The sequence below is a fragment of the Xenopus laevis genome, chromosome 9_10S (genome assembly GCF_017654675.1).
Source record: "Xenopus laevis strain J_2021 chromosome 9_10S, Xenopus_laevis_v10.1, whole genome shotgun sequence".
Taxonomy (NCBI): Eukaryota; Metazoa; Chordata; class Amphibia; order Anura; family Pipidae; genus Xenopus; species Xenopus laevis.
Genome location: NC_054388.1, coordinates 67,655,884 through 67,800,062, shown reverse-complemented (window position 1 = coordinate 67,800,062; position 144,179 = coordinate 67,655,884). Strand labels below are relative to the sequence as shown.

Sequence of the window (144,179 nt, the reverse complement as noted above, 5' to 3'; positions counted from 1 at the left end):
ACGCTCAAACATGGCCTTCACAGAAACTTGGCTGGTGGCAGATGACTGGGAATGGGAACAGGTGGTCAAGGTGGAAGGCGGAGTGGAGGGTGGTTCAGACGGGTCAAGGAGAGCAGAGGTAGAGCAGTAAGATGCTGGACCAGAAGGAGTGTGGCTTTTAGTTTGCCTGTTGCCTTTGAGGTGTTGCTCCCAAAGTGCTTTGTGCTTGCCGCTCATGTGCCTTCGCATAGAAGTTGTACCTATGTGGCTGTTGGGCTTACCAAGGCTCAGTTTCTGACTGCACTCATTGCAAATTACAATGCTTTTGTCAGAGGCACACACATTAAAAAAATCCCACACTGCTGACTTTTTGGAAGTGTGCGATCTGGCGGTAACAGTAGAAGTTGGCGGAGTTGGCGGTATTGGCGGCAATGGCGGGTGCGTTGGCCGGCTGAACACAGGTGCCGATACATGTTGTTGCCCTGCTGATCCCTGCGGGCTGTCCTCCCTGCTTCTTCTAAGTCTTATTCTCCTACTGCCTCTCTGACTCTCCCGTCTCTCCATCTGAACTACCCTCCTCTTGCTCTCTTCTACTAGGCACCCACAAAACATCAATCTCCTCATCATCATTCTCCTCAGATGCATCAATTTCTTCTGACACATCACAGAAGGAAGCAGCAGCGGGGACCTCCTCCTCATCACTCATTATGTCCATCTCTATCGTGTTCTCTGCCAGAATTAAATCTGGTGTAAGGTCCTCATCTCCTTCATCTTCTTCTGGCAATAATGGTTGCGCATTACTCAGTTCAAGAAACTCATTGGAAAATAACTCCTCTGACCCCAGTGAAGAAGGGGCACCGGTGGTGGAGGAAGTGTTACGTGGGGTGGCCATAGCAGTGGAGGATGAGGAGGATGTTGTGGTAAAGTTAGAAACGGTAGAGGATGGGGTGTGCTGTGTAAGCCAGTCAACTACCTCTTCAGCATTTTGGGAGTTCAGGGTCATTGGCTTTTTAAAACTGGGAAATTTGCTAGGGCCACAGGATTGCATAGCAGCACGGCCCCTAGCACGGCCTCTGCGTGGCGGCCTGCCTTTGCCTGGCATTATTTTTAAAAAAACAACAACAACAACAACAAAACTCAGTTGGTTTTTCTGGAAACGATAATACACACAGCTAGATGGCGGGTTGAAGAAAACACTGTGCAAATAATGCCTACAAAGTCAACGTATACACTACTACAGCGGTGGATACGGATTACGTAAAATATATGAATGCTGCTTGAAAAAAAGTAACTCAAGTGGTTTTTCTAGAGACGATAATATTATCAATATTTAGACAAAATGTGAACAAGGTCACACAGCTCGATGGCGGGTTGAAGAAAACAGTGTGCAAATAATGCCTACAAGGTCAACGTATACACTACTACAGCGGTGGATACGGATTACGTAAAATATATGAATGCTGCTTGAAAAAAAGTAACTCAAGTGGTTTTTCTAGAGACGATAATATTATCAATATTTAGACAAAATGTGAACAAGCTCACACAGCTCGATGGCGGGTTGAAGAAAACACTGTGCAAATAATGCCTACAAGGTCAACGTATACACTACTACAGCGGTGGATACGGATTACGTAAAATATATGAATGCTGCTTGAAAAAAAGTAACTCAAGTGGTTTTTCTAGAGACGATAATATTATCAATATTTAGACAAAATGTGAACAAGCTCACACAGCTCGATGGCGGGTTGAAGAAAACAGTGTGCAAATAATGCCTACAAGGTCAACGTATACACTACTACAGCGGTGGATACGGATTACGTAAAATATATGAATGCTGCTTGAAAAAAAGTAACTCAAGTGGTTTTTCTAGAGACGATAATATTATCAATATTTAGACAAAATGTGAACAAGCTCACACAGCTCGATGGCGGGTTGAAGAAAACAGTGTGCAAATAATGCCTACAAGGTCAACGTATACACTACTACAGCGGTGGATACGGATTACGTAAAATATATGAATGCTGCTTGAAAAAAAGTAACTCAAGTGGTTTTTCTAGAGACGATAAATATTATCAATATTTAGACAAAATGTGAACAAGCTCACACAGCTCGATGGCGGGTTGAAGAAAACACTGTGCAAATAATGCCTACAAGGCCAACGTATACACTACTACAGCGGTGGATACGGATTACGTAAAATATATGAATGCTGCTTGAAAAAAGTGACTCCGGTGTTTTTTCTGGAGACGGTAATATTATGGATATTTAGACAGAATGGGAACAAGGTCACACAGCTCGATGGCGGGTTGAAGAAAACAGTGTGCAAATAATGCCTACAAGGCCAACGTATACACTACTACAGCGGTGGATACGGATTACGTAAAATATATGAATGCTGCTTGAAAAAAGTGACTCCGGTGTTTTTTCTGGAGACGGTAATATTATGGATATTTAGACAGAATGGGAACAAGGTCACACAGCTCGATGGCGGGTTGAAGAAAACAGTGTGCAAATAATGCCTACAAGGCCAACGTATACACTACTACAGCGGTGGATACGGATTACGTAAAATATATGAATGCTGCTTGAAAAAAGTGACTCCGGTGTTTTTTCTGGAGACGGTAATATTATGGATATTTAGACAGAATGGGAACAAGGTCACACAGCTCGATGGCGGGTTGAAGAAAACAGTGTGCAAATAATGCCTACAAGGCCAACGTATACACTACTACAGCGGTGGATACGGATTACGTAAAATATATTATGGCTGCTTGAAAAAAGTGACTCCGGTGTTTTTTCTGGAGACGGTAATATTATGGATATTTAGACAGAATGTGAACAAGGTCACACAGCTCGATGGCGGGTTGAAGAAAACAGTGTGCAAATAATGCCTACAGGGCAAATAATGCCTAAAAGGTCAACTTATACACTACTACAGCGGTAGTAAAATAAAAAAAAGTAAAATAAAAAAAAAATGAATATTAAAAAAAAAAAATTAAAGTTGGTGCTGCTGAACTACTAGGAGCAGCAGATTAGCACACCAGTCCCACTCCCCAACACTGCTAGACTAATAGCACTGGGCTCTTATAGTAGTAGTAGTAGTAGTAGTAGTAAAACAACAAAAAAATAAATAAAAGCAGTCCTTACAAGGACTACTGTTATTGCAGCAGTCAGCAGATGAGATCAGAAGCAGGACAGCTGCCCACTGCAGCTACATACAGAGCACTGCAGTAGAAGGTAGATTACTAGCCAGCAAAGCTACCTAAGCTTAAATGTCCCTCAAACCCCTGCAGACTTCTGTCCCTCCAATAACAGAGCAGTATCAAAACGATTACTAGCCAGCAAACTTTCAACTGTCCCTGAAATCACTAACAGGCAGCAGCTCTCTCCCTACACTATCTCTTCAGCACACACAGGCAGAGTGAAAAAACGCTGCAGGGCTTCGGTTTTTAGGGAAGGGGAGTGGTCCAGGGGAGAGCTTCCTGATTGGCTGCCATGTACCTGCTGGTCTGGGGTGAGAGGGCAAAAAAAAGCGCCAACAATGGCGAACCCAAAATGGCGAACGTCGCGCGACGTTCGCGAACTTCCGGCGAGCGCGAACACCCGATGTTCGCGCGAACAAGTTCGCCGGCGAACAGTTCGCGACATCTCTAGTGCCCAGAACCAAGGAAATGTATAACATATACCTTTGTATTTGGATATTAAAGCAAGCTCCAGAACTGTTGAAATGTTTCCACATATACATACAGTTTAGTGGTAGTATTGAACAATATGCGGGACCACAGAAATATATAACCTGTGCATTCATATCTGGTTATTACAGCCAGCCCCAGAACCACTGAATTGTCTCTCCCTAAATTCAGTTTGGTTGTAATATTAAGCAATGCCCAAACCAAAAAATGTCTAACATGTAAATTTACATTTGGTTATTAAAGCAGCTCCAGACCACTGAAGTGTTTCTAGATATATTCATATTGGTTGTAATATTAAGCAGTGCCCAAGCCATGAAATGGACAACATGTACATTTATATTTGGTTATTAAGCAGCTCCAGAACCACTGAAATGTTTCCACATATATATTCAGTTTGGTTGTAATAATAAGCAGTGCCCAGACCAAAAAATGTATAACCTGTACATTTATATTTGGTTATTAAGTCAGCTCCAGAACCATGAAATGTTTCCCCATATACATACAGTTTGGTTGTAATATTAAACAGTAGCAGGACCAAAAAATGTGTAACATGTGCATTTATATTTGGTTATTAAGCCAGCTCTGGAAACACTGAAATGTTCTCACATATACATTCAGTTTGGTTGTAATCTTAAACAGCAGCAGGACCAAAGAAATGAATAACCTGTGCCTTCATATATGGTTATTACATTATGCAGACTGAGAGCACTCTGCCAAAGCCAAGAGTCATGAGGCCAGTCTCTGTCAATTCCCCACTAGCCCGTGTCCACACGCACATACACTGACTGGACAGTGTTCTACTCCCCTACAGCATTGCCTTAGCTTCTAAGCTAGCTAGACTCAGAAAGAAGAATAAAAGAAGTACATGTTAATATAACTAACAAAACTTTATAACAATAGAACAGAGTTCTAACAAAGAATCTTACCTGATGCTGAGAATCAATCTGAGCTGTTAAGGGAGGGAGTGGGAGGGGAATCTTCCTGTTCATTAACTGCACCTGAACACTGACCTCCAGAGTAATTACCTAATTACCTAATTACCTACAGCTGCTGCTCACAGAACCTGCAGATCCACATTACCATACGGATCAGTATAGAACATGCAAATTAGCATTGCATTAAAATTGCTCATAGAACTTACAGATCAGCCACCATTTTCACAATGGCCAGTCTTGTCCATCCATTCTTTAGGGTTAAGAGTAGTGATGGACGAATTAGCGCCGTTTCGCTTCACCGAAAAATTTGCAAAATGGCGAAAAATTCTCGAATTTTTTTCCGCGAATTTGTTCGCTGGCGGCGAATCACGCAAATTCGCCGCGAATTCGCGCCTGGCGAATAAATTCGCCCATCACTAGTTCACGAAACGGCACCAGCGTCTCGTTTTTGACGCCGGCGCCCGTTTTTTCCGAAAAAATGGACCCCGGCGTCAAAAACGTGCGCCGTTTTTTACGCGGGCGTCCGTTTTTTCGGAAATTTTTTTTTGACGCCGGCGGATTTTTCCCCGCGAAAATTTTCGCGGGCGTTTCGCGAATTTATTCGCCGCGAATTCACGCATGGCGAATAAATTCGCCCATCACTACCCATCACTAGTTCACTAGAGACTCCAGCATCAGGATGGCATTACAAGCTAAGCCTAAATGTTTAACTGCTAGTAGATCAAAGGCCCCTTTTTTTTTTTTTTTTTTTTTTTGATTTATGTGAACTACCTCAAACTTGGGAAAGACTTGTGAGGGAGGCAGCTGGCTCTGAAACCTAAATTCCTCCATAAAAAAAGAAAATAATACCCCAGTATGGGGAAAAAAATAAGAAGCAGGACATAAGGTTTAGGCCGCTAACTAAACATTCTGTTAACCCCGCTCTCCAACACAAACCTGGGATTCCAACAGATTAACCTTAACTAACTGCCACCTCCCTCTCCCATCCGTAAAGATCATAAGGGGTGTAGGGACCATATACCCCAATGCTGCTGGACGCTATTTAGACATGCCCAGGTAGGTGCACGGATGGGGGGACATAGCACATGGATCAAGGACAAACCAGTGATATAAGCCACAGTAATACTGTGCCTACCTGATCCAGATGATGAAACATTGAAGACTTCATACCTGAGGTAGTGCTTAGGGGGAAAAAGATCACAAGGACCAAAACACCAGTCCCTAGGACGCTTACCAACAAGTCCTAATGCTTCCCCAAGGTTATAAAGAAAACTGCTTCTAACTGAAGCAGAAGAAAAAAAAGACACCGGATTTGGTGGTGGGGTTGGGCTTTTAAAGCTTTGGGGAGGGTCCTTCTGATGGGAGCACTGGGGCGCGGCTATCCCCCATTACGTATGACATGGAGTTGTCCAGTGAAAAAGCATATTTGCATATTTGCATAATGTTTTGCTATTGTAACACACTTGTAGAAAATGGTTTCCCAAATCCTTCCTCCTTTGTGAACAGGGCAATTTGTTCAAATGACCTCTGTATAACCAAACTGCATTGCCTCTACCTTTGATAGGCTTTTATATAAAGAACAGATCATTAAACGGTACAGGGTGCTTATCTGGGGAACGATCATTTTCTCATACTTAGTGACTCAGAACCAGGAAGTGGCAAGAAGTTCTAATTTAGTGCAATAAAATATTTAATAAAATAGAGATTTATTAATTAAAGCAACAGGCAAAAAGTTAATTACAAGCCCTACTTTAATATGGTTTTGTGTGCCTACCACCGTGGATTCTGCACATGGTAGCTTTGCATGTTATTACAGCTTTTTCAGATGAGCATAAGTCCATTGTGTTAATACCATCTCCAATTGTTGATACTCCCCAACATGTCATAGTCACTGAACAAAAGTAGGACAACACAACACAGCTGCAAATAAATCCACATATTTAAAGAATTCTGGGACAATCAAAAAGATTCATTTATGAAAAAAGTGCATAGTGCAATTTTTGAATGGAAATTAACATGTTTTTTTATCGACAATGCAAGTTAAGAGGCACAGCAAGCATCACTATACCCATACATAACAATCCTGAATTCCTTGCAGTTCCTTTAGTAACTTTAGGATATAAATGCTGGGAAACCAAAGGTATTTGGCCTGTGCATCAATGTATTTATTTAGGAACATAGCTTGCTGGGATTTACTGAAAGAGAAATTTGATGTCTGAACAAGATAAATTTCAATATTGGCAAATAACCACTACTTATACGTCTGTATTCCTTTCTTTGGTAGTAGCAAAGTAAACAAGATTTGAGATGATTTATGGAAACATGTCATTTCGGAAAGCATTGGTCTCTGAAATGTTTTGCCTATTGTGGCACTACCAAAGCCACAACACTATATCAACAGGAATGGGAAGCACACAGAGGGGAAAAGTTCATGGACAAACAATGGACTGAGCTATTTGGGGACATGGTACAAACTTCACTCAATGTGAAAAAGAAACCCTATACATACCTCCCAACATTTTGGAAATAAAAAAAGAGGGACAAAAAAGTTGGCAAGCGTAGCCATGTTCATTTTACCATGTTCATTTTACAAAATCTGGCAGGTTATGAAAGTTTTATTACAGTTTTGCCTTTTAAGCTGAGTCTAACCTTTCCCAAGGGACCGTTATCTTATATTGTTACAATTACTTATTTGCTTATCTCGAAATTGATAAAAAAGTATCTGTGGCTGTTCTGGGCTCTCTGCCAAAAGCAAATTAAGTTAGAAACTTTGTTTCTTTTTCTGGCTGTTCAGTGCAGCGAAAAAGGGGACTTTCCAGTACAAATGAGGGACTGCAGGTTGAGCTGTCAAAAGAGGGACTGCCCCTCTAAAAACGGGACATTTGGGAGGTATGCCCTATAAAATACTCTATACACTCTGTACACTCATGGTTGGACTACTCCGGCAGGACACCAGAACTGCTCCCCGTTCAGCTGGCTCAATAAAAAAAAATGTGGGCAGGTGCGGCGGTGTCAGCACATGTGTGCATACGTTCTGATGTCTGCATGTGCACATATACGTGTTGGCGTCTGCGCATGAGCGCCGCCTGCCACATTCGCACATATGCACCGCCCAATGCGTATACTCGTGCCTCAGGTGCCCCCAGAGGTTTGAAACATGGTGGGCCCCCAATTGTCCAGTCTGACCCTGGGAACACTAGTACTGTCTTTATGCCCACACCGTCCTGTCCTGCTTTGCCTAGTCCTGTCTCTACCCCCACTCCATCCTGACTCTTCACCCTTGTCACCCTGTTCGTGTCTGCACAGTATCAGCCCCTGCCTTAAAGACTCACCTTTCCTACCTCTGCCTCTTCAGCACCTCCTACCTATCCCTGACAGTAAGAGAAACAACAGCCTACCAGAAACCAGTTCCATAGTGCAACACTGGCTCTTTCTGAAAGCACATGACCAGGCAAAATGACTGAGATGGCTGCCTACACACCAATATTACAACTAAAAAAATACACTTGTTGGGTTAGGAATTAAATTTTACATGGTAAAATTGCATTGTAACTTAGAAATAAAAACTACACCATGCAAATCATGATAGAAATCCTTTAAATTTGAAATGCCCAGAGCAAGTAATATGCTTTAAGATGTCATAGATGGTCACTGTTTATTGGGCCCATGAGGGACTGTTTCAGCCTCTATGTACTTGAAGTGCCAAGGCCTATTTAAAATCTCAGTCCAGACCTGCAACAGACCCTGCAAGAGGAAGTGCACAACAAACCAAGAAACAGACAAAATAGAAATGAAGAACCATTTATAGCAAGATGATACTTTGCCAGTTGGCGCATTTTCCTTACTTCAAAAGCCAACAGGATAAGCCATTTGGCTCCAGCTACCACCCCAAACAAACAAAGAGGTATTTGTTAGTTATCTGGGCTCTTCACGTTTCACTTCAGATGTAATTGTTGGGCTATGCTCTGAATATAATGCCGAGTTGCATGTATTACTGGAGAAAAGAAGGGAAGTAGAAAGCGAAACTCTGTGATGAAGCTGCAGATGTAGAATGAAAGAAGCATAATAAAACATCTGCTGTCCTTGCCAACAAGTGGAGCTGAGTAAATTGGAGGAATTATGGAACCAATTAAGGAGTTTTTAATTAACCTGTCAAAAACCAGATAAATTAGCAGGTGTTTTTTTTCTTTGACGTCACTGGCAGAGAGTATGTGTGTAATTTGCAGGCTAGTCCCTAATCTTGTAGCACAAGTCTATACTAATCATAAATTCCTGCCATGAATCCTTATATTTCTGTGTCAACAAAGAACAGGCAAATTACATTGTTGTGTAATTCAGTGGGATTGTGATTGGTTGCTCTGCATGCCACAGTGATAAGTAATTGGTTCCTAAGCATTACAAAAGTGATATATAATCAGCTGCCATGCCAATTCTACTTATCAGGCTTTTACTATAGGATGAACAGCACCTTAATGTTTAAAAAGCCTTTATTGGTAAAAGGGTTATGACCCCAAACAGTTGCTGTTTTTAGCAATAAGTGTTGATGCTATTAATCCAATAAAGCAGCAGTCCCCAACCTTTTTTGCCCCAGGAATCGATTTCAAGTAAGAACATTTTTTCAAGGACTGGGGTTGGGGGTTTGTCATATCATAAAACACAAACTAGTCACAGTGCATATATAATTTAATTATTACACATAATGCAACTGTAATGATTACATTTTATATTATGCACTTAATTTCTGTTATTATTATTAGATTGAAATATAGAAAATATAATACAAGTCACCATAATACAGAATCAGTGGGAGACCTGAGATTGTTTCCCTGCAACTAGACGGTCCCATCTAGAGATGATGGGTGACAGTGACACTTGGAGTGTATTTCTTATATTCATTTTGCTCCTAAATCTCGTTTTGGTTGCTGTCACTGCAGAAATGCCTGCTTCACAAAGATAGGATGTTGGAAATAGAGGCAAAATTTTCAGTGCTTTGACTCTATTCCGGAAAGTGTGGAGATTCTGAGTTGTCTTGAAAATACTTTTAAGGTCACCGTCATTTGTAATGTCAAGCATTTGATCCTCTTCTAACATAGACAAAAGTTGATTCACCTGGCTTGTTCACAAATGGGTTACGGATCCATTCCTTCCCAGTTCGGGGGTCTTTTGCATTGGGAAGTAATGTTCAAACTGTCTTGAAAGCTGAGATATGTGATCCTGCATCAACTGGGAGAATGAAGGACCAGGCTCAGTGTCTTCCAAAATTCCTACTAATGTCTGAAAACTCCCGATGCTGCACGCTAAGGAGCTTTGAAGAGCAGAGATTTGTTAAGTGTATTCCCATCATCTTCAATGCAGAGTTCAAGCTTTTCAGTAACCACCTTAGTTCACTACCAGTCATTGGAGTTGTTGGGTTATGATATTTTACCTGCTGAATTTAGATGCTCATATACCCAATGCTGAACAGGGTGCAAAGTGCACAAAATGGGCACAAAGCACCAGTTTTCTTGCACCCCTGTGCCTACCATACATGACTAGCCACATGTCTTTGCACTCCAAAATGGAATGCAGACACCTGCTTCTGCCCCAGCAGTGCTGTATTCATAAGGGGTATGTAAAGGATGGCACACCAAAACCTAATGTGTGGGTTATTTAGTAGTGATGGGCGAATTTATTCACCAGGCACAAATTCGCTGCAAATTTCTGCATTTTGCTGCTGGCGAATAAATTCACGAAATCACCGCAAAAATTCGCCTGCATCAAAATATTTTCGAGGTCTGCGACAATTCTGATGCCAGCGACAATTCCAACGCCGGCGACAATTAATAGACACCCATTGACTTTAATGTGTGTCTGAATTGTAACTGGCGTCAGAATTGTCGCCTGCATCAGAATTGTCGCCAGCGTCAAATTCGAGTTTCGCTAATTCTTCGTCGTTTTGTGAAACTGGAGAAATTCGCCCATCACTATTATTTAGACTCAAACGTAATGGGAGAATGGTGGATGCAGGATGCAATGGAGCCCTGTATGGTCAGGACAGGGCTGCCCTGCAACCACCAGTGCTCTTCTGTATATCTAGCCAGGACCACCATCAGAAATCACAGGGCCCCATATGACAAAATTTCATGGGCCCCCCTGGGCTACGCCCACTGCAAGCCCCACCTACAGGTCCGCCCTTCCCACCACACAGTAAAAAAAACAAAAAAAATATTGGTGGCTAGGGTTCCCACATGTTAATAAAAAATAAAAAGATATTGGTGGTCAGGGCCCCCCATAAAAAAACATTTGTGGCCAGGGCCTCCCCATTAAAAAATATTGGTGGCTAGGACCCCACATGAGAAAAAAATTGGTGGCCAGGCCCCCCCCCCACATTATAAGAAAATTGGTGGCCAGGGCCCCTTAAATGTCCATGCCTTCCCAAAGTCAGCAGATCTCAGAAAGATGGGGGGCCCGGCTAATCAAGTATGTGTGGCGTGGCCCCCTTACCCTCGGGGCCCCCTACAACTCTGCCCCCTGTCCCCCCCTGATGGCTGCCCTGTATCTAGCACTGGATTTCAGAGGAATTCCAGACCCCAGTACTTTTTGAATGAGAACTAAAAAGAGCATTTACATGCCCCATAATTTGCTCTTACACTTCCGGGGTCATGGTAAGTGACCCTTAGCGTATTTAAAGAGGCCGTGAACCCAATTCAAACGTTTTAAACAATGACAGCAGTTTTCCAATATAAATTGATTTTAGAGTTATTTATAAATGTAATTGCTATTGAATGCAATAGCTGCCTTTTTGCTCATCGCTGCAATGCTGGCTCTGACTAAATGTACCATTGATACAAGGTTGCAGTAATCAGCTGTTCTACAGCCAAGACTCCAGATCCAAAAATGCCTTGCAAGTTTTGAGAATAACATACCTGTAGGAGAATCAGAAATGTGCAAAGCATTGCGGGAAGTGGCATCTTTGCTGGTCTGACATCATCATTTTATAATCCACCCCATGAACATGTGATATGTCAAATCATCATCCCAATCCATATAAAATGTTGCACGGCTTGATATAGTCTCCAAAGACAATAAAAAGCATCATTGTGGCCCCCTATCATGTTAATCAGTATGGTAGCTTCTTCTATAGGTACATATATAAAAGTATCAGTTTGCACTGTTATTTATATCTTCATAATTGACTGCCTAGTAAAGACAGAAGCTAATGTCAATTTATAAATATCTTACCTTTAGTCCTACAGCATCGCCTAACTTTACCTAACTTTGCTCTGTTGATGGAACCCTCACATACCACATGCACTTATCCTATCACCGAGATCATTTCACGTGCATTACACTTTAATTTCTGCTATATGCTATCAAGACTGAATAAAAAGCCCCTGTGGATGCTCATGTGCACAAATGCATAGAAGTATATGCTGATTAACTGTTTCATGAAATTCTAGTTATATGCACAAAGGAAGCACTAAATATTGCATTCTCGCTCTAGTCTGATGATGTTTAAGGGTTTGGTCTTTTTAATATTAGCAGCCTTCTAATTATAATTTCTAGGAAATATGAATAATTTTGTAGAAATTCCCTGTTTTTTTATGGCATATACAGTATTTTGCTGGATTTCGTCAGTCTTGGTTGACTTTCCCTTTTTTTCTTTTGATTTTGTAGGATGTTTGTGTTAAATGTGGCCAGAAAAGGCTATTGTACCTATTAGGTGCAAATTAGGGGCCCAGTGGTTGGGTATTGTAAAAGTTGATCATACAGGGAGATGGATAAATAGCTAGGGAGCAAGACAAGCTCTATTCTATCTGGCTAGTCCAAATCCTTAAACTCCTTCCTTGCAATTTTATCTTGCGAAAAAAAATATATCTTTAGGACTTACAGGAGGTGCTCCATGTAGGCCATGACGCATCAATGAAGCCTTCTTACATACAAATTCAAAGGAACATAGTCACACTACACTCAATGCTTTTGCAAAAAATAGAAAATGCTTCTTTATTTTAGTGAGCATTTTCTATTTTTTGCAAAAGCATTGAGTGGAGTGTGACTATGTTCCTTTGAATTTCTATCTGGCTAGTCACCTAGTGAGGTGGCAGGAAGGCCTTGCAAAAGGGCACACGTTTTTTCTCAAATGTTTCACTATTAAAAAGCTTCTTTAACATTCACAGCCAAAAGCCGCATTGCTATTCAATAATGAAGGCCATTTCTGCAGCGTTGTCTAGTTTATTGAGTAACACACACATACACACTTGAGCGGTTATAAAAACCTTTACAAGTGCTTTTTGCACAGACTAGCACTTTACTGTTGCCTTCACCTGTGCATCTGCTGACACAGCACCTGCACTTTCTCAATGAATCCAATGCTGCCTCATTCTGCTGCATTCAAGAGCAACAAACCCCAGAGAAAGAAGAAGTGAGTTCTTGGAGACAGCTTTGCTCTGTATCCAAAATGAATTGCTCTGTGTATCATTTACCTTCTAGGTTTTTAACTATTACTACAAAGAAATGCCCGGCAGCTGTTCATTAGAACACTGTTTTATCTTCCCTGCTTTGCTAGGTCTGGCCTGAAATCCAATAAAATTGTGTGTAAACCAGTGCCCTCTAGTGGAAATGAAGGTTCTTACACCAGAAAAATTACAGAATAAATTAAAAAAGGATGAAAAAGTCAAAAGCTGCTTAGAATATGCATTTATCTTTTTAGCACCTAGTTTAGAGAGCTAAGGGGTAAAGTGAAAGGTATAAATACAATTTTAATTTTAGCCAAACCTTCTGAGAGTGGTACAGTTGTGTTCAGAATAATAGCAGTCTGACATCACTAACCCGATAAATCACTATTTTTGGTAGAAATTATATTTCTACATGGTAAATAATTTACTAGTAGGTGTAATAGAGCAATAGAAAACCAACGGACCCAACAGTCATGACATTCATGCTGCTAATTTTGTGAAATTAAATCATTAATTGAGGCTTGCTTTTACAAATAATAGCTTGTTCCAAATAATAGCAATGTGGAGTTTAATTAGTGAGGTCATTCATTCTGTGAAAAGCTTTATTCACTTTTTTAAACACTGATATTATTCTGAACACAACTACAATACATACAATACTTATTCTAGATATTACATACATGATGCTTTTTGGAATTAAGCTGCTCCCAAGTATGCCGTTCTTTGTTGATCCGTTTATATTGACAAATTACACTGCTTATGGGCATGCCGATGTATACAAGAAAGAGTGGCAAGCAGCAGTGTCAGCAGATAACCACAGATTTCCAGGGCAACACAAGGTATACAACACACTAAACAATAGTTTAATGTATTGTTGCCCTTAAGCTTTTCATAGACATGCAGACCCTTGTATTGGACGAACGACCGGACGTCCCAATCTTCCACTCTGCCGCTAACCGATCAGATTAAATAAATTCGTAAAAGAACAAATCAGGCAATGTTCTGGCCGTGACAGCAATCATATGAAAGTTATGCCTGACAAATAGTGACAGTTACTCATTAATATCGTCAGATAAATTATCATTGGCCGACAGAAATCTTCTAACCCATCCATTGACTAAACCACAGATGGTCATGATATCAAAATATGTCTGGACGTATAAAACATTGATTCGTACAACTATATCCTTGCGTCTATGGCCAGTTTAACAATATTTTTATTGGTTTCTATTTGCAAAAGGTTAATATACAGCAGATAAAAACAAGGAAGCATTTATCTTTCTATACTTTAAATGAAAGCTCCGTTTTGTACGGCTCTCTACTTTTTCTATGAGTGGATAATTAAGCAATAATCCTAATAGTTCATTTTCTGCAGTACTTAATGTCTTTTCCAGAGAGCACAGTACTGATGGATAAGCACAGGCCGGAGCTGCACAGATGTTTCTTTGAAAAGGCAGAATTCACTCACTGCAACGTCAGACGTTCATATTTTGCTCTGAAATAACACCACTACCACTGAAAAAAAGACATTCTTTAATGTTCATGCGCTAACTAATTAGTGCTGCAAAAAAGCTGCAACAGCAATCAAACAGGATAGAACAAATTAATGGCTCTAAAAAGGCTGACCAAGTGATCCAGGCATGGGGAGATGGGTGATTAATGTTAACATTGGAATGACTATCCTCCTTTGTGCGTGGCCACCTTTAAATGCCTGATTTAAACTGTTGTTTGAATCTGAATATACAAAGTGCTGTAGTAGGTTAAGAGGAAATGGGTTTTCAAAACATGAAATTGAAATATATATGTATAACCATATTTCAATATCACTTGAAGTTGGAGGCCTCCATCTCTGACCACTTGCCTTCCTCTAGCAGGCTCTATAGTGATGAACACTTGTGAAGACTATGCACATACCTAGAGACAAGGAAACAAGTGATCAGAAATGGCAGGCACTGCCCTACTGTGCTACATTTTATCATGAGGTATGAGAGAACAGGACCCTGTTATTGTAGCTGGTTGGTTCAATTCAGGAGGGTGGTTTGGTGTTCTCTGCAGTAGACCAAAGTGATATAATAGGGTTCTGTTCTCCTTGAACACCTTGGAATGGCCAACCTCCTTTGTGTGTGGCTACCTTTAAATGCCTGAAAGAATATACAAAGTGCTGTAGTGGGTGAAGAGGAAATGGGTTTTGAAAACATGAAATTCAAATATATATTTATAACCATATTTCAATATCACTTGAATGTTGATATGCAATAAGCATTACATAAAATGATCCTTAAAAATGACCACAGCCTTTACTTGTGCTACATTTTATGCTTTTCACCAATAAGTGTTGGGATGTACATTGTTACAACAGAAACTGGCATGTTGGTAGTTAAAAGAGGTTTAACAATCTACAACCTGAAAATTAAATCATTCTTGGCAACAAGCCTTATTATGTATAAGAGGTGTTTTTTGTGCTGCAGATGTACAGAGAGCAATAATACTATATGGCTCTCGTTTATGACACCTGTTACAGCTAGGCCAAGTGAATTGAGTAGCCCTACAGAATCTTACTGGCTACCTCCATTGCTACAAATGTGTTTAATGACATCCTTTAGACACCTCCCCTTAGCTCAAATGTTAGAGACATATGATTGCACAGTAATATCAGTATTTCAGCTATAGGTTCAATAATATCAAGTATATCAAATCAGTATTCACCCCAAATTTTAGGGCGTCCAGGCATATATAGACTATTCTCTGCAAATTCTAACTGGCCTTTTAGGCTGGGTCTTTCCAGCCAACCACTCAATTAGAATTAAGATATTAGAACTGCCAAAGAACTAGGGATGCACCGAATACAGGATTCGGTTCGGGATTCGGCCTTTTTCAGCAGGATTCAGATTTGGCCGAATCCTTCTGCCCGGCTGAACCGAATCTTGATTTGCATATGCAAATTTGGGGCAGGGAGGGAAATTGTGTAACTTTTTGTCACAAAACAAGGAAGTAAATAATGTTTTCCCCTTGCCACCCCTAATTTGCATATGTAAATTGGGATTCGGATTGGTATTCGGCCGGGCAAAAGGATTCGGCCGAATCCTGGATTCGGTGCATCGTTAGTTCTTTAGCATTGGGGTTTCAGCCAAATCCAAAATAGTGGATTCAGTGCAACCCTATAAAGAACAGATAAAAATGCTTAAGAACAGCAAGGTTTGTTATATTGAAGTATATATAAAGACTGTTTCATTTTAGTACTACTGTTCCTTTTAAAAACACATAACTGGAATAAAGTATAGATGCATAAGTTCAGTAGTATGACTTCTAATAGTATTAATCTACCATTAACAATAAAACCTCTCAAAGTAATACAAATGTAGCACAAGTTATTGCACACACAGGAGTTCTGAAACTTTAACAGAACACTGATATTACTCATTCCATAACAGAATGTAATATAAAATTAAGTAAACCCTCAGCAGTGAGGCCAGCATCCACCACCAGAGAAGTGAAGTTTGACAATACACAATGCTACATCCATAGAGTTTACATATATTTCCTTGTAATTATGAATAAATAAATGGCTATAGATATCATCCCACAATCCTGCCAACATTCACTTTTATTGGAGTCTCTGTTTAATAAGATGCACACTCAACATAAGCCCGTGTGGAATTCAACTGAAGATCCATTCCTTAAAACACAGTCCTGTGCTGCAATGTTATTCACTCTGATGTGGACTTCTTTAAGTAGGCAATCAAATCTAAGCGCTCGTTCTTCTTTTTTATGCCAGCAAAAATCATTTTGGTTCCTGGAATATATTTCTTTGGGTTTTCCAAATATTCAAACAGCGTATCCTCTCCCCAGACAATGCCTAGAAGAAATCAAGAATACATTAGAATAGTTATTTATATACTTTCCTTTTCTTCAGGGGGATATGGAGAGCCAAAGCACCTACTGCAAACATTTTGTTTCCACTCCCAAAGCCTGAAACTCACACTTTTCCAAGAATAGCCCCTCATTGAGTGATGTGCAAAATATGTTTAATAAATCTATTATCTGATAACAAATCTATTTTATCTGTAATCTATTATTTATTCTCATAGATTTTTGAAATAGTAAAGTGTTTCAACATTTTTATCCTGCTGCTAGTAACTCAAGGCACAATTTCAGGCAGCTGGGAATTCCATACTGCTAACCTGAGCTAAAATGAGTCTGTTGCACCAAAGATATAAATTCAATATGCTTAATCCAAAATCATCAATTTGTTTCTGCTATTTGTAAATCAATTGAAGCAGGAAAATAAGTGAAGATGTTGAAACTCATTAATAAAATCAGAAGTGAAGGGTCACTGTAGTTAGGCCTCCACACATAGGCAAGCGCCAAAACACATCTGAATATACAAATGGCTGTTGTGGGTCAAGAGTAAAAGGGGTTTTTGGAGCTCAAAACCTTATGTATGACTGTATTACAATATATCTTGAAATTCATCTCTTTCCCAATAAACCTACTTATATTGTAGTGGAGTTCAAAGCCATCTCTAGCCACCTGACTTCAAGATATAGGCTTAATAGTCCCGGTAGAGTTGCGTTTAGTGTAGGATTTACATTACCTTTGCTTTTGTTTGCATCAGTGTAAGAAAATCCCGGGGCTTGTCCAGTTTTCCGGCCGAAGAGACCCCATAAGTTAGGCCCAGTCTTGTGTTTCCCAGTCTTTTCAACTGTGTGGCACTGAGCACACTTCTGGATAAAGATCTTCTTTCCCTTTTCAGCATCCCCCATTTTGTATCCTAATACATATATGTGGAAAATAAAACAAATCCTGTTATAGCCATCATACAGAATATATAGAATCGCAATACAAGTATCAGTCATTTCCCATAGTACTGGACCAGTCAGCAGTGGGTCACAAGCAGAATATACTTTGTCATGTTGGGAACTCTTATGGCATAGGGTTTTTTTTGGTAGATCTCTCTGACCTACAGTGATACTATTAAAGCAGACCTGTCACTCAGACATAAGAAGCTGTATAATAAAAGTCCTTTGCAAATTAAACATGAAACCCCAATTATGTTTTATTAAAACATCCATACCTGTTATGAACTCGTTTAAAAGTCTAAGTGGTCAATCATTTAATACTAGCCCCTCCTCTATGCCTTCAGCAGGCAATTACTTTCACTTTCTATTCGGTACTTCCTAGTTTAGGGTGGCCACCTGTCCGGTTTTGACCTGGTCAGCCCAGTTTTTTGAAGGGCTGCCCAGGTCAAAACTGCCTCCCCGTTTTTCCCTATGATTGACACGGCGATCGGCCTATCGCAAAGTTATAGCCCTCCCCTTCGCATCACGGCCATGCCCCCTTCGCATCACAGTCCCGCCCCCTGCCTGGTCTCCACCGGGCAAAAAGGTGGCAACCCTATCTTAGATGTTATTGCACTCCCCAAATTCCTCCTTCCTCCTCGACATCTAATTGTGTAGCCAGTGCTTGGGCATCAGGTGCCCCATTCTGGTGCATAAACAAGATTTTGCCATGATGCAAAGTTTGCCTTAATAACAATGTCCACAAAATGGCGCCTGTTTTACTAATTACAGTTAGTGTAAAGTAATAACTGCTTTTCGCTATACCCAAAAAATGTACACTGCTTTACATTTAATTTCAGGCCCTTGTATCTGTCACAATTAATATGAGCTCCTGCCAACCCAGACTGTACTTTTCCAAAATATCAGTATTTGAAAACCCAACTGCAATAACCCTTAGAAGCTAGGGGCATAAGGCACTATATACTGGTATATATCCTGAACACCAGGATATCATAAATTAAAGGCAACATGACACAACATTCGCAGCAGTGGCTGGTAGGTAGAGAGAGGAATCTTCATCAGTTTTCCAGCCAATGCCACTAAAAGGGTATAACTATACATGCTTTGTATTCAGCTCACATTTCATGTCTGTGCAACACCATAAATAATTCACAGTGGCACTAGTTTACAAATGTTAAGAGCAGGTGAGTACATATTGATATACGCAGCACATATCATCTTATTTCTCTATCTATGCTATGACAAAAACAGGCTAAAAATAATTTATAATGGTGGTATTCTGCACATTACTGCCCTCATGCAAACTCACTTGTTCTCTGGGATATCTTGAGCATTGCAGGTCTGGCATTTGCACTCACACTATGCTATATTTACACTTCTAATCTAGATTGAGTTACTTTCTCCGCTCAGTTCTACAATGTGCTTGGTATGTATGTATGTATGTGACCTGTTATCCACAATGCTCGGAACCTGATGCTTTCAGGGTAACGGATCTTTCCGTAATTTGAACAAATGACTGGAATATGAATAGTAAAGGAGAGGAATAGAAAGGGGAGTAATAAAAAGTAAAAATAAAATTGTAGCTTTACAGAGCATTTGTTTATAGATGGGGTCAGTTATCCCTATTTGAAAGCTGGAAAGAATCAGAAGAGAAAGGAAAATAATGTAAAAATAAAAATAAAAATAACGAAGACCAATTGCAAAGTTGTTTAGAACTGGCCATTCTATAAAATACTAAAAGTTGACAAAGGTAAAACACCCTTTTACTAAAACATAAACATGTCACTAGACCAGTGATCCATCCAACCAGTAGCTCGCGAGCAACATGTTGCTCTCTAACCCCTTGGATGTTGCTCCCAGTGGCCTCAAAGCAGGTGCTTATTTTTGAATTCCAGGCTTGGAGGCAAGTTCGGTTGGATAAAAACCAGGTGTACTGCCAAATCAAGCCTCAATGTAGTCTGACAATCCACATAGGGGCTACCAAATGGCCAATCACAGCACTTATTTGGCACCCCTGGAACAGTTTTCATGCTAGTGTTGCTCCCCAACTCCTTTTACTTCTGAATGTTGCTCACGGGTTGTAAAGGTTGGGGATCCCTGCACTAGACTATAAATGAAGTTGGTTAGTCTCAAAGATAACTAAAGGGGTGGTTCACCTTTAAGGTAACTTTTAGTATGTTATACATATATCCCTGGTTTTTAGGGGAAGGCATTGAGGGGGCAAGCTCTTGTTATTCAAACATAGCCAAAAGTACCAACAAATATTCAAAAACTGTCAAGCAACTATTTGTTTCTCCCCAAGTTTAAAAGGTACATGGGTTCATTAAAAAATTAATATAATTTAACATTACAGAGATAATAATGAAGATTAGAACACATTCCATTTGATTTCATTTGGGGGAAAGATTATAGTTATTTTACACAGAGGCGTAACTGACAGCAGTGAAACTAGTTGGAAGATGACTGACAGTCTATTAGAGCTCACCCTTCAAATACTGAGGACAGTTTAAGAAAAATGAGCTGAACAACACCCACTTCTCACATGGATACAACACCCAATGGTAATGATAGGTCGCACACATCAATCATTGTTAGGGAAGCATAGGCAGATGGAAGTGCAAAGAGAACATAGCAGGGCTACTAATGTGGGTAAATAAAATATACAAATAAATTCAGCAGCCCTATAACTGTAATGACCCAGGCCTTTAAACACTGTCCTCAGGAGATCCCCATATGGGATCTTGTAAGGTCATCTTCTGAGTTGTAGTGCTCAGTGTGCTCTGAACTTATGTTGAGAAGCTAAAAATATAAGATACTATATACAGGTATGGGATCGGATATCCAGAAACCCGCTATCCAGAAAGCTTCAAATTACGGAAAGGCTGTCTCCCATAGATTCCATTATAATCAAGATTTTTTAAAATGCATTTTCCTTTTCTCTCTAATAATAAAGCAGTACCTTGTATTTGATTGAAACAACGACATAATTATTCCCCATTGGAAGCAAAACCAGCCTATTGGGTTTATATCATGTTTGCATGATTTTCAAGTAGACAAGGTAGGAAGATCCAAATTATGTATGACTGTATTACAATATATCTTGTAATACAAATCCATTATCCGGAAAACCCCCAGGTCCTGAGCATTCTGGATAACAGGTCCCATAACTGTACATATATTTGGTGAGCCTTAGGTAGAATTAGAAGAGCACCATTTTTTGTTGTACAAGTTGCTACAAGATTTTGGACTAAAAAAAAATTATTCACAAGCTTTGTGATCATTGGAATTCATCAAAACATTAGTAGAAAGTGAAAAAACAATTGTCATTAAAGCTGATACAATAGGGCTTATTGTCATTCTAATGCAGTAGGCACTGGTGCCTATGCTGCTGTGTAACATCACTTTAAATAGTTTAGCAATCAGCCTTGTATCATAACTTTTATAATATATACATAAATACACAAGCTCAGGTAATGGAAAGCAGCCTAGGATATGTGATGTGAAGCACCACAGAACAATACTGGGACCTACCTACTGGTGGCATCTTCAGAGGCACAGATCTTCACTACTGGTGGTGGCCTTGGGCTAACTAATGTTTATAATTTGGTAACCGTTACTAGGATGAAACTATTGTTAAAGAGACAAAGACATACATGGGAAAACGTATGGCTATTCCATATTTGCAGGCACCTATGTGGGAAAATTAATATTAATTCACATTGACAGCATTCTAGCCTACTGAAAGATATCTGTATCTACTGCTACTAGGAATTTGTGTTATCTACAAGCTAATAACATGCCACAGATTAGTAGTGATAAAACCAAGACTGCTTTTTTTCACATAAATAAAAAAAAAGAGCAGTAAAGGTAAAAATTTGGATTATTTGGACAGAATGCAGTCTATGGGAGACAGTCTTTCCATAATTGGAGCTTTCCATAGCTGAAGTTGTTTCATGTGATAACACTTACATTGCAAGTTTGATGGGGTATGGAAAAGGACATGTGCAGTATAACTAATATTAGAAAAACACTTTTCTATTTGAAACTCTGCCTACCAAATGGTGTCTGCACAGTGCCCAAAAGGCAGCTGGCATGTAGGGTATCAATATCCCTGCAAAAGGAGAGTTGTGGCAGTCTATAGGGAATAGCGGAGTCACAAGCATATGAAGTAACACAACACAAGTCGAGCAGTGAGCAGATAAAGGTAATATCATCGTCATATCAGAGTTCTACGTTTTGATACGTAGAATATGTGTTCAGTATAGACATTTAAAAGAGTAAACGCCCTTATTAAAATAATCGACAAGCAGCCAGCAGTTGGACCCACACTGAAATAAATGAATTTTGATTTTAAATAGGTGAAGATGAGGATAGATCATTTAGCAACATCATGATCATGGGATTGAGCAAAACCTTTTCTTTGTATGATTAATGAAAATGCAATTCTATGCAACTTACAAATATATAGTGAATAAAGTACCCCCTCTTGTAAAATATAAGGATATTATAAGTTACTGAGGAGTTTCATGACCATATAAAAACACGAGGCCGAAGGTCGAGTGTTTTTATACAGGTCATGGAACTCCAGAGATGATTTCTAATATTCTCATATTTTGCAACTGGGGTACTTTATTTATTATAATACACAAGTTTCAGGGAGTCGTGACAGAAATGACATCAGAACTCACCGTTTATAACTGATGACATCAGAACTCACCGTTTATTAGGATATAATTTACAAGAGATTCACGTCTTTTGTGTATTATGTATCAACATTTTCGGTGGTTTTCTAGTTATCTATGGACATTGCGATTGAAAGCAGTACATTATTTGTATAGCCCTTTAAATAAAAAATTAATTCAAAGCCACTTACAATCTAAATAAATGGATGTTGCTGACCCGGACACCCCAAAACTGGTTTCTGGGCCTTACCCCCTCCTATAGTACTTGATTAGCCCCAAACTCAATGCATTTGTTAATAACCCTCTTCCCCAGGGGAACTATAACTTCGCAAGCTGCAGACTGTAGGACGCCTGGGAGTTGTAGTTCACCACACTGTTGCTCTTCACTCCCTCGGTGAAGCAGAGCTTCCGTATCTATGGCAATCAGGTGGTCATGGCATTCCCAATACTGATTCGCAAGATGTTGTGCAGCAGCTGAAGCAATAAAACATGAAACAACAACCCAATTGCCCGAAGCATTTGCCCAGCTCCAAGTGATGACATAACGGCAGTTGCAGGATTCTATTAACGTTAGCAGGTAATCCCTGAACCTCCCCCTTTTGTCTCCAATTTTAATATCTCACCGTTAATTACTCTCACGGGTCACGGGGAAGCAATCACCCAGCGCCGCCTCTGCGCCAAACTCTCACGAGAGTGTCACCCTCTGGCCAACCAATGATGGCTGACGTCACCCGTACAGGAACTACTTCAAGTACCGCCCCGTGCGCCCGCAGTTATCCAATCATATTTCTAGCTTCGCTTAACTTTCAAGACGGATTGGTTTGACCCAGTATAGGGGGCGGTACTTCGCGAAACGTTCCCTTAAATAGACAATGCTTAGACTCCGATTATCATCTTGGTTTTCTTCCTATTTGTTTTAGTGTGTGCTGCAGCTGCCATACTGTTGGACACACTTAAAGGAAAACTTTACCCCCAAAATTAATATTTAAGCAACAGATAGTTTATATCATATTAAGTGGCATATTAAAGAATTTTATCAAACTGGTCTATATATTTAATTTAATATTGCATACCTCCCAACATTTTGGTAAAAAGAGGGGCAAAAATTTTTTTCGCATGTAGAACAGCGAAATGTTTGACCTCGCCCCTTTCTGTGGCCACACCCCCTAATTACAATTTTCATTTTTCCAAATTTGGCAGGTTATGAAAGTTTAAGAATATTTCTCCTTATCTAAACTTTTTTTTGTGTCTCAAAATTGTTACAAAGTATCTTATTTGCACCTGTTGCCTGTACTGTGGTCTCTGCTAAAAGCCAATTAAGTGAGAAACTGTGTTTCTTTTTCTGGCTGTTCCGTGCAGAGAAAATAGGGACTTTCCAGTACAAATGAGGGACTGCAGGTTGAGCTGTCAAAAGAGGGACTGTCCCTCCGAAAAAGGGACAGTTGGGAGGTATGAATATTGCCCTTTTACATCTCTTGCCTTGAAAATTGCAGTTCTCCTAAGATACCTGCTTAAATAGTTACAGATTGTATCTAAGTGCAGAAAGCATCTTATTTAATTACATTTCTGAAACTTTGTATCTTTTTATGGTATCAGTGCAGGTGGAACGCAACATGTGGTCCATTCGGTGTTTACATGGGCCAGTGTCTGTACAGGCCCCTTCAGAAGAGTTACTTGCATTTCTTCCTGCACTCCCCTAAGGCTGAATGCTTTAAAGCTGACAGCAACTTTAGGCGACTTTGGAAAATGAAGCAATCCGAGTGCCATCCCCCCAGCCATTTAGATTCTAGCCAGCGGGAAGGCAGTTCAGAGAGAATAGTCGCCCAGTGACAAATCGCCTTTTCTTCAAGCAACTAATCTCCCCGAACTGCCTTCCCGCTGGCTAGAATTGCTTCGTTTTCCAAAATCGCCTGAAGTTGCCTCCCTGAATCTTCATGTGTGTCTCTGCCCTTAGTTGTATAGAAAGTATTGTGTATGCATAGTATAATTCTTGCACACAGACACAGTTATGACACTTACAGGTCATTTGTCTAAGCACCACAGGGTGCAAGTTGTAGCTAATGTTTGCAGAATGGACACAATGGGGTGTCAATGACATGGCTTAATGGTATGAATTGCACAATTTGCTTGCTGCAAGTCAGTAGCGACTAGTTACAAAACCCATTTATAGAACCCTGTACCACCACGTCCAGGCTGGCAGAAATTATATGGTTCCCTAGCATTTTCATATGAGAAAGCTCAGCTTGCACAGTGGTGTTCTCCGTATGTGCAAGGAGCATGAAAGTAACTTTTACGAATGGTGTTTATACCAAGGCAATCTAGCTGCCGTTTATGCCTGCCACAGTTGCATCTGTAGTCCTTTTTGAGCTCCTATGAGTGTGTGTGTGATTTATAAATGTACTGATGTGTAGAAGTGTGTGGGGGGTGGTTTAACTGTTATACATGTAACGCTAATTTGGCTAAGCAAGACCAAAAAGGGGTCAAAGTCCAGCTAGTGAAAGAATCATAGGTTACATGTGACTCAACACTTCAGACTAGGGCCTTCGCTAAATTGAAGATTTTAGTATGGGTGTAGTAGGACTACAACTATCAGGCTACTGTGCAGTAAAATAGAAAATGATGGATGCCAGGAGGTACTTATGGTGAAACAAAAGAATGATAGTTTATTTGTGCAAGACCAATATCCCCAGGTTTACTTACAGTCATAAGAGGTATAGGCAGATGTAAAATCATAGGCTAGAACAGGTGGATGACACAGCTGAGGAATGTGACTCACATAAGGCATTGTAGTCAAGCAGTAATAGGAATCCCCGGCAGATATACCTTGAAGTGGTCTGGATCCCACCCAGCGGAGTGGTCGGGGAGAAGGAGTCTAAGCCTGACACCCTATCCACTGTGGTCCCTTCACTAAAGGCAATCTAGGAGCCTTGGAAGCTTCTCCTTGCTATAGATCCTTGATGGAGCAGAAAGCTGCTCTTACTATCTGTCCTCTCTATCTTACTCTCTTAGAGTGTCTATAACAGATATAACTTGTCTCTGGCTAACTTCATTCACTGGGTTCCCTGGTCCTTGACTCAGACACTAAAGGTGCTGGTCCCTTAGGGCAATGGCTTTACTGGGTCTTGGTGTACCCAGGCTCAATGGGCACATCCAGATGGTTAGGACACCAGCAGCCAAAGAGGTAGATCCACTATAGTGCACTATAGTTAAAGAGATACTGACACCTGAAATTAAACTTTTTTTTACATCTATTATAATATTGGCTTTGCAAGCTACTTCTAACTTTGCCATAAAGTATTTGCATGATGCTTTTACATTACCTGTCTGATCCCCCATGTTCCTGTATGAGGGGGCTGCCATATTTGAGCAGCAGGAGTCCGTTAGCATTAACTAACAGGCTGAGATGGGACAGTCAGGTTGGCAAAGTCAGAGTGTCAGAGTGTCAGAGAGTCAGGCTTAGGAACTTCAACTAACACTTATATACAAAAACAAACCTCTCAGCAAAAAATGATCAACATGACCTATAGGTAACATTTAATGTACATTCATATGCTAAAATTCATTTTTTAGTGTCAGTATCACTTTAAGTGTGGTATGAAGTGGTCATTACACCTTGTGGCCAATAACACTGGATATGTAAATACTTAAACTAGATACATGGGCTTTTGCCCAGCAACTATTGAAAAGGAGGAAGCGTAGGGATTTAAAGGCATAGGGGCAATATTAACCCTATGGGTCCCTACATACACCCAGGGAAAAAACCCATTTTGTCCCGATAATGGTGCAAATAGAAATACACAAACATCAAAATAACATTTGAAAATGAGTGCAGTAATGGACAGTACCAAGACATCCTCTTCGGGTATCCTCTCCTGAGGCAGTGGCGGAACTACCGATGGAGCAGGGGGTGCGAGCGGGCAGTTCGCGCGCCACTTATTCCCGGCCAGTTCCGGGTGTACAGAGGGGGGCGTGGGGGGCCCGGCTGCGTTTCCTGTGCCAGGGCCCGCCCCGGACTGGCTGGTTACGCAGGGATTTAGGGCACATATGAGAACTGGGGTTCCGCTGAGGAAGGGGGTGTCTATTTTTCCCCTTAGCTGACCCGCGTATAAGCCGAGGTAGAGTTTTTCAGCACATTTTGGGTGCTGAAAAACTCGGCTTATACGCGAGTATATACGGTACGTTTCTGTTCTGAGGAAAACCTGGGTGACAATGGTTATGGATAAGTTTCAGTGCAATAACTGTTTCAGTTACTTAAAACTTTAATACAATTCATGAGTGTCTATAAAAGATCACTCAGGCACCTTAATTATAGAATACTTGGGAATCATCCTGCCCTGCATCAGGAATTATCCCAGGCACATACTTGTGGAACTTGGAAACTTCCAGCCTCACATCAGGAGTTCCAGGCAAATGTCTTAGAGAATGGAACATCCTGCCTCTGCTCAGGACAACCCAGTCATACTCTTAGCTGTAAAGAAAAATATTCTTTGCATAGAAAGTCATTTACCATAGTAGTGCATTTCAAACAATAGTTGGGTTAGAAAGGCCCCACCATAACCAAACTTTATTCCAGCATCACATCCCCCCCATCCAAGTGTCCAAAACCTGCCAGTCACTTTAAGGTAGAATGCTTTAGGATAAAGGTGCTACTCAGCGAGTACTTAGAGGTAGAAGGTTTGTGGTGGGGGCTCAGCAGTCTTGTGAACCAAACTATTTACAAGGTGTGTAAAGTTTTAAAATTAGAAACAACAGGGAAATGAGAGAAAACTGTTGAAGCTAAACTCCAGTTGTCTCAACTGTTATGGAGTCCATGGAATAGCTGAATAAATCTCAGGAGTGCAATCCCATAATCAAGATCCTGGGAGAAAAAAAAACAAAGTCTTACAATCCTTTAAGGAAATTATAGTGAAGCACAGGGTCCCTCTGGAACCACTGTGGATAGTCACGGCTTCACCCTATATTTTTCCAGGGTGTCCTCGTATGAGAGGTAGTAAGAGGGGTGTGGTTTGTCCACCCTTCCCCCATTATGCAACTTAGAACTCAGGCTGAAAATCGGTCTTCTTAAATTTTTCACTACTTTTTATGTGGTGTTTCAAGATGGTACACCAAAACCACCACTCACTTACGGTGTCACACAGGAAGGCCATGTCCTTCTGGCGCTTATGAGGGTTACTATGGAACAGTCCTCTGGGTCCCACATCAGTTTTCCTCAGCAGATCACCATACAGCCATTCCTCCAGACTCTTCTCAACCTCGTCGTAGACGCACTTGGGGGCATAGGACATGCAGTAACCCCACCGATCATGGACTTGGGAATTGATGATGAGTTGCACCCGAGAGACCGTGTGCAGCTTCTTGGGGTCGGCCATCCCTGAGGCTACCCAGAAATCATGTTCCTCTGGAGACATCAGGGGTCTGGAAGGGGAAATAGATGGCAGTTGTTGCCCCTCAGCCTGATCTAGATCAGGGGCTAGAACATGAATATATCCGGGCTCCACCCATACCATGGAGGGATCCACTGCGGATAAGTCATCGTCCTTCAGTGCCGTGGTAGGCAAAGTAGTAGTGGTAGCCCCTTTCTTTATGGCAGCATATCCCTCCCTCTAGCTGAAACACGCAGTTCAGGGCTCTGTGCAAACTCATCCCCGCTGGAACATACTCCGCGTAGGGGCTCTTTTGAAATAGCGCTTGCACACAGGGCAGCGGGTAAGCTGTTGAGGGTATATTCCCGCTCTGAAAAGGAAGAAGAGGGGGTGCCTTTAGGAGGTGCGGGCCCCGAAGACTCCGACACGGAAGACAGTCCATCAATATCCATGGCGATGGATTTGGTCTTTACTGATTTCTTCAATCTGTCTGTATAAAGTAGGGTCCCAACCAGCAGTCATGGTGTCAGTATGGGCAAGTAGAATTTGGACAGTTCATGGGTACAGTGCCCTCAGAAAGCTACTACCACCCTTGCGTTCTTTATGTTCAATCTCTCCCCATAGATGCCAGCCCATATGTATCTGAGGGCAAAGTCTATTAACGTGGTGTCCTGCACTGAAAAGGTAGTGGTCCCAGCCAGGACTTCTTCATCCTCCCAACCGTCCCAACCAAAATCAGCCATAGTAAAGAAATTGGGTTTACCAGGAAATGGAAAATGAGAAGGCTAAACCTGCACCTGCAGCCACAGGGTGAATTGGCAGTCAAGTCGGAAAGTGTGGACTGTTTCTGGGAAATGCGGCACTGGGGGACCAGGAGCTTGGTGGATGGCACTCTCGGTTCCATATTGATGAGCGGCATGATAGCTTGTACCACTAAGGGTCAGGCCCGGATTTGCGGCAAGGCCACAAAGGCCCGGGCCTAGGGCGGCACGCCACCCAGCCGCTCTTAGGGGGGCAGTGAGGACGCGCTGCTCCCCAGTGCTCCGGTGCTTGCATGCTACCGCTCTTGTGCCTGCATGAGGTAGTAGGGTGCCATGACCGCGCGCCCTAGGGATGCCCACCCTAGGGATGCCCACCCAGTAAATCTGATCGCTGCTAAGGGTGAAGAGTAGAAAGTTCTGGTGAGCCTTCGTAGCAGCTTCATAGCAGCCTGTCCTAGCATTGCAGTGAGGACTGCCTACTGCCACATGAGGGAGCCAGAGGATGCAATGTAGATCATTCCACTGGGCTACTAGACCTGTATTTCATCTATGTTAAAGCGGTTGCTCACCTTCCAAACACTTTTGTCAGTTTTAGGAATGTTCACCAGAACATATGGGGGAATGTAATAAAAGTCGCAAAGAGCAAAACAATTATGCATTGCAAATTTTAATTGTACATCGCCCACTTTTAAGAAGTGCTTGAAGGTGTCTTAATCTTTTTACTTTTTCAGTAAGAAGTTTTATTACATTCACTGCGCACTGGTGCAAACTATTAAAATCCCAAACCTTCTTCAACTGTCGGAAGTGATCGTTAAACAGTTATATTAAATTCTCATAAAGGAAGATTTGTTTGCAAAAAGGCATAACTTTTCACGTTGCAAATTTGCTACATTAGTTGATACATTTCTCTAATGTGTCAATTCTAACAGCTGCTTTTAATGAAACTTATGGATTCTATAAGCAGGTTTAATAAATGTATCAAATAATGTATCACTTTACAACAAAGTCGGTGACCACCCCCCTCAGAGCCGGCGTCCTGTTGCAGCGTGTAGTCCTTAGGCACAGCTGAAACCATAGAATTTAAAATATGTAGCAGGGAATATACGTTTTTAATGCTAAAGAACAAAAAAAGTTTGCCCTTTGGAAATGGAAAGGAAATGGCAAACATGTCCAGATTCATGTTAAGCATAATTGCAAACTAAGATTGTGCATTCCCTTCAAAAGCATATAAAGGTTTCTGAGATGGAATGCCTGAGAGCCCTTTTCCTAGGTACCTGCCAACTAACAAGTTACTGATGGTGCTGACAGACCATGTTCTCTTTTTTATGTACATTATAATTCTCACACTCTCTGCAAAACCATTTCCTTTTCTCCACCTTGGTTTCCTGTTATCTTTAGCGCTGTTTGGTCAGAGCAGCCGCCGTCAGGCTTGTGAAACCCAATATGTGCACTCAGACATAGGAATCAGCGATAATAAGATAAAATGCTCTGATAGTAAGAAATAAATTGAGGGTTATCTTACCAGAGCTGCAATCTGATTTTAATGGGGTTGTGATGTTTATAAAAAGTCCATTATCATTCAAAGCTTAAAGAAACCACAATATGTAACCTGAACCAATAAATATATATATAGAGAGAGAGAGAGAGAGAGAGAGAGAGAGAGAGAGAGAGAGAGAGAGAGAGAGAGAGATATTAATGAATGCTGGTCTTACACTTACATTTATACTGTCATGCAGGGGGGGGGACAATTATAATAGAAGGCAGATGAGTATTGGCTGAGGGCCATCAGATTTTGGGCCAAACATAGGTACAGTAAATACAGTAGTATCACTGGCTCAATAAAAACATTTCATTGGCTCTATCATACAAAAGACTTAATTTAAAGGTAAACTACTACTTTCACATCTCCTGCATTTAAGTACACCCAGCTGCCTGATTAATTGGCATGCATTAAAGAAACAGTTCAGTGTAAAAATAAAAACTGGGTAAACAGAATAGGTGTTGCAAAATAAAAAATGTTTCTAATATAGTTAGTTAGCCAGAAATGTAATTTATAAAGGCTGGAGTGAACAGATGTCTGGCGTAATTGCCAGAACCCAACTTCCTGCTTTTCAGCTCTCTAAGGACAGGGCCACATGAAGATAGTGGGAGAGATTAGTCGCCCAGCGACAAATCGCTTCTTCTTCGGGCGACTAATCTCCCCGAACTGCCTTCCCAACTGCTAGAATCGAAATCGCTGGTGGGATGGCCCCCAGAGTGCTTTGTTTTCGCCAAAGCTGCCTCACGAGGAAGGCAGTTAAGGGAGATTAGTCGCCTGAAGAAGAGGCGATTTGTTGCTGGGCGACTAAATCACCCCGAATCTCGCGCGTGTCTCTGCCCTAAATCTTTGTTATCCAGCAACTTGAAGGTGCCACATGGGACATAAGTGTTCAGTTAGTTTGTGAACATGCAGGTGAGGATCAAAAGCAAAGAAAAAAAATAACTGTCCATGTGTCCCTTCAGGTCACTGACTGTCTGACAGGTTAGATAACTTCAAAGCAGGGAAGTTTTGGGTATTAAGTTAGACATATGTTGACTCCAGCCTTTATACATTGGCTAACTAATTACACTGAAAACAGTATACTCTTGAAACAGTAAAGACATCAGTTCTACCCAGATCTATTAGTTGGCTTTTGCTACCTTGTTTGTGAACCCACGTTCCCATTCTAATCCAATAAGGTGGAGTTATCACCGCTGTACCAGTTACCCAGTCACCACAGACATCCAAACTAGACCCTAAATCCAAGGGATATACATGGCTCCCATTAGTGATATTACTCCATTGACTAGTAACAGCAAATCATAGCAGCAGAAATTTGAGTTGCTTGTGCAGTACTGGATAGTGTTGAACAGCTCTCTCTGTCAGTAATGTAACTAATGTCCTGCAAGCTCCAGTGCAAACTTTACAATGCCCCCCCATCTTCCTCGCTGTGGCGTGCAACTCACCTATCATAGGCATATTTTCATATTATAGGTGACCAGTTCATCACTGAAGGAACAATACTCTGCTGATCTAGTGACACTAAAAATCTGTGTACAGATTCTGTGTTTGATTTATCATCAGCACAAGAAGGAATTCCCTAGACATGGCTGTACAACTGAAGGCCTGCAGTTTGAATGTAGCCCTCTAAGAGGTTATTATGTCCCCCTATTTCCCCAAAATGTCCACAGATATATCATATGACTGCTTTGTTATATAATTATTTGCACCTCACCTCCCAATACACAAATTAGCTGTTTAGGCTGAATTTCTGGGTCAGACCCAGGACCACTAGCTGCCTGGCATCTGCATCCCCTACCGGTTGTTTTGGAGCAGTTGCAACTTGCAAGATGACCAGAGGGAGGAAGCAAAGAGACACAGTGGATGTGATAGGGGTATGTGGTAGGATAAAGAAGTGTAAAGCTGAGATTCAATGTTGATAAATGTAAAGTCATGCACCTGGGATGTAAAAATATACAAACCACTTATACCCTTAATGGAACTGCACTAGGCAAATCCATTATGGAAAAGGACCTTGGAGTCCTTGTAGATGATAAACTTGGCTGTAGCAAGCAATGCCAGTCAGCAGCATCAAGGGCAAATAAGGTCTTGAGCTGTATTAAAAGGGGCATAGAGTCAAGGGAGGAGGGGGTCATTCTTCCACTGTATAGAGCACTTGTAAGGCCCCATCTAGAATATGCCGTACAGTTTTGGTCTCCATCTCTCAAACGGGACATTATTGTATAAGAGAGGGTACAGAGATGGGCAACTAAGCTGGTAAAAGGTATTGAAAATCTTAGCTATGAGGAAAGACTGGCAAAATTGGGGATGTTCACGCTGGAGAAGAGGCGCTTAAGGGGTGATATGATGACTATGTATAAATATATACGGGGATCATATAATAATCTCTCTAATGCTTTATTTACCAGTAGGTCTTTCCAGCTGACACGAGGTCACCCATTCCGATTAGAAGAAAAGAGGTTCCGCCTAAATATTCGGAGGGGGTTTTTTACCGTGAGAGCTGTGAAGATGTGGAATTCTCTCCCTGAATCAGTTGTACAGGCTGATACATTAGATAGCTTTAAGAAGGGGTTGGATGGCTTTTTAGCAAGTAAGGGAATACAGGGTTATGGGAAATAGCTCATAGTCCAAGTTGATCCAGGGACTAGTCCGATTGCCATTTTGGAGTCAGGAAGGAATTTTTCCCCCTCTAAGGCAAATTGGAGAGGCTTCAGATGGTTTTTTTTGCCTTCCTCTGGATCAACTGGCAGATAGGTAGTTAATAAAACTACAGTTATATTGTTACCGGTACAGTTATGGGACGTGTTATCCAGAATGCTCAGGATCTTGGGTTTTCCAGATAATGGCTCTTTCTGTAATTTGGATCTTCATAACTTAAGTCTGCTAGAAAATCATGTAAACATTAAATAAACCCAATAACTTGATTTTGCTTCCAATAAGGATTAATTAAAATCTAGTTTGGATCAAGTACAAGGTACTGTTTTATTATTACACAGAAAAAGGAAAATGTGAATTATTTGAATGTAATGGAGTCTACGGGAGACGACCTTTCTGTAATTCAGAGCTTTCTGGATAATGGGTTTCCAGATAACGGATCACATACCTGTACGTTCCTTTCTGTTCTCCAGTTCATTTTCAGTCTCTCATTCACAGCACTTTCTGGTTGCTAGGGTTAACTGGGCCCTAGCAATCATATAGCTGCTGAAATTCCATGATATAAATAATGCATTAAAACACTTGCTAATAAAATACATTTAATAATACCATATTTGCAAATTAGCTGTATAGTTGTTTTTTTTTTTTTTTTTGCAAAGTGCATAATCAGTTGTTATGTTTGTTTGTATGTAGGCATGTGGCTAATGTAACCATTCAGACAGAAACAGAATGAAATGTATTTCTGATGATAGAAATTGCTTTTGCCCTCTGATATAATGCAGTGGGTCTAGTTACTGCTTATAAATATCATATGGAATGAGTATAAATAAAGGCAGCTATGATTCTGCTCAAGAGTGTAGCAGTAGTAGCAGCAGCTACAATAATCGCAGAGTAGCTGAAGGAGCTAGCCCAGGGCACAAGTGGGAACTGTTGCATCACATCAATGTTTCCGGACAGAGGGGAAGTCTGGATTTTTTTTCTTAGCACAACTCGGGGAGAGTCTGGAGAAGAAGGCAGAGCGGACAGTGTCCGGGATAATCGCAGCGCAACATCTGGGGGAGAAGAGAAGCGCAGCGGCCGGACGCTTTGGGAGGCGCCTCTCTGTACAGCAGCAGCAGTGAGTAAGTGACACCGAGGCACTGAAAAACTTCTGGGTGTGGCTTGGGATGGGAACAGCTGGACAGATCTTTGCTATTATTATCCTGCTGCTGCTGCTGCTGTTTTATACATCTGCCATGCTACTCCATCCCAACTGCCATGTCATCTAGTGCTGCGCTGCCAGCCTGGGAGATCCTTACTGTGCCGCTGCTGCAGGTATTTGCTACTTTACTCCCTTGTAGACTGCCAGTTTTGCTTCTGCTTGGGCTCATGTCTAACTACTCCCACTGCTGCCTGTGTCTGGTCACTTACTAATCCTCTTATGCCCACGCTTCTTTATCACTCTGTGGCTAATCCATTTACTGAGTTGAAACTTCACTCAGCATCTTTGTTTGGGGAATGTTGGGAATGTGTAGATTGGAAAGAATTAGGTCAGGACCCTGATGATTTTGCTTGCTGGAAATCTAAGGAGGGGAGGAGGTATTTTGTCTAGGGTAGAGGAGCTGCAGCAGCTGACGGAAACCGCCGACCCTGTTGGCACTGTTAAGGCACACTAACAATGTTCTAAAATCTATTACACCACCACCACCACCAAGCTGAAGCAGCTGCAGTGGGCCCCAGGCAGGCCCGGACTGGCAATCTGTGGGTTCTAGCAAATGCCAGAGGGGCTGCTATAAGGTGCCATAGAAAATCAGTATTTAGTGGGCTGGTGGGGACTGTTTGGGCCTCTGTGTTGGCTGATTGGGCCTCTGTGTACCTGAAATGCCAGGGCCTGTTTTAATTCTCAGTCCGGACCTGGCCCCAGGAGGTATAGGGGGGCCAGGAGGTATAGGGGGTCCTTTGAGGCCCTAATTCATGAGCCATTTCAACCAGAAAAACCTCTTGTATGTTGGGGAGCCCTAAACATAATTTGCTGTGGGTCTCAGTAAAATCTAATTATGCCACTTAGCAAGCTCCAGTTTTTGTACTTATAGCTGGATTTCCTCTATGGTCTATCAATGTGTAATATAGTGCAGCTTTCCCTTTATTCTGAGTCATTTTCTGTAACATGTTACATTTACAATTCTTATTGAATTGCTCCTTTCCATTTTGCAATTTCTCTTCTTCTGAACTGACCTACTTGCGTCACAATTAATACAGTGTAATATCAGTCTTCCCTAGAAACTTCCACTGCCTGGTCCTATCAGAGCCTCTGTATGTTATAGCTTTCTTGCTGATATTTGCATATAGATACAAGTCACGTTATGGTAAGCAATCAAGTCACATGATTGTAAGCAATCAAGCTTTTTCCAGAAAATGACCGTGCGTGGAAGTTGTAACAGTAAACAGAGAAACTTTTGGAAATATGCCCTTAAAACAATATGATGGAGCATTTGATTTGGATTGGGTTATGGAATGTTAAAGAATGAGCAGGCACTTGGTAAAAGGGCACTATCATTATGTATTTATTCCTAAAAACAGCCGTTTTGAAAACACAGATTTACTAATAACTCACCACATATAGAATGAGGCCCAGGTGCACTAAGCCCAGACTCTCAGCAAGGGGAGCAGAAAACTAATATACACCATTATTATTATTATTCAAAATTGGGAGTTAGGTTCAAAAACCACAAAGGAACTCAAATTTAGAATTTATTTATGATCAAAACTGTCAAATTCGATTGGGAAATGATTCAAACTCGGTTCAAGTTTTTACAAAAATTCTAATTCGATTTTAAAGATTTATCATACTCTGGCCCTTTAAAAATTCAAATTCCACTATTCGCCACCTAAAACCTGCCGAATTACTGTTTAAGTCAATGGGAGAGGTCCAGGGATCAATTTGGAGATGTTTGCAGCTCTCCTGACATTTGAGATTTTTTCTGAGAAAAAACTCATATCAAGTTCAAATTGAATTTGATTCAAGTTTTCAGTTTGTTTAAATTCGTCCGGATTTTAATAATTAGATTTAAGTAATACATTTCGGCAGGTCGAATTTTGAATTCATTTAAATTTAAAGGAATTAAAAAATGGGCGTTGCTTTGGGAAGTCTCTCTTTTAAAAGCCTCATACACAGGTGGCGGGGGAGGATCTAGTCCACAGATTGAAACCAAACTTCAGGAGATTTTTACTCCAAGTAATGCTGTTAAGCAGAGAGGTATATGACATTTTATATTTTGATCATAGGTAAACGAGTTAGGGACCACCATATGGGGTTAACCTTGACGTGGTATGGTATGGTGGCTTATCAACTTTATGATCATAACTTTGTAACAAAAAACCCTGTTTTTCCTTTTTAAATACATGCACTTGCATATTCATTGAATTATTTAGACAGGGGATTATTGTACTTAAATATGTTTTTATATGGCCTTAGGCGTGCACCCACAACCCTCCTTTTTTGTAATTCAAAATCCGACCCTATATAATTGTGCCTGTATGTGTGATGTAGAGACTGATATGCTGAGGCACTTTCCAATTGATTTTAATTTTTTTTTATTTAGCTTTTTATTCTCCAGTTTTTTATGCAAGAATGTGCTTTTGCATTACCTTTTTATACTCCCAATTATCATTATCAATCCAATTGTGCTATGAAAACCTATAAAAATGTTATCTGACTGCTGAGCTGTATAGAACACAAACAGTACTTGCAATTAGATTAACAACTTCCCCTTTATAGAGGAATGTTGACCTTGGCAGAGAGTGGAAATGCATATGGAGCAGGAATAACATCTGTGCCATAAACCATCCCCGCACACAGGTCCCATGAACTGCATGTGGAACGGTGCTGCTGCATTCTGAGTTTTATTTTACCCAGGATACAGCTTTCCCCCCCCCCAAATTCCAACATCATTGTGGCTGCAAGCAGGGGTTGCAGTGGTGTTTAAAATTGTTTCTGGATGGTGACATTTCCAGCACTTAGTATCAGAATGACTGCACGTGATTCTTTAGAACATGATTCTTTAGGTGGAATCGTGGAACTTTAAGGAAGTGCAAGTAGTGTGTTTGGAAATAAGTACCTTTCATGACTGTCACAAAAGGAAAATTGTGAACATTATGGTATGGCACACACAGGCAGAAAATGGTACACACACAGGCAGCGTATGGCACACACGGACAGAGTATGGCACACACAGGCAGAGTATGGCACACACAGGCAGAGTATGGCACACACAGGCAGAGTATGGCACACACAGGCAGAGCATGGCACACACAGGCAGAGCACGGCACACACAGGCAGAGCACGGCACACACAGGCAGAGCACGGCACACACAGGCAGAGCACGGCACACACAGGCAGAGCACGGCACACACAGGCAGAGCACGGCACACACAGGCAGAGCACGGCACACACAGGCAGAGCACGGCACACACAGGCAGAGCACGGCACACACAGGCAGAGCACGGCACACACAGACAGAGCACGGCACACACAGACAGAGCACGGCACACACAGACAGAGCACGGCACACACAGACAGAGCACGGCACACACAGACAGAGCACGGCACACACAGACAGAGCACGGCACAAACAGACAGAGCACGGCACAAACAGACAGAGCACGGCACACACAGACAGAGCACGGCACACACAGGCAGAGAACGGCACACAGCGTGTGCCCTGCACAGGCAGCGTATGGCACACACGGACAGAGTATGGCACACACAGGCAGAGTATGGCACACACAGGCAGAGTATGGCACACACAGGCAGAGCATGGCACACACAGGCAGAGCACGGCACACACAGACAGAGCACGGCACACACAGACAGAGAACGGCACACACAGGCAGAGTACGGCACACACAGGCAGAGTATGGTACACACACAGGTAGCATAAAGCATACAGAGTAGAGAGTATGTCTAAGGTGTATACAATGCAATCTGTTTACAGGTTTGAAGAACACAGGGCTTACAGGTGTAAATATTGCAGGGTATTACAGTCTGGGCTGTGAATAATGCAGGGGCAATCTAATCTCAGTACTGATACCTAAAGCTTACAGGTAAGCAGTCACAGCAGGCTGACATTCATGTGGGGGGCACATATGGGGGAGGGAGACTAGCCAACAGTTGGACTGGACTGCTCTACACAACTGATTTTTACAACTGAAACAGTGTAACAGAGGAACTGGACCACAACTGACTGCTACATTGTTTCAAGGGTCAGAACTAAGTGAGTGAGTGCAGAGAACTGACACATCGCATGACAGGGAACCACATTAACAGCCAGGACCTCTTATACGATGACACAACTAGAAGTTGTGGAATTTATTGAAATAATGTTTTGAAATGTTGTACTATGTTAGGCATTGAAAAAATGCAGAAAATGTAAAACCTTACCCTATTCTGTTTTGGTCTAATTCAAGCTATGTGACCTGACTGAATCCAGACCCCTGGGCTATTTACAATCCACCCTAATTACTTTTATTATCTCTACAAGTTATCTCTGTCTATCTGTAACTTTCTAACTTATTGCCCATAAACCCTTTTTCAATGATCTAACAGTATATATGATGTATTTTGCCTGAAGAAGGGGCTTGTGTGCTCTGAAAGCTTGCAATTGTTACTTATTCAGTTAGCCAATAAAAGGTATCACCAAACTTTACATTTTTTTGAAATAATGTGTCAGCCTGAGTTTGAGGATTGGTCACGGACAAGTATAAACCTATACAGACATGGGACCTGTTATCCAGAATGTTTAGGACCTGGGTTCTTCTGGATAAGGGGTCTTTTTTGGATCGCCATACCTTATATCTACTAAAATTAATTTAAACATAAAATAATGTTAAACAATAGGTTTGGATAAGAATGAATTACATCTTAGTATGAATCAAGTAGAAGGCACTGTTTTATTATTACAGAGAAAAATATCAGTATTTGCTTATAATTGACTCTATGGGAGATTTTAATCCCATAATTCAGAGCTTTCTGGATAAGGGGTTTCCAGATAACTGTTCCTTTACCTGTATATAGAAGGACTTCCATGATATTTCCCATGACCGACTGGCTTTTTTTATACATTTATATTTTCAAACTTGTGACAAAGTAAACAAAAATGTGCTGACCAAATGTTGGACAAAAAGTAAAGCTGGTGGTACCCTAGATGATCCAGCTATCTGTGTATCTGTCACTCTGTCTGTATCTATGTAACTGGCAAGTGTAAAAATCTTGAATGCTTTTAAAAAATTTTTTATTTGTCAATCACTAATACAATGGATAAGTCTAATGTAAAACTACACCATCTAAAAGCTGCCAAGGTTATGTAGAAGTCAATGGGAGCTGTCCTTAGCATATTGTCAAATATATTGCTACTTCAGAGTTTTAGTATTTTTTGTTTCACTTGTAAGCCCACAAAAACTTCAGAGTAAACAAGGATTTTTTATATACTGATTCAGATTTGTTGACCATTTTTAATGTATATTTAGACATTCATGCTTTTTTAAAATGTGACTTTCGTCGTGGTTGAAAAAAAAATTTGATAAGTAGGCCTCTAAGTCATTAGCAAAAAATGAGCACGCATTTTTAATCTTTCTTCTCTATAAATCATTACCTGGTATAATCAAATCTGCTTCCACTTGTCTCTTTATCTAATCTGTGCTCATCTGTTCATATCTCCATCTTTCTATCCACTGTGAGAGCCTTGTGATGTCCAAGGTGGTGTACTGAGTTATAGGAATAACACAACAGATATTACATTTACAATCATTGTTTTGAAAGAGAGGTCTTGGGACTTTTTGGGTTCATGTGCTCCATTGTGGTAAAAAAAACATATAGATTTTATGCGTCACCCAACTTTAGCATTAATGCATTTTCAAGGCAGTAAACCCCATAGTTTGGGAACCACTGAAATATAATCTACTTTTATTTGTTCCATGTAGGATCGTTTATAGGGTATACAATTCCATGTGTATTACTGATAGTTGAATATCTAAGGCATATAATTGTCTTAATCAGAGATGATTTTTTCTTTTTGCAAGATAGGAGACCTAATTGAATCAATAAAGCCTGATAAATAATTTTTAAGCCTATTTCAGTTAAAAAAGTCTTTCTCTTAGAACTTCCAAAGATAAAAGTTATCGTTGCCCACAAATCATGCCACTAATCACTGCCTATTATTGCTGATATCTGAACATGGCCTGAGAGTCCATGAGACATGATCACTCAGCCTCAGACCACTCACTCCTATGCTCAGAAATGTCGATTAATGATTAAAGCTTAAAGGGATACTGCCATGGAAAAACATGTTTTTTTTTAAAACGCATCAGTTAATAGGGCTACTCCAGCAGAATTCTGCACTGAAATCCATTTCTCAAAAGAGCAAACAGATTTTTTTATATTCAATTTTGAAATCTGACATGGGGCTAGACATTTTGTCAATTTCCCAGCTGCCCCTGGTCATGTGACTTGTGCCTGCACTTTAGGAGAGAAATGCTTTCTGGCAGGCTGCTGTTTTTCCTTCTCAATGTAACTGAATGTGTCTCAGTGAGACATGGGTTTTTACTATTGAGTGTTGTTCTAAGATCTACCAGGCAGCTGTTATCTTGTGTTAGGGAGCTGTTATCTGGTTACCTGGGATTTTCCAGATAACAGATATTCCCATAATTTGTATCTTTATACCTTAAGTCTACTAGAAAATCATATAAACATTAAATAAACCCAATAGGCTGGTTTTGCTTCCAATAAGGATTAATTATATCTTTATTTGGACCACGTACAAGGTACTGTTTTATTATTCCAGAGAAAAAGGAAATAATTTTGAAAAATTTGAATATTTGTATAAAAGGGAGTCTATGGGAGACAGCCTTTCTGTAATTCTGAGCTTTCTGGATAAGGGGTTTCCGGATAACGGACAACATATCATATATGCCACAGTACAAGATGCTAGTCTTAGTTCTCCCAAGAGATTTATTAAATAGTTACAAATGTATCTAAGTGCAGTTGCTAAGTGTTCTGGGCTGTCAAAAAACCTCTTATTTTAATTAAGCTTCAGAGGCTTTGTATCATTTTCTGGCATTAGTGCAGGAGCTGTCAAAATCAGGAAATGGAATAGTTGGAAGGTATGTGTTGCACCCATGATTTTGTAGCAAGCTGGTTGTACTTCAACTTCCACTCCTACTTGCCGCACAGGAAAGGGATTATTCTTCCTCAACATCACTCATTTTACAACTGCATGCAAAAACATGGGGGCTTTCTGTGTATAGCAATGGATGGCTGAAATAACAGACTTTATTAGCAAAGTATAGTATTTCCATCTTATATTTATAAAATATCAATGAGAGGTACTGTTAATAGAGCTCTAATTACTTATTCACTATTACCAGAAACATTCCCTGGTGGTGTTCCAGGGAATAAAAGCCCATGAATTTTAATATTTTAGATATGAGTTCTTGGAGCTTGCACTCAGTCTCCTGTACTTCACACCTACTGCATGGTTTGTTATGTATAGGGTTTCACAAATTGTAGGCAATTGATGGGTAGGAAATTATCCCCCCCCCCCCCGCATAACCTTTATGTTGCAGTTTACTGTGTTTATTTTAGTGATTAGTGCAAAATCTTTTATCAGCTTTTGGTGGGCTTTATGACAACGGCCATATTCACATTTGACTTCCTACTCCTACCAAAAAGCATTGCTTTGACCCAAAAATTGCTGATAGGAGAGACTATTAACTTGTGGTGTATTTTGGGAACCTTTATCCATAGAAAGATAGAAATGGTTTTTCATATTCACATTAGGGGTGCTGGTTGTACGTTGCAACATATATGCTTTATATTACTTTTGTGGACACAAACTTTATTTCATTCTCACAAAAATTAAAAGATTCTGTGAACACAAAATATTTTGTAGTAATGTATGTTTAATACTATAGTTTATTTAAATCAAATTGTATAGTAACAGTAAGTATTATATCTGCATAAAATGAATTATCTTAAGATACATTTTTAGTAAAAACTGAATTTTGTAGTCACAAAATGCATGTGCAGTCAAAATAAATACTGCCTGCACAAAAAGATATACAGTACTTGCAAGCACGTGTGAACTGGTTTTATTCTGGGCATCCTGTGTTGCAATCATAGATGTATAACATACATTTTTTTTTAATATTATATCACAAAAAGTATTTTTGCAAAACATGTATCTGGTAACTTGTAACTACAAAATAATATTTATGTTTGCACTGTAGATTATTTTTGTGATTGTAAAATGGTGCTTTGTATTACAGGATTGACTTTGTGTTCACAGATTTCAAAATTCTTTCTATTGTTGTGACAAAATTAATGATGGAATGGTCAAAAATGGATGGATTAACAGAAGAATATTCAATACATTTACAGTATTTGGTTTGTGTTATACAAAGTAAAGGCAACCCCATAGGGTATCCCCTAGCCTAGGTGATGTCAGTCTTTAACTGTGTTGTTTCTACATCAGTGATATTTAGTGATACTAAAAGATAAAGATATACACTTGTTATTGTGAAACCTTCAAACCACTTTCCTACACATTTCCATTTATGATAAATAAGGTATCTTCTGGGACTCAATATGTACAGTATTTTGGTAAACGGATGACATTTATCAGGAAAATACATTTGCAAAAAATACCATTGCAGGTTTAATTGTTGCTTGTTTTTCTCTCAAATCAGACGGAAACATTTGAAACTTCGTCTGCAATATTGTAAAATAAGGATCAACTACATAATCTCTGTAAATTCTAGTTAAACCTTTCCCCCATCCTTTCTGCCTCGATTAGTTTCTGAGGTACCTTTACCTTTAAATACTTACTGTATAATTAACTAAGTATGTACCAAATCCAGGATTCGGTACACCTTGCACATAGATTAGCACCTTTGTTTAATGAACTACTTAGTACAGGTATGGGACCTGTTATCCAGAATGCTCCGGCCCTGGTGGTTTCCAAATAATGGATCTTTTCGTAATTTGGATCTTCATATCTTAAGTCTACTAGAAAATCATGTAAACGTTAATTAAACCCTAGAGGCTTATTTTGCCTCCAATAAGGATTAATTATATCACACTTTGGATCAAGGTACAGTACTGTTTTATTATTACAAAGGAAAAGGAAATGATTTTTAAACATTTAGATTACTTGATTATATTGGAATCTATGGAAGATGGCCCAATAACCCAATAACAGGTTTGCAAATAACGCATAACATACCTTCCATCTAATGTCCTAAATCAATGCATAACATATTAATGGCATTCCACCATCTTAGGAAAGGGGGTTTAGCTGTAATGATGTGGCTTTATCAATGGATACACACAGGAACAGGGTTTGAAGACCTGCAATTATGCAAGTAGCATTGGTTGACAAAGTTGACAGCATCAGTTTGCAATTGAATGTGTAACATACTTTTAAATGTGGCCCTAAATAGCAAATTATTTTTAATTACCCTTTAAGGGGAAGGCTAAACATTACTAATAATTACTGATAATTAGCTATCTATATTTACACGTAAAAGTGTGAAGTGAAAGTGTTAAACTGTGTCCCAGTACAGCACATTATCATGAAAAAAAGAAGAATAAGGTGAAGAGAGGAGGAAGTTTGCTGTCATTTGCAACTTTTACAGGAAATGAACTCCTCGCATGATTTTAGAGGAACTTGTATCGTGTTAAGAGGCTTACTGAATCAACTCAGGTTAGTGCTTTCTCTTACTGGCTTTCCTTTAAAGAAAATCCTTATTCATTAAAAATATTACAGTACAGAATGACAGTTAGAAGGTTTATGAAGGGAAAATGTGGTTTCGGCACCGAGACCTAATAGAGATGAAAGATTTTTAGAAGAGGAAAAAAAGTAACTTACAGGAAATTAAAGCCACACCAGTATGGTCAGACTTTCTTTAATGCAGAACCAATAAAAATGTCAGTGTGCTGGGCTGAACTGGGCTGGTTGCCATGAGGTCCTGCAGTGCTTCTATCAGAGGTCAGCAGTATATCAGTTTTAGACTATTTTAGCCTATATTCTGCAAGACTTGTAAAAAACAGTAATATGTATTTCTTACTTTCTTTCATTATTACTGCTCTGGCATGTTTTATGATTTAGTTGCTGAAATGACTGAATTCAGTTACTGGAAATTATTGTCTGATCCAGGCGTAGCAATCCTTGCAAGACTTGAGTGCAGGTGTGCTTCACCAATGAGGCAAGTTGAGGCTGTCGCCTCAGGCGGCAGCGCCCCACTAGGTACCAGGGGCAGCAAAAATGCTGCTCCTGGTACTTTAAGAGCACATTTCCGGGGGAGGGGGGGCAGCAGCAACTGCTGCTGCCTCAGGCGGCAGAGGAGGGCCAGGATCGCCCCTGCCTGAGTGGCCCAAAGAGCTCTGGCCACACAGTTTAAATGTATATGTGCTAAACTGGATGTCTTTTTAAAGTTTATGGGGTTCTAAAAAGATTAGAGGGGTTATTGTCTGGCCGGTTAGAATGAAAGGGCATCTATCACTTAGATATATAAAATCATATATTTTTTTAAAAAACGATGTAAGCTCCTGGCTTAGGTGGTCAGGTCCTTTTCACCAGGACCTTGGATTGGGTGACACACGTGCATGCTGAGCGAGCTGGCCACTCACACTGGGGACCTACCTGGGAGGTGCAATTCTTGAAAAAAATACTATTGCTTACCCCATCTGGAGTATGGGTTCTGTTAATCTGCAACTCCGATGGGGAAACAAAATTTAGCCCTTTAAAGGTGATATCAGCATTAATAATACAGGAAGAGGAAGAAATAAAGATTACAAAATCTGTGGAGGCAATATATTGGGCAACTCCCAGTGAGGCAAATCACTGACTTTGTGCTCAGACTGGTGTTTGTCTTCCATATAAAAATCACACCAGCCCAGGATAATTTCTTCTAGGGTGCTGCGTTGCCATGTTTGATCCATCTCCCTTGCGCTTATGCTCAGTAATGTAAACTCACCAAACATGACATACTGACCCCCCCCAGTGTTTTATCCTTTAGTTTCTAATTAACAAAAACATAGACCACTGTGTCTAATGTTGAGCTTTTTAAGATGTATGAGTGATCACCATTCATTAGTAAGCCCTTTCTGTGTAATGTTTATTATGCTGTATACTTCTCTTAGTATCTGAGGAAATTGTGAGATGGGAACATGTCTTTATTTTGTTCTTGATGTTCAGTATGGATAAGAGAATAAATGATTTTGGTTTGTACCTCTGTAGAAGGTAAATTATGTGAGAGTAGCACAGAGGATGAACAGGGTGGGGCTGAGGATACAAATTGCCTCTTTGATGGTTGTACTAATAATGGTCAATTATTATTTTTTAATTTAAATTTTTATATTTTATACTTTATGTATATTTGTTTTAGAATGTACTATTCTTATTGTTAGCAATTTTTCAATTTTTATCTTTTATACTTTTTGAATCATTTGGATATGCTTGCTGGTGATTAGATGATCTTGGGCAGGCAGGAGAAACATGGAAATAAATGTATTGGCAACCAACACTGCATGTATTCAACCCAATGATCAGGCAAGCGCTTTGCTTTTTAATATCAAAAAACATCAAAGGAGCAATTTTGGGAAATTAACTTTGCCATTTCTAGCAGTTTGTCCTCCTCCCACATAGAGGGAAAACACTGGGATGGCAAAACATTAGAAACTGCCCAGTGTGCCATTACCCTTACAAAGAATTTGCACTGCAGAGATGACCACAATCACAGGCAGATACAACGATTCCTCAGTGGCTGCTATGGGTTGTGAGATCCATTGCAAACTTAGCAATGATTATTCCCATTACTCTTTGATAGTGTCCTTGTAGAGGCTCATATATATATATATATATATATATATATATATATATATATATATATATATATATATATTGATATTGATTGACCTGTTGAGTACAGTGTTGGTTACTTATAGTTTTCATCTTTCTAATAATACATGTATATGGCGCTGAGACAAAGTCAAATGAGAGGAATACAAAAGGAAGGAAGTGTGTGGGTTCTAGAAATACTGAGTGGAATACCTTTATACATGTGCAGTTTGATTTTATTTATATAGCCTTGCAAAAGGCCGAAACGTTGAACACAAAGATTCATGCAAATAAAGGTGACTTGATTCATTATAATTTGGAGTGCGGTTCTATGTGATTTTATATTGTTATATATAAATCTATATATATATAGATATATATAATAGCAAAAAAAAATACCGCACTGAACAGGCTCAGTTAGAGTAACTCATTTTAATAAAAAAACAAAAGAAATTCCAACGTTTCAATCACATGAGGAAGATGACTGATTTATTTTTTTTTCTATTAAAATCAGTTATTCTAACTGAGCCTGTTGAGTGCAGTATTTTTTTGCTATTTTGTACACATTTTACCTGCACCCAGGCATGCTTTGTTTTTGTTTGGCGAGTGCTCCTCCATATATATATATATATATATATATATATATATATATATATATATATATATATATATATATATATATATATATATATATATATATGGAACATGGAGGAGCACTCGCCAAACAAGATATATATATCTTTATATATAAAAAAGTAAATTTATAAAAGTTCTTAATCATCATTAAATAAATGATGACTAACAACTGGTGTATTTTACACATATAGGGGGTTATTTATCAAGGTCCGAATTTACCTCAATATCGCCTGCTACAAACTCCGATCTAATCCGCTCCGGTTTTTAACGCTTATTTATTATTACATTTTCCCGAAAATTACCTTTGCTGGAAAGGCTCAGATTTCGTGAATTTTCCCCGAAAACTCCGAATTTTTCAGAGTTTTCACCCTATGCGGCAAATTCACTAAAGTGCGAAGCGACTAACGCTAGCGCAAATTCACCAGCATTACGTCATTTTGTTACTTCGCTGATTTACTAAGGGGTGCTGGCGTAAATTCGCTAGCGAAGTGTACCTACTGTAGAGCTACTTCGCACCCTTACGCCAGACGAAGTTGCACTATGAAGAAGGGACGTAACTATGGTAATTCACTAACTTGCGCATTTTACTGAACATTACCTCTTGCGCCAGACTTGCCTTCGCCACCTCAGACCAGGCGAAGTGCAATAGAGTAGATAGGGATTGCTTCAAAAAAAGTTTAAATTTTTTCTAAGTCCCAAAAAACACTGGCGTCTTTTCCTTTTTTAAGGGTGATAGTCTGAAAAAGATCGTACATTTTTTTGGGGGTACCCTCCTTCCCCCCTACATTTCCTAAGATATGGCACCTAAACTATACAGTGGCCACATGTGTAGGGCAATATAACACCTCTATTTTATTTTAATGTATTTGCTGCTACATATACGTCCATTGTACTTTAACTTGGTGCCGTATGCAAATTAGGCATCCCTAGTGTAACTGCGCTTTCCTTGACGAATTAACGCTAGAGCAAATTCGCTACTGTTCACCTCTCTGAGCGCAACTTGGATTTTAGTGAATTAGCGGCGCCCTGGAGAAACTTCGCCTGGTGAAGTGTGGCGAAGCCTGCGCTAGCGCAACTCTGCAGGTTAGTGAATTTGCCCCTAAAGTTCCGAAAACATTGTGAAATTGCCACACAACCAAAAATCATTGGGACTGTTCCCATTGACTTATATGCAACCTCGACAGGTTTGAGATGTGTTTTTATATTCAGGCTTTTTATCCCTCTGGGTTTAATAAATTCCAAAAATTCATGATTTTTTTTTTTAAGCTTATTAAAATACAAAAAATCATGAATTTTTCAGGGAATTTCAGGTATTCGGAAATAACCCCCATGTTTGTATATTTAGTAAATAATGTTATTGGGATTGGCTAAAGACGTTGATCGTGTGATATACGTTGCAGCTGTTGGGTTTCCCGCCAGTTTGTAGTTTTAATTCATGTTCTTAATTGATTTTGGCACTTTGAGAAAGGCCTTAGGGTAGGCCGAAACGTTAGTCTTCTGCTATTTTATCAATAATTTTTTTCTATATTTTTAAGACCTGAGTGCTGATCTTTCTGGAAATATATATACTGTATATATATATATATATATATATATATATATATATATATATATATATACTCACTACTCACTGATGATGGCTTGAGTTAGGAGCCAAAACGTTGGAATAGACTACACTTTTTTGCACAGAGCTAAGTCCTGAGAGTGCGGTTCTTTCTTGAAGTTCTGTATTATATGTTTAACCAGCACCCAGGCGGTGACGATAGTTTGGATTTTGAGTGCACCAGTGTACAGTTGGATATATATATATATATATATACTGTGTATGCTTATGCATATATATCTATCAATATATAGTTTACTATAGCACTATAGTTTATATCATATATTATGCACTTATATGATTGGTAAACCTATGGATTGGATACTGACTGCACTATGTTGTATGACGTCATCTATTGGATTTTGGCGCCAATTATACACATTTAAACTTGCTTCACTGTTGTGTGGAATCCACTCTCCTGAAGACGGCCCCAGTTAGAGTGCCAAAAAGTTGAGAATAAAACTTCACCTTGATTTTATTTTGCAATATGAAGTCCCTGGAGTGTGGTTTGTTTGTTCTATATATATATATATATTTATTTAAAATGTTTGCAAGTCAAGGGAATATATTAGACAGTCAAACGGGTGACTTTCAGTGTCAGGCACATGTAGCCACATTAAAACTGGCAGCCACTTGGCCACTATAGGATCTCTTATCCAAAATGCTTGGAACATAGGGTTTTTTCTTATGTAATTTGTATCGCCATACCTTATAGAAAGTGCAGTGCTTGTACATAGGAAGCCAGTGGTTTGGTCATTGCCTTTTAACTGCATATTAGTGTCAGCTGCTTGTGCATTTATAAGTGTGTGCTTGGTGTTTATATTCATTCAAATGTATAGGTTTACATATCATTGTATCACATGTGCACTGCTGGCTCATTATTTAGATTTTATGTAAACACAAGGGGAAATGTTTTCATAACATTCCTACTTAGATTATATGATCAGCATTCTGTGCATGATCACACCACATCCTATGAAACTAAGGCTGACCTGATGGCCATGGGTGATATCATGAAAAATGAATCTGCCCTGTCCAATTTTGTGTAGCCATATTAAGGCCCAAACTGATATAATTTCCTATTAAAGGTCAATATTCACAGAGGCAGTTAGTATGTGACTATTCCAGAAAATATCAAGTAGTGATTACTGGGTAGTGCAAAATATTTAAGGGAAGAATCACAGCTCAACAGCTGCTGATGGAACAACCTGGATATATATATATATATATATATAACTTTCAGACGAGTATTCGCACTCCAAAGTCAATTTTAATAGAAGAAATCGTGTATACATCAATAGTTTCCAGACCAGCACTCCCTTTTGTGTAAAAAACGTAATCTTTTATTGTTGCATAGTATCAATGCCCAACGTTTCGGTCCCTATTGGGACCCTTTTCAAGGATGATGAAAAAGGTCCCAATAGGGACCGAAACTTTGGGAATTTATACTATGCAACAATAAAAGATTATGTTTTTTCCACAAAAGGGAGTGCTGGTCTGGAAACTATTGGGGTATATATATATATATATATATATATATATATATATATATATATATATATATATATATATATATATATATACAGTATGTAACACATTTTTGACTTTACAGGCCAATGGGGTTAACAACCAGCTAGTATAGAGCATGGGTTACACCGGACTGTAACACTTAAGGCAGGGCTTGTGCAAAAATTAAGAAATGAAGGTGCGGTGTAATGCAAATGATCCACAAGTTACTTACATCAGCAAAGAGGCATTTGCAGAATATATAGACACACAGCTCAGACAGTATATCGGAGGCAGCTGCTGGTGCATTCCCTGAGGAAGTAGTCAAGGCAGTACAACTTCCCTCTAGGCAGAAATACCTCACACGTCGTCTGGATTTCACCCAGTGGAGTGGTCAGGGAGGAGAACCTAAAGCCTGACACCCTATCATAGGCAAATCTTACAGCATGGGAAATTACTCCCTGCTACACCTCCTTGATGGAGCACAAAGCTGCTCTTTCTATTTTCCTTCACTGTCTATAACAATTATATTCCTGCCACTCTCTAGCCTCATTTACAGAGTCCCCGCTCCCTGAATTAAATACTAGAGGTTCAGATCCCTCTTGTGCAAACTGGCTTTACTGTGCCTTGGTGTACCCAGGCTCAATGGAGACATCTGGATGAATCAGACACCAGGAGTCAAAGAGAAAGACCCATCCCTTTCCAAGAACTATATCACAGCATCAGAGGAAGTGATCATACAGCTTCTTGGCCAATACTGAAATATATGGGCATCTACCTAAGGAAACAAGGAAGTATAGGGATTTAAAGCCATAGGGACATTAGTACCCTATGGTTCCATATATATATATATATATATATATATATATATATATATATATATATATATATAGAGAGAGAGAGAGAGAGAGAGAGAGAGAGAGAGAGAGAGAGAGAGAGAGAGAGAGAGAGAGAGAGAGAGAGAGAGAGAGAGAGAGAGAGAGAGAGAGAGAGAGAGAGAGAGAGAGAGAGAGAGAGAGAGAGAGAGAGGTGTCAATAAAAGAGCATTCATTTACTAGCTAAGGAGTGTGCTGATCCTTCAACTCTTTATACTACAATTATTAATTGTGCACCTCTGATTATGCTAGAAGGCCAAAAGGTTGTCTCTGTCTATTCTAGTAGGAGTAGGAGCTATTTGGATAATCATGTTCCAAATTTATGTGATGAAAATATCTCAATAACAGAAGACAGTAGCAATTAAGAGATTCATTCTAAACAAACTTTTACTGTTTATTCTGTTTGAAAAAGAAACCTCTCTATAGAATCACTTTACCACTTGGTAATCCAAGAAATACATACCTGGGCTTACACATTCGCAAAATCTTTCCATGAAAAAAACATTTATTTTATCAAAATTTTTAACCGTATCAGCATACCACTTCCCTCGTCTGATTGAGAATTCATGGGCAAATTTAGAAGTTCCTGTTGGACTTTAGCCCAGTAAAACAATTTGATGATGCAGCCTTGCCTTTAGTTAGAGGAACATCAACTTCTGCATTCACACAGCTTTTTAAAACAATGTTATTATTATTATATCTATACCTAAAGGAGAGACTACACAAAATTGTGTGCTAGTGCCTTTTCAGCCAATGAGGCAAGGCAAGCAACCCTGGTAAACTCTGAGACAAATTTCTTTTTTTTCCCTTTAAATTAACGCTTTTCTGCCTCTCCTTGTCCTGGTCTGCACAGAGGCCAGGGTGAGTAGAGGCCAGAACTAGGGGTAAGCTGGTTATGCACCTGCCTACAACACTTGGGGTGTGATTAACTGGTTGACAAGGTTTGCAGAAGTGGTGGCAGCAGAGTAGAGCGAGGAGTGCAAGCAGAGTGGGAAGTGTAGTGGGGAGACAAGGCCAAGTAGTATTGCATTGGCCACAAATACTGTTTAGCTCTGTGCACAGTGAGGCATCAGGTAGGGGTGGTAGCTGGTATCTGGTCTGCTGCCTCAGGCTACTACATGAAGTGTTACACTGCTGAAGCTATCATTTTCATTAAACCAAAGGAACATACATAAGGGCTGATTTACAGAACACTGGAGTAAGATGTGCAACGTACTAAGGGGTGCAAGAGTGTGCACTTCTCCCCCCCCCCCCGTCTGGCTGTGGCCTACACCTTGCACCAGATAAAAAAAAATCATAAAACAAAAGGATGTTCTAGTCCTGTCTACTGGTTTACATCTGTTTCTCTGCTCTTTGTACATTTGATTGTCACTTCTGTCATGGTTTTTTTTTATATCTAAATTACACTGTTTACACTGCAAATAATTCACTGACACTCTACTATGTAATTCTATTCCTAACCCAAAAAGTGTATTTTTTTAAATTGTAATATCAGTGTGTAGGCAGCAATCAAAGGTCATTTTGCCTTGTCATGTGCTTTCAGAAAGAGCAAGCACTTCAGGATGGAACTGTTTTCAGGAAGGTTGTTGTTTCTTCTACTCCGTGTAACTGAAGGAGTCGCAGTGGGACATGGATTTTTACTGTTGAGTGTTCTCTATCTACCAGGGAGCTATCTGGTTACTTCAGTGTCGGACTGGCCCACCGGGATACCAGGAAAAGTCCCGGTGGGCCAAGGTGTCAGTGGGCCCTCATGCTGCTATACATTTGGCATATTTCATAGCTATTCCCAAATTCTATTTGAACAAAGAGGCTAAATAGATGGAATAATAGATTATAGTATGTAAAAGAAAGAGACTAGGAGAATAGAGGTTGAGTGAGGAGAGGAAGAATAATAGTACTGAGGGTGGACCCCTGGTCTATGATTAATTGGTGGGCCCCTGGTCAAAGGTTTTTGGGTGGGCCCCTGGTGTCCCAGTCCAACACTGGGTTACTTTACAATTGTACTGCTGGGGAGGGGGAGAAAGGAGGGGGGGTGATATCACTCTAACGTGCAGTGAAGCAGTAAAGAGTGACTGAAGTTTATCAGAGCACAAGTCACATGACTGGGGCACCTGTGAAACTGACAATATGTCTAGCCCCATGTCAGATTTAAAAAAAAAATCTGTTTGCTCTTTTGAAAAATGGAATACAGTGCAGAAGTCTGATGCAGCAGCACTATTAACTGATGCATTTTGAAATAAACAAGTTTTCCCATGACAGTATCCTTTTAAATACATACAAGCAGGTCTGGACTGGGATACAAAATTGGCCTTGGCATTCCAAATACACAGAGGCACAAACAGACCCCAGCAGCCCACTAAAAACTGGATTTCTATGGCATATTACAGCAGCCCCTCTGGAATTTGCCAGAACCCACAGATTGCCAGTCTGTACCTGCATACAAGCACTATGTCTTGGGCCTTTTGATGTTAAATTACAGATTAATATCAGCATATCAGCAAGCCAAAATTGTACAAAAATCCTCCCATTTCAGATGACTTCAAGATGACTGACGGAGTACTTGTAGAAATCTGATCCACCAAATTAATAAAGTTGGCGAGTGCAGAAATGATCGCTTTACAGAAGGTTTATTCTCCCTTTAAGTCACTTTTCACAAACTGTGTCAGAGCTGGAAAATGCAGCCCTAAGAGACAACCATATAAATCAAAATGCTATTATTATACTTGTGCATATTCACACAAGGGGACGTTTGTTTTTCTTCCTCTGGGTTAACATAAATAGGTTTTTGCAAGGTTAAACTTGTCAAGTTTGAGTGTTTTTTCAGCCTCAGCAACTATGTTACTATATTAAAGAAACAATTTTTGAAGACATGTCACATTTTCTTCATCTTCTTCTTTTTTGTGCCTCCACTAACCCTCTCAACTTGACTTCCGCTTCTATTCTCACCCTTTCCAGCCATCTCATTATGCTGCTTTCATTTCAGAAGCTAAATAAAAATGCAAATAATATTTGGTTAATTTTTTAACTTGCATTCTTGTTGTACCCACAACACATCACACAAGCCATATCCTACCATTAAAGTTATAAGATAACCTTCAGATCTGGCTTATATTCATTTAAAAACTTAGTTTCTGTTTAAAGGACAAGGAACGTGTAATATACTGGCTAGGGGAGCGTGCGCCGGGGGGGCTCCTGAATGTTGGGTTTTCTCATAGATAACTGTTTGTGAGCTTTCCCAGACAGCTGCAAGGGATCATCTATATACCCAAGAATGTTGAGAGTCCAGGGAAAAGTATTACTACAAACACATAAAGTGTTACAGGTATAGGTAGCTACACACTTTATAGCCACTTTAGACCAACTCAGATACTTGACTGTTGAATGAAGGACTACTGTCTAGCCAATACCTGTATGTATAGTTTCCTTCAATATACTGTATATGCAGACATTTCATAAATCCAAAAGCATACAGGAAGGTTAATTGGTTCCTGCTACAATGGTCCATAGAGTGTGTGAATTTGATTTGTCCATTTTTAGGTGATCATCAGATCTGTGAGTGTGAAAAGGAGAACATAACAATAGCAATTTATACAAAGGCTGCGCTGTAAGTACAGGGCTCCCTTGAACCAGGCTGGTGGGGAGGTACTGGGTGGGGGACACCTATATGGCAGTTGGCACCCTCTGCCTGAATGTCCCTGCCTCCCTGAATACAACTCTGACAAATGCAGGCATCACTGTAGTCATGGGCTAGATGTTGGTCTTGCTCTCTTTTTAAAACCACAAACAACTATATGTGTTCTTAAAAGTGCAGGTAAGGGTGCAAAAGTGTAAAAATAAAATTTTTGTTATTGTTATTATTAACACTAACACTATAAAGCATCATCATATTCTGCAGACAAAAAGGAACACCAAGAGCCCCAATAGTGTAATATGTTTTTACAAGGAGTAATGGTAGAGTAAACAAATTAATACTCACAAACCAGGGTTACAGATAGGCAACCACTGTATAGGCAGGTGGGGAGATTATCCTGACCCCACTCAGGAATAAGACGTCGCTCTCTGTAGAAGACGAAAAAGGGGATGATCCCCCTCCACTCGAGGTGGACTCGATATAGTAGTAAGACAAAACAGAGGCGCCAAAAGGATAAAATTAGCTAAAAACACTTAAAAACCCAATGGGTAATTCAGAGGAGGTAGTAGTGGACTTACCTCCTCCAAGCAGACACCAACGAAAGTGCTAATTTTCAGTAATAGTTTATTCACAAAACAATATTGCAACGCGTTTCGCAGGCATTTCCTGCTTCATCAGGCAATGTGGAACGGGAGCAAAAACAACAGTGTCTTTGTATAAACACTCCAGGCGCCTCTGTGAATCATATTCTGCAGCACTGTACAATTAATAGGTGTATACATTAAATATACAGATTTACGTTCAAAAGAAACATTGAAAAAAAAATATATAAGAGGTAATCTAAAAACAGGCAATCTAAAAATATGACATTTTGCACCTGTAATGAGGCCTACAGAGTATTAAAGGAGTTGATGTTGACCCAAGCTACTATAAATTGTATGGGAGTTAGTTTTGGGTCCCAACCCACGGGTAAAGAATCCCTGTCTGATTATTTTGTAGCGCTTTCTGTTTTGCAGTACAGGTATGGGACCTGTTATCCAGAATTTTCGGGACCAGGGGTTTTCCAGATAATGGATCTTTCTGTAATTTGGATGTAGAAAATCATGTAAACATGAAATAAACCCAACAGGCTGGTTTTGATGCCAATAAGGATTAATCATATCATAGTTTGGAGCTTTATGTATAATGGGTTTTCCGGATAACGGATCCCAAATATTTGGATACAGGATGGAAATGTGTCCCTGTCTTAAGCAAACTAGCTCCATAGCTTCAGATCTTTCTTTTTACCAATCAATTAAATAGGTATGCAATTGTAGGTTCCCAAGGGACTTGTCATTGGCTTGTTTCTGTTTGTTGAAGATTTTGTGTTTTCCCCAATTCCATTGTACAGCTCAGTGGGATATGATGGGGCTTTATATAAAAAATATTGGAAAAAGGAAATGTTGATAAAAAGTGGAAAATCACCTAACCCCATATGCTAGGTTTCCTAAAGTGTACTGGTTATTCTTAACCTATTTTCAAGATTGCTATAAGGAAAATATAATTTTCTTTGCAAGTTTTCACATCAGATACACATTTTTCATATTTGTAGAATTTTTAAATTAGTTATTGATTGGCTAGGCTCATTATAAGCAAAGGTAGCCAGCCAAGTAGGTTAGATCTGTTGTTTATCCACACTGGTTTCAGCGGAAGCCCCAGACAGATTAGATGATTTTGATTCACTGGTCCAAAAGGGATGAAGCTTGTTAGAAGTGAAGACTTTTTGGGCATGTATGGTCATATCAAAATCTGAGTTCCATGCCACTCAGTTGATAGGGCTAACAAATAAGTAGTATGGGGCCCTATCATTTTTGATGGAGACCTTGCTGTTACCCCTATATACCCCTGTTGTATCAATACAATAATGATGTATCATCATGCTGCTGGAAGTAGAGAGGGTCAGAAAACTCATGGATCAAAAGGTTAGAGTGCTTAAAGTTCTGTACCAGCTGCTGAGCAGAGCAATACATTCAGAAACATACGTTTTCTGTTACCGTGTAGGTTCCCTGATTGTATGGAGTGACTCGCCTTGACCTCAGTAAGAATTTGCTGTGTAACCTGGAGTGAACTGCAGTACAGATGTGCTTTAATGGCCTATTGGCTGCAAAAGGGGTTAAGGAAATTGTAAAGCTAAACGTCTGCATATAATCTTATACTGTACAGATATAAAAGAAAAACTTTTATATAAAAACACAAATTAAATGATGTTGTACGTGGCTTTTTCCTTATTATTTCGGCAGTTTGGGAGAACCCCTTTACGTGTGCTCACATCCTGCTGCAGAATAAAGCTTCTGGAGTGGGAAGTGATGGGTGAGCATGAAAACTGCTGATACCCAGGCAAGCTCTGGGTAAAGAGATATGGCAAGTCTTAATCTGAGGATTAACTGCAACATGCACTTAAATGTCAGGCCTTATTTGGATACCCATGTGCTGGGCAAAATACACTGTTCCCCTTGAAAAATGCTAACAGCCGAAACGTTGGGGTAATTCTCATTCTATTGCAAGGGTATCCACTTCCTTTCTGCTGAGTATCTGTATTTGACTTCATTTGGGTGGTATGTATTTATGCATTGTAAATATTGTGGATAGTTTTGCCTTATTGTGTATATATGACAAAAATTATTCTTTTCTGTGAATGTTTAAAATTATTTAAATACATTTTTTTGCAGTACCACCTAGTCTGTTTATTCAGTGTGCAAGCCCTCTCCGTTTACATCAAAATACACTGTTAACACATATATCCCCTAGTGTTTAAAGATGATTGGAATTTGAAACATTATAATATTTTCTAATCATAATGAAGACAGGGAAAGTACAATTGGATGGGAAACAAAGATAACTACATGCACTGCTTTATAGATGGAGCACAAACAGAATACATATTTGAATAAATTTCATTATATCTGACTTGCTTCTAAGCCTTGAATTGAAGATCTCTTTCCTGAATGACATTTTGCCTAAAATGCTGTTGGTTGGGTGTGATGATTAATGAGGATCGAGAAATATGCTCTTGATATAGACTTGGTGGTCAAATGTGTCAGAAGTCAATGAGGCCATTTAATAAATAATAAAAGGGGGCATTTGCCCAGGACCTACCATGACAGGGGGTTCAGATATTTTATCTCATATAGTATAACTTTTGACAGAAGCATCCTGCAGAGATGACAGTCACCTTTTTGTAGTGTCCCTATTTTGTCATTTATCTGCTCATATGGCTGTTGAGCCAAGGCGTGTGAAGTATGAAGCGTGGGAGCAAACTTGGAGGAAAACTGCCAGGTCATGCTCCAAGCAAATAGAGCCAGAGGAGAACATTGGGCAGTGGGGGCCCTAACAGTCCAGTCACTTGTGTTGCAAAACTATTTGAACCGCGTTTGTCTTATCTGGGGCCTTTCAGGAATATTTTACCAATGAGGGCACATTAAGAATACAGTGAAGTGTAACTTTTCACCATGTTTTTTACCTACATAACACAATACAATGTGGGAACCCTAAAATTACTGCCACGTCTAGTGTGGTGGTAGCTCCAGGGATCCCCAGCATCAGTAGGTGCACTTGCACATGATTCAGCAGAAGAGGCAGGAAACAACAGAGTGTACTAAGATACAAGTATCTTTCATGAATGCATTTCTAAATGAAAGTTATAGAAGATGGATACATGAATGTTAGCTGCAGACTTTAGTTTACGTAGGTAGGTAGAGTCTCTTGTTGCCAGAACCTTTTTCTCTGCAAATTGCTTGGCTGTTTTCCATAAAAGGTATGTGAAACCCTGGCAGGTATGCTTAGTTTGGTGTTTGTGAGTAGTGACCACCAAAGTTTTTCTACAGTGACAAGTGGATATTTCAAATGCCATGGTTCTCAAGAAGACCTGTGTGCTGTAACCCCTTGGGCAGTTTCCCAAACTGTGGGAATTCCCTCCTGGGGAACATGAAGAAGCAACAGGAGAGCTAACTTTGAAGGCTACTAAGGAGGAGATTTGGGAAGAACTCTTATTTTATCCTAGATACACCTCAAAGACAAGCTTGAAGGTCAATTAGGGGGAAGTTTAGGGTGGACACTTTTTTTCTGATCAATTTTGTGCAGTCTGGCCCCTCCTAACTACTTTTCTGTTCTTGGTTTTATACTGGTTGTTCAGCTTTTAAAGCGACATGTTCTCAGAGATATTTGAGAACATATATATGTGTTCTATTTGTCATCGCTGTAAGAATTCTAGATGAATTGAAGTGTGATATTATGGTCCCCAGGTTTACTTTTGATAGCTCTGTCATTTGCCGCATTACCCTAGTTTTAGAGAGATGCAAAACAACTGATTTCTGGAATGAAAACACTTCTAATCAAATCAGCATGGCAGCTGAGAGCCCTACAACATATCTTTAGTATCTTTACAATCAGAATATTATCCCTTTTAAGCAGCAAGTATTTCTCTTGATTTGACGAATATCACATTTTGGATTTTTGATCACTATAGAATTATGATTTTTTATGCCTCGTATAAACATTCTGTTTATGATACTATCTGGGTTAAAAAAGATTCTGCTGTATTTTGTCATCCTATTAAGAGCTTATGGTGTGTGCCACTGAATGGTGGGATTGTTAAATGAGAAATATTGAACTCTTAGAGGCTTGGTAATCTTAGCATTTTTTGGAGTACATAATAGAGCACTATGAGAGAATGGCACTTCCTTTTTCTACAGATTGCTCTTTTAGCATATTTTCTGAATGATACAGCAATGATGTAATACATGGACTATAATGTGTCTCTATAATACAAGGACCTTAAACTGTTCTTTTTTTATAGCTCATAAATACTCCATTTAGGCTGCCATTTTCACTCTCTAGTCTGACCCACTATTTTAGTCTTTGACCTAATTTTTTTAAAGTGTGCATTGGAAATCAATAATCATATTTCTTTATCCACAATTTTGTTTTTTTTCTGCAGAATTCCAGTGTCACCAGGGGGGGTTACATCTGACACAATAAGGTTTAGTTCATCAAAACTAACGTACATTGACATGAATCTGAAGCAATTATGCTGACATTTTTCCTGTCTTGTACATGTCAGTTTTGTGTGAGAGTTACTTTTACACCCAGTCCTTTTGCCGAATCTGCATTGTTCCTATTTGGGGTTGGCAGTAGCTCCAGGGTTCCCTGTGTCTATAAGTGGAGCAGCACTTGACTTGGAACAGGAGGCAGGTAGCACCACCAAGCACAACTATACAACTGTACTGAATACACGTTGATGCAAGTACTTTTAACTAATTGGAATTTTTAGTGGCAACTTACTGCAGGGTCCAACTGTGGTGCAGTAGGCAAATGACCCCTGCAGTATAAACAGAAAAATAATGGACACCCTATTGTAAAATATAAGGATATTAAAAGTCACCGAGGAGTTCCATGTCACTATGAATTATATACACAATAATACAGGTCAATGAACTCCTGGTGATGTCCAATATATTTTTCAACAGAGAGTACTTTATTATAATACACAAGTTTCAGGATGTCATGTGACAATTATAATACATAATAAGATTCAGTGAGTCATGTTATACAATTACCTCACTAAGTATTGATTATAACTGATGACATCATTATACTTTAAAGCATAGAATTTACAGGGTATTGCTGTGCTTTGAGATTAGGCAAAAAAAGCAGCACTGATTATGTAGATTATTTTATTTTATGCCATTGTATGTTGCATTATATGACTGACCTTACCATGTCACTTAAATCTCCCATCTGATTGGCCTTTGGTTTGTGTATACCAACGAGCCAGTCACTTTTGGGATGTTTTGGATGACGGTAAGTTTAAAACAGAAATTAAAGTTTTAGAATGAATATTTTTTATAAATAATTAATGTAATACATATTGTAATAATTAAGGGGACCGACACACACACAAAAAACAGCATAATGGACACACACAAAAAAAAAGAAACTGCATAATAGAAGAAAGGATGTTTGCTACTTGGTTACCATAGAAGGGAACGGGATAAACAAATTCTGCTTTCAATTACATTTGAAAAATTAAAGTATAATGGAAAGTTGCGTAGAACAACATCCTCTTTCATTATGTAAAAACAATTTTTGGGTGGGGAAACCCTTGGTTTATTTAGTGGAATTTGAAGTCTGCTTTGTTGGACTTGTGCACAGTAGGGACGCAGCACAGAGGGGGCGGAAACTGCTTCTTATAACTGAGAGCTCACAGAGCTCTGACTTTCACGAGAAATAGCTACATTCAAATGAACTGGAGAGTCACAGGATCTGCTTAGCGCAGCAGACAAAGTTGTAGAGCCAAGGATGAACGTCAAGCAGCTAAATGTAAATGCCTTTTCCTTTAGTACAAACAATCACTATCTCTGTGACTATGGATTTTTCCTGCCTGTACTGAGATCTGTGTTTTCCCTGCTTGTTGAGAGTCACAAATGTGCCTTTTGTTAGGCCTGGGCAGTGGCCTGAAGGGTTACAGCAGCTGTAGAAGGAATGAAATACAGAAACAGGATGGCTGTGGCTTTGCAGCGAGCACTCACTTCCTGTTGCAGCATGTCTTTTTTAACTCCACAGGAAGTTTGAGCGCAGAATAGTATTTAGAGGGGACACAGCTCACTGGCAGAATAATGCTCATGTTCTGCATGGCCGGTGAAGGCTGCAGACGTTATTCAGTTAATGGTATTTTGATAATACAGCACGTCATTGGCAATTTTTACGGCTGGAATATGTATTTGCCTGAGCCAGCTGCTCTGGGTGGCTATATAGGTTATAAGAAAATATACACAGTAAAAAAAAAAAAAAAAAAAATATATATATATATATATATATATATATATATAGATATACATACAGTATAAAAGGTTCTTCGTTATTAGCCAGTCTTAGGGGGCAACCAAGCTGCACCCTGATACCAAATGAAATATAAACCAGCAATAACATTGCTGGTAAACTCGGAAATACATTTTGTTATACACCTGGTCTGCCTAGTTACATTCCTGATCCGCCTAGTGATGTTCCTAGGCAAGCTTTGAAAATACAAAAGAGACCTAACTTTATAACATTTTAAAGATGAATATAAAGGTGAAAATCCCCTTAGAAAGGCATACAGCACTGTGTACCAATTAAAGCATTTCAATATGTTACAGAATGTGTATTTTTCTATATTGACAGGTACTGGAGAGGAAATAGCAACGTTTTGTAAAGATGCCTGTCCCTCCTCCTCCCCCTCCACCCCCACCACCAACATTTACACAGGTAAGAAATAAGAATATAACAAACAGGGAATCTGGCCAGAGTGCCATAAAAACAAATCTGTACCATATATGGCAACCCAAGTGGTGGGTCAAATTGGACTAATCCAGTCATCTGGGCTATGGCCAAAGTGCTTTAACTGGCCATACACCTTATGATTCAAATCAGGAAGATCTCTCCACTATTACACCGGGCCAAATCAGGCTGATCCAGTTGTAGTGTATTCACGTATGTTTCAATTGGTCCTCATTATTTAATAGGATTTTGAATTATTAGCTTTTCTATTCTGCCTATTTGCAGCATGTAGCTGAAAATGCTGTCTAATTATCGATGGAGTCACTGACCCTGGTTTACCAATATGCTGACATAACTCTTTTTAAACCCCTTAGGCAAATACAGACAAACCTTCATTAAGCAAATCAGATCAATCAAACAGGAATGCTCTCCTCTCAGATATTAACAAAGGGAGGAGATTGAAGAAAGCTGTAACCAATGACCGGAGTGCCCCAGCTTTAGACAGTAAGTGTTTTTCAGTTCTGGAATGTCTGGTGGTATGGGATTCTCTTATCCACTCACAATGAAGCTGACCATAAGTGTACCCATGTACCCACCTCTATCACCTGCAATCCACCTGTGATCCTCCTGCTGTTTTACTACAACTCCTAGCTAGCATCCTTGACAGTTGTAGTTCAAGTCGTCATCTTTAGGTCCGCAAATTTACTATCTGAGATGTACTGTATATTCTAGAAGAATTTAACAACTATTACAAAATATAACACGTCCTTCTTCGCTCCTAAAAAAGGGTTCCACTCCCTAAAGCATGGGTATAGCAGGCTCTGTAATTTAGTGTCTGGGCCTGGACTGACTCCAGAGAACAGGCTGTGTATACACTAAAGCCAAACAACTAAGAATAGCACATCTACTTACAGTTATGGAAACAGGCCCTTGAAACTAGGTTCTCAAAACAATACAAACAGACAAATTGAAAAGAAAATGTTATTTTGAATTACAGGGCAAGGAAAGCCTATGACAGATGTTGTTAATTTTTTTGTAAAGGTAACCCCAACATGATCATAATCACTTACTTTTTTACTGAGCTACTCTCAAAATCATGCTAGCAGGCCAACTACAGTGCTCTGCTCAGACTCTGTTATAGACCATGCACACATATCTATTGCTGGCAAATGCCCATTTGAATCTGGGATGCCTCAACATGACAAGTCTTGTGGATTGGTTAAAGGAGTAGTTTAAACTTTTGTTTGTTGTACAATGAAGGACATTCTGGTTTTAATGCATTTGAAATAAAGTTGAAGTTTTATCCATACCAAGTGACGTCCGGCTGTGCTTGCCTTTTCCTCTATACTTGACTTTGTTTGTTGTAGATGGGCTGACTCTAAGCAACTTTTCAGCTGTTTTTAATTTTTTATTGTTTTTAATTTAATCTCCCCATTTCTAGCCTGCACCTGAAAATGCTACATGGTTGATGGAGGTAACAGACCCCTACTAGTAATATCATGACATCAGATATTAAAGTTAATAACATTTTAATTTAAGCAATTATACATTATGTCAGGTTATACAGATGCAGGTGCAATTAGTTCTGACTAAACAGCTTAAAGGAGAGCTAAACCCTAAAAATGAATATGGCAAAAAATGACATAATTAATACTAAACTAAGCTTTAAGGAACAGTTCAGTGTGAAAATAAAAACTGGGTAAATGGATAAGCTGTGCAAAATAGAAAATGTTTCTAATATAGTTAGTTAGGCACAAATGTAATGTATAAAGGCTGGAGTGACTGGATGTGTAACATAATAGCCAGAACACTACTTCCTGCTTTTCAGCTCTCTAACCCTCAGTTAGTCAGCGACTTGAAGGGGGGCCACGTGGTACATATCTGTTCAGTGAGTTTGCAATTGATCCTCAGCATTCTGCCCAGATTTAAAAGCAACAGATATGACCCATAGGGCCCCTCCTCAAGTTTCTGATTGATTATTGCCTGCTAACCAGGGAAACCAATCAGTGGAAACCAAGAGAGCTGAAAAGCAGGAAGTAGTGTTCTGTCTATTATGTTACACATCCAGTAACTCCAGCCTATACATTACAATTTTTGGCTAACTAACTATATTAGAAACATTTTCTATTTTGCACAGCCTATCTATTTACACAGTTTTTATTTTTACACTGAATAATTCCTAAAGGTTCAGATTCTCAATAGCAGCAATGAACTAAGTCTTAAACCTTGTCACAGGGGGGACCATCTTGGTTCTGAGCAGCTGTTGAGAAGCTAAGCTAAGGGGTTGTTGCAAGAAAATCAAGCAGAAAATGAGGTTGGCCTGTAATATAAGCTACAGGGCTGATTATTACATTCTGATGTTAGTGCACTGGTTTCTGTGCTGCCATGTAGTAATTATTTGTATCAGCCTTATATTGTGACATTTATATTCTATGTGTACTGTATATTGTGAGTGGGTCCCAATGCTCAGTAATGGACAGCAGCACAAAGCATGTGCAGTGAATCAGCAGAAAAGAAGATGGGGAGCTACAGGGGCATCTTCAGAGGCACATATCTTCCCTGCTAAAGGGCTGTGGCTGCCTTTGGCTGGTACAGAAGCCCAAAACATAATGTACAACATTTCTAGCTTACCTTTTAGTTAAGCTGTATTTCTCCTTTAAGTAAGAAAACAGAATTCTGAATGCTTTTCTCAATTGCCCACTACTGGATATAATAATTTATGATTATATGTAAATGAGGCCATTTTCAGTCACTTTAATGTTTTGATAATACTTTTTTTTGTCTGTTTAAATAGAGCCCAAATCTTCTCCTGGAGGTGGAAGTGGTGGTGGTGGTGGTGGTGGTGGCAGTGGCAGTGGTGGTGGTGGCGGAGGAGGAGGGGGTGGATTTGGGGGACCACCTGGTTTAGGAGGATTGTTCCAAGGAGGAATGCCAAAGCTTCGATCTGCTGGATCCAGGGAAAATGGTAACAACCCATACTTATTCTAGCACCTATACAAATATACACTATGCTACAGATAAACATATATGTTATCATGGAGATATCACTTGGAACTGATATTTTAATTGGCATGTATCTATGCAACACAGGTGGCATAAAATATAGCTATTTGACAGCAGTCTAATTAAAGGGAGCAATACATTGTTTATACAAAAGAAGGATCATACATTTCCTTGTAAGAGATGTTCATTTCAGAGATGAGTTCATCAGGTTCAAGTGTGCTGAAAGTGCAAAGGAGGTTAAAAAATCCCCAGCAAATCTTAAACTAGTTCTGACTCACTGTACTTGCCTGGATTTATTACTGCTGATTTTATTCCTTTTATTTCCAATAAATTAGTCATTTTTGTACCTCACTGGTGAATCACTTACCATATTATTATTAGCTTTCTTCATAGGGAGAGTGTATTCCAACTGCCCTTATGATAAAGAAACCTATACTAAAGGTAAACTCTCCTTTCCTCCAGTCTCAGTGGATATCCTCTTGCCACCTACAGCTTCCTATTAAAAATGCTGTTGGGCCCATGTTCTCTGTTTGCCTTTTAAAGGCATCTATCATAGTAAAATGTTTAACCTATAGGAAGTTCAATCTGCACTCCAGTTTGGGGAAATACTATTTTGGACAGAAAATGCATCTATCGAGCTCTATAATTCCCATAACCATTCCCAGGAGGAAGCTCCCAGGTTGGTGATTTCGGGACTCAAAGCATGCAAATAATGAGGAGTGTCCCTGTTTGCTCATTATGCACATTCAGGTGATTTATGATTGGGGGAAGAATCTTACGTCATGCACATCCTCAGGATGAGCAAGTTGGGAGACCTGCTTATTATGGGCATACTTGTGACCAAACATGGCATAGCGCATGGTAGGAGGATTTTCTGGCCAAAATAGTGTTTCCCCCAACTGGAGTGTGAGCTGTATTAGCCCATACCTCCAGCAGTTGAACCAATTTTGTTATGATAGATGGTCCAATAATTATATGTTTCATTCTGTCATATGAAAGTAAGGTTCCACAGACAAAAGTATATTCAGACTTGCCAAATATGTTCTGGAGAGGCCATCATTTTTGCCTTATACTGTACACAGACCAATAAGTTGCTAAATCAGTCTGACTTTGCTGAGTCAGCAGACAGCATTTGCTTGTGCAAGGCCAGCATTATATTCTCATACCTAGATTAGACAAACCTCAGGTAGAAAAGTAAATGTAAAAATGTAATTATGTGCAATGTGTAATTAAGACTGCTTTGTGTCCTAAGAGACAAACTCGTATTTTAAATGACCACTCATGATCAGAATTCTGCTTAAGAGAATGATGGGTATTTTAAAACAGTATATATATTAACTAACTAACATTCAGCTTTATAATTGTAGACTCAGGGGGAAGCAGACCACCGATGTTACCACCTGGTGGAAGAACTTCATCGCCTAGACCGTTTACACCACCGGGTGGAAGTCCAAGAGGCCCAGCACCCCCTACAGGTAACAGGGGTAATGTTCCAGACATTCCAAGAAATCGTATGCCTCCACCAAGAAATGATTTCAGTTCCAGATCAGATAATACAACTCCTGCAGTTCCCAATATGCCCAAGCCAATCTCTTCAAATCTACACAACAGAGGCCCACCACCAGTGCCTGGTGGAAATAGGTTAAGTCCAGCTGTGTCTCCTTCAACTGTAACATCATCTAGACCACAGGGCTTTGGAGGAATCAAACAGCAAGCATCAACACCACCACCAGTTCCTTCCATGAACAGGCCACCACTTCCTCTAACTCCTTCCCGGTCATTAGAGGACAGACCGCCACCGCCACCTCCAACTACAAACAGGCCATCACTCAACAGAGATGTCCCCCCACTTCCACCACCTCAGAACAATAAGCCTCCTGTCCCTTCAACACCAAGACCAATCTCTGGATCACAGGCACCACCTTTGCCCCCAGGGCGACCAGGACCTCCTCCACTTCCTCCTACACCCAGTGCCATGGAAGATGCACTAAGGCCTCCACAACGTAATTTGTCTTTACCTGGTGCTCCTCCACCTGCTTTATCTCCTACAAGATCTGGTCCTCCGCCTCTTCCCCCACCTAATGAAAGACCCCCACCTCCTGTTAGAGATCCACCTTCCAGATCAGGTACGGTAATGCAATTGAAGAAATCTAGTTTATATAATATTATATAATATTTATATTATATTTAGACAGACTGACAGATAAGCATACAGATATCATGATAGACCGACAGAGAAATAGTTAAAAATAGATAGATAGATAGATAGATAGATAATCGATAGATAGATAATCGATAGATAGATAGATAGATAGATAGATAGATAAATGAAAGAAAGAAAGCTAGGGAGACCAATAAATGATATCATTATGACAGATAGACTGTCAGACAGATAACTACATAGCTAGATAATCTAGAGAGAAGTGGTGACACCAAGTGGCTATTTACAAAAACAAAAAATAGAATAAACCAAATTAGGTTTATTAAATTCAGGGTTTCGGTTCTATATTAGAAGGTTCTGTCCCTGATGAAGGTTCTGATGAAGGTTCTAATATAGAACCGAAACGTTGGATTTAATACACCTGATTTAGTTTATTCTATTTTTTGTTTTTGTTATTACATTTCTTGGAGTGCTGTCCCCTGTAGAGATGCATATTGTTTAAAAACGGACTGACACAGGCATTTTTTTGGACTTTTGGTTGTGCGTTCCATTGAGCTCTACTGGCGGCTTGAACACGTAACTTTTGGGGGAATTAGTTAATGGTGGGCAGGCAGCATAGGACAAAGGAGCAGAAAGACAGGGACACACAGCTTCTTCAAGGAAAACAGCAGTTTATTTTCCCTTTTTAAACAAACTTAAACAGTCCATTATCCACAGACACAGGGGATAACATTGTAGCAAACAAACATAAATCATAAAATAAAAGCCTTGCCCACTGGGCACTACCTTCACACTTTGAGGCAGTCCCTGACTAGACTGGGCCCCTTGTGGACTACCAGCAAACAAAACAATGTTGTGCCTCACCCCTGTACTTACATGACTCTTTCCTGTAAGATTTCAGCTTTCTGGCTTCCTTCACTCACATTGCCAGACTCACAAGCTTGACCAACTCACGGTCCAATCTCTCGCTCTCTCTCTCTCTCTCTCTCTGGAATGGAGTCCCTGGCTACTAAAGTCTTTAAACAGAGAGCTGACTCTCTGTTTAATAACTCCCTTCCTGGAGCCTATCTCTGTAACTGGGGAGAAATTAAAGGCTAGAGTGACCTTTTTCCACCTTTTCCTAGTCACTCTACCACAATATTTATACAGCAAAGATAGATTGGGATTGATTAGGGTGATAAACAAATTACAGTATGTATTGCCAGATTACAGGATTTAATGTTAGTTTTGAGATTTTCCTTGGCACTGGGTTTAGGCAAAAACAAGGACAGATAACATGAATAAATACAGGGACAGTTTTACGAAAGTCAGAGAATGCATTTGCTATGGGCTCACAGGACCAGAGTAAACTTTATGAGGAAATAATCCAAGACTGCAGGACTACATGGATTTGTGTTTTAACAACAGCTGGTGCAGGTTGCCCCCAGTTTTTCTCTGATCTTGATTTCAATGCCTATTTTATCCATTTATTTGCAACATTTGCAAATCCATATGTTAAACGTTATAGAATAAATGTATTAAAAATGCGAAAAACCTTTTGTAAACCTAAGTAATACAGCAACTGTATCTGTAGGAAGGGCAGTTTGAATCAAATTTTTTAGGCTAGATTTTTTTCTTTATTAGAAAGAAGTTGCATTTTGTTTGCCTTTGGCAAGTTTTACTGGCAACTGTATAAAATGGTACTGCTGTATTTTCCTTAACAGGCCAACTTCCACCTCCCCCTCCTACAACTAGAAATGGTTTCACTCCTCGAGCTTCTCTAGGCCCCCAGCCACCATCAAGAGTTGGGTCTGAAAGAGGTGTATCAAGACCTCCACCACCTCCAGAAAGGCCAGTGGGTTCTTTACCTCCTCCACCATCTGTGGCTAGAAATGGTTTTCCAGATTCATCTTTTGAAGGTAAGAAAGGCCTGATCCAAAAAAGCATGTGGTGTAACTTACATGGGCCAGACCTCCCCACAAAAAACTCTTTGGGGGGTCTGACTCATACTTCCTCCTCATCACAGAAGTTAAATCAGCAGGATGAGGACTACCATACAGTAGACCTTGCAAAGGTCAAGCAGACATCCTCCTCCCTGGGGTCTACTGTATGGTAGTTATGTCAATGGTTATAATTTGTTGCCTTAAATACATTATATTTTTTATATGTTATTATCTACTGATAATTTAAATTTAACATGCCTTTTTAAGAATGGGACGAAAAGAGATTTTGTGATTTTAAAGTCCATGTTTGTGTTTGTTCCTGAAAATCAATGTAGAATGTTTAATGGTTAAAATTTGTTATTTCTTATATCATATATTAAGACCATATTAAAATAATGATAACATACAAAAACATGAAGCCTTTGAGTGGGCCATAAAAAGCCCTGGAGTGATAATATCCAGCCATCTCTAGTTGGACCTTAGTGTCCATTTGGACACTTTATGAATTAGAGCATTTGTACTGCAATGGTCCAAGATGTAATCTAAAACTCATTGTGTAAGATTTGCTTGGATCAAGTGTAGAATGAGTACTTACAAGCAGCTTACACTAGCACAGAGAGCATGTGGAAGTGATAAAGAACCGTTGTGTAGTGATAAGAGGCTGAAGAGACTGAGGATCAAGCAGGCCATAGTCAAACAATTAAAGTTCAGGCAATGTCTGGCAGACAGAGTACAATCAGGAGGAAGAACAAACTGGGTCATAACAGGTCACAAGCAGCAGGAACAACAACACTTGGGTAACTTTGAGGGCAAACCAAGATAACCTAGTGACTTGCTCCATATTCAGCATTCATTTAAAGGCCTGGCGTCAACACTGATGCACATCCAACGCACAGTCTAGCCTGCTTGCTGGAAGTGACACAGGTGCACATGCACATAACTGTGATAGTATCGACTGGGGCACCTGCACACAGAAGTACAAGAAGCCAAGTCCACGTGCATCTGGATAAGCATCTGGATAAGCAACACACATTGTTTATATTATTGCAGGTTTTTAATCCTCTAACAGGATCAATAAGCAAAATTATTGGAGTAACATAGAAAGTTTACAACAGAAACAAACTACTGCAATGTTAAAATAACCAATTCCTTGAAAATTGCAAATATTAAGTAACAGATTATTGTCCACAATGAATTTGAAGCACATAAAAATATATTAGGGGTATAAAAAAGGAAAATTTGCAATGATAGTATTCCTTTAATTTTATTTTGTCTATTTCTAAAACATTTTCTTCTAACAGTGTTTCATAAGGGTAGAACAACAATTGCATTTGTAGTATTTATGTCATTCAGCTGGCAAAATAACAGGTAGTTCTAATATATTAATGTTTACTTTTTGCCAAAGATGATTGGGAGCGACGATTCTCCTTCCACCCGCTGTCTGATTTACCTCCACCAGAGCCTTTTGTGCCATCAAATAAAACATACCCCAGCCAACTTGTTAGAGGAGAATGCAGAAGTGAGTATACATGGTCTAAAGAATATATTTTTCACTACATATATTTTGGCCTGTAAGGTGCTATAAGGTGTGCTCCTGGGTGAAACGGGCTGTGCTCGCTGTCATCATGCACCACAGTGTTGTCATCAGAAGGACATCATTACACTGGTATTATGATACTGGGTTGGTACCATAATGTTACTAAACCTAGCCTTTAAATACATGCTCAGTTGTATTAGTCATTCTGGTGTAATCACGGCTGCCTGAATCTCTTCTTTATTGATCGACAACCTTTTTCTGATTATGTCTGTTACCTGTCCTGCTTGTGTCTAATCTCTGGATTACATTCTTCTATGACCCCTTTGGTGTATCAATTGTCGGATTGTGCTGTCCTCAGTACCCTTGCATTTTATAGTGCCCGCTTTCTGGTCAAACAGCCTTGCAAGTCCGTCATGTACCAGTGGCAGGAGAAAATGGGCCACATACAAGGCTTACACTTGATTGTAACTTGTATCCCAAAATCCCGTATAGAACTGAACAAATAAAACTGTATGATCTACAAGTGACACAGTTTTATATTTATACTAGGGATGTAACAAATCTGCGATTCGGTTTGGGATTTAGACAATGCCAGCTCAATGCTAAACTTTTTATCCACCTTTATATAAAATGTTTTATGTTATAGAATATCCTATTAGCAACAGGTCTTGATTTTTTTTTTTTTAACTGTTTTATTTCCCCTTCTGCCTCTTTCTACTTTCAAACAGGGGTCATTGATCCCAATAGACAAATGCTATTGCACTGTAAGGCTACAATCTTATTGTTGCTTTTTACTTAGTCTTCTGTTTAGCCTTCTTCTGTTCATCTTCTATTATTTCATTAAAACCACTGCCTTGATGCTAGGGTAAGTTAGACCCTAGCAACCAGATGATAAAACTTGAAGAACTACTGAACTAAATAATTATTTTAGTATATAGCTGTTTACATCATTCTGTGGGGGCATATTTATTACTTGTATAGTGTCAGGTTAAAAAGAACTCACTTTCTGACAATTTCTGCATTTTCTGATGTCAGATCTCCCTAGCCCCTATAAGTAAAAGGCAAACTACCCCTTTAACAATGAGATTTTTCGTAACATTATTTTCTGTTTTTGCCTGATTTTTAGGTGGATCTGTCAGGAAAGAAAGAGGGGCCCCTCCTTTACCTCCCATACCGAGGTGAATTGGCTTTTACTATGCAATCGATACCTGCTGGGGATTATCTGATATTTTTCAGGTGCTATACACATTGGAATCTTATTCTAACAAAGGCATACACAGCAAGGTATCATGTAGGTATTTTGAAGCCACCAATTCAAATAGAACTGTATCAATGAATTGCCTTTAATAACAGCCAAACCCTTGCTGTTATTGAGAGCATTAAAAACTATTACAAAGCCAGAAAAAATTGTGATATTATCTTTTTAGGCCTTATACCTTGTCAGGCGATTGCACTGTTTTTAACAATTGCCTCATAAAAAAAGGACCTTCCCAATGTTTTAATTTACATATAAAATGTTAAAATGAAACCATATTGGTAGTGGCTGAGATTTTATGATATTAAAGGGTTATAAAATAATGTTTATGCTTCATATTTGGGATTTGCTGATACTGTGTGTTTTGTTGATAGTGTGCAATGATTTTGCGTGAAATGCAAGGTGTGACAGGGATCACGTAGTTTTTAAGACAAATCACACTGAAAAAAACAGCACTGAGTTCTATGCTTCAAAATTAGGACCATATCAGTAACTACAAACATAGCATTGGACTAAAGTTGTTAAGTTGTCAAATACAATCTATGCAAAATTCATACAGAGGAGATTATGAACTAACTCTGTAAGTGCATAAAGTACTGGTAGGTAGGTAGGATAATGCTGTGGGTTGTTAGAGCTCATTGTTAGTGCTAAACTTCCCTTTTTTATTACCATTATTTATGCTTGGCAAAAACATACCAATGTTTCATAAAATAGCCTTAATTTTTTTGGGTGGGGGGGTTTGTATATAAAAAATCTTTTTAGAGTATGGAAGGGCAGCCTTCAGCTGTTGTAGTGTTACAACTCCTAATGTTCTACCAAAAGAATGTCAGTCAGATTCTATCACCTGGGGGTACAGTGTCCCTCACTGCTCCAAGTATTAGCAATGGGGATTAGAAAAAGGATCAGTATTTTTGCTTTGGTCTTCAGGCATTATTCCAGAGAAACTTTTGTATTAAATACATACCAGGATCTATACAGTTCTAACCAGTTATATATTACAGAATTAAAATTGGGGTGAATTATAACAAAACATCAGCCTTTTAGGTGGTACATGATATATTTATGTTGAACAGCAATCAGAAACCTGTTCGTTTATTAAATGGCCAATTACCCTAATTTTTCATATAAGCCATTTCATAAAACAGAATATCTGCTCACATAGGGATGGAGGACACCTACCAACACATCACATACAGTATGTGTATACAGCGTATAAAGTGTTGTATATACAAACCTCCCTTCATATACATTTAATCATATATATATATATATATATATATATATATATATATATATATATATATTGTAATCACAGCCTGGTTGATCTGCTAATTAAAGGGGAACTATCACGAAAATGAAGATCGGCTTCAGCATACCGAAATAACAAATTTTCTAAATATAATTAATTAAAAATTGTATACCATTTCTGAAATAATCAAGTTTATCTTTACTATCCCTCTCTCAGCATCTCTTTCTCTTCATTCTCTCTTCATGCAGCAGTTGGGTGTCAGATATTCATTGACCGTTAGATCCAATATATCTCATAGGGGGGCTCCTTTAACCTAGAAGATGTATTAGAGCTCACTCTATTAAAATCACCAGACATTATGTCTCTCTACATGCACAGTGTTGGACTGGACATTATTGGCCCACCAGGTTACAAACCCCTGGGGCCCTGTGCACCATGCATGAATGGCAACGCACAATGCGCATGCGCCTAAAGGCGGCGTATGTCGTGAATGTGCCTAATGCTGGCGCGAACTGAAACCAAAGCCTGCAAAAATGTATTTTTTGGTGGGCCCAGCAGATCGGGGTCTAGGGTCTGGGCTGGCCCTGGATAGACAATAGATAGATGATAGATAAATAGATAGATAGCTAAATAGATAGATATGAAATTTCCATGAAAAATTTAAAAGACAGGGAAAAAATGCCCATTTCCATTAACATATCATTTACATATCAATATCCCACCCAGGGATAACTCCACCCTAGGGGTGGAACTACCAGTGATGCGGCTGGTACAATTGCACCTGGGCCCGCACCCCCTCAGGGCCAACTGGGTGATTGTGCCATGATGAATCCGGCATAAAAATTTGCGACCAGAGAGGGGCCTGGGCCTGGGAACTACTAGTTATGTTACTGCCCCACCCTAATTGGGGATAATGTTTATAGAGAGACAAACAGATAGAAATACAGAGTCAGAAAGAAATATGAACTATAAAATTGGGTGAGATTGTGGGTGCTCTGCAAAAGAGACACATTCACAAAGGACACTGTAAATGCAACTCATAAAATGAGAACAGACACACCAAATTTGCTCAAAATAATAAGTTAATTTGCATAAGCCAAAAAGAGACAGACAGCAGCCGGATGGATTTTGTGCTGACATAGGGCATTATTTACTCAAAGCTTAGGAGAGTGTCCCATGGAGGCATGAAACGCATCAGAATTGTTTCTTTCTTATTGACCTATGTAAAGAAAAGTGTTGTTTATTTTGAGAAGGTTGGGGCTGGATGATGGTTTCATTGTGCTTGTCCCACACACACAGGGTATGACAACAGGGCACACAGCAAATGTGGAGTACACATTAAACTACTGTTACATGCACAGAATTCAGCAGTTGTTGGGACTTTTGTGCTTTTAATTTTCTAAAGATGTTAGAAATTATGTGTATGCTTTGAACATTTAGATGGAAAAATTTTAAATATAGTTTTCTACCAGAACTGTTCTTTCCTTATCCGACTGCTGCCTCTACACTTTCTTCTAAATTCTATGTTTCTATTTTAGGATTGGTTCAACAGTCTGCTTTTGGCTGCAGCTTGGGGTTGGGCATAATATATTATTATAACATATAAACAAACATGTTTACAATTATCTACACCATAAAGCAAACCCTTTTGTGATTGATTGCCTTTAAAGATGGGATTATTGAGTGTTTGCTTTGATTGCAGCTTTGCCTGTAGATATCATCTTGTACCTGAAAACCGTACACAACCCGTGTATTATTTAAACAGGTAAAGACCGAACCACTTCAATACAAACAAACTTAACGAGGCTCTGAGCTATATGCACAGGCGGGCAACAGATGTTTCTTTCAGATCATTGTTAAGAGCTGACAATGTCGCACTTTAAAAATTAATAGGAAGGTGTGGACTTCGCTCGATGGTGAAAGGAGAATTGAAGAGGGAATGTAAGAGCACAACATAGCATAATGGTTTGGCATAACTGAAATTTTTGGAGCCTGGAGCTCAATCACAGATCTAGCATATGAAGCTATCCTAACAGTGCAGCAGGACCCCGATAGGTGCAGTGCAATAAAGGCATACTATAACATGCAGTGATGGAAATAGTGTAATAGCATCTAAGCACTGTGGTCTGAATCCCCTGTAACAGACATACTGTAGCTGAGATCTCAGCCATAAAGCCTGAAAGAAATGCTGCTTGGTGAGAAAAACAATAATCCTCTCCTACATTTTTCATACATTTAGGTAAATGGTTTTTCCCAAAATAAATCTACTTAAAGGACAAGGAGAGGCCAATATGTTATGCACCCCCCTATCCCCAGTGAATTTGTGCTATTATTCTTCCTCTTCTCGCTCAACCTCTATTCTCCTAATCTCTACAAACTATAATCTATTATTCCATCTATTTAGCCTCTTTGTTTTCATAGAAATTGGGAATGGCAATGAAATAGACCAAATATTTAGCAGCATGAGGGCCCACTGACACCTGGGCCCACCGGTAGTTTTCCTGGTATCCCGGTGGGCCACTCCGACAGTTTATATGCAGAATTTGTGCAAAAGTCAGTTATTTGGTTCGATTATTTTGTAGCGGAATCAGTTATTTGAGTGAGCTCTAATTCATCTGCTGGGAATGGGAGCCTCCCTATAAGATATATTGGATCTAACTGTCAATCAACATCTGACACCCAACTCCAGCTAGAAGACAGAATTAAGAGAAACAGATGCTGAGAGAGGGATAGTGAAGATAAACTTGATTATTTCAGAAACAATACAGAATATTTAATTGATTGTATTTAGAAAGTTTCTTATTTCAATATAATAAAGCTTATATTAAATTTTCATTTTCGCAATAGTTATCCTTTGAGAATGAAATCATGAAAACCTCATGAAACAGTTGTCCTTTTTGAGATCTCAAAATTAACCTCCACTATTCTAGATCTTGGCTGCCTTAAACCCATCAAGCTTTCAGCTTTATCTGAAGTGACAAATCCTACACTACAAAAATAGCAATATATTAAAGCTGGCAGAACTGTACTTGGTCACCGAACCTGTAGATCTTTGTCTCTTCATAATATTTATTCCCTTGACCAACCAATGGATTATTACATGGGGAGCCCTTGCAGAGCAGATGCTGTAAACAAAACCCATGAGCTAATTCAGTTCATGGCTGACACAACTCTTTGGTCCAGCCTGAAGATACTTGACTGGGTCTCAAATAGATCTGGAAGTTGATGGCTTTAGTTTTACCATGGGACAATCAAATGCCAGTTTGATCAAGGGTGTGAACTTGTTTTCCTAAACATATTATGACACATGTACTACTACTACAAGCGCAGTAGGAAAAGCACAATTTCAGTCACAATGGATCTTTCCTAAAACGCACCTTATTTTTTTTGATTTCTGGCGTTGTGGTCGCACAGTGGCATTGTTGGTGGAATTGCACTGTGCCTACCACAATTGCGTCCTGATTTGCCATGTTGAACGCAACTGCACTTGTGCGTTGTTTTAAATTGGGTGCATTTGTGTTGAATATATTCAAAGTCTTATGTATTTTCAGGTGTACAGTGTGTGTGATGTATGCACCCGATTCTTTTAGTGCAACAGAATTGTGGCAATTCACGCAGGCCACTGGGGGAGCCATGGAGTTATTATTTAGTCTGGAGGTTTTGCTAGCTCCAGGGTGTCCTTGCGACAATAAGCACCACAGCATTAGGTTTGGAATAGCTGGCTGAGATATGTGGAAGTGCAAGAGTGCATTTTAATGCAAGTTCCTTTAATGTAAGTGGAAATTCTCAAGGACCCTAGTAGTGCTGCTCTACATTACTGTATATACTGTACATGGGCACCTGGGCACTAGTGGATTTAGCATGACTGTCTATCCTTCTATTAAGATTAAATGAAACTGTCCACTGTTGTAAAGGTTGTATCACCACACTGTGGCTCTGGTATATACATGTACTGTATATACTGGGGTTTCAGTCAGGGGATGATTAACTGTACCTATATTTGTAAAGGCATTTGGCAACCTGTGAGAAAGATCATTTTCATTTGTACTTTATCTTTGTACATTTTTATATAACACTCCATCCCTATTGAGGAGCCCAGCTAACTGATTTGTATGCCCCGTAGATTAGTGGTGTTTAAGGCTATTAAAATAAAGTGCTGCTAAATACTATGGAATGCATTACCCTAGGGGACAAACATCCATCCCAGATACCTGTACAAGTAGAGACACATTAGTAGAAATGTCAGTAGCCACTGGAACATGCACACTCACCATGAATGTAGTTTCAACCCATGGGAAGGACAAAAAAGAGAAAGTGACACACAAGGTGAAGTCCAGTGAAGGGGATTTACATATTTGTTGTATACTTTATCTAGTTTGTGCACCAGCCATATATAAAGTTGTATTACATTGTTAGTTTCTAACCTTTAATGTGTGTATAAGCAATGTTCTTTTCTGACAAATAAAGCACAAATCTAGACAGTGGTTCAAATCTGAGCAATTTTGCAATCACAATCTCAAAACAAAAAGATAACTGCACATTGCCTGCATAGCAGCTTACAGCAGTGTTATTTTGCTAGTTTCATTGTAATATACTAGTCACTGTATATACTAGTTACTGTACAGAAAACTGTAATGAATCTTTTTTTTCAGCATATACAGTAACCAATAGTGTAAATTTAGCAATCCACTCATACACATTAAGAATTGTTTTACTTTAACATTTAGTACACGCACACAGTCTTGTTTTGATTGTTCTAATAGACTGGTAGACAGGTACTTTTTGGATATTGCTATGTTTAGTAGCAAAGGGTATAATAGCCTCTGGGAAGACTGTGGTATAGCAGGTATAGTAGGGAGAGATGGTATTTCCCCTCTGGTAAGGGATTTAGCAGCGGTGTAACTACAGAGGAAGTAGACCCTATGGCTGCAGGGAGGTATAGGGGGCCCATGAGGCCTTAATTAATGAGTCATTTAAATAAATATTGGTAAAACAGGACAACCTCAGGAGTGTTTGGGGGCCCCTCAAATTATTTTGCTGTGAGGCCCAGTAAAATAGTTATAGTAGGGAGAAATGGTGCCTCTAGTAGCAGTGGGGATTATAATCTCTGGGAAGGCACTGTGGCTGTGGGATAGCAGATATAGTATGGAGAGATGGTGCCTATAGTGGCATTGGGATAATAGTCTCTGGGAAGGGACAGTTGTGGTGGGATAGCAGGTATAGTAGGGAGAGCATATCTGTCCTGAGGCCTCCAGTAAACTTCCACACCCGATTATTTGCGGTGACCTCACATACAGGACCCAAGCTTCTCCCATAGGTTTTTCTCTAACCTAAAGGTGGTCCGTCGTAGGACCCTAAACACGGGCCGATAAGCTGCCGACTCAGTCTGTCAGCAACTTTTATCAGCCCGTGTATGGGGGGCCTTAAGTTTGCTAACACTGGTGCATAATCGCCTCAGGGGCTCTACCCCAATCACTCCTTGTCGGCTAACAGACTGTCCTTCCTTGCTAGCCTAACTATTTTTCATTCCTGGAGTGAACTCACACTCTCGTACAGGCCAACTTAAGGGGTTGGCACCGCCTGCTGGCTGAACTACCGCATTACCAACTATTTACATTATGAAAAAAAATAAATAAAAGTTATTGTTAGCCACTTTACAAGTCTCTGGGCAGGTACTGAAGCTGTGAGATAGCAGGTATAGTAAGGAGACATGGTGCCTATAGTAGCAGTGGGGATAATAGCCTCTGGCAATGATCTGTGGTTCTTGGTTAGCAGGTATTTTTGCAACTGTGCCTTCTAGCTGGGGATGCTGGGAGCTGTATTTTACATCATTTAAAGTCTTACAGCTTTTATATTTATGTGGTACTACCTGTAAATTATAATCACTTAATGCCAATCATTACAGTATTGTTGGTACAACATAACTAACTTAACTGGGAGTTATATGGTGTTTGCATTGCTTTAAACATCCAGTATGTCACAGCTCAAATCAGAGATGACACTGTAAATTGTTTTTGTTCTGGCTCTCTGTAATTGTTCTTAATTCATGTATTTTAATACATTGCCACTTAACTGAGAAAAATGCTACTTGATGTCAATGATATAAATAACGTTAAGATAACAGTTCTAGGTAGGCCGGTGTTTTTATTTATAAAAAAGTTGAGAAATGTAGCTACTGATCTTCTTTAGCTTTGACTGAAAGGGCCATGTCACACGGGAAGAGCGTGGTTAAATCTTTATTGCTGCGACTGACAAATCTCCTGAAAAAGACTTCCCCGTGCATATGATTAAGATTTCTGCAAGTAAAACGTATTATTTGCTTAACCGTGGGTAAATGCGAGTACTAGGTTTTACTTGCAGCAATCTCAATGTTATGCTAGGGTTTTTTTTCAAGAGAGATTTGTCACCTGTGGTAGCGAAGCTTTAACTTCTGGCAAATCATTCTGTGTGCCATTCCCCTATGGGTGAGAAAGCATTTTCAAGAGATTAGCCTCCCGCAGTAGAGCAGATTTATATGTGGAGGCTAACCTCCACATATGTCATTGCCCTAATAATGTAGTTCAGTATTGTTACTATCAATGTTATTGTATATCATACAATGTTTTGTGTGGCTAAAAAAACACAAGGTTCACGGCCAATATAAAAAGACACGCTTCTGTGACATTTCTTCCCTTTGTCTTATGTTTATAGCATTGTATTCAATTAAAGGGAAACTACATTTAACTCTTTTTTTTTTGTCTGCACACATGATGCACTCTGGAAGTGTTTAGTCACAATATACATTGGTAGAATTAGGTTAACTTACTGGTGGTTTGTGTTGCTGTCATATAGGTTTTAAAATATAAGCAATTTCTAACATAAAGTATCATATAGCATCCAAAACCACATGTAATCAACTTTATAACTTGACCAACCAATCAACAGGTAGAATTTACTAGTCAAAGTGCCTGATTGGTTGCTATGGGCTACTAAACCTGGAGCAAACTTTGGACTTTTCTCCTGTACCCTCTGTATATCAGCTTCTGGTGACCATGGTGGGGTGAAATGTAATAGCACTGTACCTCATTATGAAAAGAAAAGGTACTGATGTTCAGATATCTACCAATTAACACCAGGGATTTTAACAAAGGCTGTGGACTATAGTAATATCTACAGCGACATAGACTACCCATCCCTGGCATGTGTAATTCGCAGGAAATATTCATCCTATTCTAATAAATGTAATTGTGTATATATGTGTTGATGGGGGTTAAAAAATGTAACGAAGCCTTACGATGCCAGCAGAGCTGACAGAGAAAGGGGTTAATAGACAACTCTATGCATTGTGAAGAACAAATATAAATGTTACCAAATATGTGGAAGATGCAATAAATATCCTTTTATCATTTTTTATTAAAATAAATCTTTATAAGACTTTTGGAAATTCTGTATTGTTTCTTTGTGTTTTATTACGTGAAATATTGACTTAATAAATATTTTAGACACTCAGGGGTGTTGCTCAAGGGTATAGACCTATGACCACAGGCCCTGGCAACCGGGCTGTGATTTGTAATAGTAGTTTCAACTCCAAACTTAACCGCTGATGAACAAAAAGTTAAACACATTTACACATTTCACAAGAAATAAAAATTAAACATCAGGGGGCTCAATCACGTATCCCACAGTTTCAAGAATCCCTAACGTGTGCAAAACTTTACCCATTTACAGGGTCCGTCGGATTGATTAAAAATCCATCTCAAGCTGCAGAGTGTAGCACTATTGGTGCAAGGCAGCCCTGTATTTAATGCTTGCTATATGAAGAGTAAGTGCAGTGCAGTGCAACATGTGTCCCATATAACTCCCTATTTGCAAATCTGAATAATGTGCAAGCTAGGGGTTGTCCAAGAGGCAGCCCATATGCCTACCATTATCTTCCCCTGATGAATATAGCTCTGCAAAATCAACTCCATGCTTGATTCTGGGAGTGCTAAAAGATGTGCCTTAGGAGAAAAGTGCAAAAAACACACAGTTTTTCACCTATTTATTTAGAATATTGCATTCTGATTTGTGCTAAGTAAATGATTTGCATTATACCTGGACACTGTCAGTTACAGCAGCTTTGCATGAGGTGTGGACAGTACTTAAAATTATGGAACAATATAAACGATTATCGAGTCATTTGAAAGATCCTTACACGCATTTGGTATATTTCATGTTGGCTGATTTGTCAGATGACAAGTCAGAGGTCTTTGTATAACTGCAACTTTTAATCCCTAGGGAGCATTCCCGAGCCAATAGTGGTATCTCATTTGCTCAGATGTTACTTGCAGAATGCCAATATATCCCAAACATATGAGCCTGTACTATGCAAAGATATTTTCTATAATTTTGATAAATATCTTCCTTTACACGGTTCTATAGGCAGGTAGCTTGGTTAAGATATGTGCCCATGTTTGGCCTCACAAATGGGTCATCTTTGAAGTTGACATATAGCATCAAGAATAAGTAATGCTTGCTCGTCATTATCCACTACTAATAACGCAATGTGTCTTAAAAAGTTGCTTTTTATACTAATTTAAATTTAATCACAGTTTACCCAAAAAGCACTAGTACCTGCCAGCCAATCAACAGTTAAGAAGACCAAACAGAAAACTACAGTATCGGTAAAGGTGTCAATGCATTTAGATAAACATTATGCACAGAATATTAATTAGCGCCTACAGAAAGGGTGGGATACTTTAAAAGCACTCTTTAACATAAAATCTCTCTTTAGTTATTGGGTTCTGTCCCTAGCTGAGCCTAGCTTATACAAACTAAATCTCTTACATATTTTGGTAGCAAGGGCTGCAAAATACCCAACATCACTCTTAACTCCAACTCTAGAAATGAGCACATTAAATAGGACTTGTGTTGAAACTACATTATGTCTATGACTATGAAGATTTTCATTCATCCAGGTCATGGTATATCTAGTATAGGTAAATATAAAAACAACTGGACTGGCTGAGTAATCATTGAAGACGTTTCATTACTCATCTGAGCAGCTTCTTCAGTTCAACTGACTGGTGTGGGAAATCCTCGTCATATAAACTCTTCCACTAATCCAATCACAATAGCACATTGTAACTCTTCAGAGAGGTGACATCTGAAGAAATTCACAGAGGTGTTGATTCCGTGTAGTTACTGTGATAGGATTATCCAATGAGTTATGCAACTCCTAGAAACAGGTGTTACTTGTGGGGGGGCCTTCGACACCACCTGTCTGCTACATACAATGCTGTTCTAAAATCTGTACCGGCGGATTCAGAACACTTCACACTTCCATTCATGCAACTCTCACAAGTAACACCTGTTTCTAGGAGTTGCATGACACATTGGTAATCCTATCACAGTAACTATGATAGGAACATGACCCGAGAGAATGGTCAATAAACGTGCAGCAGTCAGGACAGGCAGCAAACTAGTATTGGCCAGAAACAGGCTAGGTCAAGAACAGACAAGACAGACTAGAAACTGCATCCAGGAACTATTGGAAATAGACCTACATTGGGCAAGGAACAATTCATTGAGGCCCCTTTAAATTTTCAGATTTCGCACAAAGTGCGATAATTTCAATTGCAGCACTTGCGTCAAATCTAGAAGTGCGTCATTACTGATCGGTGCCCTCATGAAAACCGGGCTGTCCGGGTCAAATCTGGAAAGGTGGCAACCCTAGGTCTGGCCAGTCCTACAGTCAACTATTATCTGATTCATTAAGAACTCTACTGTTTCATTATACATTTTATACAGGGAATACGTTTTACCTGAAACTTACTTGCTTCCAAAGTTAAAACTCCCAAACATGGTTGCCTTGTTATTGGCCACCACTTAGATCACCTGACTGTAGCTGGAAATGATGGGAGCTGGCCACTGTTCCTATATAAACTACAAATAAGGAAAAGTGCTCACCAATAATTTTTAAACCATTAAGCGGGGGAGAAAATAAGGCTGGGACCACAAAACTCATACACTTGCACCTAAAGAATCAGGAGCAGATATCTTACATCACACACATGCTTTAACACTGGAAATGACAAAGGATGGACATCCCTGCAATTGTGTCCAATTTGTGATGGAATGTGCATTCATTTTGGTGAATCAGCCACAATTGGGTCAATGCAATTACATCAGGTGCATCAACCCTTGTGACTGCAATGATGCTGGAATTCTGGGAAAAAAACACAGCATTGTGTGTTGGGGGAAAATTATGGCATTTGCACTTGAAATTGAAATTTGCTCACTGCACTTGCAGACATGTATGAGCCCCTTTGGGGCTGTAACCAGTTCACATGAAGAGACTATTCAGTGTAAATGCCTGCATGGGCTGATGTGATCCTGCCACCGTCAGGTATTGAGAGAGGAAAAGGGTGGTTTTGTATTTTAGTCAAATTGGAAGTAGAAGTCGGTGAACATTAATGGTAAGCATGCCGGAGACCTCTAGTGACCAAGTAGAGGTACAACCATATACTTAATAAATTCTCCAAGGCATGCTGATAAGTAAAAAATATACTTTATTACATCAGTTGTTAAAATAGATAAGAGATAACCCTTTAGCGCCTAGGCGCTAAAGGGGTTATCTCTTATCTATTTTAACAACTGATGTAATAAAGTATATTTTTTACTTATCAGCATGCCTTGGAGAATTTATTAAGTAAAGGGTGGTTTTGGTCCCATACACTAGCTGATCACTTAGCCTTTTAGTTAAAGGGATACTGTCATGGGGAAAAATTTTTTTTTTCCAAAACACATCAGTTAATAGTGATGCTCCAGCAGCAGAATACTGCACTGAAATCTATTTCTCAAAAGAGCAAATAGATTTTATTATATTTGGATTTGGAGTGATATCACCCCTTCCCATCCCCCCCCCCAGCAGCCTAACAACAGAACAATGGGAAGGTAACACAGATAACAGCTCCCTGGTAGATCTAAGAACAGTACTCAATAGTAAAATCCAGGTCCCACAGTTACATTGAGTAGGAGAAACAACAGACTGCCAGAAAGCAGTTCCATCCTAAAGTGCTGGCTCTTTATAAAAGCACATGACCAAGCAAAATGACCTGATATGGCTGCCTACACACTAATATTACAACTTAAAAAAAATACACTTGCTGGTTCAGGAATTAAATTTTATATTGTAGAGTGAATTATTTGCATTTTTCGATATGCCCGTCCTCTAACCTGTTTACCAATCTTGCTCTTTTCTGACTTCTTCTCTGCCCTCTTATTCCTATTTCAACAGGTACTCCTTGTGATAACCCAGTGCCGGGTGTTGTGGAATTAAAAGAATGCACACAGAGATGATGACAGACTGCAAAGCAGAAGTCAGCTTTATTTCTGGCTGCTCTCTTCACATTGGTCACTCCTCCCCCTTCACTTCCCCTTCCTGTGTCCATAACCTTTCTCATTACTCCACCAAGTGCTAAGCTGCTAATGCATATTAAAATACGTTTTGTACGATATTATCTGTGCGTCTATGGCCACGGTCCATACCTCCCAACTGTCCCGTTTTTAGAGGGACAGTCCCTCTTTTGACAGCTCAACCTGCAGTCCCTCATTTGTACTGGAAAGTCCAGTTTTTCGCTGCACTGAACAGCCAGAAAAAGAAACAAAGTTTCTAATTTAATTGGCTTTTGGCAGAGAGCCCAGAAGAGCTACAGCTGCAGATAAAATACTTTTGTAACAATTTCTAGATAAGCAAATAAGTATATGTAACAATATAAGATAACAGGTCCCTTGGGAAAAGTTAAACTCTCAGCTTAAAGGGCAATTCAACTTCATTAGCAAAACTGTAATAACTGGGGAAAAAAAAACACAGAAATAAGTTCAAACTTGCATAACCTGGCAAATTTTGTAAAATTAACATGGTAATTAGGGGGCGTGACCACAAAATGGGTGTGGCACACCAACTTTTTTGTCCCTCATTTTATTTCCCAAATGTTGGGAGGTATGCCTTAACACTAAAGTGCCTATCTGTTCTGTTTTTATGTTTCAATTGTAATGAAATGCCTCTCTGTCAAACATCACTGTAAGCTATGGGCACACAGGCTGAGCCTGTTTGTAATACAATATAACTTAGTGGTTAACTAAGGCAATTTCCATAACGTAAAGTTATATTGTATTATTGCCAGATAACAAAGCTGTTACTTTTCTGCAACCGGGTTCCTATATTAACACCCTACTCTTATTACGTCAGTTGACAAGTCATTCTTTTCCTATATGCAAAACACATTGCTGGGCCAAAAAACTCCAGATCCTTTATGATTGGCTCGCACCTTCTGTCATAACACTGACCCTCTCATGCCATTGGCTGATGTTAGATTTGGCAGTCTCCACCCCCTCTTTTCTCTTGTTTGTTTTTATTGCTCGGAAGGAGGAGCGCGAGACAGACGAAATTGCTGATTGGTTACAATACTCATGTGATTTTTTCTCCCATTGGATGACGAGTCTTGCGTCAAACTAGGTGTTTACTCTGTCATTGGTTATGGGCATAATGGTTGCAGTTGAAGTTACGCAACGCGGGGCTGTAGGGCGAGTTGTCACTGCAGTGAGAGACTAATTGGGGCGCCTCTTAGACCCGAAGTAATAATGGATGCGACGAGGACGGAACCGCCAAAGACCTGTTACACGGTGAGAGCTCTAATTGGGTAGAGTTTGCACGTCTGTTGCTTCGCTGACAGGACACTGTATAACCACATGACAAATAATGCCGATTTTGCAAATGCAGGAGGGTGTTCAGCTATGTTTCTGAACTGGACCTTTCAGCCAGGGTCCTACCGTGTTGGGGGGGGGGGGGTGAGGGCTGCAACAACAACTGGAAAGCCTGAGATTGTGTTTACATAATTATGGGAATTTGACCGTCTTATTTTTTATTATCAAGGTCATTTTTTTTTACATTGTAATGTTAAATATAAAGGATAATAAAATCATTTATATTTAAAACGTCAATGGTTTTTGTATCTTTAACTGCCTTGGGGGTCATTGTAAACAGTGGGTGAGAAGGTTGCTCATCTCACCCTCATTTGTCTTTAAAGTACAGGCAAACCCAAAAATAAAATAAAGCTTATGTAGTTCTAGGCAACGTTCTAATATTATATACATATAAGCAGCTGTCTCTCTATCGGATCCCTTCCTATTCTCTGCCCTGGCAATTCTGACTTTTGAAACATTGTACCAGACAAACCTGGGAAGCAGCACGCAAGCCTGACTTGTGTTACATTGTTTCAAGATACAGAACCAGCAGTGCAGAAAGGAAAACAAAAAGTACTGCTTTCAATTGCAGTAATAAAAAATCTTAAAAGCCACTGAAGAATTTTTAATGGAGGTAAGAAAATGTAAATTACTGCTGCAGTGCTAATTTGCTGTATATAAAAAAGGTACATAGCTATTGTTGTGATGCTGCTTACAAAGAAGTAGGGATGCACCGAATCCAGGATTCGGGACGGGATTTGGCCAGGATTCTGCCTTTTTCAGCTGGATTCGGATTTGGCCAAATCCTTCTGCCCAGCCGAACCGAATCCAAATCCTAATTTGCATAGGCTGGGAGGGAAATCACATGACTTTTTGTTACAAAACAAAGAAGTAAAACATGTTTTCCCTTTCCCACCCTAATTAGCATATGCAAATTAGGATTCTGTTCGGTCGAATCTTTCACAAAGGATTCGGGGGTTCGGCTGAATCCAAAATAGTGGATTTGGTGCATCCCTACAACAAAGTGGAGTGGGTTATCCTGGCCTTTTGTATATGTAGGTGCAAATAATGCATTTTTGGAGGGGGTTGCAAGTAGGGTTGCCACCTTTTTTAAAATATATTACCGTCTGCTGGGGGGCGGGGTCACAAAGGGGTGGGTCGTGACGTCAAAAGGGGCGGGCTGCACCACCGTCACTAGAAGAAGTAAAGGATAAGGTAAGTTCCAGGGGATTGGGGGCAGGCCGAGGGCTACTTTTAATGGTATTACAAATTTACCGGCAGCTACATTGCCGGTAAATTTGTAATACCGGCCTGGCCTTGGCAGGTATTTTACCGGCTAGGCCGGGTGGCAACCCTAGTTGCAAGTAGGGTTGCCAACTGGCCAGTAAAATTGATGGTTGTTCCCAATTTATAGGGAAAAAAGATAAATATATAGGAAGGCCGGTATTTGTTTTCCAAAAAAGGTGGCAATCCTAGTTGCAAGAGAGATTTCTCAGCTCATCTAGACTTCCTCTTTATAAATGTCTGACAGCTTTGCTCTAGTGATTCACTGGGTATCTTTATGGGCTGCTCTTATGTGAGCTTTTGTTGTGTGACATTTATACAGAGTGATCATAACTTATCGAGTAAACACTCTGTTCTGGCAAGAATGCAGAAGTTACTTATTTCCAGAGGAAACCCACACAGACATGGGGAGAAAACGCAAACCCTTTGTAGATCTGTATTCATCTTCAGTCTCATTAAAACCATGGCCTGGTTGCTAGGGCATAGTGGATCCTAGCAACCAGAAAATGGTGAAATTCCAGATTGAAGACCTTTTTAAGAAAACGATAAATTATTTAAAATCCATCAAATATTGTCTCAGAATGTCACTGTCTACATCATACTTAACGTTAATTTAAAGGTGAGCTATATCTTTTAAGAAGACTAAAAAGGAATCTGCATGCCCCAGGCGATAAACTCAGGAGAGTGTTATGTTATGTTAGAGTGTCCGTTGCATAGTTTGTACAAATGTGATGTTAAGAAAACAATGCTCATATTTCAAAGAATAAGTCAAAATGACAATGCACACTGTATGATCAATGTACAGTAAATTATTACACTTACTGACTGCAGTGTAAACAATGTAAGAAAAGAAACGTCACACAATGTCATTATTAACCCCAGAAAAGTGCTGTTGCTTTCAGTTTATTATTACATTCCAGTTATGTTATATCTCCAACCCACAAAAGAGCTATTTAACTGACATATATTGTATGTTTGAGTGCTTCACACCTCCAATATTAGCAACAGCACCTGATCTTGCCTAAACTCTGCATAGAATATGCATGATCTGTATTTATGTAAGGAATGGTTCCATCTTCAAAGTTATTGTAGCAAGAATTTTTAACAATATATTTGAAACAGTTACATATCCTTAAAACTAAATTTCTTTCGATCAACATTCAAAAATTCTCCCTTTATTCCTTTCAATATAGGATGAGAACACATGATTAAAATAAATATTAATATCATGTTATGTGCTTCTCCACATCTGGAAAATCCAGAAATTTCCAAATTACGGAAAGGCCATCTCCCACAGAGTCCATTTTAAGCAAATAATTTCCTTTTCTCTGTAATAATGTAAGGTTTTTTTGAAGGGGTTGTGCACCTTTGAGATAACTTTTAGTATGACATAGAGCGTGATATTCTGCGACAATTTGCAATTGGTTTTTATTATTTAAGGGTTTGGAGTTATTTAACTTTTTATTCAGCAGCTCTTCAATTTACATTTTAAGCAATCTTGTAACTAGGGTCCAAAATACCCTAGCAACCATGCACTGATTTGAATAAAAGACTGGAATATGAATAGAAGTGGGTCTGAATAGAAAGATGAGTCAGTGACCCCCATTTGAAACCTGGAAAGAGCCATAAGAAGAAGGCAAATAACTATAACACTATTAAAAAAAAAAAATAATGAAAACCAACTGAAAAGTTGCTTAGAATTAGCCATTCTATAACATACTAAAAGTTACATTAAAGGAGAAACAAACCCTTTAGCAAAAAAAAACACTACCCCCCCACATAGCTTCCCCCCCCCTGGGGAAATGCCATTCTCCAAATTATGGAGAGATGCCTTATCTTAACCAGGTCCTAAGCATTCTGTAATATAGATCCTGTACTCATTGGCAGACCGGTGCAGAACCCACCATTTTGCACTACATTTCTGTCTTTGAAAAAACCAATGTTGAAAAGACTATATTGTCCATGGACTGTTTCTTCTGTCACAAGACACCGGGATCTCTTTAAATGACCAGCCTTCTGTAGTTGTTTCTGACCCACTGACCTAAATCAATTGGGGATAAAATACAACCTTGTTTATTGGAGTAGGTCGGTAAACTGAGCTGTAAAGATCTGAGCATTTCCAAAGGGCAAATTATACAATGAAAGCTGAACCATACATCTGTAATGTTACCAATTTCATTTAAAGGTGATGTAAAGTCAAAAAATTAAATTCCTTTAAAGGGTCCATGGCCTAAATATAAGCCTATCTTTAATAAACTTCTATAAAAATTGTGTACCCTTTTTCATAAAAATTATGATTTTCTAGTCTCTACGCTTTGCCCTTCTCTCCACTCACACGGACTTCAGCCTGCATGAATTCCTCAACCCTGCCGGCCGGTAGCTGCTTTACTTGAAATGATAAGCACTACTGTTCTAAAGGGCAGCAAAGCAGGATAACCGGTTAATTTACCTGTTCATTCCTGACCTAAGCTAACCTCCATGACAAACAACTCCACAAACTCCTTCCCTGACACTTCAGAACTCAGAGGAGGGGAGATTCCACTGGCCGGCAGGGTGGAGGAATTCATGCAGGCTGAAGTCTGTGCTGGTGGAGAGAAGGGGGAACTGGAGCGCAGGAAAGTATGATTTTTATGAAAAGGGTACACAATTTTTTATTGAAGCATATTTAAGATAGTCTTATATTTGAGCAGTGGACAATTGAAAGGAATTACATTTTTTGACTTTACATCCCCTTTAAGCTTTTACGAACATTATACCCCATTGTTCAACCTGAGTGCGAACAGCAGGGCTTGTGCTGAAAATACATTTTGCTATTGTTTTAATTAATTAAAGTCTCATGCAAAGAACATGTTAACATGCCATTGTTATACAGAGCTATTCCAAACACCATTTCCTTCCTTATTCACTTGCCTGCTTGTTGCATTGTGTTTGCTCTTGGCTGCTTGTAAACCCCACCCAGGGCCAGAACTAGGGGTAAGCAGAAGAGGCATGTGCTTAGGGTGCAATGCTGTAGGGGCTTTGGGCACGTACCCTACTCTATCTGCCTACCCCTATTCCAGACATTTATTCCTCCACTCCAAACAGTCATAGCTCTCCCGCCAGGTCCGGCATTTCAGGTACACAGAGGCCCAATCGGCCCACACAAAGGCCCAAACAGCCCCACCAGCCCACTAATTACTGACTTTCTATGGCACCTTATAGCAGCCCCTCTGGCATTTGCCAGAACCCACAGATTGCCAGTCGGGCCACCCAACCCCCCGTGATGCAATCTCGCATGCACTCTGACCCCATCCCATCCTGTGTGACCATCACCCACCCTAACATATAATATTTTTATTGGTGTCCTAGTAGCTTTGGACCTCCTAGAATCATAGATCGTGGTTACCAGTAGGCCTAAAATGCATATGATTTGCCATCTACCACCAACCTACCTCTGATATGTTTCCTTGCTGCTGTTATTTAACCACCATTTTCATCAAGCACCAGCAAGTTATGCTGTGCTTTAAAATACTGTACTTTACAAATGGGGCTCTTACAATTGTTACATCATCAATGGTCACAGAATCGCAATAGGATCAGAGGACCTTCAAGGTTTGTTCACCTTCAAAAAATTTTTCAGTTCAGTTGGTTTCAGATTGTTAACCAGAAATAAATACTTTTTCCAATTACTTTCTATTTTCTATTTGTGGCTGTTTTTCTTATAGTGTAAAGTTTCATTTTTCACCTTCTAAAGCAGCTCTGGGAGGAGGGGGGGGTCGCAGACTCTTTAACTGTTCTAAATTGATACATTTAGTTGATACATTTGTTATCTTTGTCCCTACTGAGCAGAATTCATGAGTTCCATTAAAGGCAGCTGTTAGAATTGATACAATAGTTTCTTATGTTCCACAGATGCTGCTGAAAAGTGTATCAATAATTGTATCCACTGAATTAGTACATTGTATCCATTCAGAATGTTCCCGTATCACCGAGCTGCTGTACTGAAACACTAGACAGGTAAATTAAGCTTTAAACTTATATTTTTGGGGGGAAAAAATGAAAAATGGAAAGCAATTGAAAAAAAGTATTTGTTTATGATGAACAATCGGAAAACAACTGAACTCAAAAAAGTGTTGGAACAATTGGCATGCAAAGGTGTTTTTATTCTACAGGTGTCACTCCCTGCACATCCACTTTGCAGTTTCTTGTGGATTGGCATTTGTCTTTACTGTGTCCTTAGTCAAGCCATGTAAACCATTGCCCATTTGATCTATATGCAGTTATTCAATAAATGCTTACTATTGCGATGTGCCATTGGCTCTTCAGACAAAGATCCAACACAATTATTTCATTAAAATGGACCAGAACAAGAGCAGCCATTCCAGTACTATGATGTGACAAAAGATTCTTTATTATAGCATGTTTTCAGAAAGGACTCTCACTTGCAAGATCACTGCTTCTTCTTTATATGAAAGCTTTATAGCATTTCCAATGGAATATTTTAAGTTTGTATATTTGTTGCATGTTATGGATATATAATTGTGGAATGCCCCTTGAGAAATGCTGACTTGCCCAGTAATATCTAACCGCTGTACAATTTAGGGGATTTTTTTAATTACACATAACGTTGCATGTGACATTGGCCATTGCAATGATTAAAATGCCCAAGCTCAAATGATTCTTCAAGCCCACTGGGTGACCTCAAACTTCTCTTTAGCAGTTCTGTATTGGTAGTTACTTAGTAATTCACTGAAAATGTAGACAACTGAGTATTGAATCACTGCTGAGTGATTCATCACACTTGATAGCTTCACCAAAACAAGAAACAACTGTAGTTATGCTTTTTTATAAAAGCTATCCGCTTTAGAAATCTTTGCTTATTTAATATTCAGGTTTGCATGGGAGTAAAAAGAGTAGTTAAATGTGAACTCTGGCTTCCAAACCAAAATCTGATAAAGAGGCCCACATAAAACAAAACCCCCTAATATACCAATCACAGTTACATGTTTCTTCAAAAAGTATGAATAAATGCCATTTTCTATGCTGAAATCCAGCTGTGTAACAGTTTTCTCTTTCTGCATCATTTGAAATCCTGCCAGGGAAGGAGGGACTAAACACTGATGTTATAAATTGTAACAACTTCTCCACAGCTTACAGACAGGATGCAGGAGCTACATAACCCACAATGCATTGCACTATGATGTTCCGTTCCTTATTGAAATCACGTGTGCAGGGAATTGTGGGGTTTGGAGGATGCAGGCTGAGCACAGATGGCTGCTGATACAAAGTAAACATTGTAATCAGCAGGAGAGCAGGGGCTAGGCTTATGGAACTGTTCCAAACCATTAAAAATCATGAAAAGTTTGCATGTTTTTTAATTCATGTACGGTATATTGCGAAGTTGCTTGAAATTTTTACTTTTCAAAAAGCTTAAGTTATGTTTGTCCCCTTTAAAAAGAGTGGTTCAAGGAGAAGGAAAGGGTAAAACTAAGTAAGCTTTATCAGAAAGGTCTATATGAATACACCAGTAAGCCCTCAAAGTAATGCTGCTCTGAGTCCTCTGCCAAAGGAAACACCACATGTCTTTCCTTCTGTTGTGTACACATGGGCTTCTGTAGCAGACTTCCTGTTTTCATCTTAAATCTCCAGGGCTTGGGTTTGAGCATGCTCAGTTGGTTCCTCTCCCCTCCCTCCTATAGTCTGAGCTCAGAGCTATGAGCTAACAGGGGGCGCCTCAGGCAGGAAGTGATGTCATGGCAAGCTAATATGGCAGCTGTTATCTTAAACAAACAGATACAGTGTCTAGAGCTGTTTACTCAGGTATAGACAATCATTCTAAAAAATAAAAATGGAGTTCTAGCTTGCACATTTGTGGCTAATCTATTGGCAATAAACTGCCTTTGTAGCTTTCCTTCTCCTTTAAAATCATTTTGCCTCATTTTGTATTAGGCTCATGGCACAAGGACCCCATGAGAACTTGCTGCCTGTCATTCTCATTAATGGAGTCCTTCTGTCGCCAGGCAGACCGATTCCACGAATGTAGATATTCAGGCTGCAGTATTGGGTTCGGGCACTTCTCTGCTGGAGCCAAAACTCTGATGAAATACATTATTTGTACCATGAGTCTTAGTCATGCGGCATGTATTGAAATTCAGTAATGAGTAGTAAAATTATTTTATTAGGTTGTTTTTCTGCATAGTGAGTCCTGTTGCCATTTTATTATTATTATTTACTCTGCATTTTCCTCATAAAGGTTTCATACTTGATTTGATGAACATTTAGAAAAAAAAGATCATGGACATTGCCTCAGGGATAGCGTGGAAGAATTTCTCTTCTAGTGTCAATATGAATAATGTGCTTGGAGATGGTGCCAATCCGGCTAATGCCACTGGAGAATCTACTTCTATGTCTATTAACAGACTCTTCCCGGCTCTGCTGGAATGTTTTGGCATCATTATGTGTGGATATATTGCAGGAAGGGCAAATGTCATAAGTGCAACGCAAGCCAAAGGACTGGGCAACTATGTCTCCCGCTTTGCTCTTCCTGCTTTGCTGTTCAAGAACATGGTGGTTCTAGATTTCTCCAACGTCAACTGGTCATTTCTCTACAGCATCCTCATTGCCAAAGCTTCTGTGTTCATCGTAGTCTGCGTGCTTACGTTATTAGTGGCTGATCCACAGTCTCGATTCAGCAAAGCTGGACTTTTCCCTATATTTGCTACTCAGAGTAATGATTTTGCACTTGGATATCCCATAGGTAAGTTAACCATTTTAAATTTATTTAAGAAGAGCGCAACAATTAGAGCACATTGTGTGAAGCTAATGGCTTCCCTTATTACTAAATGAAAAAATGTACCATTAAAATGGAAAATGACTCCTTTTAGAGCTCATTCAGTTGGGATTATGTAGAAAGGCGCATAAACACTAATCCAAATTGCCAAAAGTAAATATAAATGGAGACATACTGTACATGATTGCAAAGATTGCCATTCTAGTCTCTGACTTGTAGGAGCCATTTCTCACCAAGGCTGGCAAAGTCATTCAAGCTGTACCTCACCTTGAAGTCTCTCTGCTTTCCAGAGAATATGTGTATCACCCAGTAAGGAAAGAAGAGGTGGAATCAATCACTTTAACATTGAACGGGGATGACTCTAGCAGCCTAAAGGTGGCCATACACATGGAAATGTCAATTGAGCGGATCTCTCCCCGATATATTGGTAGGACCATGCGAAGAATGAAGGATAAAATCCTAGAACATATAGCCTGTGTGGGGAGAAAAGATGTATCATCCTCTATAGCTGAACATATCTTAAATATACATAATGGAAATGATACGTGTATACCCTTAAAGGCATAGAGCATGTTAGATTGGGCAAGAGGAGAGGCAAAAGTTGATCTGGAAAAATTGATGAATAAAAGAGAAGCATGGTGGATGTTCACTTTAAAGACTGAAAAGCCTTTAGGTTTGAATAAAGAATGTGAAATTAAATATAACATTGAATAGCCGAGACAAAACTTGGAAAAGCATACTCTGATACACCATTGTTTATAGGTAGTGTTGGTTTTAAATGTGTTTTTAATATACAAAATAAAAGTATGGAACTTTTTATAAAATAGGGTATTTTCCCTTTAAGGAAAATTGTCTGTAACTGTGGATAACTATAAATTTGTGCATTGTGTAAAAAATGTTATACTCTGAGGAAGTGCCGTGTGGCATGAAATGCATCAGTAGTAGTGACTTATATGCACTGATTCAAAGCTGACATGCTATTTATATTTGTCAACAAGTATAGAAACTTTTTATTCATCATGATTTGGCTTGTCAAAGAAGTTCGTATTGGTTAAAACTCTCCCCGATATGCCCACCTTGAGGTGGGTGATAGGCTGATCCGATCACTGGCCCAAGGATCGGATCATAATGTAAAGAATACAGGTTGGTCAGATTGCGGGAAAGGATGTAAAGAAGAAGCGGGGCCGACCGGCTCTCAAACTGATCCACAGGACCAGAGAAAATGAGTTAAAAAATATTTTTATTTATACAAAGTTAAAAAATTTATATTTGCATCTCAATCCACCCTAAGCATTTCGTACCCACTTAGGGCACTTAGTCATGGGCCTTGCGGGACTGCATCAACAAACAGATGCGGTCTGCAATCCAACGGAATTTTTACCCCTGCCTAATCGAAATTTGATCGACTCTCAGCCAGATACAGATGGGGGAAGCCCGTAGGAGGGCCCCTCATGGGCCAATAAACTGCCGACTCGATCTGTCTGCCGATATTATAAGCCCGTGTATGGCCACCTTAAGGGGGAATGGTCCTTGCAGTTCAGAGGCAGACTATTTTGGTTTCCTTCTAGTCTGAGAAATGCTGGATTTCTGTGTTAAAAAAAATTATATTAATAGTGTTTATGCTTCTTTTTTTTTTTTTTACATAAGATCATTTGAATAAAGGGTATTGCATCTGCGTCATTGCGATATTATGTTTGCTTCATACAACACATTTTTAATTCAAATACATCTATAGATTTGTATCAATACATTGTTATAATGGCTAGGCATCTATAAATTTGTCCAAGCCGTTTTCAATAATGTTGTGACACTGACAAAGATGCAATTAAATGCTTCCTTGCTTTTATACAAATCACTTATTATTCTGCTGTGCTGCCGACTGGAAGAAGGAATTTTGTTTGCTTGATTCCTGGAGTCCTTAATCTACCATAGCAAGAAGCAAATGGGGAATGTGGCCAAAATAATTAGCTTTCTCCTAGGTTGCTGAAAACAGCACTTGTAACGCTCTTATATAATGGACCTTCAAAATATGTATCCGTTATTGGACTCGCCAGCTGGCACTGCATCAGAATCAGGTGTGTATTGTTGATGTTATTGCCCAAGTAAATTTGAATTGTTTAACAAAAAATAAACTAAATCAATTACTGTGGAGACTGTCAATTCCAGTTCATCATAGCCCAGTGTCTGGCATCTTTGAGTTATATTATATGTGATTATTTCAGCTGAAACTAGTACAGTTTGCCAACTTCCTTTCCTAAGTATAAATGCATATAGAAGAAAGGCAGAATATACAACAAATGCGGGTGCCAACAGTGTACAGGTATGGAACCTGTTATCCAGAATGCTTGAGACTATGGGTTTTCCGGATAATGGATCTTTCCATAATTTGGATCTTCATACCTTAAGTCTACTAGAAATTCAAGTCCCCATTAAACAAACCCAATGGGCTGCTTTTGCCTCCAATAAAGATCATATAATAAGATTATAAGATTATATAATAATTATATCTTAGTTCAGCTCAAGTACAAGATACTGTTTAATTATTACAGTCTTTAAAAATTTAGATTATTTAGATAAAATAGAGTCTATATATATATATATATATATATATATATATATATATATATATATATATATATAGTGATTAAGATACCCCCTCGTATTTTTATATGGTCATGAAACTCACCGGTAACTTACAATATCCTCATATTTTGCAACAAGGGGTACCTTATTTATTATAATACACAAGTTTCAGAGTCATGTGACAGAAATGACATCAGTACTCACCGTTTATAAGGATATAATTTACAAGTGCATATAACTAAATTAATAATTGTATTAATCTTTCTCATTTGTAGTTGAAGCCTTGTACCAAACCACTTACCCTAAATATCTTCAGTACATTTACTTGGTCGCTCCGGTCTCCTTAATGATGCTGAACCCCTTGGGCTTTGTACTGTGTGAGATACAGAAATGGAGGGACAATCCAAATGCTTCCCACAGCAAATTCAAGATATTGGGACTTGCTCTTCTCCATGTCTTCCAGAACCCTATAGTATTTATGGTATTTATAGGCATTGCCTTTAACTTTGTACTCGGCCAGAAGATCCCGATTTACTTGGAAAACTTCTTGGATGGCCTGGCAAGCTCCTTCTCTGGTGCTGCTTTGTTTTACCTTGGTCTTACCATGGTCGGTCAGACTGGGAAACTTGAGAAGTCATCATTTGTTGCACTACTGCTGCTTATCACAGCAAAGCTGTAAGTTGGATTTCTGGCCTGTTAAATGTACAGTTTTCATGGCTCTGTAAAAATTACATTTTTTGGCTAAACCAATTTAATGTGATAAGAAATGCCATTCGGGTAAGTGATATATTTTAAAGAAAATGAATCCATTTATAGAACACCATTCTTTGGGTGGATAGTAAATGGTACAGTAACAGTTTATCTATAGACCGTGTAGGAGAACATTAGCAAGTCAAGCAATACGGCAGCTTAAAATTTCGTATAAATACAAATATACCTTGAAGAAATGTGCATCAGTATGTTAAAGGGGTGGTTCACCTTTAAGTTAGCTTTTAATGTGTTATAAAATGGTTAATTCTAAGCATTTTTTCAATTGCCCTTTATTTTTTATTCTTGATATTTTCTGAAATATTTGCCTTCTGACTCTTTCCAGCGTTCAAATGGGGGTCACTGACCCCATCTAAAAAACAAATGCTCTGTAAGGCTACAAGTGAATTGATATTGCTACTTTTTATTACTCATCTTTCTATTCAGGTCTCTCCTATTCATATTCCAGTCTCCTTTTCAAATCAAAGCATGGTTGCTAGTGTAATTTGGATCCTCGCAACCAGACAGCTGAAATTACAAACTAGAGAGCTGTAAAGTAAAAAACACAAATAATAAAAAATGAATGAGAATATCCCTCTCTACATCATACTAACAGCTAATTTATAGGTGAAGAACCCCTTTAAAGGATAGTGAATAAGACAAAAACCTGGTGGATGCTATTTAGTAGGGTGCCCATTAGGTGACCCCAATCAGAATAACTACGGGGGGCACTAAGGGGTGCCTCACAAATTGATACCCACAAGCTGCTGGGTTTTTGTTTTTCTTTAACCCCTTCTCAGTCAACAATGGCAATAACTTCCTGGCCTGTAAAGTAGATACCAAATTCCTGGGTTATACTAAAGTCAATGTGAAAATTTAAAAAAGCTGTCCCAGAGGGCTCCCTGTGGTTTTGCATTAAATGGAAAATAAATTTAGGGTCATATTTATTATCTGCCCTGTGTGCACTACACATGTCTGTGGTTTTTATGTGCTATTACAGTTTTGCTAATGAAGGTGAATTGCCCTTTAAGCTGCAAGTCACAGTGTCCCCAAGAGACCTGCTTATCTTAAATTATTACAATTGCTTCTTTGCTTACCTTAAATTGTTACAAAAGTATTGAAGTGCACCAGCCACATATTCTGGGCTCTCTGCCAAAAGCTAATTAAGTTTTAGAAACATTGTAACTGGTAACTATCCGGGACTGCAGGATGAGCTGTCAAAATCGGGACTGTCCCGCGAAAAACGGGACAGTTGGGAGGTATGCAGGTGTACTTGAGAAAATGATAAAATCTGGAATTGTTTCATTGATACCCACATCTCTCCTTAGCTCTTGGAACAAAAAGGCAGCTCTCCTTTCTTGTTATGGGGATTGGGGGAAATTTTCAAACAATGAATTCTATAATGGTGTTGGGAATGTTTTATTTTACACAAAGAATAGGAGCCTTTTTTTTACCTTCTAGTTTAAGAGAAATACTTACATTTTAATGTTCTAAGCAGCATCCCTATTATACGTGGAATATAATGCATTTTTACTGCATATACTGCATAGTACATGGTAAATGGTAAAATGTTAAAATTGGGATTTGGATGGTGCGTTTAGTTGTACCTATATTACTTTTTTTTTTTTTTTAACACGGATGGTAACCTGTGACAATCCAGCTATTTATCTACACCTTCCATCATTCTGTTTGTATGCTTCTAGGATATTCTGGGCTGCAGGTTACCCAAAGATGAATTAAACAGTTTCATGGTGCATTGTCTAAACCTTGTTGCTTTTCTTTCAGGCTGGTGTTGCCACTTATCTGTAGGGAACTGGTGGAGCTCTTGGACAAGACTAGTGACATGGCTAACCATACAAGTTTAACTAACTATGCATTTCTCTATGGAGTGTTTCCAGTGGCCCCTGGAGTTGCAATCTTTGCCAGCCAGTTCAACATGGAATTGGAGATTGTAAGTGTTGTTGGGGGGAAATTACTTACATATATCATATATGCCATTTATACATTTGCATCTTTATTTGGGTGGGGTGAATAAGTTATACCAAGTAATGCTGTACCAGCCTGTCTGTACAGAATTCCTAAAAAGGAATGACTTCAAATTTGCCCCACAAACCTCCATTAAACAAGGCCTGTTTCCGTGACACCGCAACATCACTGTAAAAACAAAATTGGAATTTGGAGCAGCCCAGAGGGTTTGTAGGGGTGCCCAATCTCTGAGGATATTGAGTTACATGCAAACTGAAGCATGGTCCTTAAAGGGAAAGGAAACCTAGTTGGCTCAAAAACCCTCCCTCCTCCCCCCTGGCCTACCCGTCCCGCTGGGCAAATGCCCCTAAATTGTTACTTACCCTTCTGAGCAGGTCCAGTCCAGGGAGTTCACAGACGACATCTTCTTCCACGCGATCTTCTTCCTGCTTTGAACAGCGTTTTGGCGCATGCGCAGTAGGAGCATTTAGCGGATACGCATCTACTGCGCATGCGCCAAAAATCACGAAGCACTTTTGGCGCATGCACAGTAGATCGTACCGGCGAAATGCTCCTACTGCGCATGCGCCGGTCAAAGCAGGAAGAAGATTGCGTGGAAGAAGATGTCGTCTGTGAACTCCCTGGACTGGACCTGCGCAGAAGGGTAAGTAACAAGTTAGGGGCATTTGCTCAGCGGGACGGGTAGGCCAGGGGGGAGGAGGGAGGGTGGGCAAACACACGGGAGGGGGGAGGGTTTTTGCGCCAACTAGGTTTCCTTCCCCTTTAACTATCATAGACCTGGTAGATATATCCTACGTGTTAGTTGCCCTTTATGTTATGAGACAGTACTGTAGGCTACAGATAAATGCTATATTTTCTTTAATCTCTGCACCCTACAGCCTGCTGAGCATAGAATGTTACATAAACCAGGATATAGTTGCTCTAATTACAAGCACATAAAAATTATTAAATCTCAGATTTAGCCATATATATTAAATCGGAACAATCTTCAATCAGGAGTTGAGTGTCAGATAAATGATCCAATATATCTTATAGTGGACTCCTCTTGCCTAGAAGATGTTTAAGAGCTCATTCTGTTAAAATCATCCGAAATCCGGTCTCTCTACATGCAGAATTTGTGCAAAAGGCAGTTATTGTGTTAGTTTTTGTTTGTACTGGAATCGGTTATTTGAGTGAGCTTTAATACATCTGTTAGGAAAGGAAGCCCCACTATAAGATATTTTGGATCATTCATCTGACACCCAACTCCTGCAAGAAGAAACAGATGCAGATAGAGGAATAGTCAACATAAACTTTATTATCTAGTATAGGTCAATCTAAAAACAACTGGACTTGCTGAGTAATCAATGAAGACGTTTCACTACTCATCCGAGCAGCTTCTTCAGTTCAACTGACTGGTGTGTGAAGTTCTCGGCATATAAACTCTTCCACTAATAAATTTACAATGGCACATTGTAACTCTTCAAAGAGGTGACATCTGAAGAAACTCACAGAGGTGTTGATTCTGTGTAGTTGTGATAGGATTATCCAATGTGTCATGCAACTCCTAGATACAGGAGTTGCATGCAACTCTCACAAGTAACACCTGTATCTAGGAGTTGCATGACACATTGGATAATCCTATCACAACTACACAGAATCAACACCTCTGTGAGTTTCTTCAGATGTCACCTCTTTGAAGAGTTACAATGTGCCATTGTAAATGGATTAGTGGAAGAGTTTATATGCAGAGAACTTCACACACCAGTCAGTTGAACTGAAGAAACTGCTCGGATGAGTAGTGAAACGTCTTCATTGATTACTCAGAAAGTCCAGTTGTTTTTAGATTGACCTATACTAGATATACTATGACCTGGATGAATGAAAATCTTCATAGTGATAAACTTTATTATTTCATAAACAATGCAGAATTTTTAATTAATTGTACTTAGAAAGCTTCTTACTTCAGTATGAGGAAGCTTATATTTAAGGATGCACCGAATCCAGGATTCGGTCAGGATTCTGCCTTTTTGAGCAGGATTCGGCCGAATCCTTCTGCACGGCTGAACCGAATCCAAATGCTAATTTGCATATGCAAATTAGGGACGGGAGGGAAATCACGTGACTTTTTGTCACAAAACAAGGAATTAAAAAATGTTTTCCCCTTCCCACCCCTAATTTGCAGAAGGAAGAGTTTTGCAGAGTTAGCAAATCAGGCTTTAGCTGTAGCCTGAGTGCTTGCACAAACTGGGCTAAAGGTCAGGGATGCCATTTAGGGAACTTAAGACCAGAACGAACAAGGTGGCTTAGAATTACAAAGAATGGCAGCAATTAAGAAAAGCAAGGCAAACACAACAAGAGTAGTAAGACCAAAGTAAAGGTGGCCATACATGGGCCGATAAAAGCTGCCGACAGACCGAGTCGGCAGTTTATTGGCCCGTGTATGGGGGCCCCCAACGGGCTTCCCCGATCGAGATCTGGCCGAAAGTCGGCCAGATCTCGATCGGATGGGGTTAAAAATCCCGTCGGATCGCGGCTGCATCTGTTCGTTGATGCGGTCCCGCGATCCGACCCCCGTTTGCGAACGTGAAGGATCCGATCGTTGGGCCCTAGGGCCCACGATCGGATCAGTCCGATATTGCCCACCTCAAGGTGGGCATATCGGAGGGAGATCCGCTCGTTTGGCGACATCGCCAAACGAGCGGATCTATCCGTGTATGGCCACCTTTAGGCAAGTTTGGGCCATATATACTCCTAAAAAGCTCAGCTTTTTCTTAAAAGTCAGTTATGGTGAAATTTGGTGGGTTCCTACATATTCTTGGAGATATGAGTGGCTGATGCAGTCATGTTTACATATGTGTTAAACCTTTCTATGAGCTATGTGATAGCTCAGCCAAATATTGGGTCTTAACCTGAAAAAGTTTAGTAATTATTACTTTGTGACCCTGTTATAAGTGGCAGGACAATTTTATTACTAAATCTGGTATTAAAATGTAACCCAAAATCTTTCTTCTCAACAGATTACACCTGGTATGGTAATCAGTACCTTCGTGTCTGCTCCAATCATGTATGTCTCTGCCTGGCTGTTGACCATTCCCTCAATGGATGTCAAACCTCTAGTTTCTGCCCTACAAAATGTCAGCTTTGATATTAGCATCTTGAGCATACTTTCCTTGGTGAGTGAACTGGAGATTGCATGCTACTACTCAAAATTGGAATAATAAGTACAGGTATGGGACCTGTTATGTAGAATGCTCTGTGGCTTTCTGGATAAAGGATCTTTCCATAATTTGGATCTTCATATTCATGGAAACATTAAATAACCCAATAGCCTGGTTCTGTTTCCATTAAGGATTAATTATATCAGTTTGGATCAAGTATAAGGTTTTATTTTTACAGAGAAAAAGGACATCATTTTTAAAAATTTGAATTATTTGGATAAAATGGAGACGGTGGGAGAAGGCAATTTTTCTAGCTAACGGGTTTCCGTACCTGTACCAGCAAAAGACCTACTTGATTTAAAATAGATTTGACTATTTTCCCTTTGCAAGTTCAACACATCGATTGATGATGCCACGATGAAACCTTTAGAGGCAAAGTTTTCTGTAACTAAACATTTTAAAGTTCTCCTGTCTAGTTCTATCATCTGGTGGTAGTGCATAACGGACTTCAGTTTTGGGTAACCTTTCTCCAGGTCTAAGTGTCCTTATTGGATCACATAAACCTGGTCAGGAGGTCTGTAATGACAAACCTACATTCTGTTTCTTGTTTGAAAACCTTACCTTTGATTTTTGTAAATTTGAAACACGTTTCATTATGCTAATAGTAAATGTTTGGTTTTCTATACTTGGTAATCCTCAACTATCACTTTTATATTACATATTTTGCAAACAGGCGTGTTCTTTCTGGGCAGCTCACAAAACAAGTTAAAATAATTCAGTACTTGAGAATGAATCGCAATCATTAAAGTTAACCATAACTTCGATTCTGCATCTGAATTAGGGAGGCTTTGGTACAACTAGGCAATTACTCCAGTGTCAGCTGCTTTTTGCTTCAGGCAAGTCAATCCATTTTTCTGGGGGTTAAGGAGTTTGCCAGTACTATCCATAGCATGGGTTGTCTGGCAACCGACATCGAATATCATACATCTTTCTTTTGGAAAGAGTGGAACCCAAAGTGCTTTGCTCTGATTATTTATCAATTTAATATGCTCTGCTCTTTAATCAGAGGATGAGAGCAGAGGATGAGAGGCTATTCTGGTTAAGAACTACCAAGTGATTTTAAATTGTTTGATAAAAATTTAAAGTATATTGGCTTCCTTTGTGGAGGCAAAATACACATTCTAGATCCCCTTTAACAACTGTAAAACTTTTCTATGTGATCCTACAAGTTTTATCAGATGTGAACGAGGTATTCCAAGGGGCTAATTTTACATCATACATTCATTACGGATCAAAGCAGCTTTACATATACAGTAGCCCCACCAAATTAGCTCTGCCATGAGTAATGTTAAAAACAAGAGAAGGCTTCCTGTAATAATAATTTGTAGAGCATTTTAGCCATAATACTGGATTGGTGTGGTGCTTTAACAAGCTTAACATGTTATAGGGTAAATATGAATCTTTAGGGTGTTGGAGAATTGTTCTCCCCTTTGTAGTTATTATTTGACCAATACAAAAAAAATGAGATCTATTTTGTAGCAGCTAGCAGTAGCCAGTATATAAATGAATAGCTGCATATTTCATCTATTCGTTAATTGTAATGAGATAAGCAGTGGGAGATGAATACTTAGAATGCACATTTTATATAAATATAGTAAATGTGCAGAATTCAAGGCATGGGTACTACAATAACCCTTTTTCTGTTTATAGATCTGGTCCCTTGCTGTCTTGCTTTTGAGCAAGAAATACAAGCGGCTTCCTCATCTACTTACTTGCAATTTGCTTCTTTCTCAGGTATCTTTCTTTTTTTCAAATTGTTAAAGAAAACCTTTAGGCATATCCTAACCCATCCATTCTGATCTCCATAACCCTTGGACGCGTCTCCCATACATATCTCAGTCACAGGTCACTATAAATCCAAGTACAAATCCTGGTGGTTCTGTAATATATAGCAGATATTTCCCATAATGCTCCTGCAATACATTGCAAAGACCCACCTTGATTGTTCCCATGCAAAATTGGACAGACCTTGACAGACCAATGTTCCTTCGAAACGCTGCACAGCTTACTGTTGCATACTCCTGCTGTACATTGTATCTTCAATGCTTCTTTTGTGTACTGTACAACTCCGGGCCTCTCCAATACAGTGCACAGACCCCTGTTAGACAAAGAGTCGCCACACCATGTCCCCACACTTCCATATGCAACATTTTACATACAGTAACTGGCTGTGCAATACATTTCTTAATAAGATGGCTGTCCTGAGTGTGCTCTTGGGCCTGTACCTGCAAAAGCAAGCGCTAACCTTTCACTTTAAAACTGAAGACTAATTCTTGAAAATGCATATGTTGCATTACATGTAACATACAGTATATGACATTTAGATATTGTGAAGGGAATTGGCAAGAAATCTTTGGCTACCCTTTTGTTTTTGGTTTCTTCAGTTAATTGCCTGTGTTGGAATGATGATGTGGAACTTTATCATACAAGAGAGAAACGTGGTGGGGCAGATTCTAGTCTTTGTCATTCTATACAGTGCCCTCTACAGCTCTTATTTTTGGACAGGTATTTGTATATTTATGGTATTTGTGTGTATTTTAATTCATCTTTAATTGTAAATAATTTTTAAGGTTAACAGAAAACATTTTCAGTGTGAAATTTTATTAAAAGGGACCTGCCACACAGACATAAAAAGCTGTACAATAAAAGTCCTTTTCAAATTTACCATTAAGCCCATTTTTTTTTAAAAACATGTTATTAAATTGTTTAAAAGTCTTGGCTGTCAGTCATATGTTGCCTGCTCATCCTCTATGCCTTAGACATAGTGGTTGGGTAGGCAATTTCTTTCACTTTCCATTCTGTACTTCCTAGATTTTACTGTACTTCCCACATTTTCCTTTCCTGCTCGCAATCTAATTGTGTAGCCAGCATCAGGTGCCCCATTCTGGCACAAAAACAAGATTTTGGCATGATACAAAGCTTGTCTTTACAACAGCCTCCACAAAATGGTGTGTGTGCCTGCTTGCTGTGATTGTGAATTTCAAGAATAAATTATTTGTAAGTGAAGTTTATTTTGCTTGACTAACATCATAAAATAGGATTTGAATTATTTCTATGGAAGGCCCACTTTGAATGTATTTGTTGGCATGGTAAGTATATCCTTGCCTTAAGAGTACACTTAAAGGAGAACTAAAGCTTAGCTTAAGAAATAGGCTACAAATGTTGGGCTTCTGCACCAGCCCAAGGCAACCACAGCCTTTTAGCAGGGAAGATCTGTGCCTCCAAAGATGCCCCAGTAGCTCCCCGTCTTCTTTTCTACTGATTCACTGCACATGCTCTGTGCTGCTGTCACTTACTGAGCTTAGAGACCCATTCACAATATACAGTACACATAGAATAGAAATGTCACTATATAAGGCTGATTAGTAATTAATACAAATAATAACTGTGACAGCACAGAAACCAGTGCAACTAGCATCAGAATTGAATAATCAGCCCTGTAGCATCATCTTATATTACAAGTCACCCTCATTATTTGCTTGTTAATTTGCTACAACCCCTACGTTTGGCTTCTCACCAGCTGCTCAGAGCCCACTGAGCATGTGAGTGTCACAGACATTTTCCAAGGTGGGAACCCCCTGTGACAAGTTTGAAGTCCTGGATCATCGCTGCTATTGAAAAGCTGAAACTTTACGCTGGTGCAATAAGTTCAGTATATAAAATGAAATTTTTAACCGCATTCATTTTTGGGGTTTAGTTCTACTGTTCAGAATCACTGCTGCTTTTACACTTGTGTCCAGGGTCTGTCTGTACTCTGAACTACGCATCAGATGAAAACATCTGGCATGCCTACTTGCCTCCAACTGCAGCAGGGTGCAAAGTGTAAATAACATTACGGAAAATGCCCATTTTTTGCACTTTGCCTCCTGCCTTTTAGGTAGTAAATTGCCCCAACTATTTCTTATATGAGAAAATAGAGGAAATTGGAAAAATTATATGTGATTCTAGTGTCCTTTAAACCTGCTTCTCATTTTTGCATTGCAGGTCTCCTCTCTCTGTCCTTGATTTTGTTAAAAAAACGAGATGGGAAAGTTCCAGTTGCTTTTCTAGTGTTGGTTGGATGGGGGTAAGTGTTTGAATTTCTGTGCATAGAAACCCATGTACATGGAATGTTGTAATGTTTGATGTGAGCTCAAGCAGGCAGACAGTTCCACTCTAATTCAGTTAACAATGGAAACCTTCCATTGGTTCTTCTAGTGGTTACAGGAATTGAATGAAAACTTTAATAGCTTCTGAATCAAACACAGAATATTTACAAGTACAGAAGAAAGAAATTATATTTGTTATATTTTGTATATTTGTAAGGCTCTTTCATGGTATGGTGTAACTGGTGCTTTAAAGAGCAAAATGTGTTTTTGGTCATTTTAGGGAGTGTTTTGACAAATATTTTGTTTAACATGAGCTCAACTGAACTCCATGGTTGAGGTGTATTAAATCTCACATTCTAATTTACACTCGAATAGGAGGATTAAAATTAGAATTTTGACACTCGGAAATTCGGAATTCAAATTACTATTCGGCCCTTTATAAATTTGCCTCAAAATGAAGTGATTCAGGAACTTGCTATAAGTTCAGGTAGTACCAAGCAGTTTTTTCTAAACAGCAATTTAAAAAGTAATTGGGGTTTTTAGTGGAAGAGCAGTTGTATAATAGTAGAACATTACTCGTATTAAGGATATGTAAATTTCCACATTAACATCCAAACTTTAACAAACCAAGTTACTATATCCTTTTTTTGCTACCCAGTGTCCCTGTGATAGTTATGTCTGTACTACTAATTGCTGGGGAGCGTGACCTAGACAATTTCGACTCTGCTTTCTTCTATGGAACATCCCAGGTAAGTTTGAGGTTCATCAATACAATAGTAGTATGGGGAGCCTGATGGCACACTTTGGCACTGGGATCATGGTGGTGGCATGCATTAAACTAAGCTAGAGACTTCAGTGCATGGAACAGGCAGTGGCTCCTAAGCTGTGCACTCATGCACATGTAAAGACATTATGAAGCCAGTGCAAAAAATTTTGTGTGCGCACACCAGTTTTTTTTTTAAAAGTGTGCACACAAAATTAATTTTCTGCACACGGCCAAGAAGAAATCCGAGGGAACATTGGTAATGGGTCAATGAAAAGATAAGGGTGGGTTCAGCCTGGACGTAAATGAAAAAGTGCTTTTCAGTTGTGTGAAAGCTTAATGTCAAAACCCATTTCCTATTCTCTCATGTGCTCTAGATTATCTGCACAGCAGTGATCTTGTCCTGCAGTATTTTGTTGTCCGGCATCTCTCTTATGTGTATGAGTCGAAGTGGCCATGATGGGAACTACCATGTGTTGCCTCGCTCTTCCCTAAACAACAGCAACCCGTCGGTCAACAACATGGAGGATTCAAAGCCAGACAGTCCTGCTTTGGCCAGTGCTTCTTCACTTTCAACAGAAAGAGGTAGCATATAAAAATCCAGGTGTTTTATTAAATATGATTTATTTAGCTTAATCTGTAGCATCATTCAAAAAAAAGCTCCATAGATTAATTTGCATGACATCGTTATTTTAATATTTCTTTTCTCTCTAAAATTATTTACTGAATGATATTTGGCATGCTATATGGAAAACATTTGTGTTCATATAAAAGGGATTGTTAGAAATATTGATGAAATGAAATGGCCCTCTAAACAATTTTTCCTATTTACATAAATGTTCTACATTTAGTGGATATTAGCAGTTATACTCCACTAATTTCAGGTTTTTGTCTTAGAAACTGTCTTTGAAGGTCAGCCTTTCTCTGGATTACACTATCTGCTATATTCTGGAAAACCTGTTGTAAATTATTCCCTGTATGATCCGTATGGATGTACCAAAATGCTGCTTTTCAGGGTTGGGTCGACTCCCTGAATCCAGGGTTATGGATTCACCCAAATACAGAAATTAATTGGAACCCTTTTCAGCACAAAAAAAGCAGGGGTGACGGCAGAAATACATGATGCGCACACAAAGCACACGCACATTTAGGGATCACAAGTGAAGTGTACACCTGAATGTCGATGCTAGTTTTTAAAAATCAGTTAGGGTTTGGATTATGTTTGGCCAGGCTATTTGGTTTGGCCGGATTCAGTGCACCCCCCTATACTTATTGCATTATAGGTAAATTGTACGGGTGTTATTTCTGCAGATTTCTGTGCTTGCAACAAGGAGAATGGAGATTTGTGTCCTTCTGTGGAGTCAGCAGCTGCACTGAATATAAATACACCTCCAAGCATTGAGGAAGGTACTGAGTCTTTGCTTAGTTTTCTGTCCAAAATGACATGTTTCTGCACAAAGGTAATTCATTGGAGGGTGGCAATATGTAAGAAACTCTTCATTCATTAAATTGCTACATTTTTCTCCAGGCATGGTACATTTTTTTAACCGGAGAAGAGCACCAATGTGCATGATCCGTATTATAAAAATTATAAATTTTACTCTACTGCGCATTGGTGCAAGGGGTCCTTGAGTAACCTTTATTTCTTAACATTGTAAATGGAGAAATCGTTTTTTTTGCCTCGCTAAAGATTAATATTATTGTATATGCTAAAATGATATATCTTAACAGCAGTTTGTTTTATACTGTTTAAGCACATGAATGCCTCAGCCGATGCAACACTCAGAGATGTGTATTATCCCAGGAGGAACAACAGATCAACAGCGGAGATGCACAAATGACCAGACATGTCTTGCTCTGCTTATTTCTTGTTGTCGGCCTCCTTGCTGTAAGTCTGTTATTCAGCCTGTTAAAACGAAGATATCATAATGAACTGTAGATGTTTGTTAAAGGAGAAGGAAAGGCTAAAACTAAGTACAATTTTTCAGAAAGCTCTATATAAATACACCAGTAAACCCTCAAAGTAATGCTGCTCTGAGTCCTCTGTCAAAAGAACAGCATTTCTTTCCTTCTATTGTGTACACATGGGCTTCTGTAACAGACTTCCTGTTTTCAACTTAAACCTCCAGGGCTAGGGCTTGAGCATGCTCAGTTTGCTCCTCTCCCCCTCCCTCCCTCCTCCCCACCCTGCTCTAATCTGAGCCCAGAGCTATGAGTGGGCAGGGCGAGACTCAGGCAGGAAGTGATGTCATACCAAGCTAAAATTGCAGCTGCTATCCTAAACAAACCGAGAGAGCTTCTAGAGCTTTTTACTCAGGTATAGTAAACCATTCTGCAGAATAAATAGTGTTATTAGCTTGCTCTGTTGTGGCTAATCTATTGGCAATAAACTGCTTAATTAATTCTCCTTTGATTGGAATGAGAGTTGTGCATGTTATCTCCTGTATATATTCATGTGTATATAGTCATTTTTCTAACAGTTATTAAAATCTATTTTCTTCTTTCTCAGAACGTTTCTAGTTGTTTCTGGTGGCTTTTTAACATGGAACCAGGGAGACTTTACGTTGAGCTTCAGTTCTTCTGTGCTGTATTTAACTTTGGTCAGGTAAGAATCTCCTTTTTCATTTTGTGGTCCTTGTTTATAATCCTCAATACAATTGTATGTAGTCTGTTTGGTAGTGAAGATTTGTAAATCAGAGTCCAGATATTTTCCTCTGTTTTTGGGGAAACGTTCATAGTGTTAGAGGCACATTTATCAAAGGTTGAATTTCAAATTCACGTTTTAATTAAAAATCCTGTAAATTCAAATACACTTGCAATTCAACTGGGGGGTTTTAATAAAAAAATCGAATATCTAAAACTCTTTTTTTCTCCGAAAAAAATTTGAATGTCAGGAAGGGTACACACATCTCCAAATTGGTCACTGGACCTCTCCCATTGACTTATGCATGAATTTGGCAGGTTTTAGTTGGCGAATAGTCAAATTTGAATTCTTAAAGGGCCATAGTTTGATAAATCTCGAAAATTGAATTCAAATTTTTTTAAAAATTTGAATCGAATTTGGATAATTCCCCGAGTTTTGACCATAATAAAAATTTGAAAAATTGTAATTTTCAATTCGACCCTTAATAAATCTGTCCCATAATCTTGAAATATGCAAAATAGTAAATAAGATATTATAAAGGTCCACCATATATGATATAGCTTTTCCCTGAAGGCTTTTTAATAACTTCTATATATATTATGTATAGTGAAGGAATAATTTGGTGTAGCAGGGGAAAACCATCATGGTCCCCATATCACATTGAATTTAGCGGTATTGGAGGCATTTCTAAATGGGGGTGGGATGCCACCAATGTAATAATCTCTTTTCAGATGTGTTTTATTTGATTCTGTATATCAGAGATGAGGATGAAGATACACAAAATATAAAATATGGTCATATTATCACACAACATATGTTTTTTTTCTTTATTTTATAGGGTTTAATTTCATTTGCAATTTTTGGACTGGACAAGCATTTAATTATTCTTCCATGCAAGAAAAGGTAAGTTTGCATTCCCTCTCAAAGCCATAGGAAATGTCGGGACCATTCATCTGACCATATACCACTGCTAAAACAAGTGTTTATCTGCTTTATATCTTTTGTCTATGCTTAACTTTCCTTTAGATTTTTCTTCTTAGTTTGTGCAGTCCTCTAAGTCTTTATTTGCCGTCAATCCTTCTATTAAGCTTGATCCTTTAAATGGAGTTTGACTGAATCAAGGAGAGCAGCATACCAGGAGTTTTGATCAGTGTAGACTCTTGTGATACTCTTACTTTTATACTGGAAACAGCAGTTCTTTACAGTCTAATAAGTATCATTAATGTATCCATTTTTTGTGTTTGGTTTTTAGACTTGAGTTCCTTTGGAACAGAAGGGAATCTAATGTGAACGCTGAAGAACCAACAAGCCTTCCTGAAGATATACGAATGACATGTCATCAGTTTGTGCAGTACCACAAAGATCAGTGTATCCGGAATATAGTCAAGGAGAGAAGGTATGTGCTGTATCCTAACTGGTCTAACAAAAGGATCTAGAAGATAAAATGCACTCTTTTGCACTTTTGCATATACTTTTGCATTGTTGGTGTAAAGGCAGATGATTAGGTTGTAAGTATGAGATTGAGGGAGCAAGACCTAGCTATACCAAGTCTTTGCCTGCTATTTTATGACCCTTAAAGAGTATATTTTTTTACATTACTGCTACTTAAACACCGTATAAATCTGTTTTGTTCTGTCCTAATATACCTTTATTATGCTGTCTTTCTCTCTGTTCCTCTTTACCTGCTGACCATTATGCAGCACTAGTACAAGATTTACAGAACAAATTGGTGAATCCTTCCTTTGACATGCAGGTGTGGTGCAAGGACCTCCCCAGGGGTCTTCTGGGGTTCCGATCTGGTGAGCTGGCTTGTTGAGGTGGGACTTGCTCCTGATCGAGGTGAAGCTGTGAAGTATGGAGAGAGACTGCTGAAAGGAGGCGTCATCCAGCACATTACAAATGAATATGAGTTTAGAGATGAAAACTTCTACTATCGCATGCTGAAGAAGAGAAGGGTACCGACCCAGAGCAGCTACTAGTGGCTGGGAATTCTGCAAGGTTGCAGGGTTATTCCTAATTTATTAAACTAGATGTATGGGCTGACTTGTGAGAGTGTTTACCTGCAAGTGCAGTATCGCCCATGTTGTTATGTTTATATAAGCTTGACAAGTTCAGTGTCATTTTGCCAAGCATTTTTACAAAACTGCACTTGAAATCACAGAATGTGCCTGGCTCAGTTATACTTGAAACATGCATTTATTCTTATCAGGCACTGGTATAAGTGACAGAACCATGCTATAACATAAGCCATATATGCAGGCAATTCTTAGTCATGCAGGAATGTATTTCATGGACGGACTATATGTCCAGATTGTGAAACCCTTCTGTATTCTGCAAGGTAAGCAGTCACAAATGTGACTGTCTCTCTAATTAACATTCTCTAATACATTCATTATTGCCACATCAATAGTGATGTAATTATCCTATTCATGTTTTGTCAAGACAGTTTCTAGTTTATTCGGTTTGGCATTACAGGAATATTTTTTTTTATAAACACAATGACTGATCATTATCTTACCACTGACAAGGGGTAGAATGATAAAGGCAGACTGACCTGAGAAATGACTGGTAGCTGGGAAGTGCTGGGAAATGCGTGGTGGCTTCTTACTCCATTTTTAACAGGTTACATTTGTGTTGTTCTTGCCATCAACTATTCAATACTCCTGGTTACAGATTGCATTACTGCAAGCCATAGCATTGGGAGGGTTGTCAGATAAGGCTTAGGTTTACAGCAAAGTTGGTTCTAGATAAAAGGGGTTGCTAGTGTGCCTTTCAAAGTGTATTGTGATAGTGTGATGATGTCCGTAAAATATAATTTCCCCCCGTGATTAAAATTACTTACCTGATACCCTGGAATTTTGCTCCTGTTTGCAGAAAACTGTACCAGCCTGAAGTACTACTGTAGAAGCACCATGTAATGTCTTTCCACTGCTTCTAACCTTGGGCTGGGGGGGGGGCATGTATAGTTGATTGAAAGCCATCTTTTTTTGCTTCTGAGTTTGACTTTTAATTAATTGTGCAAGAGCACCTGGTAGTACCCCTGGCCAGTGCAGTCTTTAACGAACATACATGTGCTTGACCTTTAAATATGCATTCTGATTTTGTCTTTTGTAGGACTTGATGGAAATTACTATTAATTCCAATTGTGACTGATATTATTAGTCATACAGATAGGGCCTTATGTTGTTCATTGCTATAAAAGCAGTGGATCACAGAGGTACTTCCCATTGAAGGTAAATGTTGCCAGACACAACCACCTTTTTTATCTTCCCTGTAGAAACATTTTCAGTATCGGTATCCAAACATTTGGATTTGGTATCCAGACCACTACAACACAATAAAGCTTCCTTAAAAACAAAGTGTAGCCCTTTTAAGGCCAATTTTAAGACTAAAATCTGAAGTAATTAACAATAGAGACCTGAATTGGGCAATGTCACCAGTTACTGTCTGAGTCTTGAGAAAAGTGTCTGTCCATGAACACATGCCAGTTATTAAAGTGTCAACAAAGAGGAATCTCTGTCTGAGCAGTATTTTGTTTTAAGATACGTTTGTAAGAACACTATGGAGTGTATTTATCAAAGAGGGAAGTTAGAGATCGCCACAGTCCTCTAGAGTGAAATTCTGCCTCTCTTCATTCATTTCCAAGGCAGATTTATCAAAGGATGAACTTTCACCCATTGATAAATACTCTTTTAAAAATCCCATTGAAATTAATGGAGAGGCGGAATTTCACTCTAGAGGACTGTGGCGATCTCTAACTTCACTCTTTGATAAATATACCCCCCCATGTATGTTTGTCTATGCAATATTTATTTGAAGCATACTGGTTACTACTTATCTACTATGGCTAATATCATACCAGTCACATTCCCAGTGGCACCACACACAGACACTTGACTGTGCCTCATCTATCAAACCATCAAACTATCAAATAACCATTCCAATCGTTACTTTTTATTACTTGTCTTTTCAGGCCCTCAACTATTCATCTTTTTTCAAGCCATTTCCTAGTTGCTAGGATAAATTGGACCCTAGCAACCAGTTAATTGCTGCAATTTTTAAACTGGGAATCTGCTGAACAACAAAGCTAAATTAATTAAAAAAGCATAAAAAATGAAGAGCGATTGCAAAAGCTGTTTGAATGCCACTGTCTGCATCTGAAATAAATATTTATTTTTCATGTCATGCCAAAAATGTATAAGATTTTAAAGTTCTCCTTCAAAGGGATGTTGTGCTGGAGAAAAGTTAAAGGGGTTTTGCTTCTGTGTTTTGTTCTTTTTCATCCTATATATTTATAAAACTAGCAGATATGCTGGGATTGCTGCAATCTAAGTGTTGTAATATCTTAAATCATTTGGAAGCTTTCAAACTGCCCTGTTATTATGAACGGGTTATTAGATTCTAGCTTTTGTGTGTATGTGATGCCATTAAGCAACTAAGCCTGCTGGTGACCAGATCTGGGGCTGTTTTATTTCACTACTAGAAACCTGAAGTCAGTGGTAGAGGAAATGTTCTGCAGTGCAACATAATTAGCTGTGAAATTCATGGACACTGAGGGACAATAGCATTTAGCATGTTTGAAAACAAAAAGACTCCGAGTCTTAAAATATCACTGACCAGCCGCGCATTAGCATTAACATGCGTTGGATAGCTTTCATCTGACATCCCTACAATCCTGTTTCCCATTTAGTTGTGACTGACAGAGGGGTGTTGAACTGATGCCTGTTCTGGAACTAATACCTGTGTTATTACTTTGCCCTGTTCATTATATGAGCTGCTCATATTTCTGTGTGAGAGGGGGAGATCAATACTATTTGCAAAGTAGTTACTACTCATCACTGTTGTCGATGTGTATTGTGCTGCTTTTGCACTCTTCTTACATTAAATGCAACTAAAATGTCTCTTTCATTACATTAAACTGCAGTTCAATTTATTTTGGATTAGTTGCACTTTGTTTCTGTTATTTGTTTTCTAGAATTGTTGCTAAAGCTTTGATATGTGAAGCATGAACAAAAACCGTTCAAACTGCAGTGGGTAATGAAAGTCCTGCCCTAAACAGTGTAAGACAGGACCCTCTTTACCTACTGCATCAGTGTATCTGTGAGTCAATGATGTATTTACCCTTCTTTTAGGCAGGCCCGGATTTGTGGCAAGGCCACATAGGCCCGAGTCTAGGGCGGCACATTTTTTCAGGGGTGGCATGCTGCCCAGCCACTCTATGGGGAGCACTGGGGACACGCTGCTCCAGCTCTTGCACGCCAGCGCTCTTGCGACTGTGTGAGGTAGGGCGGGTGCTAGGACTGCACATCGTAGGGGCACCCGCCCAGCAAATCCGGCGCTGCTTATAGGGTGAGACACAAGGTATAGAAGCATGTAGTGATTTGGGTAGTATTATGTGGGAGACATTTATGGAAAGTGATAATGGATGAGCAGAATGTAGTGTGTGAAAGCGCCTGTGTGTTATTGTGAGAATTTTGAGGGAGCTACTAGAGGTTAATCAATATATATATATACATAGTAATGGAATGCTGATGCACACCAGGATTTTTCTTTAAAATTGACTTTATTTATTTGATCGACGTTTCGGTCCGCGTCTGGGACCTTTATCAAGACACATTTTGGTACAAATGAACACATTATATAGAGACTCCCCCACCAGTGACCCATCACCAGACCACACCCATTTTCCAATTACATGTATTAACCCATGTGTGCCCTTGTTATTCAATTATCACGATATATTCCTTTTGCGGGCGTGACCTGTGAATCAAACATACATTGTTTCAATATATAGCTTTAAAATCTGCTACAATTTATATAGTGATACATAGTAATCTGCATAGTACAACCCTTATAGTGTATAAATATTTAAATGTTTAAATATATAAATATATAAATGTTTAAAATTAAAACATACAAACAATGTCGAAGATTTTCTTAAAAATGGCATACTTAACTTTTACAGTACTGAAAATGATCTTGAGTTTTCTATATTTCTAAAAAAAGGTACGAAGGAACAATATTCATTTAGACCGCGGGGAGCTAAAGTGTCAAGTGTTCTAATCCAATAGACTTCTTTTTCTAACAGTAAACAATCCCAGTCGCCTCCCCTATTGGGTTCTGGGACTAAATCTATGCCCATAAATTTTAGGGTTGGGAGTCTATGTCCTTCTCTTAATGTTGCAACGAGAGGATACAAAGACAAAAACTGCCCCTAATAAACAAAATCGCTTTATTGTAACATCGCAATATACCACAGGATCACCAAGAGTTAAGGACATTGTTGAGAGTCAATGGCCAATTTTACAAAGTGATAAAAAGCTATCTAAAGCATTGACACAAAAGCCTATGTGGGGTTACAAACGGGGGCCAAATCTGAGAGATTTACTAATGCAGACTGATCCCGTTCACTGTTATGAACAGAAAAGTAAATTAAAAAAAGGGTGTTATAAATGTGCAGGTTATATCACGTGTAGATCTATGATGCCTGGTGACACATTTAAACATCCCCATTCGGGCAGAATAATTAATATCAGACATCGAATAACTTGTACATCTACCCATGTAATTTACATTATAATATGCCCGTGCGGTTTAACGTACGTGGGTAAAACTCAAAACACACTACGCACAAGAATGGGAAATCATAGATCGTCCATTAAAAAAGCTTTTGAAACAGGAGAAGCAGATCAGCCCCTTCCACAGCATTTTTTAAGAGAAGGACATAGACTCCCAACCCTAAAATTTATGGGCATAGATTTAGTCCCAGAACCCAATAGGGGAGGCGACTGGGATCGTTTACTGTTAGAAAAAGAAGTCCCCGCGGTCTAAATGAATATTGTTCCTTCGTACCTTTTTTAGAAATAAAGAAAACTTAAGATCATTTTCAGTACTGTAAAAGTTAAGTATGCCATTTTTAAGAAAATCTTCGACATTGTTTTTATGTTTTAATTTTAAACATTTATATATTTATATATTTAAACATTTAAATATTTATACACTATAAGGGTTGTACTATGCAGATTACTATGTATCGATATATAAATTGTAGCAGATTTTAAAGCTATATATTGAAACAATGTATGTTTGATTCACAGGTCACGCCCGCAAAAGGAATATATATCGTGATAATTGAATAACAAGGGCACACATGGGTTAATACATGTAATTTGAAAATGGGTGTGGTCTGGTGATGGGTCACTGGTTGGTGAGTTTCTATATAATGTGTTCATTTGTACCAAAATGTGTCTTGATAAAGGTCCCAGACGCGGACCGAAACGTAGATCAAATAAATAAAATAAATTTTAAAGAAAAATCCTGGTGTGCATCAGCATTCCATTACTATACAAATCTTCCTGTTTTGCACCCAGGTATAAGTTTTTCTAAGGCTGGATGTATATTGTAATCATGTATTTTACCAATAGGATTTGGCTTCAGTGAAGTCCTGTAAACATGTGTGTCAGGACTCAGGAGGATACTAGTGAGAAGGAGGAACAATTTGGAGCAAGTCCTAAGTAATCTTATTCCCCTCTCCATTCTCTTGTACCAACATTCTCATACCATCTACTCAATCTGGTTTCCCTGTCCATAAGTACTATAATCACCCACCCCACCATTTATTTTATTCAATTTCCTACGTGAAAATCTCTAGTTCACACTCTCAATGCCCTTTATTTGGGTAAAAAAACCCCATATGGCTAGCCATAACAGCATTGTTAATAATTCTACAACAGGCATGCTTACAAATCTAATTGAACAACATAAAATTATTTTTGTAGGCATAAGGTTATTTCCAAGTAATGTTTGCTGCATAGTTGTAAGAGGGAGATCAATGATTTAAATATTTAGTTTCCATGATAAATTTTTTTTTACACAATTTTTTTAATGATCATAATTCACAACTGGAGGATTAGAATGGCATGATGGCAAACATTACTCTTAAGATAACCATACATGGGTAAGATATGCTTGTGTGTAGACAATGATCAACGAAGAAGACTTGTTGGAGAATTGCATCAGCCTTCAGCCAGATATTGATCACGCAGGATCTCCCCAAGGCCCATCCTTGGCCCACTAACCTGATGATTTGGTCTAAAGGTTCCAGCTTTATTCACTGCATGAGTTGCAATGTTTTGTCATTTTGCGAATTCTATACTTCTTAAATACTCTGCTCTACCCCCCCCCCAGCAATTGTTCTGTCTACATGCAGGCTATGTGTTGGAGTAGTTTTTCTGTAACAGATATCTGATCTGATTGCTAATAGGAGTATAATTAAGAATAGCTTAATACATCGTACAGAATTTGTAACTGATCATATTTCGATTAAGAAAAAAACTAAAGCTCTATGCTGGGTTATTTTCAACACTTTATCCATAAATCTTTATCTCATCTTCCACACTGTTGGGAAACAGCAGCACCAGTGATGCTGCATCTACATCTCCACCATTTAATATAAATTCCACTTTTTTAAACTGTCATGGGAAAATGTTTGTTTTTTTTCTCAAAATGAATCAGTTAATAGTGCTACTCCAGCAGAATTCTGCACTGAAATCCATTTCTCAAAAGAGCAAACAGTTTTTTATATATTCAATTTTGAATTCTGACATGGAGCTAGACATTTTGTCGATTTCCCAGCTGCCCCTGGTCATGTGACTTGTGCCTGCACTTTAGGAGAGAAATGCTTTCTGGCAGGCTGCTGTTTTTCCTTCTCAATGTAACTGAATGTGTCTCAGTGGGACATGGGTTTTTACTATTGAGTGTTGTTCTTAGATCTACCAGGCAGCTGTTATCCTGTGTTAGGGAGCTGTTATCTGGTTACCTTCCCATTGTTCTTTTGTTTGGCTGCTGTGGGGGAAAAGGGAGGGGGTTGATATCACTCCAACTCGCAGTACAGCAGTGAAGAGTGATTGAAGTTTATCAGAGCACAAGTCACATGACTTGGGGCAGCTGGGAAATTGACAATATGTCTAGCCCCATGTCAGATTTCAAAATTGAATATAAAAAAATCTGTTTGCTCTTTTGAGAAATGGATTTCAGTGCAAAATTCTGCTGGAGCAGCAATATTAACTGATTCATTTTGAAAAAATATTTTTTTCCCATGACAGTATCCCTTTAAATATATTATTAAAAGTTATGTTTTATTTTGGTTCATGGGAATCATGAGATACGAAATGGGGTGGTGCAATTTTTTCTAAGGGCTTTCTATATATACTGTACTTGACCCTGCACACCATTTGTTTGCTTCTCAATTGATGGAAGGTGCTCCCAACTCTATAAATTTGCAGTACTGATTGTATAGTCAATTTGACAGGAAAAAGGAGATCAATATGTTAATCCCAGTTATAGCCCAATCCAGCAATATACATGGAATGAGGGAAGTGGGGACACACAATTGATCTAATTGAGTAGCAGTAATCAAGTGATACAAAGTATCAACACACCCGCAGGTTAAATATTGTATCAATAGCCAACAGACATTAGAGGAATTGCTCAGTAGCAACAGTTTGTGATGACTGTCGCCACCCTGCAGTCCTCTAGTTAACCAGTTCAGGTGCTTACAAAAATACACAAGTAATTAAAATTCCATTTTTATTTCACTTATTTTAAAAAGCAGACCACGCTGCCAACTACACACCACACAACACTGAAAATCCATTTCAGAGCAGCTGGACCTTGTCCATAAAATACACACTTAAAAACATAGAATGGACGTAAGGGGATATTTCAACAGAAGTAATGCTTCAATCTCAGACCTCCAAAGTATAGTGCCGATAAACTCAATTGACTGCCTGCCAACTATATATTAAATTAAAGGTTCTAAGTGGCCTAATTTTCAGCCAATCTTATGGCTCTGAGTTCGCTGTATACCCCCCACCTCCCTTCCGTAATTTTCCCAGAGAACACTACCTGGCTACGTTGGGAGCGTGTAAGGGCTGGTCCCCTAACGTCCACCTATGCCTCCTAACATAGGTGGACGTTAGGGGACCAGCCCTTACACGCTCCCAACGTAGCCAGGTAGTGTTCTCTGGGAAAATTACGGAAGGGAGGTGGGGGGTATACAGCGAACTCAGAGCCATAAGATTGGCTGAAAATTAGGCCACTTAGAACCTTTAATTTAATATATAGTTGGCAGGCAGTCAATTGAGTTTATCGGCACTATACTTTGGAGGTCTGAGATTGAAGCATTACTTCTGTTGAAATATCCCCTTACGTCCATTCTATGTTTTTAAGTGTGTATTTTATGGACACGGTCCAGCTGCTCTGAAATGGATTTTCAGTGTTGTGTGGTGTGTAGTTGGCAGCGTGGTCTGCTTTTTAAAATAAGTGAAATAAAAATGGAATTTTAATTACTTGTGTATTTTTGTAAGCACCTGAACTGGTTAACTAGAGGACTGCAGGGTGGCGACAGTCATCACAAACTGTTGCTACTGAGCAATTCCTCTAATGTCTGTTGGCAAGTGGGGACACACCCAACAAATTCAGAAGGTTGTAGGGCACAGGAAGTCAAGAGAAACTATGTTTTAATGTTTTTATTTCCCAAAAACATGTACATGGTACTACGTTTTGGACACGTGACTACATTTCTGTATGGTACATTTTTCAGCATTTTTAGGTTTTTTAATGTAAAAGAAAAACCTATTACATTTTGGTTGTTACCATTTTTTGTGTGCTAAATAATGAATTTTTTTCTGCCACATATTTCTGTGTCTACAGAAGCAAAGCTACCATTTTTCATGTGGAAAAGTTCAACCACAGACCTTAGTCTAGATAATATGGCGAGAACTCTCCTAGCAGCCATTAATACCAGATTTTGGAGAAGCAGATTTCCTGTTCTGACTCATCTGTATCCTCTTTTACTTATGGGAACTGATTGATTGCAGTATTTGATTTACCATGATCAGGGCAGATTCATGTTTCCTCCACATCTCATGCCTCCTGTCAGGCCTGGCTTGAAATCTGGGAATTTGCTTGACAGGGTCATCTGAACCAAAAGATGGTGATGTTTTTACAAGCTGCTGAATCTGTGGTGCAAATATGAATGGCCTAAAAACAGATCTAGGAACAAAGGAAAACAAGCATTCAAAATATGAGTCTTATTTGTGCTGCTAAATATTTGCAAGTGTAAATTTACAATTCTGACTTCACAGACTGTTCCTTACACTTGCACAGGGCTGCCATGGGGGGCACAAGGGGTACTTTTATATCCGGGCGCTGAAGTCCTGAACCGCCAAAGCCAAGAAAAGACCCAAAGCCACAAAAGGAGCTGAAAATGAAGGGAGCTGATGTTGAAGTCCTGAAGCCTCGAGTTCAGTTCTACTGAACACCAATGTGTTTTTTTATTTTATTAAACCCCTGGCCACCAATGTATTATTTCAACACTCTATGGGCCCCAATGTTTCTTTTTAACTTTTATGGGGGGCCCTGACCACCAATCATTTTCTAAAAACTTTTATTAGGGGGCCCTGGTGCCAATGTTTTGTTTTAAAAAAATTATGGGGGGCCCTGCCACAAATGTTTTTTTTTTTACTTATAAGGGGGGCCTCGTCACCAATTTTTTTTTTAACTTGTAGGGGGTGCCCTGAGCACCAATGTTTTTTTAAAAAACTTTTATGGTGGCCCTGCCGCCACAGTTTTTTTTTTAACTTATAAGGAGGCCCTGACCATCATGGCTTTTTATAATGTGTGTGTGTGGGGGGGGGGGTTTACTGTTTTTAGCACTGATGTCTGTGTGTCTTTTAACTGTGGTGTGGGGCCTGGGGGTGGGCAGGCCCCATGATTTATAATGGCGGCCCCGTGATTTAGAATGGAGGCCCTGCACTTGCCTATTGAATGTGGCATTGACACAAACTATAAGAGGTATATTTTACTTCATGCAATACTGATACCAACCGGCCTTACCAGAACTTAAATGTATGTTATACCTGCACTAGTACATAACTGTTTCTGGTTCCTAATGCAACCGGTGTCTGTTTCATCTGGTGGTTACCCAAAATGAACCTTTCAAACCCAGTATGACTTTCCAACAGTAGGTCACCTACTCCTCCTCAGGAGGTGGAAATACATAGTTATATAGTTAGATCGGGTTGAAAAAAGACAAAATCCATCAAGTTCAACCCCTCCAAATGAAAACCCAGCATCCATACACACACCCCTCCCTACTTTTAATTAAATTCTATATACCCATACCTATTATCACAATAGCCTTTGATACTATGTCTGTCCAAAAAATCATCCAAGCCATTCTTAAAGGCATTAACTGAATCAGCCATCACAACATCACCCGGCAGTGCATTCCACAACCTCACTGTCCTGACTTTGAAGAACCCCCGTTGCTTCAAATGAAAGTTCTTTTCTTCTAGTCTAAAGGGGTGGCCTCTGGTACGGTGATCCACTTTATGGGTAAAAAGGTCCCCTGCTATTTGTCTATAATGTCCTCTAATGTACTTGTAAAGTGTAATCATGTCCCCTCGCAAGTGCCTTTTTTCCAGAGAAAACAACCCCAACCTTGACAGTCTACCCTCATAATTTAAGTCTTCCATCCCTCTAACCAGTTTAGTTGCACGTCTCTGCACTCTCTCCAGCTCATTTATATCCCTCTTAAGGACTGGACATGTAGATTGGGCACTGAGCATTAGTCCACACATATCTTGGATTTATCTCCTGGAGAAGGACTATAACACATATGGAAGGTCTGGGATGAGGAACAACTTGGCATACATTTCACCAGTATGGACTGAAATAAAAGTTGGCTGTGGCCTATACTTTGGTATGATATTAGATAAACAGATGGGCTTCCAGACTCCAGACTGAAAATTCGATTAGTTGACTCACAATCCAAGGAAGATAGCATACACTGTGAAATAAACACATGGCATTATGTATAAATGGCTGTGTTTTTGTTCTCCTTTAAAAGAACATACAAAATATCCCAGGTGAAGCTTCATGCTTTGGAAACTCAGTTTATCTTAATCAAATAAATAAAATAAGTTAGCTAGTGCACAAGTGTTGTCTTACTGGAAAAGGAAATGGGAAAAAACAGAATTACTGTATGATACAACTCACTTGATCCAATGACAAACTTGTGAATACCTTGAAATGAACATTATCTGGAATTAACTTGTATGTGCCAGTGAACATATGACCCGCATCTAAACCCAGCAGAGCTCTAGATGCTACTGAATGCCACATTTGCACATCACAAGTGCTAATGGAGTAAGCAGATGCCTAACAATGGGGAGTCACCAAATGTCACATTATCCTTAAAGGAACAGTAACATCAAAAAATGAAATTATTTTAAAGTAATACATATATAATGCAGTGTTGTCCTGCAGTGGTAAAACTGCTTCAGAAACACTACTATTGTTCATATAAATAAGCTGCTGAGTAGCAATGGAGGCAGCCATTCAAAGGAGAAAATGCCCAAGTTATACAGCAGATAGCAGATAAACTCTGTAAAACGTAATGGTGTTATCTACTATTTAACCTGTGCCATATAGCCTTTTTTCAATTTGCGCCATTGCTACACAGCAGTTTGTTTATATGAACTATAGTAGTGTTTCTGAAACAAACAGATCAGTTTTACCAATGCAGGGCAACACTACATTATATTTTCTTTACTTTAAAATACTTTCTTTTTTGGCGTTACTGTTCCTTTAAAAGTCACCTTACATCCTTTCAGCTTCTAATCACAAAATATGTGATTTGTGAATATATCTTGCAATGCAGACCTATTGCACTTGTGGCACCCTGTGGAGGGAGTTTTTCAGCTGAACAAGGAAAGGGTCAACACACCTCACTAGTTTGTCCTTTTTTGGGGCTGGTCATTTATGTTATTAAAGGAAAACTATACCCCTCACACAGTGTAGGTCTCTATAAAAAGATATTGCATAAAACAGCTCATATGTAAATCCCTGCTTCATGTAAACAAACCATTTTCATAATAAGTTTATTTTTTAGTAGTATGTGCCATTGGGAAATTATAAATAGAAAATTGCAATTTTAAAAAATAAGGGCCGCCCCCTGGGATTGGTGCACTCAAACAAAACATACATGTTAGGTCACATGAGCTAATTAACAGACAGAGTTCTGTATTTTGCTTCCACACTTCTTCCTGATACAGTTAGAGCTGCAGTATTTCTGGTCAGGTGATCTCTGAGGCAGCACAGAGACCATTATGAAATGGCAAGGCAAGAGATGTAAAAGGGCAAGATTTACTTAAATATATATACCAGTTTGGTAAGATTCTTTAATATGCCAAACTTTAAACTTTAACTGAGAGGCTGAGATTGGACAGTCAGGTTGGCAGGACAGTCAGGTTCAACAAGCCTCTCTGCATGACCTATAGGTAACGTTAAGGGGCAGATTTACTAAGCTCGAGTGAATAATTCGAATGAAAAAATATTCACATTTCAAAGTAATGTTTTGGGTACTTCAACCATCGAATTGGTCAAATTCGATCGAATTGAATGATTCTAAGTAAAAATCGTTCAACCATTCGGTAATCGAAGTACTGTCTATTTAAAAAAAACTTCGACTGCATACTTCGCCACTTTAAACCTACCGAAGTCCAATGTTAGCCTATGGGGACCGTCCTCAGCACGTTTTTTTGGGTCGAATAAAAATCATTCGATCGATCGCTTAAAATCGTTAGTTTGGAAGGATTTTATCGCTCGATCAAATTAGTGGCTGCAGTGCTGGGTGGAAAAAATGCATGCAAAAATACTGCAAAACCACATCCAAAAGAAACCCATGTGCCTATGTTTTCTAGCTCTTGGTATCAGTGCCTCTTCTGCACTCATTACTTGACTTAAGCGCAAGGCAGAGTCATCTAAGGTGCACTTGATCCTTGTATTTGTGCATGATCATTAACTAGACATTAAGGAGCAGATTTATCAAGGGTCGAATTTGAAATTCGATTTTTCGAATTTTTTTATGGTCAAAACTGTCAAATTTGACCAGGGAGCTATTCAAATTCGATTCGAATTTTTAAAAATATTTGAATTCGATTTTCAAAATTTATCATATTCTGGCCCTTTAAGAACTCGAATTTGACTATTCGCCACCTAAAACCTGCAGAATAGTTGTTTAAGTCAATTGGAGACGTTCAGGAATCAATTTGGAGTTGTTTGCAGCCTTCCTGACTTTTGAGTTTTTTTTGGATAAAATACTTGAATTGAGTTTTTAAAATTCAAATCAAATTCGGGTCGCTCCTATTCACTTGAGTTTAAAAAAATTGATTTTTATAATAAATTTTGATTGGTTGAGTTTATGGAAGTTTTTAAAAACTCACATGAATTCGAAATTCAACCTTTGATAAATATTCCTCTAAGTCCAGGATACACCCCTAGTAGTCCAATAATAAACACATTGCAGGAGAGAAGATCCAAACAACCAACAAAGCGGTGGAATGTTTTAAGAAGTGGGTGGGAGTTACAAAAATATTTTGTGTTACACATTCACAATGTTAGTCATAAAATAGTTATAGGAGGAAATATTGTTTTAACTAGTATCTTTGCAAAATGACTTTAGCAGACAGAAAAATGGGGTGACATTGATTCAATCAAGAATTAAATCCAGCTCTTAAAGTGGACCTGTCACCCAGACATAAAAAGCTGAATATTAAAAGTAATTTTCAAACTAAACATGAAATCCAAATTCTTTTTTTTTATTAAAGCATCTTAGCTGTTGTAAACTTGTTTAAAAATCTCAGCTGTCAATCAAACATTGCCTGCCCCTCCTCTATGCCTTATGCTTATGGCATAGAGGCGGAGCAGACAATTACTTTCCCTTTTTAACTTAATAGATGTCACTGCTCTCCCCACATTCCCCCTTTCTCTTCACCATTTAATTGTGTAGCCAGGACATGGGAATGGACATCGGGTCCCCCATTCTGGTGCACAAACAAGATTTTGAGATGAGGCAAAGCTTGTCTTAATAACAGTGTCCCCAAAATGGCTCTTGCCTGCTTGCTATAATTATGAGTTCCCAGACCAAAGGAAACAAGATTCAAATAATTTATATAGCGCAATTAAAGTTTATTTTGCTTGACTAACGTGATAAAATAGGATTTGGAATAATTTTTTTGGGGGACGGATCCCCTTTAAAACCTGAAATATTGTTCACAAGTGGGGTATTTCTATCTTTTTTTCCCCTTTAAACAGAAATGAAAGTATAAAGGTGAAGTTTCCTTTGTGCACTGACCCATCCCTCTCGGCATATTTGCAATTATAAATAAGAATGAGAGATTGCGGACAGATATTGTGGACAGGCATGTGGTAGAGGCTTGCAGACTTTGGTGTGAATTCCCAAGGGATCCTACTAGACGAGCTTTGAGTTAAGCACAGATGTTGCTGTATGCAAAAATCTCTTTTTATGTATATAGTACATACAACTCATGGTTGGCAAATCCCAAATAAATGTCACTACTTAACATGGAGATTTAGGTACCCTATTAGCAGTCTAGCTGCAGTGCTCCCCCTCTGCATGCGTGCATTTATTTTTCATGCATCAATAGGGCAGTTAAGGTTACTATTGGTTACAGGACCTGTATTTTAACACAAAGGTACTTTCTTCTTCAATAAAACCAGTTCAGCTGCATACTGTAGCTAAGGCTGAATGAAATCTCCAGGCAATGATGAAAAAACAAATATCGCAAACACAGAGAACAAATTGAGTTGGGTATTGCAAAGAACATTGACCCAGATATTCTAAGGTCAGTGACCGACATGCAATCTCTGATCCCTGCTGTTCGAGGATCATCTTCATGAGTGTTATTGATTTGTTGCCATGGGGAAAGCTGTATCCTCTGCAAGATATGCCATACCTTTTATCAGCCCTGTGTCCCTAACTGTTCCTAGACAGCGATGTGTATGAATTTTAATCCATTGCTGTTTGTGTCACCATCAGTGGTCAATCATAGCCATTTAATACCGCATTAAAGCATGTTTTATTCATAAACATTCTGTCTCTGGAAACGGGGTAGAAAACATAACAAAAAATGTTCTTTTGAATATAGATTTAAAACTACGATTCGTGCCTGGTATTTTATCGGAGGAACTTTAAGTCTTTTTATTTGAACTTAAAGGGATGTATTCAGAAACCTCAAAATTGGCTTCTAAATGTAAAAAAAAACATTTTTTTTTTGATTCTCACTTTGCTCTCAGCAACTGGAATGCAGGCAGTCAGGGCAAGCCAATGGGATTTTTAAACCTGCCTGATAAATATCTGCCTGATATCCCTAGTGCTTCTCTGCACTCTTGTGTGTTTTTGTGAAATATTCATTATATTAGTTGCAGTTGCCTCTACTCTGCCTCCCAGTGCCAGCAAATCCCTTTCATTAAAGGTACAAACCATATTCTACATTCCCTGTCTGCTCTTTATACAAGATTCCTGCAGATTTCCATTGTGCTTGGTACAGTGTTGATGGGTTTATGCAAAAAGCACATGTGCAAGACTGCAAGTAGCCAGGCACTACACAGTGTTCTGACTCTCTGCGACTTTTATTTCTTTATTGAGAATGTTCCACAAACACTGGGGGAACACTGGCACTACAAACTGCTATTGCATTTCTTTTAGCAAAAATGTCCTAGTGTACATTAGCATAGTGGTCCATGAGAGCTCTTGCACAGATGTCCAAATACCAGGGATTAATATACTACAGGACTGCCCTGGACTTTAGTTTGGGTTCCTGTTTCATTGTTGCATAATTCATGGCTAGCTTGTGCTCCAAGGGATTTTTACAACCCCCAACCTATTCATGGGCCCTTGAAAATGACGTTTATCAAATAATTGGCTAGAAACATTGAAAACGTTAAAGTGGCCATGCATTATTAGATCCATTTGTTTGGTAAGGTCACCAAAAGAGCATGTCTTTCCCCATTGTGCCCATCAAAGAAGGGTGATATTGGGCAGATCTGATCATTTGGCCCTTTTGCCAAACAATCTGTTTACAGTGGCTGGAATAGGGGCTGTCGGGCCAAGAACCGCATCAATGAGCCAATGAAGTCCTCAATCCTGATTTTTGGTCAGATATCGGTTGGGTAACCCCATCGGAGCGCCCCATGTACAGGCAGATAAGCTGCCAACTTGGTCTAAAGTATTTGAATCGGCAGCTTAATCTGCCCATGTATGGCCACCTTTAGATAGTGCTAATCTCAGTCACCACAATCTGGGTTTTTTAAAGACATCGTATGCATCTCTACAGTTTTTAAATCCTGTAATTTTTTTTGTTGTTTTTGTAACGGCATTTAGGCTCAGTGTACATGTAGCATTTTAATCGTTGTTACTTTTCTAGTCAACGCACCCTTATCCACACATTGCTGACCCCCATAGTGATATATGTGAAACACTCTGCCTAAATCAGATGTGCTTTGGTTCTGGGCACATTCTAGTCACACCAAATCTAGGGAAGAAGTATAGACAGTCGCTCTGCTACCAGGTAATACACTCCCTATGTAAGAATAAAAGTTTGGCTTTTGGTGCCTATTTACAATTAAGTGTCCTCTAAAGTTCCATTGTACACAATAGACTGGGCAGGTAAAATATGGTTGAACACAGCAGAGCTGCTAATAAATATGCTGACTTAAAAACTATAACAGGATAGAATTTGCTGGGCCTGGGTCGTTTTGTTTTTGGTGTTCCAATGAAAACATTATTACATAGGCAGCATAAATATTCAAAATGAAATGAATTAATTTTGATCATTTAACAAACAACGTGTTGAAAGTCTATTTCATGTGTGCTATCTGAGTGGCAGAGTTTCAGTTTTTTCATTTGTATGTGATTTTTAAACCACCATTGCTAAGAAAAAGCTGCTAAGGAAAAGCTGCAGGAATACCAAGTATGAAATGAGAATTGTATTGTATAACAGAAATTTTACATTTACATAGAATCCAAGCAATCCCTGGGCGTCGGCCACTAAGTGAAATAATGGTCATTAGTAGTAGCTGTAATTTAAGTGCAAATGATACTTCATTGTTCTGTGAACATGAAAGTTTATGGCTTCTTGGAAGTGTCGCTCTTACTTTATAGCTGCTTTGTTCTGGCTTGTAGCCTCCGAGAGGTTCTTAGCTTAATGTATTCTAATACCCAGATCCATTCCTCCATTGTTCCATAATGAGAAGCATTCAGTTTGGCAATATACTAGTATATTGATTTCAGTATTATGTAACATAAGAGGAAAATCCCCCCCCCCCCATAACACTTAAATGCAAATGAAATTATTTTGTATTCTGACTCTCTCGGCTGCTGTTTTACAAAATCATATGCAATGCTTTTCCCAGCAGAAGATTATTGAGTTTGATTTAGCTGTGATTTTGCTTAACAAAGCTTCAAACATGTTCCTGCGATGGAACTGGAATAAAGCTAAAGGGAGATATCAATGATATGCTCAGACTGAGATTTCTGTTCGCAGGGCCATTAATGCACCCCTCAGAGTTAATGGCGGAGATGAGAAGCAGCGGGTTTGCACAGAAACAAAATGTGCTGGGGGAGAAACTTGACCTTAAATGATCCATCACAGGTAATGATCTTTTTATCGGTAAGCTGAAAATCTCTATGAATCTGCATCTGATTGTCTGGAAATTGCTACTTAGCATTCAGCGATATGCATAGCTGTAGGAACGAGAAAAAGGGCATAGAAATAGCTCATGAAGTCGCGTGTTTCACAATATTGCTGAAGTATCAAATAAGGAAACAATTTACTGATTTTTTTTTGGTGTTCATTTCATCTGCGCCTTTTTGCATAAATTGAACTGGTTCCCCAGGCTGCAAATAGTAAAATCTGAGTAATAACCATCATCTTCCAGCACTTTGTTGGTTTTGTGATACCTGCTGGCTGGTCCGAATAGGAAGAACAGAAAGAAATTTGTTTCTAGATGGACACAATCATGGATGGCAGTACTCCACATTGACTCCATAGTGCAGGATAAAAACTGGCTACATTACATTCCCATCATCCTGGCACCAAGAGATTGCTGTACTTGATTATTCATAATAAAAAGATAGACATCTCCTCAGCAACAACATACCTGAGAGTAATGCCGTCGCTTTCTGATGGCCACTCTATAAAGCTTTTTCTCCAAGCAATCTATTCACAGGCACTTTTAGTGATGGATTTGTCAAGAGCTTTTGAAGGCAGACAAAGCCCTGTACGGAACAAACCAAAACATATTATAGCTGTTTGTAAAGGACACTGATATCAAACTTGGTACAGTGTTCCTTACCCACCACATTCTATTCCCATGTCTTACAGTATCAATCTGCTTTTGTAATGATTTCCCCATGCATTACATTGCACATGTAACAAATTAATGGAAACAGTTTGTAAGAGAGTATACAGAAGCAGGAACTTCCATATTGATTTGGTGATAAAAGGTACCACTTTCATCATTGCTTTGGGTTATGTATAAATAAAAAAGTCAAGTTCTCCAACATATTTGCTCATTGCCTAGGTTGTGAGTTTGGTTGATTAGCAGGAGTCAAGAGTGCTTATGCATCACATAAAATAGGGTCTATGTTATTGGCATGGACGTCTAAGGAAGTGAAGCACAATTCATAAAGGGGTAGATATATATAAAAAAAAAAATAAAAGGAGCAGTTCTAGACTTCCACAACCAAAACAAAGATGAGGGTTGTTGGTCTAGGAGGGTCAGGGTGTAGCATAGGCGTACCAGGAGATTTTACAGTATCAATTAATTATGAAATGGAGAAAGTATAGAGGAATGCCTATGTGTTACACTTGTATATAGGGTTGCCCTATCCAGTGGCCTGCTGAGGTGGGGGTCTGGAACAAGAGTTCAGATTCCACTCAATCAAAACAAAGCAGCAATCCTCTGAGAACCTCTGTATAACGAGCTGCTTTTTATCTCACAGCCTAACAAAGGCTGCAGCTGGGGTAGAAGCCATGTTTAGAGGACTTCCCATTGGACTGCTAATTTGTTCTGATTGTGATTGTATGAACCAAACTGAAAGTGTGACTTTACTATTTGGTGCAAGAAATAAGAGATATCATACATATTTCCTAATTAAAACAATTAGCAAAAAGTATGTACAGCACAAGCTCTATTCATTGAAATAATGTTTAAAGGTGGGGGGAGGTATATTGGCAATGATGAATTGATGAAGGAGCTAAAAGGCATAACCTATTGCTTAAAGAAATATACACTTTTGCCCAGGGTAGCTGTTTTTTTATTTGCTTGCTCTCTTATTTCTTTTTCTAGGTCTATGTTGTAAGCGAAGCAGAGGAAGAAGGTGATCCAGAAGTTGAATTTTTTAAAATCTCTCACAACGAAGCAAAACCAGAAGCTTCTGAGATAAAAGCCATTGTTTTCTTGCTTGTCTTGAGGTTGTGCGATATACTGATGCTTCATGTACAGGCTGTTTACTAGCAAATGTGCAAAATTACTCAAGTGGATTAGGTCATTGCAGGGAATTGGGTTGCTGCTTTCATACTAGTGTGAAAGCTTAATTCTAATTGGTTGCTTGGCCTGAGTGGCATTTTGACATTTGCGCCTATACTGGTAGAGATGGTTCAGCTGTCATAAATCTCCATTAATAGATTAATAGAAATATACAGAAAATAATGGTTGGGAGTTTGCCAGCACTACTTATTATTACACTACATATTTGCATTATACTACCAGAGTAATTCTGTAGTAAAATGCACCATGATTATAATGTCAGACATACTGTTTACATCCAGTACTGACAAAGGAATGGTCAGAATTTACTATGAAGCTGTTATTTGGCAACCCCCCCTCACACACACAATGCATTAAAATATGTATTTGAATCCGTATATGTTTTAAACATAATCCCTCTTCATTGGGTTTATGTTGAATGAATATATTTCATGTTTAAAGGAGTTGATCGCCTCTCAATTAACTTTAGTATAATGTAGAGAGTGATATTCTGATACAATTTGCAACTGATTTTCATTTTTCATTATTTGTGGTGTTTGGGTTATTTAGTTTTTTATTCAGCAGCTCTCCACTTTACAATTTCAGACATCTGGTTTCTAGGGTCCAAATTACTATGCACTGAGTTGAATAAGAGACTATGATATGAATAGGAGAGGGCCTGAATAGAAAGACTAATACAAAAAATTAGCAATAACGATTAACGTGGAGCCTTACAGGGCATATGTTTTATGTTCTATTTGATAGCTGGAAAGAGTGAGAAGAAGAAGGCAAATAATTAAAAAAACGAACTATAAAAAATAAATAGTGACGACCAGTTGGAAAGTTGCTTAGAATTGGCCATACTAATAGTTAACTTATTCAGCCCTAAAATTTGCCAACCACTTGGCAAAACAAGTGACAATTTTGTCAATGCCCATAGACTCAGTGACAAAATTGATAAACAGTTTGACATTCTACCCAACTGTAGAATAAAGCACACTTTTTTAAAAAAAAGATACCCAGAGATATTTAGAGTGTGTGTGGGTTCATGGAAATAAATATAAATATCTCCGCACATAAGACCCAATCCATGAAGGCATCATTCAATTTTACAAAACCTAATTCTGTCTTAACAGCATGGTTTGTATTTGTATAGCTGTCATGTAAACTGTAATTGAATTGTCCATTGAAGGCAAATATTTCACAATGAGCAGAAAATGAATTATAGGATTTAGATTGTGAGTTGTTGTATAGTTTTCCCCTCTGGATACATCTCCAGCAGGGATGCTAGTATTATGTTAAGTACAGATCCGTGGCAAAATTTCACATGGCTTCCAAAGAGAAAAGCAGATATTTCGTACCATGCCTTACATTGGTTCTAAATGAAATAATAGCTATGTTTAGCAAGATATATTTGTTAAGGGGGAAATCTGCTGTAATACTAAGGAAGCTTTAGATACCTAAGGGTTCTTCATTAGTCTCCCCATACACTGAGGCATGGTCATACATGTTCACTCTCTTTCAGGCAATTTAATTATATTTTGTATGTTATACAAAAACAGTTACAACTTGTTAAAAAAACAAGTTAAATGTTACATGCATTTTCTCCAGTACTTACCATGCAACCCATCAGGTATGGGACCTGTTATGCAGTATGCTTGGGGTTTTCTGGATAATGGATCTTTCTGTAATTTTGATCTTCAATGTATTTAATGTAAACATTAATTAAATCCAATAGGATAGTTTGCCTTTGTTTAATTTATTACAACCAGCAGTTGCCTCATTCCTATGCAATGCAAATAGTTGTTTAATAGGCTGAACAATTGCATAGTATATAATTATAGCTACATGGAGATCTGAATTTAGCTGATTGGATTGCAAAGAAAGCAGTCAACTAAGATGAGTGATGTTAATGGGAGAAGTTGCTCTGCCAAACGGAGAAAAATAAAATAAATTGGTCAGTAGCTCACAGAGGCCTGACCAGCTCTCTCGGTGTTGCCAGCTTTAGTGGACTCTATTGACAATTTAAAATTTTCTCTCTAGACTAATTTTTCCTCTTTTATGGATTGGTAAACCACCTAGTAATCATGATTATCTACTTACTTACTGCCTGTAATCATAACATTTACATTGTCTATATTGGGTCAGTTACAGAAATTGGGCAGTTGGATGGGAAGAGTTAAAAACTCGATTTAGATTAAAAAAAAGGGAAACTACATTATGAAACAGGACACTTGGCATTGTTTATTCTCATTTGTTTATATCATTATTGAATTTTTCCATTTGAAAGCATGATACTAATAATAAAAATGAGGATGCATGTCACTACTTGCTTTTATTTATTGGTTAATAAGAACTTGTTCTTGCATTCATGTTATCTTCGCCAATTATTTCTCAAATAAGAAGCTAGATAGACTTGAAAAGAAAAAGTAGAAAAAAAAGAAACGGAAAAGATCCCAGAAAAAGAAGAAGAGTAAGCATAAGAAGTACAAAAGCAGCAGCTCCTCCAGTGGCGCATCTAGTAGTAGTGAGAATGAGTCTGAGAGTGAGGCAGAACAAAGACACAAGAAGAAGGAGACCAAAAGAGGCAAACATTCAAAGGAATCCGACCAAAGCAGCAGTTACTCTGATGAAAAGCAGAAGACAAGAAAGACCAAGGCCTCCGAGCAATTGATGAGTGAACAGAGAAGAAGCAAGAAGGATGTAGTAAGTCCAGACTGTCAGCAGAAATGCAATGAACAGCTTAAAACAATGAAGTAGTAGAAGCAGAAATAATTATGAGAAAAAGAAATATGATAGTGGGAAAGGAAAATATAAAGAGAGCAACAAGGAATGAATGATCAGAGATAGGCAAAGAGCCTGGACAGGGATAGAGGCAGGGTTAGGAGTCGGGAAAGGGACAGGGATAGAGGCAGGGTCAGGAGTCGGGACAGGGATAAGAGCCAGGAAAGGGCAGAGATTATAAAAGGAAATAGTATTTTACAAAGGACTCGGCACCTTTTGTTGCCTGCTAAAAATCCTTGTACGTATTTATCTTCCTTGTGTAATTTGGGATTTTAGCATTGTATATACTTCTGTTTGGAATTAAAGAAAATCTCCTTGCCCCTTTGTGCATTACTCCGTGTCACAATGAATGCATTCTGGGCCTATCTTATGAGTGCCGTCTAATGTAAGAGGCAGAATTTATAGTTCAAATGATTCTACCAATTGTAATGAACAGTAGGTTGTCTTTATTGATCCATACATAGTATAGGTTGTGTGAAAGTAGGGGCTGCAATTGACACCAGCCCCCTGGCTTGAAACATGAAAAATGAAAGCATTCTATTCAGCTTTCTGCTCCTGCAGGAGTTGAAGTGCTTAAGGCAAGAGTAATGATGGGGAAGAATATAGACATTGGCCATGCATGCAGATGTTTATTGGGTGATTTTAACATTCATTTTTTTTTGTCTTTAACTTGATGTCTCATCAAAGTTTTACAATCCTGGGGAGTAGAAATCCAATATAAGCAGGTATGCATATTTTGATGAACTAAAGCAGCAATATGGATTCAATATTGATGTCATGAAATGCTAGACTGTGGTTAAAAAAAACTTGTTGCAGTTAAAAAGGAAAGGTGGAAAACTCACTTATTCATGAGTATTGGTAGGCTAACAAACGGGGACTCCTGGGGGGGGAAAGCCTACTAAGTATCATGGAGCCATTGTGATTTATGATGATGTCCCTAGCCATGGAGGATAAGCCCCAGAAGAAGCTATGGTTACTTTTCAAGGCACTATCTCAGCAGCTCTGTTGGTGGACGTTGTGATTGTGGGGACTCAAGGCAAATGCTCAGTGTCTTATACTATAATTATTAACTCTTAACCAGTTATAGAAATTGAGCTTACTTTTATTTTATGCAAGGAGACCTAGTGGAGCACAGCACATATAGATGGATATAGGCATACTACGAAATATTCTTTTAAATCAAAGAATAGACAGAATCTATTTTCAGCATAATTACTATTTATTTTGCTATAAATATGTACTTTTAACTGCTGAGAGTCTTATAGGCCTATAATAGAGGCTTCCTATGAACACCAAAGGCCCGACACTGCTCAAACAATTAAGTGCCTCTCTTCTCTTACTGTTGTCTGCAACCCAAAGACATCAGGGGCAGGGTCTCACTTGGTGGCTTTGCTACACTTTATATCCACTGGGGTTAAGATTTTTTAACATGATAATTACACAGTGCACTAACCCCTTAATATTTCCTTTTTATTGTGAATTAGTTCTGTCAAGTGGTTATTAATCCCACTCTTTGTTAAAGTCTGAAGCATCACTGTGTGTGTTGGGGGACAAGTCAAATACAGCCACAACAGCTTCGGCCATTGAGCGCCGCACAATGTTCATTGGGTGGGAGAACATTTCATTATAACGTATTCAGTACATTCTTCTAATATTCTTTAGTAGGATCCCTGATCTGAGCGAAGCTGAGAAGCTGTTCATTATGCTGTCATAGAGCCAATTAACACCAAGCAGAAATAGCAACATGTTTTAAGCCTCAACCTTCTTTTTTTTTTCTCTCCTCCATCTGGAAAAACATATATAATTTTACAAATTGCTTTTTACTTTTTACTCTGATCACAAGCTTTGTTCAAAGCCACTGGATGTCACTTCTTCCAGGCACAGAAAACATAATGTCAAATATTTCCAAGACTCATTAGAAATGTAACTCTTTACTCTCCGGGCTGAGATACAAAGACGAGGAGTAGGCTGTGCCACGCTTAGGTATCTATTCACTACTAGAGGCATCCTTTACAGATGGTAACACAATCATCATTTCAACACTGATTTAATGCACAGATTTTAATGCCTGTTCCAGCCATGGACAATGGAAAAAAGCTCAGCATAGCCACACAGGAAAGTGTATTTCCCTATGACTAGTCACGGGCAATATTGTAATTATACACCTCATCCTAAAATACGTTTTGAAAACATTAATGGGAAACCAGGCGAGAAAATGATGGCATTGGAGAACACTTTTGTCACAATGTGTGTTACAGGGGGCATTAAATGTTTTAGCTGGAAGACTTGACTAATCTGGAATTTATGATGATAATTATGTGCATCGTAATCTGCTCTCCTTATATGAATGTAGTTTATTATAAAATAACCATTACAGTTTATTATAAAATAACCATTACATATGGGTTTTATTTTTATCCACTGACGTCTACTGAGTTAGAGAACATCATAGAAGTCAGTTCAGTTGCCGGCCAACTCTGGTATCAGATGGGCTGAATGTTGCAGCTTTGGTCCAAACTGGATTTGGTCTAAGTTGGTCTTTGAAGAGGTTATATATCCCTTTGTTTAACATGAGTGCAATGAATAGGGCTTGTGCTGAACATGAGTTTTGCCTGTTTTAATCACAAAAAAAAACTATGGTTTCTGTTGTATCTTGGGCTAAACAGAGAAACTGAAGGTACTCCATGTTTGGTCTTTGCAAGGGAAATGTTTAGATTACCAGTGCACAGATAATCCCCTGCATAATGGACTTCTGACAAAAGTCACAACACAGGATGAAGGGAGGGATGTATACTGGTAACATAATTTCAAACATGAAGTATCTTAAATGTCCCTATTTAGCTCAAGAAATAACAAAAACCAGGGTCAGACTGGGCCGGCGGGACACCAGAAAAAACCCAGTGGGCCCCGGCTCTAGTGGGCCCCGCCAGCCCAGATCTGCAACCAGGATTTCTTCTGTCTCAGGGCCCCACCTTTGAACTCTGAGGGCTACTGCCTCAGGGCCTCCCTTCTGACAACCTCGCCGCCGCTCGTGTGCGCAAGTGCGCATGCGCAATAGCACATGGAGTTCTTTGCCGCATCCAAACAGTGCGTGCGCTGACGCGCATGCAAAAGTGAGCACACGGAGAGGAGGGGGAGAGAGGAGGGTTACCGGCTGGGAGGCCCTGAGGCAGCAGCCCTCAGGGTCCACAGGGGGGGCCAGATACAGAAGCCCCGGTGGGCCCCGGGCCCCCAGTCCGACCCTGACAAAAACCATACATATTTTGTGATTATAGCAATAGGTATCAGCCCAGAGTTACATGTAAGCCACGAGTGCATTACTATAGAGGAAGCAGATCCTGTGATGGCAGGGGGGGCTGGATCGAGGGGTCTGCTTCCACTAGAGAGCAGGGAGCGACGAGCAGTGTATGGGGAGCAACAAGGGGAGGGGGGGTGGGTCAGGGGCGGCTGTGTGTGCCGGACCCCTCTTAAAGGGGTTGTTCACATTCCAAACTTCTTCAGTTCAGTTGTTTTCAGATTGTTCACCATAAACAAAGACTTTTTCAATTGCTTTCCATCTTTTATTTTTTTACAGTTTTCCCAAAATTTAAGTTTGAGAGAGACATTTTATAAATCCTTCATCAAAACATGTAATGATGCAGAAAGAAAAACATTTTGAAAAGAATTTTACCTCCTAAAACATTATATCAGAGCTGCAAAAAGATCTTTACAGATCAGAAGCTAGGCTGAAATGAAGAGTGGGAGTGTCTGTTCATTCTCTCACAGGAAGTGGTCACAGCACTGACTGACAGGCTGAACTCTGCAGGGAAGCGGGAAGCCCCTCCCGTCCCAGCCTCTGTCGTGTGTGTCCCAGCCTGCACATAACTCTAAGTCTTATGCTGCTGCCTGATAATTCACTTATAATTATATATCTTACATGCTCAACATAAATCAATAGATGTGAAGGTTAATACAAACTGTAATAGTAAAATTTTCTTTTATTTAAAGTACAATAGTATTGTCCTGTGTTCCAAAGCAAATAGGCATCAGTCTCAAATGTATCTGCCCAACTGGACATAATCTATAGTCCATAATATATTGTTATACACTATCCATCTCCCTGCCTCTATTACATTATAAAAGTTATACAAACAGTGCACATTAGTATTTACTGGTATGATATTTCATAACAGCAGCTGTAGGTTTGTTTTCCTGCATTCTGATATATGATCAGGTGCAGGGAGTTGCAAGGCAATACATGCAGCAGTTCTGGGATAATTTATGACCAGGTGCTGGGATTTGCAAGGGGAAAATGCAGCTGTTCTGGAACAATTTATGATCAGGTGCAGGGAGTTGCAAGGTAAAATGCAGCTGTTCTGGACCAATTTATGATCAGGTGCAGGGAGTTGCAAGGGGAAAATGCAGCTGTTGTAGAACAGTTTATGGTCAGGCACGGGGAGTTGTAAGGGTATACGCGCATCTGTTCTGGAACAATTTATGATCAGGTGCAGGGAGTTGCAAGGGGAAAATGCAGCTGTTGTAGAACAGTTTATGGTCAGGCACGGGGAGTTGTAAGGGTATACGCGCATCTGTTCTGGAACAATTTATGATCAGGTGCAGGGAGTTGCAAGGGGAAAATGCAGCTGTTGTAGAACAGTTTATGGTCAGGCACGGGGAGTTGTAAGGGTATACGCGCATCTGTTCTGGAACAATTTATGATCAGGTGCAGGGAGTTGCAAGGGGAAAATGCAGCTGTTGTGGAACACTTTATGGACAGGCACAGGGAGTTGCAAGGGAATATGCGCAGCTGTTCTGGAACAATTTATGATCAAGTGCATGGAGTTGTATGGGGGAAATGCAGCTGTTGTGGAACAGTTTATGGTCAGGTGCAGGGAATTGCAAGGGAATAAATGTAGCTGTAATGGAACCATTTATGATCAGATGCAGGGAGCTGCAAGGTAAAATGCAGCTGTTCTGGAACAATTTATGATCAGGTGCAGGGAGTTGCAAGGGGAAATGCAGCTGTTGTGGACCAGTTATGGTCAGGTGCAGGGAGCTGCAAGGGAATGAATGCAGTTGTTCTGGAACAATTTAGGATCAGATGCACAGAGTTACAAGGCATAAATGCAGCTGTAATGGAACTATTTATGTTTAGGTGCAGGGAGTTGCAAGGGAATAAATGCAGCTGATGTTCTGGAATTGTATAACATATAATAACAGATGCAGTGAGTTACAAAGGAAAACCGAAAAGACGTTGATTGCTTTTTGTATACAACATAATACTGTGTAGAAAATAACCATGGTACTTACACTAACTGCTGATACACATTGCCCCCAGAAAATAATAAAATACTTTTAGTTGCAGATTTTGTTTTATTTAAACAGAAGTTTGCTTTTCTTTTTTTCCCAATTGTTGTAGGGCAAGCGAAAGGAACAAGTGATGAAGGGAGGGAAGGAAAACAAACAGGGCAGAGAGAGGGTTAAATGAACAGGACAGAGAGGTGGTTAAATGAACAGGACAGAGAGGGGTTAATGGAACAGGGCAGAGAGGGAGTTAAATTAACAGGGTAGAGAGGGGTTAAATTAACATGGCAGAGATGGAGAGAAACAAACACTGCAGGGAGAGGTTAAATGAACAGGGCAGAGAGGGAGAGAAATTAATAGTGCAGGGAAAGGAGGGGAAAGGAACAGGACAGAGAGGGACAAAAAAGAGCAGTTCAGTGAAGGGAAAACAAGCAGTAAGGGTTAACAGATGTCTGCAGGGAAGGACTGAGTGTGACATCACAAACACACCTACTCCTCCCTTGCTGGCTGTTGCTCTGTAACTTTGGCAGAAAGAGCTGGTGGCTACAAAGTCTGATACTGGAAAGTCTTGGACAAGAAGTTGCAAAGGGGGAGGGCTGAGCACAGTTTTCAAGCTAATACAGACATTTTATTAAACATGTCAGGTTACAGGATAAAGATTGACGGAAAAGTTACACAATTATTCATGAAAACATTTTACAGTTTACATTTACAAATACCGCGTCCCACGTCTCAATATTTATCATTTAAGGATGATTCAAGTACTGTGGTTTGGAGATCAGGTCGTCTGGATTATTTCCAGTAACCAAATCCTGGGGTGATTTGAGATTATGAACCCCGGGTGAGAAAGATTTACAGATTGCGATTGAGCAGTTTACAATCGAAATTTAATAAACATAAAAACAAAACCATAAAATACAGTTCAATATGGCGCCTCCTTTATTTCATCTCTGGGTCAAAGGGTTCCCTTGGATAGGAGGAACCTTGTATGCTGTCATGTAATCCTTCTTAGCTTTTATTTGTTCACTAGCCTGTAGCCAATTCCCATATCCCTTTATTTAGTTGGAGAGGAGGGCACAGGTTATACCAGAAGGGGCAATATATTGTATCCATGGGTCCCATATTTTTTTAAATCTTGTTTGCTTATCATTTAAGATGCTTGTCAATTTCTCATTGACTAGGTAATAGAGCTGTTTTTGATCCAAAAGGTATTCGAATAAAAACTTTTCTATTTTACATTATTTTACATGGTTTGATGCATTATGAAATTTTTGCTATATGTCCCCTTTAAACTTTAATGTTCCTGTCTCTAGTATTTCAGTCTGGCAGCTCAGTGTAGAGTCCTGCAGCTGGTCAGGTACCCACAAAAAAAGCAGGCGCCCTACGGAATGAGGGTACGATTTTCAGGTGCGAGTATAGATGCAGGTCTGCAGGTTGCGGGTCTCATCTAAATTTCTTATCTTATGTTATATTGTCTATATTTTACTCCTTTTAAAGTTTTTGCAGCAACATCACTTCCTGTTTGATGGTGGTCAGCGAGCTGCGGGTCGGGTTGCGGATAAGGCAACTGCGGGTCCGGGTCGGGTAGCGGATCAAAGTGGGTAAATATGCGGGTTGCGGTTTGGGCTGTGGGTTTGGGTCGGGTCCAGGTCTTAGAATTTGGTTACACACAGGACTCTAGCTCAGTGATCCAGGAGCAGATTCTGAACTGTTACAATTTGCTACATTTAGTTGATACAATTAGTTGATCCATTTCTCAGCAGTATCTGTGGAATATTAGCAACTATTATATCAATTCTAACAGCTGCCTTTAATGAAACTTAGGGATTCTGCTCAGCAGGGACAAAGATAACAAATGTATTAACTAAGGGGCAGATTTATCAAGCGTCAAAGTAAAAATTCGAATTTCCAATTGGAATTTAAAAATTTTAATTTTCGAGTTGATTTTAGTGTAATTCAGCTAGGGAATAGTCCAAATCCTATTCATCTGAATTGATGATAATAAATTTCAATTTGCTGTTTTTTTCGACTTTCAAGTTCATGGGAGTTTTTAGAAACTCCCATGAACTCAAAATTCGACCCTTGATAAATATGCCCCTATATGTATCCATTTAGAACATTAAAAGAGTCGGCGACCCCCCTCCCAGAACTGCTTTTGAAGGTGAAAAATACAGTAAAAAATTTACACTATTAGAAAAATGGTCACAAATAGAGAATAAAAGTAATTGGAAAAAGTCTTTATTTCTGGTGAACTATCCGAAACAACTGAACTGAAAAAAGTGTTTAAAGGTGAACAACCTCTTTAAGAGTTTTTTCCAGGGGGGACCCAGTGGCACGTTGTTATTTCACTGTAAGCAACTAGAATCATTGGGTGGTGTCGAACCTAATTTTACCTTTCCTTTAGCTAAATTTAACCTGATCTATTAGTTCACTCTTCAGGCCAATATTTCAGATCACAGGGATGTTTATATAGATAGATCAATCACCCAAAGTCCCACATCCACAGCTTGCTGACTTGACAGTCTCTATGGCCTTATCATTATCTAATTGAACCCTAAGGTATTGATTTGGTAATTTTTCCCATTTTAGTATATACATTTTTGGCCATTGTGCCACTATACATTTGGACAGCATCTTGCACAGCAGATGAGCAGATTTCTTCAATATGGTTGAGCTTCCAGTAGGAGGTGCTGTTGTTTAATTAATGTACTTCTCTTGCTACAATGTGATTGTGCGTCTATCTAACGTTCATAGATCTGAGTGGTACATTCTTCCATCAGGTCTTATTTAGCAAAGGAAAAATGAGAAAATGGTATTTTTATTGTTTAGATTGTAAGCTCTACATATCAGCTACCTTTTTAATAACAAGGTTAGTATAGCACTGTGGTGGCATGCGAATGGCACTCCGGGTTTTTTAACCGCCACTTTGCTGAAGGCAGAAAACTAGGGGGAAAACGCTCCTCCTATCTACCTGTTACTGCTTCCAGTAGAGATCTCTGGCTGTCATTATCAGGTTGCCCATAGGCAGGGTGTTGGGGACCAGCAGATACAGGTATTAAAAAGTGTCGTTAACCTTTAAGTTAACTTTTAGTACATTACAGAATGGCCAATTCTAAGCAGATTTTTTATTTATTTTTAATAATTTTTAAATGATTTTCATTCTTCTTCTGACTCTTTCCAGCTTTCAATGGGGGTCACTGACCCCATCTAAAAAACAAAAGCTCTGTAAGGCTACAAATGTATTGTTATTGCTGCTTTTTATTACTCGTTTTTTTCTATTCAGACATTCTCTTGTTTATAGTCCAGTCTCTTCTTCAAATCACTGCATGGTTGCTAGGATAATTTGGACCATAGCAAACAGATTGCTGAAATTGCGACCTGGAGAGCTGCTGAATTAAAAGTTAAATAACTTTGTTCTAACCCCCCATTCTTCATATTTCTTTTGTTTTCTTCCCTTCTCTTTATCTCCCCCACCTCTACAAATACTACTTTTTTTCCCCTACATACTCATAAACCTAATGGAGCCTCAAGATCCTTATTTATGTTCACCATTACCTGTACTGGTTTGACAAAATTTATGTGAATGATTAAATGGATGGCTCTCAATTCTGTACTATTTTATTTTCATGTTTTTCAATAAAACTATGTTACAAAAAAAAGTTAAATTACTCAAAAACTACAAATAACAACAAATGAAAACCAATTGCAAATTGTCTCAGACTATCATTCTCTACATCATACTAAAAGTTAACAACCCCTTTAATTACTGCTGTTTTGGCCTGAGCACAGTGGCAGTCAAAATATCCTGTGCTACAGACCTCAATTGTCCCTGACCTGTGTGAACAGTTAGCACTGAAATATACTATAATTGCCTATACATTGTGCTGGAGCAGTCTTCCTCCTGATTTCAGTTTGGCTGATGCAAGAGGAAAGACATTTTTTACAAAAGTGGATTTTGGGAAATGTAGTCTGTTCTCAGGTGAATATATGCCTAGAGATTTGCTTAAAGGAACAGTAACATCAAAAAATGACAGTATTACAATGTACGCATTTGTTGGAATAACACAATAAATAAACAGAGGAAAAAAAATGAAAGTGTTTTAAAGTAATACAAATATAATATAGTGTTGCCCAGCACTGGTAAAACTGCTGTGTTTGCTTCAGAAACACTACTATTGTTTATATAAATAAGCTGCTGCGTAGCAATGGGGACAAACATTCAGTGGCGTAACTAGACCCCTAAGGGCCCTGGTACATAAATTTACAACTGGGACCCCCTACCCCCCCATGCATTGGACTGGAACACAGTCTCCCATAGACTCCATTATAATCATATAAATCAACTTTTTAAAAATGATTTCCTTTTTCTCTGTAATAATAAAACAGTACCTTGTACTTGATCCCAACTAAGATATAATTAATCCTTATTGGGTTTATTTCATGTTTATATGATTTTCTAGTAGACTTAAGGTATGAAGATCCAAATTACGGAAAGCTCTGTTATCTGGAAACCCCCAGGTCCTGAGCATTCTGGATAACAGGTCCCATACCCCTTAATTTTCCACTACTAGGTCCAGATGAGTCACAAATACTATATATACATAATAATAATTAAGTTATCGGTGTTCAAAATAAATTTTATTTTCTGACTAGGCTTGCAGCAAGGAAATTTCTTTTTGAATCTGCCAGTGCTACAATATGCTTCCAGTGCAACTGTGTGCAGCGTCGGACTGGCCCGCCGGGATACCAGTAGGGTTGCCACCTGGCCTGGCCGGTAAAAATGATGGTTGATCCCAATGTTATTAATAGGGAAATGGGATAAACATATAGGAAGGCTGTTATTTTTTTCAGGAAAGGGTGGCAACCCTAGATACCAGGAAAACTCCCGGTGGGCCCAGGTGTCAGTGGGCCTCTTGCTTTTAACCATTTAGCCTATTTCATGGTCATTACCTATTTCTTTATGGGGAAAATGCTTAATAATGGAAGAATATAGGAAGTACATATAAAAAGAATATAGTAAGTAGATATAAAAGGAGAATAGAGAGTTTAAGGAGAAGAGGAATAATAGTATAGAAAGTGGGCCCATAGTCTTCTGTTGTAGTAGTTTTCTGGTGGGCCCCTGGCATCCCAGTCCGACACTGACTGTGTTGCTGTACAACAGCATACTCCAAAATGTTATCGGGGTTAAAATTATGGGTTTGAGTGGCTCAAATCTATAGAAGGGGGGATCCCTTTTCTCGTGTAATTATTAATTTTTCCTGGCAGGAGGCTGCATTCTTTCTCTAACATAGTAGGGAATTGGCAGGGCCACAACTAGGGGTAGGTAGATAAACCTGGGACTTCAATGAAAGATTTTTTAAATATCTATCCCTTATATTTTCTAAATTCCCAGGGTGTTTTAGCTGATGCCACCATTAGCAGAGATGTTGGGATGTTTAACATAATTTACCAAGGCATGGGACCATCCTCTGTATATAGGAAATGGTGTTTATATAATTTCATTCTTTACTCACAAACTGAATGCACTTGAATCCAGTTATCGTTAATTGATCTAGAATGC

At 39.1% G+C, this 144,179-nt stretch overlaps 3 protein-coding genes across 8 annotated transcripts; 2 read left to right on the top strand and 1 right to left on the bottom strand.

The window, feature by feature from the left end:
• Window positions 1-14,557: 14,557 nt before the first annotated feature.
• Window positions 14,558-23,176, bottom strand: cyct.S (cytochrome c, testis S homeolog; the record flags this gene model as incomplete). Its single annotated transcript, NM_001091993.1, is given in 3 exon segments — window positions 14,558-16,897; window positions 17,636-17,812; window positions 23,146-23,176. Coding segments are annotated over 2 exon segments (318 nt in total). The 3' UTR covers window positions 14,558-16,748.
• Window positions 23,177-33,828: 10,652 nt separating this feature from the next.
• Window positions 33,829-71,458, top strand: wipf1.S (WAS/WASL interacting protein family member 1 S homeolog). 4 transcript variants are annotated; one of them, XM_041578418.1, is made up of 8 exons: window positions 33,829-33,958; window positions 61,162-61,245; window positions 61,632-61,761; window positions 64,052-64,222; window positions 65,628-66,386; window positions 68,125-68,319; window positions 69,749-69,862; window positions 71,007-71,458. In XM_041578418.1, exons 2-8 carry the CDS (start codon window positions 61,195-61,197, stop codon window positions 71,060-71,062), a joined length of 1,476 nt encoding a protein of 491 aa, XP_041434352.1. In that variant the 5' UTR covers window positions 33,829-33,958; window positions 61,162-61,194; the 3' UTR covers window positions 71,063-71,458. The 4 variants fall into 4 exon arrangements, with proteins under 4 accessions (XP_041434352.1, XP_018094364.1, XP_018094363.1 ...); XM_018238875.2 differs by having other exon boundaries at window positions 33,829-33,962; XM_018238874.2 differs by lacking the exon at window positions 33,829-33,958 and adding an exon at window positions 33,995-34,155.
• A 13,373-nt stretch (window positions 71,459-84,831) lies between these two features.
• Window positions 84,832-112,666, top strand: gpr155.S (G protein-coupled receptor 155 S homeolog). Of its 3 annotated transcripts, NM_001092426.1 has the most exon segments (17): window positions 84,894-85,029; window positions 90,265-90,369; window positions 92,606-93,109; window positions 96,001-96,400; window positions 98,258-98,423; window positions 101,458-101,613; window positions 103,309-103,392; window positions 104,043-104,163; window positions 105,643-105,724; window positions 106,405-106,495; window positions 106,887-107,094; window positions 107,821-107,916; window positions 108,264-108,397; window positions 109,019-109,114; window positions 109,992-110,056; window positions 110,406-110,549; window positions 110,907-112,666. In NM_001092426.1, coding segments are annotated over 15 exon segments (2,532 nt in total). In that variant the 5' UTR covers window positions 84,894-85,029; window positions 90,265-90,369; window positions 92,606-92,646; the 3' UTR covers window positions 111,133-112,666.
• The last annotated feature ends 31,513 nt before the right edge of the window (window positions 112,667-144,179 follow it).

Bases quoted from the DNA above. Each gene is read 5' to 3' on its own strand.
- gpr155.S (XM_018237464.2), top strand. From the start codon at position 92,647: ATGGACATTGCCTCAGGGATAGCGTGGAAGAATTTCTCTTCTAGTGTC. The intron at 104,164-105,642 runs GTATTTGTATAT...TTTGCATTGCAG, and splicing joins CAGCTCTTATTTTTGGACAG to GTCTCCTCTCTCTGTCCTTG. The intron at 109,115-109,991 runs GTAAGAATCTCC...TTTATTTTATAG, and splicing joins CTGTATTTAACTTTGGTCAG to GGTTTAATTTCATTTGCAAT.
- wipf1.S (XM_041578418.1), top strand. From the start codon at position 61,195: ATGCCTGTCCCTCCTCCTCCCCCTCCACCCCCACCACCAACATTTACA. The intron at 61,246-61,631 runs GTAAGAAATAAG...TAAACCCCTTAG, and splicing joins CACCACCAACATTTACACAG to GCAAATACAGACAAACCTTC. The intron at 68,320-69,748 runs GTAAGAAAGGCC...TTTTTGCCAAAG, and splicing joins TCCAGATTCATCTTTTGAAG to ATGATTGGGAGCGACGATTC.